Here is a 121,896-nt window from a genome sequence, read left to right as displayed (position 1 = left end):
CGGGGCACACAGCATCCCTGGCACCGCGCTGTGAGGATGCCACAGGGGCCCCAGCCCCCAGGGAACTTTGCTGCCCATGAAATGGGACCCCCCTGGGCATCACTACCCACCCGTGGGGCTGCCGGTCTCCCTGTGACCCACAGGCCACCCTCACCCTCCCCACACGTGGCAGCATTTCCCAACCCCTGCAGCATCTCCATCTCCCCTCTCCCAAAACCCCGTGGGGAGAAGAAGCCAGCACCACAGCAGGGCCTGTGGCAGCTGCCCCCTGGGACCCCCGGCAGGCGGCAGCAGGCATGGGGAAAGTGCAGACACTTTAATGCGAGTCCCTTCCCAGCAGATCCACGCGCGGGGAGCGCGGCACCTCGATGGGCAGTGGCGACGGGGGCCCACCGCGGCCACCCCCTCCCGGGACGCTGAGGAGACACGAGTGGGGCCTCTCCGGCCACTGCCACCACCGTGCTGGCCCCACGTACCCCCACCTCCCACCCACTCGACTCAGGCACTGAATAGACACCCACACCCACGTGCTCGGGGGGCCACGGGGCTGCTGGCACAGCGCTCGCCCCGATCCCCTCACTGTGCCCATGGGCACACAGACACGGAGCAGCAGCAGCACCTTTTCCAGTGTCACTTGCCACTGAGGACGGATGCTCCGGTGGCCCCCAGCCCCATTTTTGGCTGTGATGGGCCCAGAGATGGGCACAAAGTGCCTGGAGGGACCCGGCTGATGGGGAGGAGGCAAACCAGGACCCCCGGGCTATGTGGGGAGGGGGACGGAGTGGTTGGCAGGACCTGCAGTGCAGACATCCCTCCCCAGGGATGGGTGCCCCTCCCGGGGCTGCAGCCGGGCATTTGGCACAGTCCCAGGGCAGCAGGTGGCTGCAGGCTCCTAGAAGACATAGATCTTGTCCCGCTGGACACAGTCCAGGTCATCGTCCAGCGTCAGCAGCACCTGTGGAGAGAGGGGAGTGAGGGGAGCAGGGCACTGGGGAGCTGCGGAACTGGGGAACTGGGGACAGTGGCTGCTGTGCCAGTGGAACCAGCACCTACCAGGAAGGAGCCGAACATGGCGATGGAGGAGAGGAAATGCCAGATGTCATGGTCATCAAAGAAGTCGAGCAGGATGCAGTCACGGTTGTGCTCCCGAGATTCAGCTGGAGTTTTCTGCCGGGCACAGGGCCAGTGTCACTGCGCCTGTCCATGGCCACCCTGCCCACCTCGCTGCCTGTGCTACCCTCCCACTCACCTGCCAGGTGCTGAGACCCTGGAAGAAGAAGAAGAGGGCGAAGCCCCAGACCACGGAGGTGCTGATGATGCAGAGCAGAGGGATGAGCTTGATGCGCTCGCCACTGCGGAGCTGTGGGGGAGGCTGGGGTCACCATGTGGGCAGGAGCTGGCAGCAGTGCCCATCCCTGCCCTGCCCTCCCTGCTGGGCACACGGAGGCCCAGGCTCAACTCCCACCTTCATGATAATGTAGAAGGCGAAGTAGAGGAGGAGGTTGCAGATACCGATGGCCAGCAGGTAAGAAGCAAAATCATTTGGGCGGACAATGAGGCCGTAGGCAGCACTGGGGAGGCAGGGACAGGCAGTGGGGTCAGCCTGGGGGTCCTCTTGCCATGCCCGCTGTCCCCAAAGCATGTCTGCAGCCCCCAGGAGATCAGGCAGCACGTGGGGACTCTGGCGTGCCACAGCTGCAGGGGGACCTGTCATGCTGGGCTCACAACTGCCACGAGCTGCCCGTCCTCAGCCCAGCCCCATGGAGGGATGGCAGGGCTGCAGGAGCCTTGTGGAGGTGGCAGCAGGGATGAGGAGAAGCAGGGTGGGATCTGGCACATGCCCAGCTCTGCACTCACAGTGACCAGTTGATGATGTTCCCCATGACCAGGAGCACCATTCGGTCCTGCAGAAGAGGAGGGGGCTGTAAGGGGTGGCTGCTCTGGGGGGCTGCCTGGGAGAGTCTCTGCAGAGCTAGGGGCCATGGTGCCAACACTCACCACGTACATGGGCCCGCTGCACTGCCGGACACAGTCAGTGTACAGCACGTGCAGGATCCTGCGCAGGATGCCTGAGTCTGTGGGGAGAGGGGAGGTGACACCAGGAGGCCACCACATTGTCCCCACCCACCTCGCTCATGGTACCCCGCCCCGCTCACCCAGCTTCCAGCGCCCCATGTAGTACAGCTGTGTGCTCAGCAGCAACGTGGCCACGATGTGGATGACAGAGAAGACAATCCAGAAGGCCGTGTTCCCCTTCCCAAAGACCTGCAGGGCAAGCAGGGGGCCGGGCAGTAAGCTGTGGTGGCAGCCAGCCCCCCTCCCTCAGCACTCAATGCACTCACCACGCCCACCACGGAGAAGAAGATGACGAGGGCCAGGCAGGCGTAGGCGCTGTAGGCGCTGGCGTTGATGTCCGGGTGACGCTTCTGGTAGAGCTTCAGCATGCAGAGCCCCGCGATCATGTACATGAAGGAGGTGTCTGGGGGGGCACAGAGGTGAGAGGAGCGTGGGTGGCCTTGGTGTGGGTCAGGGAGGACCAGGGGGGCACTCACCGAACTGGAAGTTGGTGTAGTTGGGGCAGACATGGTAGCAGGCGCTGAGCAGCCCCTCCATCATGAGGGCAGTGCCCATGGCGTAGAAGAGCCCAAAGTGCTTGGGGATGCCACACTCCTGCACGGCAGAGCAGAGGGAAGGAGGGGAAGTGTGGGGTCCTGGGAGGCTGAGCTTCCCCAGGCAGCCCGAGGCCCCCCAGGCAGCCCTGTCCCTCACCAGGGCGTGGGCGTCATTGCGCAGCAGCGCACGGTTGTAGTTGATCTCACGCTGCAGGATGATCAGCAGGAAGAGCAAACCCAGCAGGACGTAGCCCAGGTTGCTGAGGATGTTGTTGAAGGCGCTGCAAGGGGCCAGTCCTGGTGTGGGTGCTGTGGACCCCCCTCCCTCCCAGGGTCCTGCTGCAGCCCAGTCCTGGGCACAGGGGACCCCAAGCCATCCTCCACCATCCTCCCAACCCACCTGAGGTTCCCCAGTGGGTGGGCACACAAGAAGTTGTAGTAGCAGATGTCCTGGTTGCCAGTGACATTCACCACCTGTGGGCACAAGCAGGGTGAGGGACACAGGGGATCCCAGGGATGTCCCCATCATGCTGGGGAGCACAGTTTGGGATTGCAGCCCTCAGAGCTCCCAAGAGCCCCTCCCTGCTTCCCTAGTCACACTCACTGTCTGGTACGTGATGACGAGCTGGATGACAGGGAGGGCATAGAACACAGCAATGGTGGCAATGTTCCTGGGAGAGAGTGGGGCTGTCAGGGGGTCCCTGCTGTGCACCCCAGGCTGGGACATTGCTTTGTGCCCCCCTGCCCACTGCCTCCCACTCACCAGAAATAAATCTGGTACTTCTTCCGCAGCACCCGCTTGTCCTTGCGCGCCAGGTCAGCCACGCACAGGTATTGCTGGAAGGAGAGGGGGGTCAGTGGCTTGCCTGGCCAGCAAGGAGCAGCTGGCACGGCTGGGGGGAAACACACACCTTGGTGCGGATGACATTCTTGTCATAGTCGATGTCGGCCAGCGTGTCGTAGTCATCCTCCTCCACAGAGCTTAGTGAGTCCAGGCGCGGCCGGCCGGCCACGTTCTCCAGTGACCGCTCCCCTGCAGCCAAGCCAAGGCCATCAGCAGAGCCCCTGAGCCAGCCTGCCTCGCTGCCCAACCCGCAGAACCCAAATCACCCCCAATTAACCACTGGGCTGCCTCCTTGCCACCTCACACTGGGAACAGGATTCACCTCCCTACAGCCCTGCCCTGGGGACATGTGGTGGCTGTGCCCATGTGGGCAAGCATTGTCCTGTGCCTGTTCTCCAGGGCTCTGCCAGCTGGGGAATACCAAGGGCCAGGCGGACAATGTCCTGCTCTGCAGCCGCTCAGGTGCTGCCCTTGCTCTGACAGAGGGGAGCTGGGGTTCTGTGCCCTGGGCACAGCTTGGGGCTGGGCAGATTTCGCCCTGATTGGCCCAACCCTGCCCAGTACCAGCATCTACCCATGGCAATGCTCAGTGGCCTCATCGGGGCGGAGGGCGTGCGCCGCTTGAACTGCTCCTGCCCTTCAAAGGAAAGCCAGAGTTACTGGAGCAGAGCTCCCTGAGGTGTGTCAGTGATGGAGACCCTGCTGGGGGCTGTACGGAAGGGCTGGCAGCCCCAGGACCCTTCCCAGAGCTGGAGGGGGCAGAGCCAGGATGCCACTGGGCACGAGGCTCCACAGGGCTGCAGCCACACCAATGGCCCAATAACTCACCCACATAACTGTAGGAGACCTCTGCTGAGCCCAGGCTGTCTGTGATGCCCTCGGTGCTGCTGGAGGAGCCATTCCCTGAAAGGACAAGGACAGGCAGAGGGTGGGCGCAGCCCACAGGCAGAGGGTGAGTGACAGGGGACAGCACGTGGCACTCACCAAAGGAGCCATAACCGTAGCTGTCGTAGGGGCTGTGGTTCATGAAGGAGTCAGGGATGCTGCGGGAGTGACCTGTGGGACAGGAGGGTCCTTGTCACCCTTGGTGGCACCCATCCCAGGGCTGCATGGCCACTGGGCACAAAGCAGCTCCCACCACCCCTGCCCTGGCATGAGGTGAGCACAGAGCCAAGGACAGAGCTGACACCTACCCAGGAGCGATGCTGGGAGTCCCCGGAAAGCCACGAGAAGAAAGAGACAGACCTGGTGAGATGTAAAGCCCCAGCACAGCACTGCCAGCCCCACAGCAGAGAAGTCTGGGACCTCCCTGTCCCCCTGACACTGAGATTTATCCCCAGAGACTCAGGGGATACTCCTGCAGAGGCAGAGGCTTTGCCACAGGCTCAAGGGGGCAGAATAATGAGGAATTCCCTAGGCAGACCCCTCTGTGTTGCTGGCTGCTGCCTCCAGCCCTCACCTGTGTCCAGACTGGGTGAATCCATAGCCGCCAGGAGCCCCTTTCTCTTGTGCTGCCTGCCGAGGAAAGCAGCTCTCAGCCCAAGGGCACACAGCCCCAGGGCCCCCATCAGGACTGTGCCATGGGCTCAGCACCCAGAGGGGAAGTGGCACCCGGGCACTCACCGGCAGCTCTCCCAGCAGGCGATGAGCAGTGTGAGGATGTAGAAGGAGAGGAAGATGCCGAGGCAGAAGAGAACACTGCGTACGTAGGCTTCGGCTGTGCAGAGCCAGGACAGGCCCTCAGTGGGGGTGGCACTTTGGGGGACCTGCCATGGGTCTTCACACAGCCCAGCAACCCCAGCCCCTCCCAGACTCACAGGTTATGGCGGGTGACACCATCACCTCCAGTGTCTTCTGCCGATTGGGCTGATCTACGGGTTTATCTGGAAGAAGGCAGGGACAGGACTCAGCTCTTTGCCCTGTCCCCAGCTTGTCCTCACACACAGCCCATGGTGGGAGCCTCAATGCAAACCTGGAGAGGCATCCTTGGAGAGGGGGTAGTAGGGCAGAGCCCCCCCACACGCCTCATCCTCTGTCTTCACCACCACCACCACATAGAAGCTATGGCTGGGGAAATCCTTCTTCTGCAGCAAGAGATGGGGGTCAGCAGAGCCCAGCAGGGGATCTCCCACGCCAGAGCTTATCCCAGGGCCATCCTTTGTGGGCTCCAGTAGCCAGCAGTGCCTGGCAGCACCAGGCAGGGACTGCGAGCAGCTCAGCCCTGCGGCACAGCCCCATGGCACAGCCCTGTGCCCACCTGCACCGTGATGGCCGCCTTCTTCGTCATGGTCTGGTACATCCCGATGAAGGCCACATTGTTGTCCAGGTCGTAGACGGGGCACTGCGAGGCAGAGGGGCTGTCAGCCTCACCAGGCACCACGCGTCACCCAGAGAGGAGAGCCACTGCCCAGACCTACCAGGATGTCCTGGATGGAGATGACGGAGCAGGGGAAGGCCATGGCTGAGGTCACCTTCACGATCACCGAGTCCACTTCCTCGGGGAACTCGTACTTGAAGTACTGTGGGAAGAAAGGGCCCGTTGCTGCCACGGTGGCCACGCTCCCCTCCTGGGTGCAGACCCCTCCCGTGCCACGCCGTGCTAGCTGCCCTCACCTGTGGCTGGGCAGCCGTGGCATTGAAGCTGAACCTTTCATTGGTCCTGCAGAGAGCACAGGAAAGGTGATGGGTAGCCAGGGGAGTCCACAGCCCCCAGAGCCCCCACAGGCAGCAGGCAGGGCAGGGGACAAGGGCAGGGGGCTCCCCTCACTGCAGCACAAAGTTCTCCACACGGGTGACCCGCAGCTGGTAGGAAGTGTTGAGGGACAGCGTGGAGACATCCACATAGAAGTGCTGGGTCTCCACTTCGGCCTTGGTCTGCGGCTGGCAGAGCGTGCGGCTCACCTCCTGGTATGCGTATTTCCGCTGGTACCTGGGCAGGGAGAGCCCTGTGTGCCCTGTGTGCCACCGATCCCTCCCAGGGTCCCCTGCATGGGGAATCCCAGCCCTGGGAGCTCCTGCGTGGGGCATCTCAGCCTGGGGAACTCCTGCATGGGGAATCCCAGCCTGGGGAACTCCCTGCCCGCCTCGATGGTACTCACAGGCCCCGGAGGATGAGCGGCACCTGGAAGGAGACCACCGCCTCCTTCTGCCTCACCACGAAGAGGACGGGCCGGTCGTTTTGGTCCGAGAGGACATTGACCGACACCCGAACGCCCTCGGGCTGTGGGAACAGGGGCAGGTGAGGTGCTGGCCGGGCAGGTCGGGCCACGGCGGTTCGAACCGAAGGCTGGAATTTGCTCGGCCGCCGTGGCAGAGGCTGCCGTGCCCTGCGCACCCCACGGCCCCGGCACCCGCGGGGACAGTCAGCCCGCGGAGGACGCGGCAGTGGCGACCACCCCGGCTCACCCTGCTCCTCCGGACGCTGTGGTTGAAGGCGTAGATGTTGAGCAGGTTGGCGTCCACCCAGTCGATGTAGGTGGTGTTGAACTGCGCTTCCTTATTCTGCACCTTGCGTTCCCCGTGGGGCAGGGGCTGGGGTCGGACGGGCTGCGCGGGCAGCAGTGCCCCGGCCAGCAGTGCCCCGGCCAGCAGCGCCCAGGCCAGCACGGCCGCGCCGGCGCCCGACATCCCGCCAGCATCCCCGGCCAAGGTCCGCAGGGCGGGACGGCACGGACGGGAAGGGAAGGGACGGGAAGGGACGGGTCGGGACGGGACGGGAGGCACGGGGTGCTCAGCCGGGGCGCGCCCGGGTGCGCTGCCCCATGGCCGGGCCGGTGCGGTGCCGGGGGCGGCGGTGCTGCGGGCGCTGCTGGAGGGGCGCAGAGCCGCCGCCGGTGCCGATCCCGGTCCGGGTTCCCTCTCCCCTTCCCGTTCCGCACCGCGGTAAACACGGACCGGCGGTGACGTCAGGCCCGTCGCACGCTCAGTGCCCGGCCGGGGAAGTGACGCGGCGGGCGGGGCGGGGGGACCGGCCCGAGCCCCGGGGGACACCGACCGAAGTCCCAGGGGGACCGGCCCGGCCGGGAACGCCCGCCCCGGGGCAGCGAGCCCCGTGCGCGACCCCGCGGGGGAAGCCCGGCTCCATAGGAAACCACACAGGGGCTCCAAATGTCCTACAGGGGAGCCACTGTCCCTTATACGATCCCATAAGGGAGCCCTGATCCTTATGCGACCCCGTAGGGGAAGTCCTGCTCTGTAGGGGAGCCCCAACCCCATATAGGACCTCGGCTCCAAAGCGGAGCCCCTGCTCCATATGGGATCCTGTACAGGAAGCCCGGTTTCCTGTGGAACCCCACAGAAAAAGCCCTGTAGGTTCTGTAGGGCAGAACGCTGTTAGGAGAGCATTGTCGTGTATAGCACCCCGTAAGAGAGCCTCTGCTCCATAGAAGACCCCATATGAGGTCCCTGCCCCAACAGGGAAACCCGAGTGCCATGTAGCACTCCAGACACCCACCCAAACCCCTTGCCCAGCCTGCCTGCCCCCAAAGTCCGTGAGAACATGGAAGAACCCTGTCAGGGAGGGGGTGGGTCTACCCCATCCCTTTCTCCTGCTGCTCTCTGAATTCCCACCGGGGTTTCCGCAGCCTCTCCTGTTTGTTGCACCCTTCACTACCAGACATGGAATAATTTAAAGTAACTTGGGAGTTTTCCCATGCTTGGGGGAAGTGGGAGTGATGCCACACTGCATTTTTTTGTGCATCTCCCAAAACACCCCCCCCATCCCAGTTGTTGCCAAGCCTTCTACTTCCAGGCCTCTCTCCGACAGCTCTGTGGCCTTTTTATCACATTTTATTTGCCTGCAATTGGGGGTTTTGATTTAAAACTCCCTCTGAAGGGGCTCAGCCCTGTGTCACCTCACCCAGAGCCACTTTCCTGGGCTGGCTCTGCCATCCAGGACCTGCCGCCGGCTTCCTGCTCTGCTCCACAGGACAAACGCCACAGACAAGGCACTGCTGCTATTGTGCACTTTATTTCTCCGGGCCCTCCTGTCCCTGAGGATCTCACAGTTTGGACAGTCTGCCCATCGTTTCCAGGTGCAGGCGGTGGCGCTGGCGGCAGATGGGACAACCTCAGGGACAGACATGCGGGAAGAGAAGCAGAATTCCGGCCGACTCCTCGGCTCTGATGGAACTCGAGTCACCTCTTGCAGGATGGCTGTGAGCGGGATTGCGTGGGGATGTGCGCTCCCTGTTTGTTCCAGGGCCAGTAGAGATATATCACTTGGGAATCGAACACAAGCCGATGTCCTGTCGAGGGCCAAAATAAACCAGTCCCCTTCACCCGCAGCTCCGAGCTCACAGGTTTGGGTGCAGCACCCAGATCTGCACGGGGAAAGGAGGAAAAACAGACAAAAACAGCCCCAAATGGGGTGGGGAAAAGCAGGAATTAAACGAGGAGCAAGGATCTGGTGAGCACAACTCCCAAAGCTGGGGAGGACCCGCAGTGGGAGGTTTGGCAGCACCTGCCTGGCCCCATGGAGACCTCCAGGGGTGACCGAGACAGGGCAGAAGACGGCTGGGCACACACACACACACACACACAGGCTGTGACACGGTGGGTGAAACATTGACATTTATATCGAAATATGCACTAACAGTGACTTCTACCAGCCGATGCATTTTTGCCAAAGCAGAATCACAATGGTTGTGTCCCAGGGAAGGCTCGGGGCAGTGAGGGGAGGTATAGGGGCCCCCCTGCTCCTGCCTCACCCTCCCCTGGCACCTCACAAGACTCTGTAATTTCACATCTTTTGTTTGTTTTCCTCTCTGCTGCATAAACACAAAACTGGACACGCTCACTCAGAAGAGGCCACAGCTCAATCCCAGCCCAGTCCCAAGGGACATCCAGAGCTGGAACTGAAGTTTTCTCACAGGAGGCAGTCAGATTTCAGCACTCGGTGAGAAGGAGGCAGAACCCCTCTTGCCCACGACACCTCTCAGGTGAGCAGGGCAGTTTCCTGCCAGGCAGCAACATGCAGAGCCAAGAGCACTGAACCAGCACAGAGCATGGCACCTCAGCAAGCCAAGCCTAAGCAGAGCCAGCAGAGCCTCCCCGGTGAGGCCGGAGCCTGCCAAATTCCCCGGGCCACTCGGCACCCTGCCCACGGGGCTGGCTCACAGCGAGCACAGAGTGCCGAGCAAAGTGGGAGCTTTACTGCAGAGTACATTCCTGGTTAGCATCTCTTCAGCCAAATGCAGCAGCAGCAGGGAGGGAAGGAAGCAGGGATGAATAGATTAAACTAGCACACAGCCTTTTCTCACAAGCCTGGAGAGATGGAAAGCTCTCAGGGAGCAAGAATGGATTTTATCCCGGCTCCCTGAGGGCCTGGGGATGGGATAAGCCCTTCCCCATGAACTCTCTACTGCACTGTACTTTTATCATTTGATTTTCCACTTGCCCTTCCCCAATATTTCCAGCCAGAAGCTTATGGGAAGCGAGAGCAGTGTTCCCTCAAAGCCTGCCCTGCAAGGCCGTGGAGCTCCAGGGAGCAGCACCCCTGGTCTGGATCATGGGAGTAGGATGTGACCCCTCCTCTCCCATGGCACTCTGCAACTCCCTGCATCTGATCCTGGGCAGGGAAATGCTTCCCCTTTCCTTCATCTGTGTGTAGATCACATATACTGGAAACAAAACACACACTATGCATGCAATCCAGGCAGGAATCCTGCTATGATCAAATCTACAGGAAGAGGGGGATGAGGTGGGACGTTAGGGGATTCCTCAACGCTAGGTCAGGGTTACACACCAGCCCCTTGGCTACAGCAAAGGGCATACAGACTATGTACAGTACCTATGGGCTTCAGCAAAGCCACCTGACAACTGAACACCCCTCCCTTGGAGCACGGAGTGAAGCTCTCTGTTCCTCCCAGGTTTACCTGCCTGGAATTCCACGGGAAGCACAAACCCACCATGGCACCACTGAGCTCCAGCTCCGGCAGGTAAGGCAGGGAGGAATAGACTTGGTTTAAAATAGGTTATTTGCAAGCTATCAATTAATCCAGGGCTCTGCCTCTCGGGCCCAAACCATTTCTTTCTGGAAGAGAAGCTCTCAGTTTTAAATGAAAAGTTGTTTAACTACAACCAGCCATCTGAACTACAAACCAAAACCCCACTGAGCCACAGCCCTTTAGGAGGGCACCTGCCCCTCTGGCTCCCTTGTTAGAGCTGAGGAGCAGTGTCCAGGGCAGGAGAAGCTACATCTTAACTTCACTTTTTACTCTAAGAGGCTGTAGTTGCTCAAATAAAATGTTTATACAAGTAAACCAGTAGTGATAAGGAAATGTACACCTTGGGATCGGTAAAGCTTAAGAGTGATTTAGGCCTTGCAGCTGGGGGCTCTTCATGTGGGCTCTTCCATCCATCTTTTTTTTTAGAAAAAAAGGATGTAACAGTCATACTTAATAAAAAAATAGGAAAAAAAACTGCAAAGAGCCTAGGCACCTCAGAGGGATGTCTGTCAGTTCCAGAGGAGCAACGAAGTGACTGCCAATTACTGGATCATTAAAATCCTACACTGAGCAACTGCTAAAAGCCAGCAACATCATGGGCAGCAGGAGCAGGGGCCAGCAGCAGCACCCAAATGGGAGCATTCCCAAGAGAGCTGTGTGGGAGGAAAGGAAGGTGCTCCCGGGAAAGCTGCGTGGGAGGAAAGGTGACCCCGCTAGCAGGACTGGGGAAACGAGCACAAGACAAGCACTGGGGAGTGTTACACAAGTTCAGGTAACTGTTTGCTTCTTTAAATTTCTGAATTCCAGTTTCAAGCTGCTTCAGAAAGGAGTGAGAAAGCAACACGTGTCATTTAACGCCCCCCCCAGTAAAAAAAATGAACAAACAACAAACAAACAAACAAACAAAAAAACCCAAACAAAAAACCCAAAACCGCCTAAAAGGTGGAACCGAGTTTGGAAAAATGCATCTGTTCTGGCTTTTGCAAGTGGAATGTGATTCTTGTTCCCAGGCAAATACACAGAGCACGATGCCTGCAGCCAGGAACGGTGAGCCAGGAGCGGGCTGTTGGACAGGCTACAAGGGATCTAGGACAACCACAGGGCAACAAGACGTGAGGGGGGCACAGAGTGACAGTCCTGTTCTCGTTTTAAATGAGGAATGGTTTAAAAGTAAAACTCTTCTTCAGCTAATTTCCTCCTGCAATAAAACCAACCCAGCCGGCCCTCGTATGTACAAGACCAGTTAAACATGAGCCTTCCCCCTCAAAACACTAGGTACGGACATCCGGTATCATTCTACAATGGAAAGTGCTTTAAGAAAGAAGGATTCTGTAGTGCCAGTGACAGAACTGATCTGATGGGCTGGATGATGCTCTCCACGCTGACAGTAGCGGCTCAGGCGAGGGCAGCTCGTTTCTCCTCGGGGGTCTCCTCCAGCAGCTGCATGATCAGTTCATGGAGGGGCTTGCAGACCTTGGCGTAGCCCCCGCCTGTCAGGTGCAGGAAGTCGAACATGTCGTGGTAGGAGATGGTGCCATCCGAGTGCACGAAGCCTACATCCACGTCAAGCAGCTGCACGTTGGGCAGTTTGGGGAGCGAGGCTTTCAGCAGATTGTTCACCTTGGCGTTCTTCTGCCGCAGCGGGTTTGGCTTCTCTCCACGAGGTAGCAGGCCCTGGCACAACAGGAGGCAGAAAAGAGCTCTGTGTGACTCTGATGGTATCAGGAGCCCTGCCCTCCCTTTCAATTTGGGCTGCCTGTCAAGATATAGGACGTCTGTGACAAGAGGAACTATCCCTTGAATCAGAACTTGTCCATTCAGGCCAAATGTGAAATGCAAGTGAAGGAGCCAGATGAGCTACAAGCACTGACTGGCAAGGAAACTGCTTTCTTTTACTTTTTAAATGTATCAGCTTGTGCTCTTTCCATACACTTTCAGCTCCTCAGTAAGACAGGCAACAGCCTCCTTAGGACAAGGAAGCCAACTATGATTCCCAATGCCAGCAGAGATTTGGGCACCTATTTTCCCCTCACAGGACTTCCTCAGAAACATTAGTAAGTGGGATAGTTACTGGGAATGAGTCCACTCAGCTCTGGAAGGGCTAAAGGAGAGCTCCTGCAAAGCCAACCGAGCGAGGGGAGGCACACATCAGATCAAGGGCCTGTCCTCCCAGCACCACCCAGTGACTCCCAGTAAGGCAGAGGCACAGCCCAGGGAGCAGGGACATACCAGCACAATCACTTTGGCCTGTGGCTGCTGGGTGTTTATAAGGCGCACAATGGCCTCAATTCCCCCTGCAACTTCTTCTGCTGTGTTTTCATGGTTATTTGTTCCAACCCAAACAACAATGACCTGCAAGGAGAGAAAAATGTTCACAGCTTTCCTAGAGTAAATGGTAACAGGGCTCATGACCCTGGAATCCCTGCAAAACCACCATCTGTGGCCAGAGAGCTGCAGGGAGAGTCAGGGTTAAGAGCTCAGCCCCAGGGCTAGCACTGCCCACTGCTCTCAGGGAAGGCACTTGTGCCAGGCCTGCAGCTGCAGGTGACCTTCACTGCACACCTGGATACCCTCACTAACTCTGCAGCTCATACCTTGGGTTTAATGTTCTCCAGTTCACCATTCTTCAGTCTCCATAGAACATGTCCCGTGGTGTCTCCACCAATCCCAAAATTCAGGGCATGGAGCGGTGAGAAGAGCTCTCGCCATATCTGCAAGCAGAAACCAATGTGCTGCTTCAGAGCAGCATCCTGGCTGTGAAGCAAAGACACCACACGGTGTCCTCAAGGTCACTGAGAGCAGCCATGAGCCCTTCTCTGAAAATTCACTCCACAAAGGGCATTTAGACAAGGCATGAGGTTTTATCTGGAGTCAGAAGAAATGGAGCTGCTAAGGTTCAAGCTCTCAGACCTTGTACAAAGGAAGGAAAGATCTCTGGAGCAATGATTTGCTGAACTCATCAGAGCCCCAGAGTGCTGATCTATTGCAGACCATGGTGTCCCTAAACACAGGGCCTTTGGAGAGGTAATCTATGACCTGATTAAATCCTTCTCATCCCCAGGTAACAAAACTAGAACAAAGGGAAGCAGCTCTTGCAGAACAAAGCTGCTCAGCTGCCACCATGACAGAAGAGAACTCTTCTTTCCCTCAAGAATTTTACAGAAGAAACAGTGGACCAGTGCCTCTTGCACCCTTAATTCCACAGGGCTACGTGTGTTTTGGCCATGCCAGGTACAGCCACAGGGAATTCAATGGCCTCAGGAGGCTGGAATCTGAGAGCTGCAAGGCTGTGCACATGTGCCAAAATGCAGACAGCTGGTCATGACCTCAGAGCGGGAGGCAAAAGCAGCCAGGTAGAGCAGTGTCCAGGCACTGGGGAGTTCAGGAAACAGGGCAGGCATGCCTCAGGAGACAGCAGTAAAAAAATGGGAACAGTGGAAATCATCAGTGTTACATGTGACCAGGCACTACTGGGTTAGAGAGAGATGCTCCAATTGCTCTGATCCACCCCTCCCTCCCTCCCTTTATCCCTACCTCATACTGCTGTAGCAACTGCACCATGGAGTCCCCCACGAAGAGCACGTCAGGCTCCTTGTCTTTGCAGTCCAGGACAAACCGATTGTGCTGTCAAAGAGAGCAGCAAGGTGAGCTCCAGGTGACCATTGCTCCTGGGCATCCATCCCTTCCCAGGACAGGGACAGCTGCCCAACCCTGCTGCCACGCCCTCCAGGACCCCTGCTGGACACTGCTCCCAACCCCACAGTCCCGTGAGGATCCAGGGCTGGATGAAACTTGGTGTGGTTTAGTTTATGGCCATTGCTCCTTGTCCTGTCCCTGAGCATCACTGAGCAGAGTCAAGCCCCATCTTCTGACACCCCTTGGAGATTTTGTATGGGTTGATGGGATTGTCTCTCAGTCTTCTCAGGACTAACCCTGCCCAGCTCCCGCAGTCACTCCTCATCAGAAAGATGCTCCAGAGCCCTCTTCCTTTGCTCCATTATAGCAGGACACACAGGTGTGACAGCTGCCAGCTCCAGGCTGTTGTGACCTCAGGGTCCCAAGTGTGGCTAGGGCAGCACTGGCCCAACATCCCCCCAGTGATGAGGATCCACCTGCCAGCCTTACCTGTGACATCCACCTGTCATCTCCCTGAACGTCCTCGGCGGCGTGTGGGACTGCTGCTGGGTTGGAGTCCCCCATGCCCATTCTGTTCCTGTGGAAAGAACAGTTCATACCCTCTGCTTCCAGCAGCTCCCACAGCAGCAGGCCTGGGAAAGGGCTGCTGGAACCCACTGCAACACAGTTCCTGCCTGTTCCTGTGTGTGCTGGCAGCTGGCTGGGAACAACAATACAGATGTTGCTCCATGCCAGAGTGACTCTGCAGCAGACATTCCCCTGGAGCCAGGCACCCACAGACATCCCGGCACGGAGAACAAAGCACAGCTGTGAGGATGCTCTGCAGCCCCACACCTGAGCCATGTGGGGCTTTAATAGCTCAGCAACAACCGCTGAGGCTCTGAGGATAAGTCCCTATTAGGACCCAAAGATCCAGCTTACAGCTGCTGAACTCCACAGTCCAGGTGGATAATCTGGCTTTGGGAGCAGAGCATCGTGGCGGGATTGATCCCAGAATCCCAGAACCGTTACTAATTGGGAGGGAATCTCTGGACATCATCCAGTCCAGCCCCCCTGCCAAGGCGGGGTCACCAGGAGCAGGTGACATAGGAATGCATCCAGGTGAGTTTGGAATGTGTCCAGAGAGCGAGATCCCACGATCCCGCTGGGCAGCTGTTCCAGTGCTCTGCCACCCTCCATGGAAAGAAGTTCCTCTCCACGTTAAGATGGAATTTGTATTTTAGTTTATGGCCACTGCTCCTTGTCCTGTTGCTGAGCACCACTAAAGAGAGTCTGGAACCACCCTCTGACACTCCTTGGAGATATTTGTATGGATTGATGGGATTCCTTTCTCCAGACTGACCAGGCCCAGTTCCCAGCTCTCCCCATCAGTGAGATGCTCCAGCCCTTCGACATCTTTGCAGATCCCGAAAGATCTACAGCGGGAAGAGCAGCGGGATGACGCTTCCCGCGGCCGCCGCCTGCAGCCCAGTGGGCGCACCCGGAGCCCATGGCGGCGGGCTGGGCTGGGCTGGGCTGAGCAGGGCGGGTTCCCCCTGCGTCCCCCTCCCCTTCCCCCTCCAGCTGCTCCCCGCGCCCCGCGCCAGTGTCCCCAGGCCGGCGCCGCCCCGCGCCGCGGTCCCCCCGCACTCACGGCGGCTGCGGCTCCTTCCCCCGCGACTCCATGGCGGGCGCGTCCCCTCCGCTCGGCCCCGCGCCTGCGCCGCTTCCGCTTCCGCTTCCCCGCGCGCGCCCCGGCGGCCGCTTCCGCCCCGCGCCCGCGGAAGTCCCGCCTCCAGTCGTGACGTCACGGTGCCGCTCCCATGACGTCATGCCGCCCCGAAGCGAAGCGGGACCCAGGTGGGGAGTGATGGAGGCATTCCCTGATGGAGTGATGGCACGAGGAGTCCTTTAATCCTTTCCCTGGTTATCGTGGGTTTCACCCTAAGACCACAGCACCTCCCGCCTCTCGCCATTATGTCATTCTACCACCCCTGACGTCATTCTGCCCCCCAAAATGAGGCGTGACCTACATGTGGGGCATCCCTGATGTCCTCGCAAGGAGTGATGTCACAAGAACAAGATTCCAATTACCCGTGGGTTTTGCCCCAAAACCGAAGCAGCTCCTTGGGCCCGGGGAGCACCAGATGGTGTGGTCTCACTATGACATCATTCAGCTATCATCACTGGGGAGTGATGTCAGACTCATCTCCCATCTTTCACTGGGTTCTCCCCAAAACCGCAGCACCAACCGCGCACCGCAGGCCCTCTCCGTGACATCATTCTCCTCCCAAGGCGGGGCGTGACCTAGGTGTATGTGTGCGGGGGTATGTCCCTGACGGCGTGACGTCACGAGTGGCAATTTTCCCATTTCCCGCGGGTTTCTCCCCAAACCCGCAGCGCTTCCTCCCTGCCGGTCCGCCGCGCGAGGGCGCGCGGCGAAGTCCTCGCGCCGTGACGCGAGCGGTGACGTCAGAGCGCCGCCTCCGTCGCCATGGCAGCCGCCCGCCCCCCGGCGCCCCCCCGCGGATGAGCTCACGCGGTGCCGCAGCCCCGCGGGGGGGTTCGCTCCGCGCGACAAGATGGCGGCGGCGGCTGCGGCGGGAGGAGGCGGCGGAGCGGGGGCTCCCCCCGCGGCCCCCCGGCTCTCCCCGGCCCCGCCGCCCCCGCGGCCCCCCGGGCCCGCCCGCATCGGCTACTACGAGATCGAGCGCACCATCGGCAAGGGCAACTTCGCCGTGGTGAAGCTCGCCACGCACCTGGTGACCCGCGCCAAGGTGAGTCCCCCGCGGGGGTCGCGGCGCTACCTCGGTGAGCGGGGAGGGAGCGGGGAGCGGCCCCGAGCCCCCCCAGCCCCGAGCGGGCGCTGCCGGGGAGCGGAGCCGCTGTCACGGGTGACACGGGTGTCCCCGCGGGTCCCGTGGCACCGGGATAACGTGGAGGTGGAGCGGGGGGATGCTACCGTGGTACCCGGGGATGCTCCCGGCGTGCCGGGGGGCACACGGAGGGCAAGCGGGGGACAGGTCGTTTCTTACCGGAACGATGAGAATCGATCGTGGCCGAGTCTTAGGGCCGTGGGAAACCGCAGGGAACAGAGCGAGGAAGGGCCTCCCGAGGGAAAGGCGAATCCAGGTGGATCCAGGTACGGCCGCGCTCCAGGTGAGCCCCGGAACATGGCAGGAGATCCGGGTGGATCCAGGCACGGGCGAGCCCTGGAACACGGCCGGAGATCCGTGAGGAACGGCAGTACCGCTACTGTACTCCCGATCGTGCCGGTGACACCGAGCTCCCGGAAAGGGCTCGTCGTGCTGCATGCACCGGGATCTTCCCGGGAGCTGCGGCAGGAGAAGAGCTGCGGGAAGCAGGGCTGGCATGGGCAGGCAGCAGACAGGCCTGAACCAAAGCCCTGCGCCTGCCCTGCTCTTGGCTCCGTGCTGGCTCCTTGGAAGCGCTGCAGAGGGAGGATGGTGTTGGCTGGGCTTGTCCTTCTGTCACTTTCAGGGCTTGCTCCTCTGTCACTTTCAGGGATTGCCCCTCTGTCACTTTCCTGAGGTTGTCCCTCTGCCAGTTTCAGGGGCAGTATTATTTTGAAAAGGAGGAGAAATCCACCATCGCCTTGGTTTGTTGGAGCTTTGGCTCTTCGCCCGGATAATAAAGTGGAATTAATTTCAGAGGCTATTTAAACATCAGTTATAACACCTCCTGGACAGTTCTTTTCAGAGCTGGGCTGTATTTGCCTGCCCTGATGGCTGTTTTGTACCTGCAAGTTCTCAATGCCACAATTCAACCTGCACTTGAGTTGTCTGTGTTCTCCCCGTGATAAACTTGAACCTTTCTGAGAGAAAGAGAATGATGGGTTCAGGTGCTTCAGGTGCAGGAGACTGACCCCTCTGAGTGGAGATCACTCCTGGAAAAGGAGGGATCTAGCTCCAAGTTGCTTTCCTGTTCCTGTTTCCAGACTCCCTCCTTGGGTCAAGGTTTCTTCTCAGTGGTGCTGACTCTGAAGTTTGCAAAATACCAAAGCAGAGACCATCTTTTGTGCAGGAATAGTTGATTTTGTCCAAAGAATGGCAGAATATGCTCACAAATTTTGTCTGGAAGTTGTGTTCCACATTTACAGGGCCAAGGCTGGATTTTGCATGTTGTCTTTGAGTGACAGAAGGGGGTACTAAGCTTGGAAAGCTTTGCTTTATAGCAGTCTACACTCATTACTGCTGCCCTGGAGTGACTTAGGGTGGGTTGTGGACTTCAGGAGGAAGTTTTCTGATGGGATGGTGAGGTGCTGGGGGCTCTGGAGCGGCAGGTTTGACCTGCAGCACATTCCCTGCACGGAGGAGATCCAGTCCCTGTTCCTCTGAACTCTGGGAGCTCCCCGAGCCTGGGGAAATACCTGTGCCGGAACAACTGCCATCTGTTTGCCTGAGCTGGGATAGCTTGGAGCTGAAACTTGACCTGGAAGCTTTCTCAACTCCGAGGTCAGGTTTCCTTTCAAATCCCAGCCTCTGGAGAGGAGTGCGAGTGAATGGATTGGATTCTGCTTGCAGACCCTGAGCACTGTGGGTTGAGTACTTTTCCTTCGCTGACAGAACTGTTGCTGTTGGCTCTGGGAGAGGAGTGGGGAAGGAGAAAGGAGCTGTTTGGTTCGAGTTCTGGGACTCATGAGGTTAGAGGAGAGGTGTTGATGTAAATGCATTGGAAAGGGCAAATCCTTATGGGGAAGCGTTTTTGACTGGCAGCAGAAATACAAAATAATGCTACTGCGAGCTTGTCTTCATCACGGTTACACTTTTAACACTTTGGCTTAATGGAAACAACTTGGAAGTGAGTAAAACCTTGGCAAAATGGTCCCATTTAGGAATCTGAAAGAATTCTTTGATCACAAAACGCAAGCGCAGCCCACTTGCTGCCTGTGCTGGCAGCCCCTTCCTGAGGTGATCCTGCTCTCCCAGTAGTAGCTGCGTAAGTGAACCGGACAGTTCAAATATAGCCACCAAATCCCTGCACAAACTTGACCCCATGTCACATTCTCTTAGAGAAAAGCGGGTTTGCTCGTCATGCCCCCTCCTTGGGAGCCGCACTCCTCCACCGTCTCAGATGGAATTCCACTGTGAGTGTCTGTGTCAGCTTGGAAATAGATGTACCCCATGATTTTGGGCCTTTTCCAGAAGGTGAAATAGGTGACGGTGTCGGCTGGTGTCCATTGCTGAGCCTGGAATTAGAGGTGATCTGTGGATGAGTGTTGGATCCTGTTTTTCTTTCCGACGGACATTTACCAGGTCAAGTGGACTTTGACATGACAGCTCAAGATAACACCCAGAGCATTCCTGGCTTGTGTCCCTTTTTCCCTAAAAAGAGAAGCAGAGGGTAGTTGGGTGTCTGGTCTGATCTTAAAGGACTGGGGTTTTCCTGGCCCTTGGGAAGTTGAGCACTGCATTTATTTAGAGAGAGGAGCAGAGTGCCTGGCCTTGCTGGGCTGGCACGTTCTGCTGACACTGAATGTTGCAGTTTACATAGAACTGCATTTCAGGAGCTGAATGTGGGTCAGCAGTGCTGGGGACACTGAGGAAGGGGAATGTTAATCATCCCAAAGGGCAGGAGGCCTGTATTCATAATTGTCTCTGCTGGAGCCGATGGAATAGAAGGGAACAGTTGGCAATTTACGTATTAACCAAGGCAGCAATTTACATTCAGTCCCTGCCCATGCAAAGTTGGACTCTCGTGCTCTGTCAGAGCTGCTCTGGTGGCTGGGCAGGAGCTGGAGCCACAGTTCTGACTGGGATGAATTGGGCACCTGCAGGATATCTTGCTGCATCCCTCCTTCTGTCCCCCTTCCTTTTGTCCCTTCTCATCTTTTACAAGAAACACTTGTTTCTGTGCTAAAAATCTTCAGAGTGACCTGCTGAATGAATGGTTTTCCGCAGAATTTCCATTTATAAATCATCCAAGTGACTTCATTAGAATTCCAGCTCTCTTCGGGCGGTGGGGTTGTTTTTAATGCCACATTTTTTCATAAGGGCTGGTCAGGGAATGTTTGTGAGTGTGCCAAGGAGCACATACCTTATGTTCCCGTGCCCTTTGGGTGTTGTGTTTGAGCCTTCAGGAGCTGTTGGGGCTGAGGAGGACAGAGAGGGATGCTGTGGTCACTGGGCACTGCTGAGAGCTCTCTGCTGTCCTGGTTCCATCCCTTCCATCAGTTCCATGTGACTGGAGGTGCAGCTGGAGCACGGAGCAGTGTGTACCTGCTGTAGCTGCACTGCTCTCATGGATTGTTTCACTGGGAGATAGGAGTCACTTTCACATCCATCTTTGTCTTGAAATGGAATTGACAGTCCTGGGAGAACACAGCTCCTTCCCAGGTGCAGTGATCTTCCTGCTGTGCTGCCTTAGCTTCTTGCAGGCTGGTTGTCAAATTAGTTTTGGATAAAATTTCAGTAATATCTGGATGAGCAAAGCTTGGGGCAAGTTTCACTGGCTGTGTGTCACGGGATCCTGTTTAAGGGGTATCTGGAGTTATTTTACCGGATAGTAACCCAAATCCACGATGCTTTAATCCTTGGCAGAACACAGCCCTTCTACCAGCACAAGCACTACTGGAGAAAGGCTAGAACTGAGCAGATTTTTCTTTAGGTTTTTAAGGAGCTAAGCCTTTTCTGGAGAACAGGAGGCAGCTCTGCCCTTACTGGATGTTCCCTGAGGGAACAGGCTTAGTTTCTGTGGTTTGTCTTTGGGTGAATTGGAGTCATCAGTGGAACACATTTTTCACCAGAGTTCATGGAGGTGGGCACTGTGGCACTGGAAACTAGGATGCAAAGTGAGCTGGCAGACTTCATGGAGAGGTGGGCTTTGCTCTGGGAGCGCTCAGGCTTGGTTTGGTACACTCTGGTCTCTGAGCACGGGGGGCTCCGGGACTTGCCTGGATTTCTGTCCTCAGGTGCACAGTGCTCTCAGCCCGGAGTGTGGGAAGCCGTGGCGGGTGCTGTGTGCTGCTCCTGCCCGAGCCGTGTCACAGCAGGCACGTGTCTCCGGGCTGACTGGGGACTGCTCCCTGCAGCCAGCCTTCCTGCCCGTGTGATAAGCCCCGTGCTGGCTGCCCTGACTCATCAGCCTCGTGTCAGATGGGATTGTTCAATACCAGCTCTGCACGTTTTGTAATGACCCACACCTGGTCACCCCTCACCAGTTGGGTTGTGGTGGTTTTGGGGTTTTTTTTGTTTGTTTGTTTGTTTCTTTCTTTCTTTCTTTCTTTTCTTTTCTTTTGCAGTGTTTGGTGGTGCTTCACCTGTCCTGTTTCTTATTTCTCCTGGTCATAAGGAAAGCTGATGGCTGTGGATGGCTAATTCCTCAGGCAGCTGCTGCTCACAGGGCCTTTGTTCTCCTAGCTTGTGTGCTGCAGGAGAGTTGTATTTTAGTTCTCATTTAGTGGGGAGATTAAGCAAAAGCCTAAAAGCTAGAAATGAACTTTGGCTAAGCAGAGTTGCCACAGTGGGAATAAGAGGGAGTATTTCCTAAAACCTCAGAGAGCCATTGCCTGTATCAACTGTGGGCTGAAGTACTGACATTTTATGTTTCATTACAATGTTTTTCTTGCTATAGCAAATAACATTTGATTACCAAGATGTTAATGCCAGAGCATGATTGAATTGGAGACCAGGCTGCTTCTTGAGATGCTAACAGGTGGAAACAGGAGAGGCAGCTGACAGTGGGCAGGGTGAGCTAGGGGGCCTGTGGCATGTCCTGAGCCTTTCTGGACAGGTAGAATATTAGAATAGAGCCAGTATAATTAACAGGTACTTCTCAGCTGTGTGGCTCAGCTTATTTTGGGGGTGAGGTGGGTACAACTTCTCTACCTCTCCTCTACCTGTCTGCTTCCCATCTCCTGTCTGGATTCTGTTCCTCCGGAATATTTGCTGTACCAGAGCTTTGGGGCTGCTGCAGCAGGAGGCAATCAACACCTGATGGACGAGGTGGTGGCACCTTTGGGCAAGTACAGAGGCTTCCCCTGTGAGGAAGAGCCACTGACAGGAGCAGGAGAAGGCAGGGCTATGGCACAGACAGGGATCGGTGTCTCTTTTCCAGGAGGGTCTCACAGAGGTTTGGTGAATGCTGCAGAGGCCTAATGAGGGTTTCTAGAAGCTGTCTCCTCATTTGTGTTTGAAGGAGGAATTACGTGAGAGGGAAATAAGGAAATGGCAGTGTGTTGCTGGGAGACTGGGCTCCTTGGGTATTAGACATTTTCACAGAGAAGCAGCTCTAAGCTCCTTTTTCCCATGTCCTCTCACCGAGTCCTTTATCAGCCCTGTGCAGTGGCTGCCCCTTCTTGCTCTCACCAAGACGATTGCATAACAACTCTGTCTTTTTCCCCATGAAAGTAAAGCTTTGGGAAGTTGCTCTAGCATTGCCAGCAGAGTAGAATTCACAGCTTGTGGTGGAAATTCTCCCTGGCTGAAAAGATTCTCCTGAGAGTTGTGACTTCCTTGTGTGATCATGATGGGTCTCATGCTCTGCACACCCCCAGCAAGACACTGCATTTAGCTGAACCTGCAAGAGCAAAGGTTGAACTGGCTTGGAGCTTGCACAGGTTTAAATAGAGCAATTTGGAGATTCTCTAGTTAAACCATTGTACTAATTTAATGCGTTCAGGGCCTTTCTGTTGATCCCAGGCCAGGGGTTTAATATGCTGTGTTAACACTTAAATGAAGAAACCACTGAAGGCTGATTCATTATTAGTCATTATGTGTCTTTTTCTAGCAATTCTGACCCCAAGTCTCTCTAGTTGAGGCTAAACCTCGCCCTCTCTGCTAAATGGCCATCAGAAGGGTTCCATGAAAAGGGAATTATGTGGCTTCAGCCAAGATTCAAAGTAGTCAAATCATGCTATCCCACACAAACAAACTCCCACAGCCAGTGGAACTGACACGTTGAGCTCAAAAATAGCCCAGCTTGTGTGGGGGGAGCCGAGCTGAGCTCTGCTCTGCACATCAGAGGATGGGCAGGAGATCCTGGGACAACACAGCAGCAGCAGAGCTGGATCTCACTGCAGCCTGTCAGACCTGGCCAGGTGTTATCTTGAAGCATTGAGTCCTTCAGAGCATATGGTCTGATCCCAGAGAAATGTTGCTGATGCTTCTCATTTATTCTCTGCATCCAGTGTTTCGGACAATTTCCAGCCAGGGCAGCTGCAGCTTGGAAGAGCTATAGGAAAGAACTGGCCCTTGTGCAGTGCAGGTGTGTTGGGAAAGACTCCAGCATTCCTCTGTGCAAGATGTGGAACTTTATCCTGGGAAGATGGGCTTAGGACTGCACTTTATGGCTGTAACTCGGTGGCAAGAGTGCAGATGCTCTTCTTGGAGGTGCTTTGGCCATTAAAGGTTTGAAATTAAGGTATGAGTGCTGACTTGTGCCCCTCAGCTGCAGTGTGTGCAGGAGTGACTGCCTCTGCAGGGTTTGTGACAGCTGTCAGAGGTGAATGCAGCACTGGGAAGCCCTCCCTGTGGGATTTGGGAGCTGCAGTTCCTGAGAACCTATCTGAAGGAGCAGGAGTGAGATGGGGGTGCAGGTGCAGATACCAGACATGCTCTGGCACAGTGCAAGGCACAGCAGCAGCGGGTTGTGGTTCACCTGGCCTGGAATGGCACTGCTGGGGTCAGCTTGTCCAGACAGTGATTCAGCACAGCCTGCAGCAGGTCAGCCGAGCCACGCAGAGAAACTAGCCATGTCTTCCCAGGGACTGGAGTGGGAGCCTAACCAGCTTCCCAAATCCTGCCTAGGGCCTGCTGACGGGAGTGACCTGTGTGTGTTGAGTTACTACCTTGATTTGCAGATGGATGAAGGGACTGGCCTGAGCAGTGGTGTTGTGCAATGCAGGAGGTGGCTGCTCCCAACAGCCCAGTTGGGTGTTGCCATTGTAGCTTGGGATCTCCTCGACATTTGCCACTCTCCTGTATGGTTTGGCTCTGCCTTCGGCTCCTTAAAGCGTCGGCTGCAGTTACAGGACATTAATTACAGTCCATTTGGGAGATGGTTTAGAAGAAAGGGAGTCTGTGGGGTATCAGCGTGCGACTGCAGGCCTGGAGCTGGAGGCCAGCGTGGTTTGACGAGGAGCCAGGCCCAGGACGACTGTCAGAGCTCCATTAGCTGAGCGCACGCCTCGGCACTACTGGGAATACAGAGAATGCGGGGCCGCGGCAGCAGATTAAAGTGTTTCAATTAAAGTCTGGATTTGGAGGCTGTGTGCGTCTGCTGCCTTTCAGCAAGCAGATGGATGTTTCTTGTCTCCTTCCAATAACTTTTAAAATGTGGTTGGTCCTGTTGGAAGGAGTTCTGAATGAGAGGGATGCAGCAAGGTGTTTTCGAGGCTGGGAAAGTGTGCGTGGATTTCTGCAGCAGAAGGGAAGACACATCTTTTCCAGGTTTTTCCTTACCTACTGAAGTCAGTCTCAGCTTGTCCTGGCTCTTTGGCAGTCTTGGGCTGTCAGCTGTGCCTGTTCCTGCATAACCTCGGTCCATGCAGAGAGTGTTAATTGCAGGAATACCTTTGGAATGTGTATGGAGGATAGCAGGGATGGGTGTGTGACAGACCCATACTGTGGGCACAGGGATTTTTTTTTTTAAGGCTCTAGGATCTGCTGTCATGTAACCTGGACCGTTTCTGAATTTTTTGCCTGTGTTCAGGCTCATCACCAGATGTGTTTCTGGCCCCTCTCAAGGCACAGTATCTTTGGAGCCCTGAGGCTGCTTGCTCTTGGGCAAAGGCAGCTGCACTGAAGCTGATGCCTAAAAACTAATTGTGGCATTTCGCAACATGAAGTGTTCCTAATGGAAGGAGCACAGTTTATGAGCTGTGTGTCATTGTGTGTGAAGTGTGATCAGATAACACGCTGAATTGCAGCACTGAGCCTAATTGGAGCTGGTTCCTGTCTGTGGAATGGAAGGATACAGTCTGTTCAGGTGTCATGCTGCTCCTGCAGGCTCGCAGGAGTCTGGAGCGGTGCTGATGCTCAGGGTACCCTTGCCAGATGGGCAGAGCCAGTTAGATCTTCTGCGATACAGTCTTCAGACAGTGCCAGTGAAAAAATTAAGGGGAAAAATGCCTCTTGTCACGTGTATATCTAAATTCTTAAAGATGTTTGTCTGTGCCCCTTTCAACTGAAATAATTTGTGCTACAGGAAGGGGTTTGCTTGTCAGTCACTGTGACAGTGTGATCAAGTCTCTGTGTGCCCCAAATTTTTGTTTAAGCTCACAGCACTGGCAGCAACCAAAGATGAAAAGTATTAGTCTTGGTACTTAGTCCTTCCTCTCTCGATGTGCTTGTAGAAAATCCTTGGGCTGTAATCTTGCAAGTGGCTCTGTCAAGGTTATCAGCCTGGCTGGAGTGCTGCTGACAGGCGGGCTCCGGGCAGCCTGCGCCGCTCTTCCCGGCTCCCACCGAGCCACCGCTGCTGCCGGGAACTGTCCCGGCCTCTCCCCTGCCTTGGACAGAGAAAGGATCATATGCTGGGTGATTTATGGCAGGTCTGCTCGTTCCCAGGTGGCCGGCAGACAATGGTGCTCTTTTGCGGGAAGCTCCTGTTGTAGCCGATGTCCTCTGCCCCCCGAGGCTGGAGCAGCTGTGGCTGCTTTCAACAGTTTTGGAGGTCGGAGGACTCCCCTAGCAAACTGATTATGATACTGCTTAGCTCGTGCTCTATTTCTTTGCACATGTAGATGTACCATTAATAAAATCGAACTGCTCCCCAGCAGCCATGAAGGAGCATGTTCTCAGCTCTACAAAGCCCATCTATGTTCTCCCGTCTCTCTGACACAGTGAGGGGGTTGTCAGTCGTACAGCAACTGTTTGTTTTCAAGCACAATCTCTTTGGAAACCACTAAAAATCATTCTGATTCATTCTCTGTACAAGGATTTTAATACTTGGCTTCCACAGAGGCTTTTTTTCCCCTGAGCTGCTCTGGGAAGTGTAAGATAAAAAAAATCCAAAGACTTTTCCTTTCTGCTGGTTAATTCAGCTGGCTTATGTTAGAAACAAAGTGCAGAGTTGGTGGAGAAGGAAATCATGGTCGCTCCCTCCCCCTTGCTGCAGCGTGGGTGTTGTGTGCCCACTGCCCTGGCAGAGCTGAGGTACACGGGGAAACCTGTGCTTAGTCAGAACAAAATATTCATGTGTTTTTCATCCAAGCTGAGACTCCCATTACACAGTAAAATGACAAGTGAAGGCTGACTATAGGTATTTTCCCACTCAGTGGGCGCTTGTGCAGTTTCTGAGTCATCAGCTGACAGTGGGGGCCTTAGTCTCTGCTTTTCCTTGCGTGTGTGTGTGTGTGTGTGTGTGTGTGTGTGTGTGTGTGTGTGTGTGTGTGTGTGCTGCTGGTCCCATAGACACAACTGGATCCTTGTTTTCACTTACCATTGACACAGATGGGAATGAACTCAGTCCCTTCATGTGAACCCAAAGGAAAATGTGGTGGTTTGGTGACTGCCATCTGGGATTTGAAATGCACCACCTTCTTTTAAGGTAATTATTAGATTACTGAATTGTCTAGTTCCTTTCTGAGTGACAGTCAAATGTCTTGAACTTTTGTAGGGCTTTAAAGGCAGATTGGTTTAGGATATTTAGGAGGTGTAGCTAAAGTGCTGTTGACAGTGACCAGCATGTGGCTGGATCTCTTCCCTGTTTCTGGGGGTGTTGGGGTTCCTTGTTGCTGTGCCATGGCAGTGAGGTGCAGAGCAGCAATCGCTTTAGTGCAGCAGGAAATTAGTGGGAAAACTAAACATGTCAGAGCTTTCACCATGGCAACAAAGCCTGGCTGGCTCGCAGCACAGTGAGACAAAAGCGGGTCAGGTCTGCACAGAGCAAGGTGGGAGCCTTCTCCAGGCTGAGTGTCTCCAAACCTGCCCCTTTTCCTGGGGAAAGGGCTGGTAAAGTGACCAACATCAGGATTTGGAGTCAGGGATTGGAAATGAGCTCCACTGATCTCATTCTTGTGTCACCAAAGCACCTGATTTGGGAAGTGTCCAGAGCCTCAAGGCTGCAGGAGCTCAAGGAGTGTTTGGACAATGCTCTCAGGCAAATAGTGGGATTCTTGGGGCTGTCCCATGCAGGGCCAGGAGTTGGACTGCATGTGTCTCTTTTGGCTCAGGATACTCTGATTCTGTGCTTTTTGCAGTGGATGGGAATGTTTTTTCTAAATGCCACCTAGTCACTCAGATTGTTTCCCTTTCCCTGAAACTGTTTGTAAATAACAGAGAGGTTGTAAGTCTGCCTTGTGTGACAGTGCCCAGACATAGTTGCTTAATTCCTCGGCTCTTTCTTTTGGATTTGTGAGCAGCCCAGAGGTTGCACGAGCACTAAGTCACGTTCTGATGGCACACCATCAGTTTGTTTATCTGTCTTCTCATTCCATGTTTCCATTCCAGCATTTTCAGCTCTTTGGTGAGGTCAGCACAAAAAGGGTTGAGAGCACTGACATTGCCAGTGACACGTGGAAGGGCTGTCTGTGCTCTGTCCCCCTGACAGTGTCTCTCAGTGTGGTTTGGCCATCCCCAGCCAGGCTCAGCAGCAGGCCCTGAATGATGCTCCCGCTGTGCTGCTGCTCAGGAGTTGTTTTCCTAATAATTGAGCGGGATATTAAAAGGTTTATGGTTTACAGTTACAGGCGTTGCTCCGGCGGGAGGAACGTCGAAATCGATACGGCAATTACTGCCTGGCTCGTCACGGGTTGTGACTCTCACATGCTTGGGGAGACAAAAGTGGAAGTGGCTGGAGAAGTGCCACCAGCGGGTGGCCACAGGCTCACCTCCAAGCCAGGGATGTGGTGCTGGGCAGCATTCCTGAGACAGGGACAGGGTGCTGGGCAGGCACCCAGCACCCACCCGCCCTGAGTCCCTCAGAGGCACACAAGGAACTCACAGTTGGGCTGTCAGTTTGGCAGAGCTCAAATTTAAAAGAAAAAAAAAGTCAACTTTAGAAGTGCTCCAAGAGCTGTAGTATTTTATACAGTTTTGTTGTTCTTGTCATCTTCTCTTTGGGTTCGTCGTCCAGGCTGGGAGTGCAACTGGAGGAGGGTAGTGGCAAGCAGTGACCAGGCCTGGGTGGCCCTGGTCGGGAAGCGCTGCTTCCTGCCGGATTTGCATCCCAAGCCCTAAGTCAGCATTTCGGGGCTGTGTGCGGTAGGGTGCCCTGGCTTGTTGGAGTGAGTCATCATTCAGATAGTCACCAGAGCAAACATGCTTGTCCAAACAAGAGCAGCTCTGCAGAGGCACCCGGCTGCTCCGTCTGAGGTGAGCGGCAGAAGGCTTCTCGTTTTACCACCTGCAGGTCTCCGAAGTCCCAAACCCTGCGTGGTGTTGGTGTGGTAGCACCGCCTTCCCTGCTGCCTGGAACAAAGCTTGCTTCCTGTGCTCCAAGGTCAGATCCTATCGCCCCAGAGGGAGCTGTGCTTTGGGCCTGGCAGATGTTTTCCTCACCAGGTCCCAGAACAAAGGCTGCTCTGCACAGTCTGCCATGTGGTGCCTCCTGCTCCTCACTGGTGGAAAACTCAGCCCTGCATCCGAGTCTTGGGATTCAGTGGTAGGATGGATGCTCCAGTGGTTTTGTTAGAATAGGACTATCAACTCCCAATTAAAACGCTGATTAAGATAGCTTTTTGGTTTTTGTGAGGCTTTTTTTCTTATCTTAAATGCGTTTGAAGATCTTGAACGGCAATTCCAGTCCTCTGTTTGCTTTGATCCTTTGGTTTCAGGAGAGGCTTCAAGCACAGCATGTGTCACAGGAGCTTTGTTTGAGTTCTCAGAGCCCTGTGCTCCTAATTCAGGGCTGGAGTAAGAAGTGTTTATGATGTGTGACTTGAGTGAGTCACCTCGAGTTGGAGGCAGCTGTCAGCCACAGAACCTGCACAGCCCAGCCCATGTGCACTACACCTGGCTGGGGTTATCCCCAGCAGGGCACCTCGGCAGGCTCCTGGCTGGGGCTCCACTCCTTCTGTCACACAGAAACCATTAAAGCTGTGTGAGAAAAGCCCTGACACCTCAGCTGTGCTCTGCCTCCTGCCATGCTCCTACCTTGTCATCTTTAGAGGGATTCCTCCCCCAAATGCTCTCCCAAAGGCCAGGAAGAGAGTTGTGCCCTACACAAAGGTGCAAATCAGCTCCTGCTGGCACGGTCCTGCTGCTCTGGCCCTGGCAGCATCCATTTCAGATGGCAACACTGAACTCTCAGTGTGGGAATCCTTCCGTGGAGTTCATTTTCCTCATTGTTGGCAAATTGTGAGCCAAATATATACACAGTTTAGAGCAACAACTTCCTATTGACAGTGTTTTCAGAGGAGCTGTTGTTTATAAAGTGAGGGATTTCCAGCTTTGTTATTCTCTCTCTCTAGTGCAGAGTAAGCTCTTGGAATTGAATGTTTCATTTTTCGACTGCTTGATAATAGTTGTTGGATTCTGCTGCTGTTGGTGAAACCCACAGGCTGAGAGGAAGGCTGAGCTCTGTATTTTGGATGTTTCTAGTTCTGTATGCAGTGTAAGTCCTCGCAGGAGGGATGGGATCTGGGTAACAAAAGGTGTGTCAATGTGAAACGCATATGTCCAGCTGAGCATTACACCTTAGCTTGGTGTGATATCAGTAGAAAGGTCTTGACACAGCCTCTGTCTGTGTTCTAGCTGGAAGAGGAAGAAAGGCAGGAAAGGCAGGAAAATAGCTGTAACCCTGCAGTTTGGTCTGTGTGTGTACAGCATGGAGTGCCTGGGCAGTGAGTGCTGTGCTGCTGTCCCGTGTGCTCAGGCTCACTGCTCAGTTTCTTAATCCAAGTACTGCAAGAGCATTGCCAAAAGCTTTGAGGGAAATTAAGGAGTTGGGATCCATTTAGCTGCTATCAAGCTGATGGGTACAAAGTACCTTTTCATGCCATGGCCCAGCCAGTTCCATCTGGGTGAGCGGAGTGAGTTCCTCTCTCTGCACTCTTGGGCTTCACGCCAGGGTGTTCCATCTCACACACACGTATGAGAATGTTGTAAAAACATAAATCCCTAAGCCTCTCCTGGTGATATTACTGTCATTACTCTGCTAGTAGTTTTCAAAAGTTAGAGTTTAAGTGGTTCCTTGATTATGTCCTCTCCTGTGATATGTCTCAAACCGCCCCTGGAATTAGTGCCAGGCACAGTGGTTGGGAGTCAGGTTGAGTGACGCCTTCGGCAACCAGCTCAAGATCAGCAGGAGGAGATACAAGATACTCGGGTGCTGTTCGAGCTGATAGTGCCAGAGAAATATTTAGCACATAGGTGACACTTCTAATCTTTAAAGCACTTCATAAACATTGGCTAATCCCACGGTGCAGTCTTGGTTGGCAACCTATCTGTCTTCCCTGGAGAGAACAAACAGCTGAAGGACTCTGGGAAGCTGCAGTGCAAGGCTGTGATAGAGCTTGAATTTCAATTGGGTTTTTTAAAGTATAATTCAAGCTACAAGATCCGCTGCTTCTGTGACCTGAAGCACATGAACTTCCTGCATTTCACTCATACCTGGAGTGGAGATTCCCAGTCCTTGTTCACGGGACACTGGACTGAGCCATGCAGTCAGGCAGGGGAGGATGGAGGAGAGGCTTCAGCTCACCTGTTCCCTTCAGCACACCCTCGGGCCTGGCCAGGCAGGTGCAGGAGGTGCTGTGTGAGTACCAGCTGTACAGGAGAGTCATGAGCAGTCAGGGTGGGAGTCCTGAAAAAAAACCTGTGGCGAAATGCTGTTGTACAGGTGCGATTTGCTGTGAGGAGAAAACCTGAATGATTTCTGCTCTTCAAGAACTTTGACCTTTTCCTTCAGCATCCTGCTTTCATGGGGAGATCAAATCCATGGGCAGGGAAGGTCAGTGCATCTGTGGTCTTCTGCAGCCATCTCCTCAGTGGCAGATAAGCACCGTACCCTGTGGGTGAGTGAAAAGGGAGCTGGGAAAGGGCACTTAGTGTGATACCAGGTGAGGCATCTCCTCAAGCCTTGGGGCAACCCTGACTCCAGTTCTGAGAGTGCCCAAATCCTCAAGCTACCGGTTGAGGAGGGAGGAGAGGCTCTGGCTCTCATGTTGAAACCAGGGCACTGTGTAGGAAGGAACGTAAGATTTGTATCATCAAAGGGCTGAAAGCAAGAGGGAACATGATTTTGTAGCCTAGTGATGAGGGAACTCCCCTGGGAGGGGATAGGGATCAGCTTCCATCTGTGCTCCAGGGACTGTTTATGTATTTTGTGTTGAGAATTGCTGGATGAAGCACATCTCGAGCAGCAGTGAGTTCTGAGGAGTAACTAGTGGCTGTGCTGGGCTGCTGACTGTGCCTCACCACCACTGGGGTTTCTGCACTCACCTTGTCTCTTAGACTGTTTTTAGGACAGGGGCCGTGGTTATTTACAACTGAGTTACTAGAACTTAGAGAAACAATAGACCTCATTCCACTGCAAGTATTAACCAGCCACAGGAGCACTACCAGTCTTCTACAAGGAAATGAAAGTGTGTTTGTTTGACCTCCTTCAGACACCTGAAGGTGTAAAGATAATGGAGTGTGTGAGACAGCTTGGACCAGGAGGTGGTGGTTATCAAGAGTTATGAGGTGACGAAAACCAGTGTTGTTTAGATCTGGTGATTAAGAACCTTCCTTTCACTTCTGATTTACTACTTGAGTATCTAAATTGCTTAATGAGAGAGAGTGATATGGAAAACTAGCAAGGTAGGAAGCTTGATTTCCAGTAAAGTTTAAACCACAAGGAGTTTATCAGAACCTGGTGGGGGGCAGTCCTGCTGTGTATTAATAAAGAAACCAAAAGGGGTGTCTTCGCTTCACAGCTCAGAAGACAGAATGTATTTTTTAATTTTTTCAGGCCTTGGTTTGTAAAAGATGGCAAAAGGTAGCCAGGTGAGGTGCACAGAACTAACTGCTCGCTTGCTACTGGGAGTAGAAGCTACAAGGGCGTTGTTGCACCAAACAAGCCTGGTCCTGTAGCATTTTGTTTAGATAAAAGATACAGAGAACCCTGGGCAGTAACCTGCAGTTATTTCCAAGTGCTTTGAGTTAATGAGCCGGTTCCGTGGGGCTGCCAGGTCAGGCAGCACAGCTGGGAAGGTGCTGGGGCAGGGAATGGTATGACTCCGATGTCAGGAGAGGATCATACACCATTCTCTGCCCCAGAGTTGGGTAAATAAGCTCTGATCTCTGCAGATTTTCTTTACAGGATCAATACAAATGATAGAATTCACCGTGAGCTGGCAGTGAGCGCTCACAGCCCAGAAAGCCAAGGATTCCCTGGGACACAAACAAGGGAGTGTGGGCAGCAGGACTGGGGAGGGGATTCTGCTCCTGTGAGACCTCACCTGGAGTCCCGCACACAGCTCTGGGATCTCCAACATAAGCAGAACATGGAACTGCTGGAGCAAGTCCTGAGGAGGCCGTGAAGTTAATAAGAGTACCTCCCCTACAGGGACAGGCTGAGAGTTGGGGCTGTTCAGCCTGGAGAAGAGAAGCTTGTATGGAGACCTCACTGCACCTTTCAGGATCTGGAAAGGTGGTGAGGTCCTGCACAGGGTGCTCAGAGAAGCTGTGGCTGCCCCATCCCTGGAAGTGTCCAAGGTCAGGTCTTGGAGCAGCCTGGGGTAGTGGAAGGTGCCCTTCCCATGGCAGGGGGAAGGAACTGGATGGTGTTTAAGGTCTCCAACCCAAACCATTCTGGGATTCTATTCCATGATCCTGTCATTGAGTATTAACTGGCAGCACAGCTCTGGCTACAGCACACTGCTTGTTGGCCAGGGAAGTTGTTTTGATTAGCTGCATCATCCTCGTGTGTGCAGGGATGAGTATTTTCCTCACAAACACGAGTCACCCTGTGAGGAGACTATCAGCTCGTGTGGAAGAGGAAGGGTCTGAGCTTTATATAATCTGTTGGCTCAAAGATTTTTCAGAAACAAATCTTGCGACTGAGCTAGAGGCTAATGACAGCAATATGTCTGCTGGCAGCCAGCAGTGATTCAGAATAGCTTTGGATCTATCCATATGCTCTTTTCCTTGCGTTACTTCTCAGCAGAGCTGAGTGCAGTTGAAGAGGGGTTTGAGGAGGGTGTGTGGCATGGGAGAGATTCCAGCTCACCTCCTGTTGGGGTGAATCCACTGCCTGTCTCCCAGACTTCCAGTGGAACGGGCTGTGTGAGGGAGTCATCTGCTTGTGTGCTGTTACCTCTTACATCATAACATGTCGTGGCCTTGCAAATAAACCCCTCCCTAGTGAAGAATGGGCTGTATTTAGAATTGCTGGGGTGCTTCATCTCCGTAAATTAATGTCCTTAGCTGCCACTGCAAAACTCTGATCTGTGACTGGATGCTCTTTTGGAGTGCAGCTTTAGGAGCCCAGGAAAGCCTGTGGGTAATGCAGAATTGCTGCTGGTTGCAGCCAAGACTTGCATTCTTCTCTTCTTTCTCCTTAGATAAATAGCTATGACAGCAAACCCTGTCAGCTCTTTGAGACAGGGAATTTCCCGTAATGCTTATGGAAGGAGCAGTCCCCCCATTCCATGAGTGTCTTGGGATGCCATGAGAGTGGGGGAGAGCTCATGTCACCCACTCAGAGCTGCAGTGGTGAGAAGGTGGCCCTGCTGCTCAGAGACTCCTCACTTTAGGGGTGATTTAGGCTTTGCTTTCTGCTTTTTATGGCTCTCACCTGGTTGTTTTGTACTGAGCTGATAAGTTACTGATGCTGCTCATCCTCCTTCCTGCACACCTCTGCAGAGATGTGCAGCCGAGGCAGGGATGAGTAATGCCTTCGGAGAAGTGTTGCCCTAACCTTTTATTCTGGATGTCTACATCAAACACTCGAATCTCTACATTTTCCATTGCATTGGATGACTGTACATTCCTATCAAATGATTCATTGGATTAACAAAACTTTTCTACGAACCAAAATATCTCCTCAGACCCTCATAGCTGAAGGGATCTTTAGCAGATGCACTGCTGGATGCTCCCTATGTGCCTTCCCCAGCCCAGTGCTGTGTACACACAGGCTGGAGTGTGAGGCTGTCCTTTCTCTCCCCCTGCAAGTGTTCTTGGTTCCCTCACATTCCATTTCAGTGACGTTGGAAAGCTTTTTTTCTTTCTTTTTCCCCAGAGGGACTATGCAGAGCTGTTTACCCTCAGCTCTACAGCTTCCCCTCAGAGAGCAGGACTGATGAGCAGGAGGGGGAAGGACAGGAGAGCACAGGCAGAGGGTCGGGGTGGGAGCAGATTGATCTTCACCTGCTCAGGTGCTGTGCTGCTGCTCATTTTACTTCGACAGCTGTTCTGCAGCTCTTTTTGGGCTTTCAGACTGGTTTGGCATTGAGCTGTGGGACTGTGCTTGGGGCTCTCTCTGTAGCTGCCTATGCCCGTTTGTGATGGAGTGCCATCCCTGCAGTGGTTCCTGGTTCCATCCCTCGATAGCTGCTCCTTGGAGAGTTGCAGGCTGCAAAGCTGCTGCCCAGAAGCGAGGCGTGTTCTGTGTGAGCAGCACACGTTCTGTGTGAGCAGCACAGCTCAGCCTCACAGCTGCCAGAATCACAGCCTAGGTGGCTGTGGTGCAACTGTGGAGATGAGTGCATCCCAGAAAGTTTGCAGGGAGATAATTCCAGGCTGTTCCTCAAGACCTGACTATGTGGGGTTGATTTTTTTTCTTGGTTGTTGTGAAACTGCCTTCAGTGTACACATTATCTCAGAGCTGCTTGCCTGTCCTGCTCGTGAGCAGCCGTGTCCTGCTCCTCCTGGAGCCCTGTGCCCACTCCCAGGCTGGTTTCCAGGGCTGTTTATCTCTGCACTGCTGAGCTGCAGTCTTGGACGGGTTGTTCCTGAACAGTAAGCTGGGAAGGATTTCAGCTGGGCAGTGCTGGAATGCTCTGTGCCCATGGGGAGTTGTGGACTGTGAACCATTGGGGTGTTACATGTGCAGTGACCTCGTGTCCTGCTCTTCTAGTGACGTTCAGTACCTTGATGTCCCCTGGGTTTGGTCACTTCTGTGGCCATTGAACTGTTTGGCTACAATGCCCCTGTTAGCTGGCCCTGCAGCTGTATTAGGGCATGATACTGTTATTTAAACACTTATCTCCTCTTAATGTGACTTTTTCTTTTAATTTTAAGCATTTCCAAGTTGTTAATCCTGCTGGAATGATGTCCCTGTCTTTTGCAGCTCCCCAGGATACACGGGCTGTGATCTGAGGGTGCAGCTAATGACTTTATAGCAGCTTTTATAGTTTGACCTCAGAGCCTGCCAGTTGTGTCTGGGAATGAGCAGAGGAATGTGGTGCATAGAAGCTGTGGCTTGTAGGAAATACATTTTTGTGGAGCCTTTCTGATGGCAGTGACTTGCTCCCCAGCAGCCTTGTGGGCTCTTTACAAGGTGCATATATTGGTCCTGGACCATTATAGTTATCTCAGATATCACATTTATTGTCTGAGACTCTGCACACAATCTGCAACCAGGGAAAAATCCTTGTTTTTCCTGAGGCAGCTGTTCCATTTATGGGATTTTTGGTACATGCTAGAATAGAAACTCATTTTCATTTTGTACCTGAATCATAGAAAGTCAGGCTAACATGACAGAGCTCGTTGCTGCAGAGACAAAAGTTCTCGTGCACCACACAACCCTCTGCCTGTGCTGGCTCCACTCAACTCTTTCCTCTCCTCACTACCCCAGTTTAGCACAGTTGTAACTGCACAGGGCAGACACCTAGGGCAGGTGCCTTGTTGAGGGTGATTTTCCTGGAAAAGTGGCAGCACATGCTGTGGTCTGGGGACCAACACTCCCTCACCCAGCTGGGCTGGAGTAGGAGCAAGACACTGCATGTTCTGTGCAGGCTGTGGAGAGCAGTCCTGGCCTGAACATTCCTCTGGTATGCTCTAAACAAAGTAAAAAGCAATCACTGGGCATGCAGGATCTCCTGTCTCCCAGTGGCTGGTGTCTTCCTGCATCCTGGTGCTGGGGTTGAACTGAAATAAGCTGATCTGGTTACTGGCACTGAGAGCAGCCATCAGTTAGTATGGCCAGTCCTGCAGTTGGTAAATAAGCCTTTGTTTTCATCTGCATTTGAAGAGAGAAAAAATACTGATCAGCCTGGTGAGACAGTGCCTTTAGTTTCTTGCTGCTATTGTTCAAATTAATAGAAATCTCATTTATCTCCTTCTGGTGCTATATGTCCCTGGAGAGCAAGGTCATGGCAAATGATAGAAATGAATGAATAGGGGAGATGGGAAATATGATCCAAAATTCCTGCAGGCTCGCTCATCTCGCACCCTGCGTGTGTCAGGGGAGCCTGGATTTACGTCACTGTGCATTACATAAGGATCTATAATGTGATAGCTCCCGAGGTTGTGTGGGTCTTGGGAGGCTCCTGTGTAATTGGTTCAGTATGTGCTCAGCTCTCGTGGACGGCTCTGCAGCTGCATGCAAGGCTTGCTGCTCAGGAACCTTTATCCAGCCCTAATGCCTTTTTTTTCTCCTATAACATCACCATTTTCTTTGGTGTTTCAGCTGTTGCAGGTGTCTTATATGGTTAAAAATGCTTAAGTGGGGAAGAATGCAGTTAAGGTGTAAATCAGATCTCTAAAGCTGAGCACTCAATATTTCACAGAATCCCAGGATCACTGAGGATGAAAAGCCCTCCAGGACCATGGAGTCCCAGCTGTGCCTGGCACCCACCTTATCCCCAGCCCAGAGCACTGAGTGCCACCTCCAGTCCTTCCTTGGACACCTCCAGGGATGGGGACTCCAAACTTCCCTGGGCAATTCCAGTGCCTAACCACCCTTTCCATGGGGAAATTCCTCCTGCTGTCCAACCTCAGCCTCCCCTGGCCCAGCCTGAGGCCGTTCCTTCCCCTCCTGTCCCTGTTCCTGGGAGCAGAGCCCGATCCCCCTGGCTGTCCCCTCCTGTCAGGGAGCTGTGCAGAGCCATAAATTCCCCCTGAGCCTCCTTTTCTCCAGGCTGAGCCTCTTTCCCAGTTCCCTCAGCCTCTCCTGGGGCTCCAGCCCCTTCCCAGCTCTGTTCCCTTCTCTGGACATGAAAACAAGGAAATAATTTGGGTAGATGTTGGTATCAGATGTGAATAAGCAAGGTAGTGGTTTTGGATTGCTGCACTTTTCTGTACAGCTGCAATAAATCCTTTGCCCAGGACTGGTCAGTCACTCGCTAAATCAACTTCCTGCCTCTCCTACTCCAGGCACTTCCAGATGCACTCTGGACCTGCCCTGACCAATGTGCGTGTCCCCAAAAAGGCAGAATTGCAAATGAAGACTCGATGCAGAAGGGCTGTGTTTAATCCCTCACAGGTCTTGGGGCACACTCAGTGTTTTGGCTGTGGGGCTGGGTGCGAGCAGGCGCTGCTGGGCCTGACATTTGTTGTGGTGGTCTTGTGATAGTCCAGGTTTAGAAGGCAGGCAGCTTGTTTTACTGGGCAGTCACCCGATAGCTGTACAGTATGAGCTGCTGGCTGCAGTCCCCTCTGACTGTACAGCCTAGGCGTGAAGGCTTTAAAGCACTCGAGCTCTGGGGCCATGTAAAAAACTGTGTGGAAAACCTGCCCTGTGCTGGCTTTGTTTTCTCAGGGATGGAGCTGGCTCGCTCCTCATGATGGGACTCTTGTCGTCCTTATGATAAGAAAGAGTCACTTCAAGTTGCATCTGGACTATGAATTTTATTGCGGTTTTGTCTGGATGTGCAGAAAAACAAAAAAAAAGTGTTCTAAGTGACACTGAGGTGCTGGAGCATGTCCAGAGAAAGGCAATGGAGCTGGGGAAGGGTCTGGAGCCCCAGGAGCTGGGAAAGGGCTCAGCCTGGAGAAAAGGAGGTTCAGCAGGGACCTTCTGGCTCTGCCCAACTTCCTGAGGACAGTGCAACCAGGTGGGGGTCAGGCTCTGCTCCCAGGGAACAGGGACAGGATGAGAGGAAACAGCCCCAAGTTGTGCCAAGGGAAATTAAGATATTAAGGAAAATTTCTTCACCAAAAGCATTGTCCAGCCCTAGAACAGCTGCCCGGGGCAGTGGTGGACTCCCCATCTCTGGAGGTGTTTTAAAGCCATGTAGATGTTGCACTTGGGGCCATGGGTTGGTGGTGGCCTTGGAATTGTCATTGGACTGATCTTAGAGGGCTTTTCCAACCTGAACAATTCCATGATTCCAAGGCAGCAGGACAGACTGAGACCTTTATTTGCTGAGGCAGGGGTGATGGTGGTCTGTTCCATACCCAGCACCTTTCTGGGCTGCCATTTTCAGTTAAGAGTTCTTAAAACAAAGTCCTGTAAGGGAAATGAAGCCCTGCCTTGGCAGCCCTTCTGTCTGATCTTTGGTAAGTGCAGATGTGCATCTTGGAACAATTTACTCCTGGTTGTGATTCGGGCTACCAGAGTGACTGTTTATTCCCACATATGGAGCATGGTTTCAGAAGGTAATTTAAACAAATGGAGCGCCACTTCCAATTTTTCAGGCTTCTAGTTTAAGGAGCCAAAATTGTTCTCCTGGCTCCAGCTTGCCCACCCTGGCTGTATCAGTTCCCACATGGCCTGCCAAGTTTGCAGAGAACTATCTATGGTCCCTTTTCCCTTCTGAGGAGGCAAAAAACCCCCTTGGCTGAGAATGGTTTGGGCTTTGTTGGGAGACAGAGCAGGGCAGGGGTGGGCAGGCTTTGGGCCACCCCTGGTGGTCAGGGAGAGCCCTGCCTGCGACTGACCCGTGCTGTTGCTGAGGTCACAGGGGTTTTGTGAGCCCCAGCTGTGCCTTAGCCTGTGTGAGGGGGTTAACAACAGCAGCCGTGACGTGCTCGGAAGCTCCGTGCTTCCCGACTCCCGCTGGATGCTGCCAGGCAGCGTTAGTTCCTGCTGCTGCACTTTGGGAAGGGTAGTCTGGGATCAGAAAGTGCCGTGGGCTGTGTGCACAAGGAAAACACACCTCTGTTTTGTGACTGTTGGCACTGGAGAGTTCCCTTAATGCGTAGTTCTTTTGCTGTTCCATGGCTCTCACTGGACTATTAGGTCTAGGCTAAGTGAAATGATTTAGTAGCACATCAGCTTGTGCTTGTAAAAGTAAATATTTTTGTTCTAGTGAAAGCAAATGGAAATGTGTGGTCAGTGTCCTGGTGCAGCAAGTCCTGACCTGCTGCTTGGAAGAAGTAGGAAATACTGTGATGAGGGAAAAGCAATGTATTTTGAGTTTGGGGTGTGTGTGTGGAGGGGAGCAGTGCTGGTCAGAGGCACTGGTGCACTCGCAGAGATGCACAGCACTTCCCCAGGCATTTGCAGTGGCCAGGGGCCCATCTCCTCTGGGCTGCTGTTAGTCAGTGGTCCCGTGAGCTGTGAGTACTCACTGCCTGACCTGGGCTTTGTACGTGTGGGACGGCTCAAATACCCAAAATCCAGACACGCCAAGCTGCGTGCTGCAGACTTGGTTTAAGACCCCCAAACGGATCTGTAGGTTGGCTGTATTTGTTTGGTTTTTGTTTTCTTGCGGTTTCTGCACATATAAAAGAGGCTTTGTCCTCTGTGGGCCCTGAATTTTCCATGTACAAGGAGAGGCATTGAGAGAATTCCAGGCTGCGGCTTTGCTTCCACGTGCCCCTGCTGCATTTACCTGTATTTAGTGCGTGTCTCTGACTCAGTGTTTACTCTTCAGTATTTAAACATTCCCTAGAAATTAAATCTTTTAAGAACATTATTCTTCACACCAAGTGCTTGTAGAAGCCCAGTTGTGCAATGCCTACGCTCATGTATTGGCTGCTGTCTCACTCCCTCAGAACAGGATTTATGGTGGCAAAGCAAAGCAGCAGCCACAATTAGAATTTGGGTACTACAGCACTGAAGTGCTTTCAAAATAGCAGTGTCTATGCTCCAAAAATACTCCTTTGTCCCCTGCTTTGAGGAGAGCTGGTGACAGCCATGGTTACTTGTCACACGTGAGGGCAGCGTTGGTGCCGAGGGCAGGATCTCCCTCCAAGGTCTCCAGGCACCTGAACTCTTGGTGCTGCCTGTTGGCACCTGGAACAAGTTTGATTTGCATAGATGGAGCAACAGGGATCAGAGTGACACCCATTGTTGTTTGATCTTTGGCCCTTTGCCACGTGCTGTCACCAACCTGGGGCTAATGGCCCTGTGTGACATTTGAGAGCCTCGCTGGGGTGATTAGTGAGATGCTTCAGTTCCCCCATCCAGACCTGGATTCACTCCTCAGAGTGCAGCTTGCACAGAAGTTGAATCACAAGCCCGAGGTGCATCCTCTGCCATGGAGGAACACCCAGCCTCTGTGACAGGTCACTGTCCTGCGTGTGAGCCAGGCTCTGGGGTGCCCTTGCAGCCCTGGCACAGGGCAGTGTCTGGGTGCCCTTTTGCTCACACCATGCTGTGCCACGCAGCCCTGAGAGCCCGGGGCTGGATCATGCTTTGGCTTTGAAGTAGGTTTTCAGCTGCTGAGCGCGTAATCTGTGGGTTTAAGTCATTTCTGCTGATAAGGGAAATCAGATACTCTTGTTGGAAGTGGCTTGTAGGCTTCTCCAGTGTTGTAATTCAGTTCCGTGCCCAAGTGAAAGGTGATTCTTTAACAAGTTGGTCCATGCACTTACTGCTGTGGGAGATTCTTCTGTCAAGCTTGCTTTGTTATGAAACAAATTCAAATTTCAAGCAAATCTTTGTGGTTTGGGGGGGAGCAGAAACTTCCTGAAGTTCCAAGAGGCAGCTCCTGTGTTCTGACATCACTGGGAGGTCTTAATGGAAATGACTGCAAGGGTGTTTTGTCCTCAGCAAGCTGGAATGAGATTCCCTGATTCCCCCTTGCTAAAAGTGAGGGAATTTCTGCCTTCGCTCAGGTAATACCACTGTAGAACATCAGTTTATTTTAAGCCAGACTTCATGATCAGACCCAAGCTGCCAACCTTTCTTCTTCCTTTGTGCTGTTACAAACCCTGCTGAGGGCAGGCTGGAGGCTGGGGGTAGCCAGTGCTTCTCCCACCTAACTGGGAGTAAATCCATGTACTAAAAGCTGGCACAATTTGGTTTGTTTCTCCTGCAAAGCCTGGGCGAGATGAGGGTGAGGAAGGGACTCTCCATCGCTTGGATGTGGTTTGTCTTGGTTGTTGAGGGTTAATGTGTTGAAGCCTGCATTCCTCACAGTTTCACTTTTGGCTTCTCTTTCTAAAAATTTCCACTCCATTTCATAACAGTTCTGGAGTGAGGGGTGGTTATACTCGGGAACCTTTGAGTCTGAAAATATTCTGTGTAATCGGGGGCTGGAGGCAGCCACAGTTGTTTTCAGGCCCAGGGGAACCGGTCTTCCTGACAGTAACATTAACCCTCCCTAAATCAGCTAATTGAAGGATTTTTAATTAAATTAAGGGGTGGGGATGGTAAATAGAAGCAGTGGTTTTGAGAAGAAAATTGCTTTCTGTTGTAGTCTTGTGATTGATGAAAATTCTGATGTTTGGAGCTAAAAAGTAGTGTCTCACTAGTTTGATCATTTCTACTGCTTTTGGAGCCAAACACAGACTCCAGTGACTGGGTTTTGTGGCACGTAACAAACATCATTATTGATGGAGGACTGTCTGAGAGGCAAACTGCACAGCCTTCCAAAGCTTTATGTATACACAAAGACTGGATTCAAAATTTTGAGTGTAACAACTGCACTGACTTTGTACGGAAAATACTTAGGGTGTATCCTGATAGTTCTGCCTCCCAAGCTGATAACCCGAGCTGGAGTATCTTTGCCAGGCTGCGCTGCAGCATGAGAAACTTTGCTGAGACTCAGTGCCTTCATCATTGTCTCTACAAGACATCTTGTGACAGGGCCACTGCTTGTTTGTTCCCATAGAAACGGCCATCTGATCGTGGCAAAAGCACAAAGGCTCCTGCTGCAAACGCAGCGTCTAAAAATTCCTCAGTGTATCATCTAGATCTGGCATCGTGCTTTATTCCTCACTTCCCTGGCAAAATCTTGGCCCCTTCCTGCTCAGTGTGCTCCAGGACCCGTAGTGTTAATGCAATTGGCACCTTGAAAATAATCCTAGAACTAAAGGTGATGGTGTCACCTCCTAATTGTGATCTCAGGTGCTGGCAAGGGAGCAGTGTTTGCAGTCTCTGCCAGCAGCAGGATGATGCACATGGAAATCATAAATACTGAAAGAAAGGAATTTGATACATTTGAAATATTAGATATTGGGAAAAAAGAATTCTTTTTCTGCAAGTGTGTGGCTGTTGCTTTTGATCTGTTTTGAATATCCAGCTACTTTGACTTCGGTATAGAAAAGCCCCAGTGCTTACAGGGTTAGGAAAATACCTGTACAAGTCTGTTTCAGAGCCCAGAATTCCATATTCCCAAATGGACTGATGACATATGAAGAGGAACAGTGATTCCTTCCATCTTATCTGTCACTTCAGATTTTATGCGGCAATCCCAGTGTGGCATTTAACGCTCCTGCAGCCTTCTCGTTGAGGCAGGAGCTGTTCCAGCGGTGAGTGTAGCTGCACACAATGTACGTGCACACTGCAGCTCCCGTGCATGCCGGCGTCGCTGCAGAGCCCGGCCTCCTCCCTGGAATGTGGGCAGGATCCGGAGCAGGAGCCCAGCACGAAGCCACCGCCGCGCGCGGGCTGTGGCCAGGAGCAGGGAATGGGCTGCTGGGGCAGAGTGAAAGGGATTGTTATATGGGATGACAGATTCCTCTGGAGCTTGTTGCTGTTTGCAGAAGGGAAGCCAAGACATTGGTGGTTAATATCTTCCAGAAGTCCTTGGCTTTAACCCTTACGGAGCCCCATGAAATCGACTGGAAGCCGGTGCAAAGGCTCCCTGTAGCTCTGACGGCTTCTCCCAGGCAACCAGCAACAGGATGAGAGGACCTGATAGCCCCAAGCTGTGCCAGGGGAAGGTTAGGTTGGACACCAGGAGGAATTTATTCACAGAAGGGATTGTTTAACATTGGAAGGAGGTGCCCAGGAGGTTTGGAGTCCCCATCCCTGGAGACATCCAAGGAATGATGATGTGGCACTCAGTGATCTGGGCTGAATGACAAGGTTTGGGCACAGGTTGGACTTGATGATCCTGGAGGTCTTTTCCAGCCCAGATGACTCTGTGATCGTGCTGCACATCCTGGTGCAGTGCCAGGTGCTTTCCCAGGATGCAGTTTATGGCAGGAGGATTTCTGTGGTGCACGGCAGGCTGGGGAGCCCAGCCAAGGGCGCTCCTGCTGCGTGTGTTGGTTTTATCATTAAAAAAGAGCCATTTTCTGTCATCAAAAATAGCTACTCTTGTGTTGCATCAGTGCTGAGTGCTCCGTACCTGTTACGAGTGAGGTGAGGTATTCCCTCTCAGGAGATCTCTTAGTCCAAGTAGTGTTCTTTGCAGGATAAGCATTGCTTAAAAAAATCCAAACCCTAATGTACAGTGTGTTCTCAACACATCACTTCATGCACACCAGCTTCTAAATATCCTTATTTCTGAGCTTTGTTATTTTATAATCCAGTAATTCAAACCTGCTTCCGACTGCACACTCTGTACCTGAAGTGCACCATTTTTCCTGTCACTTGCATTTTTAGGTCACGACTGAATTAGAGCAAAATGACAATCCAGGGAACTTTGTATAACACTTTCAAAACCTGCTTGCTGTAATATCCTGGCAGCTTTTTAAAGACTTGTCTTGATGTTTGAGCCAGGCCTTTCCCATGAAAACTGGCAGGTTGACTCCATGTCTCGTGGCCCCTCTGTTCTCGGAGATGGTCTCTGCTCTGTTCCACAGCAGCATTCCTGATGCATCTCCTGTTGTCACAGATTTCTTCCTGCGTGCAAATACATTTCCAAAACTCTGCTACTAAGCAACTCTCTCCAAGACTGGAGAGTAAGGCCTGAGGGAGCTGGAGGGGCTCTGCCTAGAGAAAAGGAAGCTTGGAGGGACCCTCTCATTCTGTACAGGTACAAAATTCCTGACAGGCACTGGAAGAGGCTGCCCAGGGAGGAGGTGGAATCCCTGGAGGTGCCCAAGGAAGGACTGGACGTGGCACTCGGTGCTCTGGGCTGATGACAAGGTGGGGGTTGGGCACAGGTTGGATTCAGTGATCTCAGAGGGCTTTTCCAACCTCGGTGATTCTGGGATTCTTTAAATGATTCAGTGTCAATCTCGGGAGAGCTTTGGAGGCAGAATCCTGCATGGAGGCCACTTGCAGTGTTCAGCTGACATCTCCTGAAATAATACTGACAAATGGGTGTTCAAGGTGCTGGTAAACAGAACTGTATTTGTTTTCATGGGATGTTTAGGCTGCAGTGCCTGGATTGAGGGGAGACTAATTAAGCAAGTGGTTTGAACGGGTGACCTGGACTGGAAGGGGACCAAGGTGGGCAAGTGTCCTCCCAGAATTTGATTCACCTCTTGGCTTTGTTAGCCTGCAGGTGGCTGGGAGGCCGAGCTGTAGCTCAAGCAGGAGTCCAGTCAGGCCTGAGCAGAACTGCAGTGTTCCCATCTGCTGTCACAGAGGCTGGAGCTGAGCCTCCTTGGCCAAACAGTCGAGCTTACGTGACCGGGCTCTGCTTTTTCACATCACATTTGTTAGTTAACCAGTTTGCATCGATTTAAATGCACTTCCATGAGTTTCTGCACTAGTTTAAGTGCATTTAAAAACCAGTTTTAATTATCAAGTGCAGTCTTTGTGTAGTAAGTGCCAAGAGTGCTTTTAATTTGCATGGAAGCCATGGAGGTAGTGCTGCAGACTGTCAGCAGATCGTGGGGCTGCACCACAGCCATGTTCAGGGCTCAGCCTTCATTCCTTCCACTCAGCATTGTCCTGCTACATCCCACTAGGATTCCTGCTAATGTTACAAGCAGTAGCTTTTACAACCTGCCTTTTACCTCAGCCTCTCTTTCGGCTTAAGCTGATTTTTAATACTCATTTTTAGACATTCTGCATTTATAGTCCAGGTATGGAGGAGTGTGATGAACTGACCTCCCAGGCATGCAGCTCTTGGTGCCTGCTCTCTGTGGATGGACATGGGGACGTGTTTCAGGGTAGCAGTACTCACTGTAGGCTGTCATTTGTCTGTCCTGACCAGGATAAATAATTTTCCATACCACCTCTAATTCACGTTCTGACTCCTGTGAAGTTCTCAGCCTTGCATCTGGGAAGCATTACAGGAGTTTTACAAGGCTTCTGAACTAAAAACAAATTACTGGCATAAATGTCAGCTGAAGCTGTTGGGACTGGAGGGGTTTTCTCCTGTAACAGAGTGTGAAATGAAAAGACAGAGGTCAGTGGGAATGCAGACAAGGCACGGTGTGAATGCTGTGGAATTCAGCAGACAGGAATGGTGTGGCTATCCCATGCTGTGTTTGAGGTGGTTAGGTGTGGCTACCTGCAGTCTGCTGTGCTGAGACTTGCTCTGCCTTTGGCTCAATCCTGTGGAGTCTCTTGCTGTAGCCCAGGAGAAGAAGGCAGCACTGGCAGGGACCAGAAGATTCAGTGTCTGACCAGAACTTTAAAAAGCTCTGGAAATCTTGTCATTAAGAAGGATAAGGGCTAGAAGTAGATGTGGTGTAGCTTAAGGGATTCCTGTGCTTAAGCTGTGGATGGCTGACCTCCTTGGTCACTGCTTGGTTCTCTGAGTCCTGGTCAGCCTGAAGTCCAGGGAACTTGCTGAGCAGCCATCAGGTTTTGTAGGGATATGTGGTAATTTCATACATCCTGGATGGGCTCTCCCAGTCCTGTGTGGAGTGCTGTGGCCTGTCCTTGTGCTCGGCCTCTTCTCAAGTCTATGTTTGCAGCCCGAGGTGATGATTCATGGAGCTCACCCTCGCTGCACCTCCCGTTTGCAGCGGGAGGTTCTTCGTGCACCAGGATGGTTTGTTTATCTAATTGGCATCTCCAGCTCCCTTTCCCGTGCCTTTCTCTGCAATCCCAAAGCCCTTGATGCTGTTCAGCATGCTCTGATGTAGTGTGTCAGCCAGGGCAGGTAACTCCAAGTCTCTTGTTTCCCGCTGTTGCCCCAGGTGATGAAATAATGAGAAGCTCTCCAGGAGGGTTTGGGACCTGGCATCCAGGTGAGTGTGACAAGTAGAGCTGTAGCAATGTGACCAAGCTTTCTTGTGGCTTGCAGGACATAGTTTCTCCCTCACTGTGTCTGAACATGGCAGAATTTACCTGTCATCCCTTGCAGTCTCCAGAATGGGAAGGAGTTTGCATTTGGGATTAGGTCACCATTGAACTGGCACTGAGGCTGCTGCTGTGAAGCAGCAAGTGTCAGGTGGGGGGCACTCACCTCTTGGACCTTTTTGATGGCTTCTGTTGCAAAGGAGAAGCTGAAGCTGCTGGCATAGGGTTAATCCAGGACTGAGAAAGGCAGAATGCAGCACGAATAAAGGCTGGGATCCTTGGGAATGCTATAGATGACCTTCCTGTCCTGTGACATTTGTAAGCTTCTGTACATGCCCTGAAATGATGAGATTTTCATACCTGGGTGTAGCTGGTTCTCTGAGCCATGGATGTGAATGTGGGGTTTGTGCTTTGGCCACTGAAATCCCAGCTGTGTTCCCTCTGGGACAAGGAAAGGTCACGGCAGAGCATGGTGCTCACACAAGCCGGGTATTAACATTGCAGCCGGCCAAGAGGATTTGGATGTATTGACTTTTCTCATAACACCAACAGTATTTTCTTCACCTTGTGCAAGACACAAGTCCCTGCATTGATTGTGCAGAGGGATGTGGACAAGGTGAGAACTTCCTTCCTGAGCAAATGCAGCTTCTCTGTGCACATCTTCGTCCACAGTTTCCTGCTTTTAGTTGCTGCCAGTATTTGCATTTGTGCCACCTCCAAAAGGCACTGATGTTGCTGCAGACTGGCCTAGTTTTATTTGCTGTATCACTTTGACTTAGGTAGGTTCTGCTGGTTATTTAATTCAGAGGAGGAGATGCCCTTGTGTTACCCATGAGCTTGCCAAGAGAAGTCTGGGAATCGGCAGTGTCAGTGCTTCCTTTTTGTCGAGTGCTTTCTTATGACTAAAAACTGTACAAATTGCCTATTTGCATGGAGAGGGCTCACTTTCGGTGACCCCAAACACACCAGCAGGCTTGTGCTGACAGCTTGCTTGGGAAACATGTGCCTCTGCCATCCGAGTGTCCATACGGAAGCACAGTGTTGCTGTGGAGTGACATTCACCCAGCTGAGCTCCCAAGAAGGGCACGACCTGCAGTAGCCTGGAGTTCACGTTGTGTTTTTATCACAGCCGTGTGTCCATATGCCAGTTGAGTGCCTCTGTGTGTGGCTCATATACATATCTGCAGTGTGTACTTCCTTACTCCTCTGTTTTTCCCCCTTCTCCGTTGTGATTCTGGTCTCTGCTGCTGGAGTTCCCCTGTGCAGCTCTGGTATCTGCTTACAGGAGTGATTTTTACCCCTCCAGCAGCTGCTTAATCCAAACAGGCCGTGTTCCCGAGCTTCCCAAGTGTTTGTGGCAGGCAGGAGCAGCTGGGAAGAGTTGTTCCCTGTCAGCCCCTCTGACAGCTCACGTTGTCAGCCCAGTAAGACTGCAGTGGACAGAGAGGAGGAGGCTCCTTTGCTAACTGCAAGTGCGGCAGGATTCAGGTGGAGGAGCCTTCTCCAGGTTTATTTGTTTATTCAGAGACCCTCTGTGGTGACAGCTCTCCGTGTGGGCCACGTGCCCTCGGGGTGACATGGGAGCCAAGCTGCAGGGACACCCCCATCCATGGCAGAGGGCACCCAGTGACTGTTTACTGAGTGTTCTCCAGGAGGAATCTGGAGCAGGAGGACTCTCTGGGACAGTTCTAGGAAATGTCTTGCTCCCAAATAAACATGTTGATTTTCTGAATGCAGTCAGTTTGCCGGTGCCATCTGTTGGCTCCCATTCCATGGAGCAGATCCATGCTGATTTACAGGAATACCACTGCCATAATAACATTTTTACAGTGATCACCGATCATACTGAGTACATGGGCTACTTTTGGGAGAAGTGGAGTTTTCTGATTTTCACTCAGGCTGCTGCAGAAACACCTGAACTGAAAGGGAAAGATGATTTCTTTATGGAATGATCACTCATGCAAGAAATTTTATTTATCATTGAATTATAATTAGATCCAAGCAGATGCATGGCATGAAGGAGTAGATTTTTAGCCCAGGCCAGGGTCTCTGACTTGTTCCTTTGTTCACAGCACAGAAATAAGAGGAAGCAGTGTCCCATGGCTCCTTTCCACTAAAAACAGACTGTGCTTCCACCTCTTTCTCTCCAAGAGCATTTCCAAGCAGCTGGAGCAGTGCAGGGCACAGTGGCTGTCCTCTCCCTGCCCATCCGCCTGGGCACCCAGCAGCTCATTTCCCTTCCTGTTGGCAGGGTACTGTGGATTCAAGGAAGTCAGTCTGGATTATTATCCACACTCAGCTGAGAAACAAGACGTCCATATAAATTTTAACTCCTGCAAGTTGATATTCTCCTCTCTCCTATTCAAAGCCTTGTGCCTTGTTTCAGAGCCCCTCACCTTGGCATATTTAGCTCTGGTGGCTGCCAGGTCTGAAAATCTGGTATCTCAGAGCAAAATAGGAATTTATACTGTTGTTTATGTTAAAATTTGGGAACTTTAGGAGAATCCTATGAGTTTGAGAGCAAGAGTTGTTAAGGCTCCAGGTGCTGGGCTGGAGGAAGTGCTTGTGCTCAGGGCAGAGGAGCAGCCTGGGCTCCTCCCCAGGAGCTCACACCTCTGAGCATTTTGGAGTGCACTGAACCCAGCTTGCTGCCTTGGTCTGACATGTGCCTTCTGTCCCTCCTGACCTCCTGTGGGATGCAGTGGGGTGTGCTGATATCAGGGATAAGTGTGTGCTCCCTTTTGGCCTTCCAGAGTTTCAGTACCCCTCCTTCCCTTTCCCAGCTCCCCCTTCTGCTTTCATGTGGTTGAAATTTCCACTCCTCCCCACAAGGCTTTTGTCTGGTGTGCACATACACTCAGCACAGCTTTAGGATCACAGGAATTCAGAGCAATGTTCAGCTGAGGTGCACCAAGAGAAGAAAAATCTGGAAAAATAATGGACGAGCCGCCTGGCTTTGGAGAGCAGGGCCTCCACAGTGACCTGCAGGTGTCAGTTTGAACACCTTACCTGCTCTCCACCAATTGTTTTTAGCAACTTGTCATTTTTCCCAAATAACAATACCTTCTTCAGATTACTAGTGCAAGCTTTACTTGGATGCAAGAAGGAATAAATGAACTGTTTACAAGTGGTGGGAACATTTTGTTAATTGGTAGCAGCATGCGTGCTCCAGGCTTGGCATTTATCCTCCTGCCTGTAAGCTTCATTAACTTCTGATAAAAGAATAGTTAATTTCTCAGACTCTTTTTTAGAGTATTTCATTGTTTGAGAATTTAGATCATGGTTTTCTTCCACTTCTACTTGTGCCTGAATTTGTGCTTTACTTAATGATGTTTAGTCTTGCTCTCTATTTTATGTGCTGTTTGTAAGCATGAGGAAATGCACTCGATTTTGGGGCTTGGGGTTTATTTTAACTACCTGGAACTGATTCTTTTTGCATAAATAATAAATAATTATAGTTATAATTATAATTATATATATATATTTGAGGCAGGGCAGTTATCACCTTGGCAAGGATTTTATCATAAAATATGAAGGTTAGTTTTCATGTGCTTTAGGTTGTTCCATTAAAGATCCTAAAGATATTTTTGTTTGGTTTTTTTTTTCTCCAATCTATAATCTCCAATAAATAAATAAATAAATAATAAAATAAAGGGCTGAATTCATTGTGGCCTCCCTTGAGCTTTAGATGGAGTCAGTGTGGCTGGTGCAACCGAAGGACCTCAGTCAGTCCCTTTTCTGTTGAAATCCCAAATCATCTTTAGGAAAGGAGAATATTGGCCAGCTAGGAAATGCAGGAGTAGAGAAACCAACCTGCTCTGCTCCAGAAAACCTTTAAACCAGTCCTTCCCTCTGGAAAATTAGTGCTTCTCCAAAAGAACCCAAAGAACAAAGTTCTGTAACAAACCAGCTGCAGCTCCCCTGCAGAGCTCCGGGTGGAACATCAACCCCCATCCCTGAAATTCCCTGCGCGTCCCTCCTGCCCAGCACAGAGGGGATTTCCTACTTCCACCCTCACACAGTCCTGGGGAAGCTCTGCATTTCCTGAAACTGGAGCACAAGGTGGTTTCCCCAGGATTTTTCAGGAGACTTTTGCCTTTCATGTTGCATCATTTGCTGGAGGCATTTGTGTGGAATGAAAACATTTGGAAGAAACCCCTTCAGGTCTCTCTTCCGCGTAACTCCGGAGGGTGGGTTTGGCTTTGGGGCTGCTTGGCTGAGCTCGGGATGAGATCCTTCTCAAGAAGAACATCTCCTGAGTGCTGTTTGTCTCACTTTGCTCCCGATCCAGATGTTGTGTGTCTTGTGGGTGTGGAGTTCACTCACCACGTGTAAATCCTGCAGCGTCACAAGGAAACAGGGGAGGTGGCAGCCTGGTCCTCCCTGCCCCGGGTTATCAGGGAAAACCAGAGGAATTCAGTTCTGTTGTGTCTGGCCCTACTGACTAAGCTGGGTGCAATCAGATGCTCTACATAGCTTGAACGTGGCTGAGAGTGTCAGCTTGAGCCATATAATTAAGCTGGGAAATGAGTTCCTTAGAGCAAATATAGAGCTGGGAATGAGTAAGGAGCTTAGGAATACTCCAGATCTGTGGATTTTCATTTACATCTTTGGGCCCGAAAATGACTCATGTCTCTGGGTAGACATCTTGGCTTTGCTCTTGGAGGAGGCATCTCTTAGCTCTTATGTATGTTTTTGCTCAAGCTTTACAAAAGCCCGTTCTTTCAGGAAAACCTTGGGTGAATAGCATGTGGAGAGAGCTTTCCAATCCTCCTCTGGCTCTCTCAACTTTCCCAGCCCGCTCCTGAGCACCATGCGTGGATCTGTCTGGGGCAGCTCCCGTGGATCCCGCACTGGGCCGGTCCCGGGGCTCTGCACCCCGTTAATCACAGCCCTGGTGCCTGGCAGCCCCTGCTGCCATTTCACCTCATGCCTGGGCTCCAGCCCTGCTCCTGCCAGCATCTCCCAGCACCGAGTGCCAGACCTGGCTGCCGTTCAGCTCCCGCTCCTGCTGTAGGAAGCATGCTCAGTGACTTGGAAGGCTGGAAGCATTCCTGCGCTCTGAATTAAAGGTTTCAAATGAAAGAAACAGCTTATTGTACTTGGGTGCCTTTTCAGGATTCTGCTGGGTTCTGCTCACATGCAGGGCGGTTATTGCTCTGGCAGGGATTTGATCATAAAATATGGGACTTAATTTTCATGTGCTTTAGATTGTTCCCTTAAAGAAAGATTCCCTTAAAGGATCTAAAGCTGCTTTTGTTTGGTTGTGTGTGTGCCTGGAGAGCATCCCTTAGCCCTGCCCTTGGGGCTGGCACTAGGAAAGGGACATGTGTTGGGGTCATGTGCCCCTGTGGGTTTGTGCCTGTGGTCCTGGCACACTGCTGTGCACAGAGCACTTGTCCTTGTCCTCACTGGGCTCTGGGACGAGCCACACATTTCTGTGTCAGATCTTTCTGGCTGTGCATCCTCAGCGGTTTTCGTGGCAGTGCTGCTTTGCATGCCCTTCCCAGGCCTTTGCATGATCCTGCAGCCTTCCTGGGCAGGACTTGGGTAAAGTAGGCTCTCCAGCAAAGCAAAACCAGGAGATTTGTAAAAGTGGCTCTTTTCCCAGGGACAGCCATCTCCAAGCGAGAAAACCTGCTGAGGGATGGTAATTCATCCCACAAATCCCAAGACTGGAGCTGCTCGCTCTCAGGGGTGTGTCGTGGTGGGGAGGAAGATACTTAAGGCTGAAATTTGATTTAGAAGCAGCAGGGCAGATGTTCCTCTGCCAGGCAGAGCAGCTTTTTCACTCAGCTGTTTTCTCCATCAAGGTTTCACTCTGCCTTTTCTCTCCTGTTCATCCCGGCATTCCAGAAAGGATTTCCTTCCTTATTGTCTGTGTGTGGATGAAACAGGGTGCTCAGTGGACTTGAGGACAGGTGGTTCTTAGCACAGAAGTGTCTCCACGTTTGGAGTCTGGTGGTTCTACAGTCCATGCCCAAAGGAGCTGGGAGCTGCCAGCACCAGGGAGGTGGACGGAAAATCGTGGGGACTGGAGAGCAGCTGACTGGAAGCACTTAGACTTGTTTAAACTCCATTAGTGTAGCGTTACAGAACACTTCTGGTTTAAAACAGATAAATAAATACCTCAATTGTTAGAAGCCTGACACTACCCCCATTCCTATCCCTGCTGTGTGGATAATGCAGCTGGGTCAGTAACTTCTCTTCTGTTTCCCCTCTGCCAGGTTGCAATAAAGATCATTGATAAAACTCAGCTGGATGAAGAGAACCTGAAGAAGATATTTAGAGAAGTTCAGATCATGAAGATGCTTTGCCACCCACATATCATCAGGTTGTACCAGGTAGGAGCACTCTGCCATGGAGTTTCCATCCTTGGACTCTACACTGTGCAGTAGCACTTTTTCTAGAATTATCCCTCCATTCCTTCTACATGGAACTGGGAAAGCCCTTTATGTTTTCAAGGTCTCAAAGTGCTTTGATTGGAGGGGCAGGGAGAAAGTGTAGCTAATCCTTCTCTTTTCTGGGACATCATGCTTCCGCTGTGGGCTGGCCTCCTGCCACTTGTTTATGGCCATTGTATGCTTCTCAGTTTCCCAGTTGAAACCGGATGCAGGTTCCCCTTCTCACTTTAAGGGAGGGACTGAATCTCACCCGGGAGCAGGACTGAGCTCTCCTCTCCCTGCCCAGCTCCCTGTGGCCCCCAGGCCCTGCTGATCTGCTCAGCTCTTTCCTGGAAGGGGGTCAATACTGGCAGCAGGCTTGCTTCTGAATATTGTTTGCAGACTTTTTTTCCAGCTTGTTTGACTTTTTTTTTTTTTTTGTCTGCAAACAAAACCCCCAGAGACAGAAGCCACGTGGTCTGCCCTTTACACAGGTTGTGCCTCTCTGTGAGGAGGGTGGAGCAGAGTGATGGGAGCAGATGAATAAAGAACTCTGTTTCTCATCTGTGCTTGAGAGATTACGAATATTTATTCAGACTTCAAAGAGTTAAAACTAGGTAGAAGTGACAGAGGTTCATGTTTAGCTCCTTTGGCCATGTGTGAGATGCTTACAGGGACTGTGGCACTTTCAAGGTACTCAGGGAGTGCTGTTTTGCAAACTTACTCCTTAACCCCTTTTTTTTTTTTTTAATCCAAAAAGCCTTTTTAAATCTGTTTCATTCCATCTAAAGCTTTTGATGTGATACTGAAGAGGTGGCACCTGTGGATTGACTTTTTTTAGGGTGGGAGAAGAGCAGGGTAGCAGCCCTGAGAAGTCTCCCAGGCTGCTGGAACAGGACAAGACTGGGGAGCAAATGTTAAAGGGAGGGGAAACAGAACAGGAGGAGGAAGGTGCAGGTGAAGTGTTCTGTGTAGTTACAGATTTGGTGTTTGAAACTTGCTGTTTCATCCTTACTGTCCCCAGCTCCTGTCCATTCCTGCACATGGCTCTGGGAAGCCAGGAAGGTAATAGTTTGGATTTGATGAAAGCAGTTACGTGTGTTACAGAGGGAGTAAAGGTGATTTTGGAGCTATTTTTCGTTGCACTCAGCCGTCTCCTTATGTGTCACTTCTCTGTCCTTGTGTGCAGGTTATGGAGACGGAGCGGATGATTTATCTGGTGACAGAGTATGCCAGTGGAGGGGAAATATTTGGTAAGTACATTTATTGCATTCTTTAATCAGATAATGCACTTGGTCAACTACAGTAAACTGAAAATAGCTGCCACACTCTCTTGTTTCAGCCAAGAGGTGCCCTTCAGCCCGCAAACTTTCCATTGACAAGAGGAGGAAAGGAATAAATGAGACCAACTCAATGGAAAAATAACCCCCATAACCTCTGTTTCTTCTTTGGGTTTCATTGACAGGTGGTGCTGCTCCTCTTTTGTGCTCACTTTGGGATTAAAGATGTTGGAAATAGTCATAGAGTTGGATTTTAGTGTTGCTGAGTGCTTTGCTTCCCAGTGAGTTACATGAACCTTGCTGATGACAGTGGAACTGTTGGGGTGTGTCAGTAGCTTTAAAAGAAACAGGCAGTCCTGCAGTTCTGGAATGTTTTGTGCTCAAAACCATGTCTTGTCTTTTCTTTTTGATATCTGATGTTATCTTAGCAAGCATTGCTTACATCCCTTCCAAGCACCATTGTCCCAGAGAGTTTTGGCTGAATGTTCTTGACCATGGGAGCTGTTCTTGAAAGGGAAAAAGTATCTGTGCAGCACAGCTAAAAAAACTGTGGGCTAATTTATTCATTTGTTTGGTGAACAATAGCAAAACTTACAGAAATAGGAATTTCCTGTACACTGGAATTTTGTGCTGGGTGACGGAGTCAGGATTTTGCAACATTGGTCTGTACCAGCTTTGCCAATATGAGCCTCCAAAAAGGGGGAAAATCCTGTGTGCTTGAATTAGCTTTAATCAAGGAAGTAAGGACAGTCACACGTGGCCTGTCAACTCCTGGGAGCACTCCCCCTGTCCTCATCAGTCATGGCAGAAGATTCACTTTTGATTTCACTTCTCATTTCTCTGGAGGAGAACCTGAGTTGTTGTAAAAGATGAAGTTTTTAGTGAAGGAAGAGAAGCCCCAAATTAAGGAAAATAAAAGCTGAAAAGCACTGTTTTCCAGCCACTACAAACTGCCACCAGTTCCTCAGTACCTCTGTAGATGGTTGCCATGGCTTCTTGTCAATATTGTCCATGTCCTTTGGATTTCTCCCTGAGAAGGTGACAGCCGAAGGGGAAGCAAGTGACAGCTGATGTTTGGGAAGTGTGGATTGCCTGGTGGAAAACTGACTGGCTGAGCCTTCCAGTTGTTTATTCAAATATGAATCATGGTGCTGGACACACTCAGCAGTTCCAAAGGCTTGTGAAATTCACCTTCCCATGCACTGCAAAGTCACTTGCACATGTCCTGGAGTTGGCTTGGGTGTATATCACCACAGAAAGTATAAATCTCTTTTTACTTTTTCTCCCTCTTCTCTTGAATTTGGCAGAGATGGGCTCATCTTTTTTTAAATCCAGAGTTATGTGCAAGCTCATATACAAACTTGGAATGGATTCTTTGGTTACAAAAATAGCCTTCTGCGTGAGTTGAAGTGAAAACCTAATTGCTTTCTGAAAGATTTTCTGCTGTGGTAAATTCAGCTCATTAGCATGGCTAATTTCCATGTTGCTGCCCAGCATTTTATCCTCGCTGATAGCTGGGAGCAGCCAGCTCTGTAATAGTGTGAGGCTTCTCCAGACCCAAGCCAGGAGGTCGTGCCTCTCTACCCAGTTCTGAGGATTTTTGGGCACTGCCCTCAGTGCAAGAGCAGAGGGGGGAAAAACTCAAGTCTCAGCTTTTTGTATTCAGAGTTTCCTGAGGGGACATTAAGACTTTGTTCTAACAGCGGAAGCAATTTGCGGGGAGGAAACAGGAGCCCATTCTGGGGAGGTTTCCTTGCAGTCCTTGCATCTCCAGTGCTGGAGGGTCTCACATCTTCACGTGGTGGAGACAAAGTCAATGGCAGTGTGGGCAGCTGGGCCCTCCTGTTGGGTAAACCTCACCTGTACAGTGCCTCATCTCAGTGCCTGTCTCTCCTGGGGCAGCTGGGCTTGTTGGGAATGGCTGGATGTGCTGCAGGGATGGCGTGTGAAGTGTGTGTGTGTGGGCAGTGCAGGCACTGTCACCGTGCCTCTTACTGGGCACTGGGGGTTCTCTGTGAACTGAGCCTGTGCTGAGTCTCTTTAATCTTTTTCTTGGTCATGTCTTAGCACCTGCATGACATAGACTTTAAAATGTAGTGCTGGAGGCTAAGGGGAGCTGACAGCTGTGCTTTTCTGGGTGCCAAATGCCCAGGGTGAGGATGAGTGCAGCCCCATAGAACCAGACCTAACAGCATTGTGCTGTTGTATACTGCCACGTTTTTGTAAGGAACACATCTTGAGTTGCTTCTCTGATGCTTTCAAAACTTCCCAAGGCTTAAACAGTACCAAAGAGCTGTCAGTATTTCACAGGCAGTGCTAGAGGTCAGGATTTTCAGCTGAAAGAGCAATGGTTTCTCTAAATGGCCACAGTCAGTCAGTGCCGGCTGTCCCTGCCTGTGTGAGCTCTGCAGGGATCCCGGGTCAGCACCTGGGAGGGCTGTACCACCTGTTTATCCAAACTTCCAGTAAAAGGGCTGAGCACTCCTTTGGTGGCCAGGCTGTGCCAAAAGAGTCTTTGATTCATCTCTTACTGGAAATGGTTTGATAATTCACTTTGTTTGCGTAGCGGGACGCAGAGACCAGGGACAGGCCTTGGGTTTGCTGTGGGCTTCAGCAGCCAAATGTAAATTGTTATTTTTGTCCCTCTCCATGTTTTGTGTGTGGTTGGGTCACTGGTTTGACATTACAAAGAAATGAATGTCTCCTTTTAAACATAGGGTGGTCCCTGTTCCAGGTCCCTGGAGTGTCCTTTTTTGAGGTCAGATGGAATATAGTCTAAAAATCTGGTTTGATTTCAGCTGTTTACTATGAAAATTGTAAATAATCTGCAGTCCTCACTGACTGAATATGGGTTCTTGGTTGATTAACAAAAAAATCACAGGAAATTTAGAAAATTATCATCTGGTTGATGTGGTTACCACGTCTGCCCTGTCTTCCCACCACTCGCTTCTCCCGAGCTCTGTGAGCATGAACTGGGCAGACACATTAAACAATGTTGTGGTGCCCGTCTCTAGAAGGTCAGACTGCTTCTGACATCACAAGGTCACCAAATTCACTGGAAATGTGACTTAATCTACCACACAGAAGAGATGTGAAGCTTCATCAGTGTTTGTTTTCCAGACAGAAAGCAGTTTAAAAGCATGAGGCGTCTGTCCAGAGGCGGGGAGTGGAAACTTGTGTGTCAGTACTCTCTGAACCAAAGGTGATTTTTCCTCAGTGTAGGGTTGGATTGTTTTTTTAACACGGAGAGCAGCGTCAGGTGCTTCATGTAAGTATAGAGAGCAGTGAGTGGTGTCTGTGAGAGCTGTGCAATGAAATGATGCATTCCTTCCCCTCTGGAAGACACCCAGAGGAGCACCTCTGTGCACCAAGCACAGCCCAACCGCGGCTCTGGGTGCTCAGAGCAGGGTGCTGCCTCCCAGCTCAACACTCAGGTCAGTTCTGTAGTCTCCACTGCATGGGAGGTTTGTGCAGACTAAGCTCTCAATGGTTAATTTTGGCATACAGTTGCCCTTGGTGGTATGTGAAGTATTCTGTAGCCTCATTGTTTGTGTCCTTCCTCTGGAGCTGGTGCAGAAATGTCAGTGGGCTCAGAGCGCCGTGCCTGTGTGCAGAGCCTGGGCCTCCACTCCCAGTTCTTCATCAAAAGTGAAATTTCACACCTAAACAAGGTCAATCCTAAGCAGGACTGGCTGGGCAGAGGGGCAGTAGAGTTTTCTAGGTGAGGGGCAATGGGGCAGGGGGTGTCCCAAGTGCCAGTGGGTGTCACCGGCTGTGTCAGGACTGATGAACTTGGTTTTGGGCAAAAATACACTTAGGAGAGCCTTGCAGGAAGACACCTGCTGCAGTAGCTGGGTTTGCTTTCTTGCCTGCAGGAGAATTGCTAAAATATTTCAAAAATTGCTGAGATTGGAGCCTTGTGCTTTGTTTCAAGGACACTTCTGTATGGACAAGCTGGCTCCCAAATCGCAGTGGAGCAGAAGGTGTGAATGACCTTGTTTAGGAGCTGAGCTATTACCTGTTGATCAGTGGCTTAAATTGGAGCAGCCCTTGCTGTGCTCTGCTGTCAGTCTCCTTAGAGTAACAAATTTATGACCATGCAAATGCCTTAATGAAATACGACGGGGAAATTTGAGATGGTCACTTTGAGGGTCAGATTTGACTTGGAGGTGGTTTTCCTTCTCCAGCCCTGGTTCAGATTTGCTTATGGCATAAGTTTATCCCATGAACAAGAGTTAATTGACAAGTTCTTTGAAAAACACTTCAAGTCTGTTGCACAACATGAGTGGGCAAAGGCAGAAGTAGGTTGCTGTGCAGTCAGGAGCAGCACAACTGCTTTGATGGATCTTGGTAATTAGTATTTACTGCGAGTCAATTATGTCGCAGGTATTTTAATGAATGGGTGACTGGGGAAAAACACAACCACCTGATGAGAAACCTGCACTAGTGATTTATTGTTATTATTTTCAAGAACAGATACCTATATTGAGCCCCCAGTTTAATGGAGTTTAAGGAGCGATGGGAATCATTTCAGCCTAATTTTGGCCAGAGATGCTTTGAGGCCAAATCAATGGCCCCACCAAGGAATTACAACCTCCTGAAGTGAAGCTTCCCTTCTCTTCCTTTTCTGCTGCCTGTCTCCTGCCTGTCCATCCCTACTTGTGGGACAGTGACAAGTGGCTTCTGTGAGCCTGGTGCTTCCAGGTTTTAAGTGGATTGACTTCAGCTGGGTCACTGCTGTGTGCCTGCTTTTGTGATCTGTTGGAGAGGCTTTTCCTGTCCGTGTGTGCTGTCCTGGCTTCCAAGGAAAGCCCAGCTGGCAACAAACACTACCTTTGAGTGAGAGTACAGGCTTTCAGCAAAATATTTGGGAGTGCTCAGATTTCTGTAGTGGAGGCCAACTCCATTTTTATAATGAAATGCTTTCTTGGATTTCGCAAGGATTTTGTTGCATTGATGCACAGAGAGGAAGGATGTTAAATCCCTCCTGCAGCTGGTGGTAGCTGTGCTGGCTGCAGAGCTGAGGTGAGCAGCTGCTTGTGGCTGTGACTACCTGGGACCTCACTGGTTCCAGCAGTAGTTATCTTCAGGGCATGTTAGACCAAAGACATGTTTCCTGTGAAAAAACAGGGAGAAGGAAGGATGGCACATGGCCAGGAAGCTGCACCTCTCGAGGTGATGTGGTACAAGGCTTGGGGTCTGATTGAAGACAAAGGCTGGAAAAGCTTCATTTTTATTTTGATGTAGAAAAGGACTTTAGAGCTTTTGCACTTGTGTAAAAAACAGTTCTCATTTTACAGACACCCCCTCAGCTGTCCTCTATGTAAAATTAATTTGAAAGCCTTTCACTCAGAGCCAGCCCAGGCGAGGACTGGCAGTGGTGTGTCCCATCCCTGCCTCTTCATGTCTGCTGTTGGAGCTCGAAACCACGCTGTGCCCACATTGTTCCCACCTCCCCAGCTCTCTCCACGAGCATGAGAAGCCCCTGTGTCCATAACCCTGTGTTCTCCTTCCCCTCACAGATCACCTCGTGGCCCACGGGCGCATGGCCGAGAAGGAAGCCCGGAGAAAGTTCAAGCAAATTGTGGCTGCTGTCAACTTCTGTCACTGTCGTAACATAGTCCACAGGGATCTGAAGGCAGAAAATCTCCTCCTGGATGCAAACCTGAACATCAAAATAGCAGGTGAGCTAAGCTGAGCGATGTGGGAGGAAGGCAGCTGCTTTCAGGAGTTAATAAATGTAGGCACTGGCTGCTTCCAGGTATTCAGGGAGAAGGAAACGTGGTGCAGCTAAAGGAAGCTTTGGATTTCTGAGTGGCCTGCTGCCCAGAGCTGAAACTGCCATGTTGTAGCCAGGGGATTTATACCTCCCTTCAAGTAGTGCAAAGTAAATGAAGGAAAAAAAGTCAGGTTTGGCTTCCCAGGCTGCAGGCACTGCAGTGTTCACTCCTCTGGGTGATGGGTGAGACGGCGTCACAAAATTGACCTTGTCCTGAGTCCTGCTGCTGGTTCAGGGCTTCTTCAGAGCAGGTCAGGCTAGGTGAGAGAGCAGGAATGGCAAAGTAGGGATGACAAAGTGATGGTGGAGCAGCGAAGGGGAAACTGTGCTCCTGGAATCATTCACAATGTGGTGTGACAGAGCTGGAGTGGCTTCAGTGCTTTGAAGGTTTATTCCCTGCAGGGAGAGAAGCTGAAGGAGCTGAACAATCTCACTGCCTGCTCCCAGAAATTTGCAAGGCAGTTGGATTTTTTTGTCACTAACTGCCCTTCCAGAGAGCTTCCACCCTGGGCATTTCTGTCCTGACCTAACACAGCTGCATGTCTGTGATCCTCAGACCATGAGACTGAGCCTTGGCTGATTTCTGGGGGGCACTGACTAGGCTTGACTTTATTGGGCTTGGTAAGATTATGACCAATTGAACCAACAAGATTTAACACTTAAGAGTTGAACTCAATCCTTGTGGGTCCTTTCCAACTCAGAATGTTCTGTGATTCTGCCCTGGTCATCTCATTTCATAGGCTTTGGAAGTGGTAGATCTTGTACTCAGCATTTAATTCTCCCAGAACACAGCAAGGCACCTTTGGAAAGCACTTGGTTGCGCCCTCTCCCATCAGACTTCCTGTGTGAAATTGTTGTCTTTTGCAAGGGGTTGTAACTTGATTTTTTTTTTTTTTTTAAAGTGCTGAGGGCTACAAAATTTTTTAGTCTGAGCAATTTTACTTCTGGGAGATGGGAAATACTCCTCTGTCTTGATAGCATCTTGAAGAAAGGAAACAGTCTAGCTTATTGTTGCTGTTCTCTCGTGTACCATCCGGAGGTGTTAGATTAGAATTCAGCACTTGGTTTGTGGTAAAACCATCAGTAATTTCTTATGCTTCCCTCATACTCCATCTGTGAGGAGGGAGCAGGGAAGGATTAGGAAGGAGAGATGGACTTCATGGAGTTCCCTCTGATGCTTAACAGTGTGAACCATGTCCTCCTTGGCACAGGGATGATAACCTGCTCCTCTCTGTTCTGGGAGCAGGAGATAAGTGAGAGACGCATCACTGATGAAGCAGGAGTGCAGCTCCTTGGAATAGGAGTGGAGAGGTTGCGGAGCTCAGGGAGAGGCTGCTGGGGAGGTCTCTGAGCAGCACTTTCTGGTGTTTTATACAGAGGCTGCACTAATGGTTTGAGGCCATCTTGTGTTCACGGGAAAAATCCGCTCTGTGTGGAGGGGGAGGTGCCAGGCCAATAGCGAGAAGTTAAAAACTAACCCAGGTGGAAACTGGAATTCAGCTGGATTTGCTGGAGAAGTGTTCACATGATCAGACTGAGAAGCTCTGGAAATTGTGGAAACCCTTTTTTATCTAAGGGAGTTGGAAACTATTTTCCTTCCAAATCTGTGCTCCCAGAATGACTCCAGGAGATAGTCCCCACCCTGCTGGTGGCAGTGTTTGCCTTGGCAGGAAGATGCTGTAGTGCTTTGAAAAGTAGCCTGGAAAAGCTGATTTATGGTATAGGATTTTCCAAGTATTAAGTTTTCTCCCTATAACTCATCAATTAAAACTTGACACCAGTTCTTCCATTGTTTCAATAGCCAAAAAAAAAAAAAAAAAGTGATAGCAACAGATCTGCTTCACACCAGACCTCCTGGGAGAAATGCTACAGAAATGCACACACCAGTTACACTGGTGGAGAACCAGCTGAACCTTCACTGCCAAACCCATTAACTGTGTCTAACTCAAACTTAGGAGCTTTTCAGGCTCTCACCAGTGCAGATTTTCTGGCACTTTCCACCTGACGTCCATTTGCAGCTTTAAATCCCTTGCCTGGCATGAGGCAGGTCCTGGCTGTCAGCCTGCAGCCCTGGGGTGGGCAATGCTGCTGGTCTCTCTGGTGCTCAGTGTTTGGGTTGGTTTTTGATTGATTGCTGCTTCGCTATTTTTCCGTAAACAGCGAGATCCCAATGCTGTGACCCTCGCTCTCATTTTTCCCATGGATGCTTTTTCTCCAGTGTACCTTCTCAGAGTCTGAGTCAGTAGCTGCTGGCACTGCGTTCCCTGTGCTCCCAGCTGGAGAGTTCAGCCAGGAGTTGATGATTGCTAAACACCCCAGCCTTCCCGGGGTATGGTTTCGGAGAGGAATCTGATCTATGCATCGCTTTGCATTTGTCTGCAGGAGCCGGCTGCTCCTTCCCCTCCAGAGGATGAAATCCCTGTTGGGTAGAAACTGATGCCACTCCCTGAGCTCCTTTCCAAGGAAACTTGAGGGACTGGACCCACTGTTTTGTAGCAGAGATGTTTGTTTCAAATATTTTCACTGTATCACGTCATTGTGACTCACCTTGCTGTTCAAAAATGCCTCTTTCCCTCTGCATCTGTTTGTGGAATGAGAACTGATTGCTCCCTGAGGATTTGGATTTATGCATCTCCTTGGCCATAGATTGTAAGAAAGTTTAAGTTGTAATTTGTGTTTTTGTTTGGTTTAGATTTTGTGCTTAGTTGCTCCAGGGTTTTCAAATCCTCCCATGAACTTTCTTTGTGTTTTTAAAGCCCTGCTGTTTTCCCCAGCCTTGACCTCAGTTCCACAGCACAGGTGGGATCTGGAAGCCGTTTCCAGTCTGGGAGCAGTGTCCCTGTACAGGATCTGCCTGGATCCATCTTCCCATAGAGCCCAGCAGACTGGCTGATCCTAGGAGGGGCTGGGCAGGGCAGCATCTCCTCACAGAGAGAGGTTTCACCTTGAGATCCAGGGCGAGTGCAGAGCTCTGGGACCACTGGCCCCGTTCCCTAAGGACAGACTCTGCATTTTCCCTTCTCCCCACCTCCTCTCCCTGTCCAAAAGAGCTGTGAATCCCTGGACAAATTTCAACACCATGGGGAAGGGGTGAAGTTTCCCAGCCAACCAATCTGCAGGAAGCAGAGGAGGGTGCAGGAGGCAGCTGTTGCATGTCAGTTCCAAGACCATGGTGCTGCCAGCTGGCATGGCACAGCCCTGGAATGGCATGGACCTGGAATGGCACAACCCTGCCCCTGCTGCTGATACTCGCTGTGACCTGTGCAGCAGAGTGGGGAGCACCTCGGGCCTCTCACCTGTGCAGGGCCAGAGCTGCTCCTGGCTGTGCACTCCTCGGAAAAGACAGCTGGTTCCCCAGGTGCTCAAAGCCCACTCGTGTACTTACAAGGACAAATAAAAGTAACTAAACCAGGATAACTTGCTCGATATATGGGAAGTGCCATAATTCCACAGTCATAAGGAGTTTATGTCTAAACCTGATACAAATGCTGTGTTGGGAAATACATCCAGTGCTGCAGCATTTATTGCCAGCTCCGGTGGCCGTAACTCAGGCACTTGTTACATAGCCTGCTTTGAACATGAGACAAGCAGCTCAAAAGCTTGCAGAGGTGGAAAAGACAATTGTGCAGCTGTTTGCTATTTCCCTGGAATTGTCCTCCAAAGGCTGACTGGAGGTTTAGATGGCTTCACTGCCAACAGTAAAAACCCAACGGGCGTGTAAGTGCCTTGTTTTGATATCACAGTGCCTTTTAAAGAACACTTACCATCTCTGCTCCGTTTTGAGGTGGGGTTGGAGCAGCCTGGCGTGTACTCCGGGTGTTTCCACAGGTACAGACTGTGTTAGGTATTCTCCACATGCATAAATCATCTCCCCAGTGAGAATTTTCTCCCCGCCAAGGGACAGGGAGAAGGAATTCGGCTGTGCCCCCCTGGAGCTGAGCTGGCAGGAGCAGTACCAGGTGTTCTGCTAGGTTCTGCAGACGCTCTGCAAAGGAGGAGAGGAGTCACCTGAAATTAGGTCATGGAAAATCCTGTAAGGAGAGCAGCAAGAGGGAGCATGGACTCGTCACCAGTCACTGCATTCTGGGTAGTGCTGGTGGGATTTGCCTGCCTCTGGCACAGAGCTGTTCGTCATCACTGGTGATCCTCACTTGGAATTCAGTGTGGAACTGGTAATTAACTGGTAATCTTGAATGTATTAGAAAAAACATGTGGACATCTCAGAACTGCTCTCTGAGACTGTGATTGCTTCAATTAAATTGAGGGGGAAAAAAGGAAGGAAATTTAGTAGTGAAGATTCTTTCTCTTTACAAGAACCAGTTCCCTTCACTTGGATACAGACTGGCTTCCTTGCCCTTTCCACTGCAGGTCTCAACTGTGAGCCAGGGGGAGGCAGGTTAATTAACAGAGAATGCCATTAGTGCCCACATAAGCTGATGGTTGGCTGCCTGTGAGGTGAAGACCTTTCTCTTTCAGGATTTATTATTTGCTCTTAGTGAGTGATTTGACTCTGTTCATAGAGCTGCCCACCATAACCAAAGTTTGCAGCCCCTGTAGTGCTTTCTGGAAAAATCAGAATTCCCATTCTTTTTCCCTTTGCACTCTGTCCTTGCCGGCACTGCCCAGAGCTCAGGGCACCAGGGAGGTTTGGAGTCATCACCCCTGGAGGTGTCCAAGGAAAGACTGGAGTGGTCTGGGTTGGTGACAAGGCAGACATCAGGCACAGGCTGGACTTGATGACCCTGGAGGTCGTTTCTAACCTCAGTGATTCCGTTTCCAGTGTCTGTGTACCAGTTACCCATTACAGGATTGTACATACTCAGCAAGTTACTGAAATACCATTTGTTCAGGACAGTTGGAGTGGATCACATTCATCTCATCAGTTCTCTTTGTTCTTTCAGATTTTGGGTTCAGCAACATCTTCACCCCTGGCCAGCTCCTTAAAACCTGGTGTGGGAGTCCTCCCTATGCTGCTCCAGAGCTCTTTGAAGGCAAGGAGTACGATGGGCCAAAAGTTGATATTTGGGTATGTGATGAGCCTCTTTCTCTCTGGCTTTGATCTGAGTTTTGCTCTGTTTGTTTGGCTTTGCTTCCTGAGTGCTCAGTACATGTCTTGGAGAAAAGCCCTGACACAGCAAAAAGTGTTTTCCAAGGAAACCCTTCCAAAACTGCATTCTGACTACTATGTCCTGTGTTTTGCCTGTCGGGGGGAGGTGCCGGAAGCATGCATTGCCCAGAGATGGATTTTCATTCCGTTTGGCGTTGCTGACTGGGTTTGTTCTGTGCGCAGAGCCTCGGCGTGGTGCTGTACGTGCTGGTCTGCGGGGCCCTGCCCTTCGATGGCAGCACCCTGCAGAACCTGCGCGCGCGGGTGCTCAGCGGGAAGTTCCGCATCCCCTTCTTCATGTCCACAGGTAAGGGGGAAGCCACCTGGGTTTTCACTATACCTCTTTCAGTTTTGGCTTTTTGCAGCATTGTGGGGCGTGAATTTCCAGCAACAGCCCCGCCAGAGATGAACGTTTATGTCCTGCTGATGCAAAAACACTTTAGTAATAAATCTTGGGTGTGAAAAGTGTGATTAATGTTCCTATAAAATCAGCTTAACAAAGAGACGTGTAGGTACTTGGTTTCCTGCTGTCAGGTTAAGGAATAATTTTGTGTGGAGTTTCCCAGCTAAAAGCTGCTTTGCTTGCTGTCTTATTTGGGGAAGAGATTCTCTCCATGCAGAAAATTCGTGGAGCTTTCAAAGCAAACTTAGATCCCAGCCTAAAGAGGAGAGCCTCAGCAGTTCTTCTTGGTGACAGCACAGGTGTAATATGATGGAGAAATCACTCACAGTGAGCTGTTGAGTGGAGAGCATTCTAAGGCTGCTTTGCTCTCAGCCTCCAAAAGCCACTCACATCAAGATGGGGAGGGACAGGGTGACAGGGCTCTGTATAGCCATGGTGGCTTTGCTCCTTCCTAGCACAGGGGAATCAATGTCCACAGCAGTGTGGCATGTTGAGGACCCAGCAGGTGTGAAGGGCAGAAGAGAAGCAGTATTTTTGTGAGGTGACTTCACAGAGGGGAACTTGGAATGGGAATGCTGCAGCAGCTATGTCCCTCCCCACGAGTGACCCAGCCTCTCTTCCCTGGCAGAGTGTGAACACCTGATCCGCCACATGCTGGTGCTGGACCCAAGCAAGAGGCTCTCCATGGAGCAGATCTGCAAACACAAGTGGATGAAGCTGGGGGAGGCTGATGCAGAGTTTGACAGGGTGAGCAGCAGCAAGCAGCATCTGCTCAGTGACTCAAACAGGCTCTGGGCACGTGGTGCTGCAGTGTTGGTTCTGCTCTTTGGGAATCCTCATTCCCAGGCGTGGCATTTCCCTTTTCTGTGTCTCCTGGCCTTGCTTTCCACATCACTCCTTATCTATGTATGTTTTTGTATCTTCCCCCGTGGCATTGGGAGCTTGGGGCAGTGGATTTCGGATTGGTTGCCATCAGACCTCATGCCAGCTGCAGCCAGAGCCCAGTGCTTGGGCTCTTGGGAGCGCTGTGACTCATCAGTGTGCCTTTGGAAATGTCAGCTCTGACTGTGCCTGTGTGCCTGTGCCCTCACAGCTGATAGCAGAGTGTCAGCACCTGAAGACCGAGAGGCAGCTGGAGCCGCTGAACGAGGACGTGCTGCTGGCCATGGCGGACATGGGGCTGGACAAGGAGCGCACAGTGCAGGTGAGGCCTGGCGTGTCCTGCCTGCTCCTCTTGCTGATCAGTGGCTGTGCTCGGTGGCAGCTGAGCAGCCCCAGCACAGTATAAAATGTATTTCATCACTGCACGAGAAGGAGTGACCACTCTTGCTTTGCCTTCCAGTCGCTGCAAGCCGACGCATATGATCACTACAGCGCGATCTACAGCCTGCTCTGCGACCGCCTCAAGAGACACAAGAACCTGCGCATTGCACCCTCGCCCAGCATCCCACGCACCATCACCTTCCCCACTTCGGCCAACATTCAGGTGCATCCCCTTTCCAGTGTTCTTCCAGCCCTGCAAGGCCAGCCAGTCCTTCACCTGCTAAACTCACATGTGCTCATGGGTGTCCATGCCCTGGCTGAAGTGTCAGAACGTTCCTCCCCTGAGAATTTGGTGTGTGCTTAGGGTGCCCTAATCCTGAGGTTAGGAGCAGTTTGTGCATTGGCTGATCTGCCTTCCAGAAGGAAGGGGGGTAGAGGCAACCTCTTGAGAGTAAACAGCTCTTCACTGGCTCCAGGGTCACCTCTCTGCTGCAGGTGCTTAGGGCTGGTGTTAATCCAGCAGTGTTTGTAAAGCAGTGCTGTGTTTGTGTCTTCTGATCCTGATCTCTCCACTCAGCAGACAGAACAGACTGGCAACACCATGAACATCAACGTGCCCCAAGTCCAGCTCATCAACCCTGAGAACCAAATTGTGGAGGTGAGGCACATCCCCATGACCCCTGCAAGCTCCTTTTCTGGTTCACATTGAAGCCTCTCCTTTGATCCTCATGTTGCATTTCAACATCTCTAATGTTTGTCCTACCCAGACTGATGGAACAATGAACCTGGACAGTGATGAAGGGGAGGAACCATCACCCGAGGCTCTGGTCCGCTACCTCTCCATGAGGAGGCACACAGTGGGAGTAGCAGACCCACGGTGAGTACTGCACTCTGACCTGGACATTGACTCCAAGCATGTGGCTTTGGTCCTTCTGGGTGGTCCTTTAAAGGTCCCAGTCCCCCTGCACAGCTTACTCAGTGCTTTAGATGGGGATGAGACACTTTCCTTCTGCTCTTTCTGATCAGCTCTGAGTGAGCTGTGCTTTTGGTCAAGGCAAGTGTCTCACCTGGGCTGCACTGCTGTCATGTCCAGGGTGAAGTTTTTGTGATAAAAGCCATTGAGGTTAATGCCAAGAGCTAATTCTGACAAATCTCAACATGGAGGAGAAGGAAGGAACAAATAAAACCAATGAGTGGTTTGGCTGCTCTGTGTGACCATTTTCCAGAGCAGTAAGAAGCTTTTTATCAAGGGAAGCTGGGTGTACTGTGTCTGTGAGGGGTTTCCCCACATCATGGCTAATTCACCTCTCCAAATGTGATTGTACAGGACGGAAGTCATGGAAGACCTGCAGAAGCTCCTGCCTGGCTTCCCCCGTGTCACTCCTCAGGCTCCGTTCCTGCAGGTGACCCCGAATGTAAACTTCATGCACAATGTGCTGCCCAGGCAGAACCTGCAGCCCACGGGGCAGCTGGAGTACAAGGTACTGCCCATGATCCCTGCTGTGCTCTGTGCCCTGCCAGGTGGGAAGGGTGTTTGTGCTCACACTTGCTCCCTCTATTTGTCACTCCTTGGACTGCATAAGCCTCAAGAATTACTCTCTTTATATATGATTCCAATTGGTTCTCTAAAGTAGGTTTAGCTCAAATATTACGAAAATATTCTTTACTATGAGAGTGGTGAAGCACTGGAACAGGTTGCCCAGAAAAGCTGCAGATACCCCATCCCTGGAAGTGTCCAAGGCCAGGCTGGATGGAGCTCTGAGCAACCTGGGATAGTGGAAGGTGTCCCTGCCCATGGCAGGGGGTTGGAATGAGATGACCTTTAAGGTTCTTTCCAACCCAAAACATTTTGTGATTTCGTGAAGAAGCTGAAGAATGAAAGAGCAGTACAATATGAAATTCATAAATGGGCTTGGAAGAAATAGGACTGTGCTGCCTGGCTTTGAGCTGCAGGTTGCAGCCTGCCTGGCAGCTAAAGCAGCATGCAGGGAGCTGCAGAGTTAAACTCTGCTCACCCACTGATGCTGCCTCTCCCTGCCTCACATTATCCAAGATGCTGAAGCCCAGAGGACTTGTCTTCTCCTGGTGCGTGTCCCCTGGCTGTGGCTGGGGTGGGTAATGGTGCTCTGTGTGTGTGTGTTGCAGGAGCAGTCCCTGCTGCAGCCCCCCACCCTGCAGCTGCTGAACGGGATGGGCCCACTGGGCCGGCGGGCGTCGGACGGCGGGGCCAACATCCAGCTGCACGCGCAGCAGCTGCTCAAGCGGCCCCGGGGCCCCTCGCCGCTCGTCACCATGACGCCAGTGAGTAGCACAGGGGAGGCAGAGTGCTTAAAAATATCCCCTCCCGCAGGCAGAGGTGGCTGTGCCCAGGTCACAGCAGGCCCAACACTGCGGGGAGGCGCCCGCTCGCTGCTCGCCCTTGTGGGATTTGCTGCACTCTCCTGGAAGGTGCAGGTGGGCTTGTGTATTCCTCTCTGGAATTGTGCACTTTTTAATGGTTGCTTTTGTCCTTTGCTGATCCAATGGGAAAAACTTAAGTGTCCATCTCAGGCATTCAGGCGTGTTCTCACTCCCTGGGTGCATCTGAATCAATGAATTCTCCAAGTAGCAGCAGCCCTCCCCAGGCAGTTGGACTGGGGAAGGAATGTTGGAAGGGGTTCTTGGCCAGGTTTCCTTGGTGCTGCAGAGGAGCCAACACACACGCCTGTGGAAGCTTGTTTGGGAAGATCAGGTGTCCCCTGTGGGAAGGGGACTGTGCTGGGTGGCCTCCTGAGCTGTGCCTTCTCTCTCTCTGCAGGCTGTCCCAGCTGTCACCCCTGTGGACGAGGAGAGCTCTGATGGGGAGCCAGATCAGGAAGCTGTGCAGAGGTAACTCCCACTCTGTTAACATTTGCCCTTCCTACCTCCATGAGGTTCACCTTGGGCTGTTCCAGAGCTGATTCAAACACAGCCACCTCATTAGGGCACCACTGTTGGTTTTACAGCAAAGGCTCAACACTTCTGTTCCTGTGGGTGTTGATAGCTGTAGGCAGTTACTCCTCTGGCACTACTGGGTGCTTGCAAAGCTGGATTCCCCTGAAATGGGTAGCTGATTGAGCAGTAGGTTCTCCAGAAACTCTTGGAACTGCTAAATTCCTTTGCTTAGTGTGCACCAGCATGCAATCCACACTAACCTGCCAAGTGAGTGCTGAGGGATTCCCCTCCCTGCTGGGTGCTGGAGGTGGGAGGATGTCCTCTGTGGCCTTGGGTGCCAGTGCAGCAGCTTTTGTGTCAAGACATGCAGTAAACATCCAACTCTGATGCCTCAAACAAAGTGAGCTTGCTGGAATTACGGGTACCTTTAGCTGCTTATTTTAGCATCAGGCCTTAAAATAGTCTGCTCCAATAAGGAAAACATTATTAGTTCCCAGGCTGGGAACTTCTGTTCTCTGTGTCTGCTCTAAACACATTGTAGGAAGTGGGTAGAATGTGCTTGTATTTTCTCAGTCCATGAGCACACTAACCACGGCCTTGCTAACATTTTCTTAGGAGCTTTTGCATAGTTTCTTCTCTGCTAACCAGCTGGGCACTACACGTGGTGGGTGCTCCTGCTTCTTACCTCAAACTGGAAGAGCTTTCTGGATCCCACCTTTGTACAGGTCATCACCTGGGTAAGGGAGTGGCTCCCCAGGGGCTCACAGGGTTCAGACGGGCGGTTGTTGCAGACCGGGGTGGGTGCAGATCATGCTCCAGAGCCTTGGCCAGCTGTGCTCCTCTCAGTGCTCCCAAGGAACAGTGCGTGTGAGCAGTGACAGACTGTGCACTGAGACTCCTTTTGCCTACCTCAGCCTAGAAAGTATACTTGTAACCTCAATAATAGCTTCAACAGCCATTAACAGTTTTAATATAGGGCCAGTGATGTCCTCTGACAGCACCTCAAACAGCAGGTGGTCTTTCTGGCTGTGCAAACACAATGTATCTCATTCTTGGCAAGGGGATGCCTGGACATCTTACCTGGGCAGATTTCTCACTACTCTAAACCTGAAGGTTTCAGTTGAGCCTTTAAAGCATTAGCTCAGCTGGAAACATTTTGAAACCCTTGTGCAGTATTTTGCAAGGTACTGAAATGTTCAGATCCCACTGAAAACCAAGTCTCCTTGGACTCAGAGGTCACTTCACTGCTCTCGACAGTGCTGCCGTTAGTTCTTTCACAGCACATGTTCTTCTTCCACCAGATGGCCTTGAAAAAGCACCATCCAGGTTGTGTGTTAACTTGTTCTCCACCCCTTGTGTTGCAACATGTCAGTAGTCATCAGAGGAGAAGGGTAAATAGCATTAACATCAGGGACAGATGCAAATATTTAGCTTCTCAGAACACTGCCCCAAATACTCTGTTTGCAGCCATCAGTGAGCAGCTTTTGCCCTCCTTAATCTGACCTTGAAAGCAGAGCACAGTCTTCTCTCTGTTCCAGGGAACAGTCACATCTCCTTTGAGCTTTGGGAAACTTTCCTCCACCCGAAACGCTGTTAGAGCTCGTGATTGGATTGTTCCCTGGAGGGCTGAAATAAAATGATCTTAGCAAACCACAACAGTAAAGCTCTTTGGGAACCTTTCCCTGTCTGCATCAAATGATTCTTAAACAGCTAATGGCACGGGCTTTGGCGGGGCACCACGGCACTGTTAACCTGCTTCTTCTGCTTAAGTGGCTTCAGCAGCAAAGAGAGGCTGGGTTTGGGCAAGTCTGTATTGCTTGCTGCTCTTTCTGCTTCCCAGGGGCAGCTGCAGGGGAAAAGAGCAAAGGTGAGGATGTGCAGGTGTCAGTGGCCGAGTGGTGCTCGGCCTGGTTACCAGAGCTGCCTCGCTGCTGCTTCACAGAGCACAAAGGGTCGAGTTCTCACACGGGCATTCATCCCAGCGGCCTTGAACAGGCACAGCCCTGGGCGGGGGCTTCAGCCCCTCTCTGCCCCCACACTGCCCTGAGCTCGGCTGTGCCAGGAACAGCAGGCAGGCAGCAGCTCTCAGCACTGTCTGGCCCTTCCCCACATCCTTGCTGTAGCACAGGCTCTGAGTTCCCCCTCCCCAGTCTTTGAGGGGTTTGTAGAAGACCTGCAGCTCTTTTCCAGTGCAGAGCGAGCTTTTGTTTAAGCTGTTGCCTCAGCTCTGGTGTGAGAGGCAAGCCCAGCCTTGGTGCTAGTGGCTCCAGAGGGAGGGACCCTCTTGCTGCTCGGGTTCCCGTTCCTTGCACTTCCCGGGCCATTCCCGACTTTCTCGGAGCGGAGCAAGGACTAGATGGCGCACTTGGACCGGGTTGGCACAGCCCTGCCTCAGCCCAGCCCTTCCTTGTACTCCTCGGGCACTCTTCCCCTGCTGGGACAACGGACCCGGGGTGTCCCAGGGTCGGTGTGAGGAGCGAGGGCTCCTCTGGCAGGAGCAGCAGCTCTGTCCTGTGCCTGGCTCCCGCTGGGTTATCTCTGCCCTGGCTCCCCGGGCTGGCACAGAGGGGCAGAGCTGCTCTAGTGCAGTGAATCCACGCTGAGGGCAGGTGGGTGTTTCCCAAAGGGACATACCAGCATTCCCCTTGAGATGAAACGTGGCTTTCCTGCTGGGAAGAGCAAACGGCTCCTCTTTCTTTCCAAGCTGGCACTGGAGCACCAGCAGCTGAAACTACACTTGTCCCCAAAGGACTGATGAGGCAGTGCTGTGCTGTGACAGGCATGGGCAGCATGTCCGTGGTGCGTTCTGAGCACTGCACAAGCTTCTTCCTTCCCATTTTCTCTGGGTTATCTAACACTCCCTGTTTTCGGAGTACTTCCATCAGTCTGTTATAAAATGTGCTCCTGCTTGTTGCAGATACTTGGCAAATAGGTCAAAAAGGCACACTCTGGCCATGACCAACCCTACAGCTGAAATCCCTCCAGACTTGCAGAGGCAGCTAGGACAGCAGTCCTTCCGACCCCGGGCTTGGGCTCCACACCTGGGACCCGACCAGCACCGGTGAGTAATGGCACCGGCCGGCCGGGCAGCTTGCGCCAGGAATCCTGCCCAGGTGCCCTGGAATGGAGCACTGAGGACATCCCGCTGGCAGGGAGGGGTGAGGAGGAGGAGGAGGAACAGGGACCAAGGAGCAGACCCACAGAGCAGAGGGTGTCTGACCCCCTGCCTGCAGGGACCAGCAGGAATCAGCTGGATCTTCCCTCCAGTCCCACTTTTGTGGCTGGAGATGATTTGCTGGAATGGCTGCCATCACAGAAATATTGGGAATAAGCTGGTTTTTCTTAGAGGAAAGCTTTTCCCTGTGTAATGGTAGGCATCAAGGTAGCAGATTTGCTACAGAAATCTTTGGAGGCAGATGCAGACAAAAGATTGCACCAAGAGTGATCCACAGCAGAGCTTAAAACTCTCACTGTTCTGCACCAGAGTTGTGTGTTCTGACTGCAAAGTCTCTTTGCAAAGCTCATCAAGAGTAATCTCATTTCTCACCTGGACCCCTGATGGGAACGATGTGAGAAAAGGAAGCTGGGCAGGGAAGGAAAAAAACAATCACAAAGTCTGGGAAAGAGGGAACCTTTGATTGGATCTAAACACACTCAGGATGTGTGGGAGGGACAGTCCTGATGAAGAGGTGTTAATGTGACAGAGTTCTTGTTACAGCAGCCAACCGGAGATGATAATGCCACAGAGGGAGCTTAAATTCCTCTTAATTAAAAAAAAAAAAAAAAAAAAAAAAAAACCTACTTAAAAAATGCTTTAAAGTGCTCTGACCCCTCAGTGCTAGGAGTGAACCGTCTGCGCACTGGAGTTTGCTGCCTCTTAGGAAAGCAGTGGCTGCCAGGCCAGGCTGGTGCTGGTGTTCAGCCCCTCAGGTAGCTCACACTGGCAGGCTTGACAAAACCCTTTTTATTGTAGCCAGAGACCTGCTGAGCTGAGCACTGATGTAATCAGCAGGGACAGGTGAACTCTGAGCAGACTGAGACAGTGCTAGTGCCACGCTGGAGCTCCGGAAAACCAAGATAAGCACCTCTCTGCCCTCAAGTTACTCCCTCAGAGATGCCTGGGGGATGGGAAGAGCAGGAGGGGAAACATTTCTAGGCCCATAGCTTGATAGGAAGAGAGGAGTGCAGCTTGCAAAACAAGCAGAATGTGCTGTGTTCTGCTTTCAGGATTGCTGCAAATCCTAAAGGTAAGCTAAGTCCCTCACACACAGCAGGAACGGAATTTTTACAAGACTTTAAATACACTTACCCTGTAAATAACGTTGGTGTCACCTCTGTCTCTTGGCTCTGGAGTCCTGAAGCTGTTGCATCATGAGCAGGGTGGTATCTGCTCATTCCACTCTTGGTGTTGTAACGTGCTGTGAGCCTGTTCTGTGTTTTTTTCCTGTGAAATCATGGAAATTTCATCTGACTATGGTCTAAACAGAGTGTTCCACAGTGAGTTCATTACATACCTGGCACAGAAATTAGCAGTCATTGTGTAAATAAAGCACATTATTGAATGGCAGGTGGGTTTTATTTTAGCCCTTAACCTATTTTAAGCCATCTTATGTATCTTCATATGTAGCCCCTGGTTTTGTCACATTAAATATCTGAAAGCAGAATTGAAGTACGGCTGTACAGGGAAGTGCAGCTGTTCTGCCTTGCCCACACAGGTTTCAAAAACTCAGCATGATTTTATCTGTAGCTTCTGCTTTCCATCAATGCAACAGAACAAATGGATCAGGATAATGGATGGGATGGCTTCAAAAGGCAGGAGCACAGCTCTTTCCTTGGGAGGAAACTGAACTATGTCCTCCTAAGGCAGAGAAAGTGACAAAACAGAACCCAGCCTGCTGGAAGTGGTCCAGCATCAGTCACCTTGTGACAAGGGGAGCCTGGAACTGGCCCTCAGAGTGACCTCTGGAGCTCAGGACCACTCCAGCTGCAGCCAGGTCGACTCCTGCTGGGTTTGGTGTCAGAGGTGCTGTAAAGGCCACGTCTCCATGACCTTCTCACAGACAAAGGCTACGGCTGGAGCCTGTGCATTAAGTGTTGCATGCTGGGTTCTGGAGATGGCATTTGCAGAATCTTTACAGAAGAGATGCTTTACTTATAGGAGAAAATCCTCCCTGTGAGGGTGGTGAGGCCCTGGCACAGGTTGCCCAGAGAAGTTGTGGCTGCCCCGTCCCTGGAAGTGTCCAAGGTTGGACAGGGCTTGGAGCAACCTGGGATCGTGGAAGGTGTCCCTTCCAGCCCAAACCATTCTGTGATTTTATGATTTGCCCAGAAATCAGACTCCACAGAGAGCACTTGCCTGAAAGCCATGAGGACATGCAGAGAGCCCTGGCTGTTTGTTGTGAGGCACATTGTGATGAGTGTATGCCAGGTTATCTCTGCTCCTGATAACACAGGTGGCACCTAATGGCAGCTCAGTGATAATGGGGAGCTCCAGGTTTGGGAGAGAACAGTTCCTGAAAAAAATCTGGCTCCCTCTGATGGTAAAGAAACTTCATTGTGAAGAGGAAGTGCTTGTGGTGCCTTGGGCACAGCTTGGTTCAGATGTGCCCACTCTGATTGCCCAGTGTGGAGCCTCCAGGCAGCTGGGAGGCTGGTGGAAATGGAGTGTCTGCACTGGAGTTTGTGTTCTGGCTGGTATCACTGACCCTCTTCCTTCCCCTTGTGTTCAGCTCTATTTACAAGGACTCCAACACTCTGCACCTCCCCACCGAGCGCTTCTCCCCAGTCCGGCGCTTCTCTGACGGGGCTGCCAGCATCCAGGCTTTCAAAGCTCACCTGGAGAAGATGGGCAATAACAGCAGCATCAAACAGCTTCAGCAGGTGAGGGAGGGCTGGGGATCCTCAGAACAGCCTCCACAAGGAATTCTTACTACCTCGGTCTTGCTGCTTCAGGACGGAAAAGAGGAATCTTTACGTGAAAGGCTGAGGGACACCATGGGGATCTTGCAGCTGAGGGTTTGTTCCTACCCTGTGGCTGCAGCAAACCCTTAGTGCCCTCTCTATCTATGAGCTGTTCACCTGCAGCTGGGCACCTGGGGGGGGATTCCTGCCCCCTCTTTTCTGGGGAGATCCATCATGCTGTGCCCACCCATGAGTGTTCTCCCTGTCCCTGCAGGGCCCACCAGCCCTGTCAGACTGCAGCTCCTGCTCTCCCACATTTCCTCTGGCAGCAGTTTTGGGGCTGTTCCAGGGTGTCCAGGGAAAGGGCAGCTCCTACCACCAGAGTTTGGAGTGTATTGTGGGATACTCCCTGCGCAGCCAGGCACAGCTTGCCAATGGCTGGAGCAGGATTTGGCCCCAGGACAGGCCTTTCCCCGTGCAGCACAGCACAAATGAGATGCTCTTCTCACCTTGATGTGTCGTTTCCAGAGCTTGCTGCCTGCATTAGGGGAACACAGCGGTGCCAGCTCCGTGTCACGTGCAGCCGTTGCTTTCCTGGTTTTTTGCCATGTCACTGCGTACCTGATTCTGTCAGAGGGAAGGGATTAGGCTTTTTTTACCAGCTTTATCTCAGAGGGGTGGGCTGCAGAGCATGGCATTCCACACACAGCAGGGTGCTGTGCACCAGAAGGTCATTTATGGGACATGCTGGATTCCTTACAGGAGTGTGAGCAGCTCCAGAAGATGTACGGTGGGCACATGGATGAGAGGACGCTGGAGAAGACGCAGCAGCAGCACATGTTGTACCAGCAGGAGCAGCACCATCAGATTCTTCATCAGCAGATTCAGGTAGTGCAGCCCAAGCCAGAGCTGCTGAAGGCTTAGCTCTGTTTTCCTGTGTTGCTGCAGATGCAACTCATGAGCAGGTCCCGGGGGGATTGAGGGAGGGGAGTTTGCTGTAGCGGGAAGGCTGAAGGGTTTCACCAGAGATGTTTGCACAGCTGCTGTGGTAGCTGAGGCAGCCAGGGCTGCAGTCAGGCACTGACACTCAGTGAATCTGGATATGTCCTGCTTCACCCAGCTGTGTTTCTAAATTTACTGACTGAGACATTGACTGCAAACACTTCTTGTTTTCTTGTGGTGCTTGGTTCAGGACTGTATCCGGCCTCCCCAGCCATCTCCACCCTTGCAAGCTCCATGTGAAAACCAGCCAGCTCTGCTCACTCACCAGCTCCAGAGGTAAAGAAATGCCTTTAGGACAGCTCTGTTTTCCTCTTCCTGAAGCCCAGGAATGAGTTGACACGCTCAGGAGAGGCCAGGCTGAATTGGAGGTTTATGGAGTCAGAATGACACAGCCAGTTCCCAGGTGAATGTGCCTGGTCCTTCAAGCTGGATTCTGTCTGAAGGACTTCAGAATCAGAGAAATCTGATTCAAAGGCACAGACCTGCTTTGAGTAGAGGATTGACAGTCCTGCCTTTTGAGTGGCTTGAAGCTGCCACTTCAGCAGCCAAGCTCTCTCATGCTTCCTTGGGTGTTTCACACTTTTTCAGGCCCTTGGTGAGCCCAGCCTCCTTGCCCTCAGCACCCTGATTTGTAGGTGAGGCAGGCTGAGTTACGGGAAATGAGAGCAGGGTGTCTCATCAGGTGCAGTGAGTCAGGAGGTGAGCCTGCAGTGTCCTTGTCCCCAGGTTTCTGTGGCAGCCACCAGGTCATGCTCACTCTCTGCATGACTTGGATGAGTGAGGTGGCTCTCAAAAGAGAAGCCAAGCTGCAGAGACCTTGGGATCCCTTGGGATCCCATAAAGCAAGGGCTTTATGGTGTTTATTTTGAACAAGACCTGCAGCGTTTGGCATCAGTTCTCACAGTTGAGACAGCATCTTGACAAGGATCAGGCATGGTGAGAAGGTGCTTGTTTCCCTGCGTAGGTTACGGATCCAGCCATCCAGCCCACCCCCGAACCACCCCAACAATCATCTCTTCAGGCAACCCAACAGCAGCCCACCCCCTGTGAGCAGCAGCGTGCTCCAGCCCCATGGTAAGCAGTTCTGGGAGCTGGGCAGGGGCCATGTGATCCCATCAAACCCTGAGGAAGCAGAGTGGGGTTTGCCAGGGCTCCTTTCCCCCCCAGCCCAGGCCCTGCACAGTTTGCTGATGATGTAAAAGATTCTCCATCTGGCAGCAAGGGCTGGTGTTACCGAGAGCTCGCGAGAAGCTGCCAGCTGGAATGTGCTGTCAGGTTCCTTGTCACAAGATCCTTACTTATCACTCCCGGGGTGGGGAGGAAGGGCTGATATGCTCAGGTTTATGCAAATCACTGTCAGCTCTGCAGAGTTTCTGTTTTGGTGCAAGGGGCTCTGGCTGTGACCTTTGCACGCTGGCACAGCATGACAGAGCACCCATACGAACACGTACTGGGCTCCCAGCCTGGCCCAGAGTCATGGAATGAATCATAGCATCATAGTCTGGTTTGGGTTGGAAGGGACCTTAAAGATGATCCCTTTCCAGCCCCCTGCTACAGGCAGGGATACCTTTCACTAGACCAGGCTCATCCAAGCCCTGTCCAGCACTTTGGGGAATGGAGCCGATCTCGCTCCCGAGCCTCACCGTGAGCTGGCAGGGGTGCTGAGGCTCTTTGTTCCTTGTAGGTGCTGCCTCCCAGTCCCAGTTCCAAGGGATGCCATCCCACAACACAATCTTCCCGCAGTCGGGTAACTGTTCCCCTCCCCCCACCATGGGGCTGACTTGCCTGGCCCTGCAGCAGCAGCAGTCGCAGCCCCAGCAGGTCACCATCCAAGTGCAGGAGCCCGGGGATATGGTCAGCAGCAGCCTCCTGCCCGGAGCCTCGGTGGGCGGGCAGGGCCTGGCGTCCCACACACGGGGGATGTCCCTGAGCCCCAGCGCCAGCCAGATCCAGATGCAGCACCGTGCCAACCTGATGGCCTCCCTCAGCTACGGGCACCGGCAGCTGTCCAAGCAGCTCAGCGCCGACAGTGCCGAGTCGCACAGGTGAGAGCCCCTCCCTCTCTGCCTCTCCCGGCTCGGGGCAGCACTGTGGGCAGGAGGGAGTGGGAGTCTCAGCAGGAGACGTGGTGTCCTTGCCAGTCAGTGCTGTGCTCGCTCTCTCCCTGTCCCTGGGAAGGAGTTGGTGAGCCAGGCCAGGGCTGCTGTCCCACCTGCCTGGGGAAGCCCCTCCCGTGCAGGAGCAGCTCTGGCTCTCGCTGAGCAGTGTGGTCACTTGTCCTTTTTCTTGTCCTCGAACGTGAACAGGTATCCCCCCACCAACTACGACCAGGTGCACTTACACCCCCACCTGTTCCCGGAGCAGCCCCGCGTTTCCCCCAGCAACTACAGCCCGCCAGGAGGGGTGGGGTTCCCTGCAGCCCAGCAAGCTCTGAAGGTCCCACAGCTCGACCAGTACCCCAGTTTCCCTCCGAATGCACATCAGCAGCAGCAGCACTACACAGCATCGGCACTACAGCAGGCACTGTTGTCTCCGACACCTCCCGACTACAGCCGACACCAGCAGGTACCGCACATCCTCCAGGGACTGCTTTCCCCCCGGCACTCGCTCACGGGGCACACGGACATGCGGCTGCCCCAGGCAGAATTTGCACAGCTCATCAAACGACGGCAGCAGCAGCAGCAGCAGCAAGAATTCCAAGAGTTGTTCAGGCATATGAGTCAAGGGGATGCTGGGAATATGGGCACCAGCATGGGACAGAACCTTTCAGAGCGCCAGTCGTTGTCTTTGCCTTATCAGAGTGCTGACACATACCACCCCCAGAACAGCCCCCAACATCTCTTAAAAATCAGGGCGCAAGAATGTATCCAGCAGGTCCCTGCCTCAGTGCCACCGCCGCAGGGATATGGACACCAGCCAGCCCTGTTCCACTCAGAGAGCATGGAGGAGGACTGCGCCTGCGAGGGAAACAGGGACAGCTTTCCTGACAGTAAGAGTTCAAACACATTGACCAAAGGTTGCCACGAGACCCCTCTGCTTGTAAACGCAGGAGGGCACGGGGACCCCGAATCTTTGCTAGGAACTGCTAATCCCGCGCAGGAGCTGGGAACGCACCAGTACAGGCATCAGCCCACGCCTGGATTCAGGAATAAGGTGCCCAGCAGAGGTAAGGCTCCCTGCTGCCCGTAAGGCCAGGTGTCCATCCGTGCCACAGCCACTCACCTTCCTACCCAGGACACCGTCCCACCTGGCACACCAAGGGTTTCCTGACATATTTTGCATAGCACAGAATTTCCAAGATTCTTTCTGGCTTTTGTGGCCTGAAGTAAATTGCAGGCACAGCCTCTGTAATAAACAGGGTTGAATAAGGAAGGAGCCTGATGGGCTACTTCCCTTGGGAATTTGACCTACTTCTCCAGGCAGGTAAAGACCGGGGCCCAGCTTGCTGCCATCTTTTCTGGGATGCTGCATGGTCAGCCACAGGTTTATTCTTGGTGATGATGTTCCCCAGCCCCAGTAAACACGGGATAGGAACAGCTCAGCTGTTGCTGTAGCAGTGTAGCCATTTATTCCTGCTCTTAAGCACAGACCCTCAAGTCCAGGCACTGCTAAAGCTCCCACAAGCACACACATTAACAGTGTTGGTCAGGGTCCTGTGGCTCCAGCAGTCTTGCAGCCTCTCTGGCACTTTGGGAAGCAGCAGCAGCAAGATTCTATCCCTGCTTGAACTGGGAAGGGTGGATTCCGGAGAGAGTGAGTTTCAGCTTGCCATTAGGGTTTGAAGACCTTTCCTGCTCCTTGGAAAGCAGCTGCGCCTTTGCTCCTTGGTGGCTGCTCTGGCAGCACTGGGCTGTAAGAGAATTCCTGCCTGAGCTGTAATTACAGGCTCCTCTGCAGGAAAAACACCCTCTGAGCCCCTTGCTAAGAGGGCTTTGAGGAGAGGCTGAGCAGGCAGATCAATATTCCCTGCAGGACTCGGGGTTCTGGGCTGAAGCCACCAACTTGCCCTTGGCACTCAGGGCCCTATTGCAGAGGAGCAGTGTCCAGGGCACAGGAGGCCCAGCTTTGTTCAGGGACACAGCACGGGTTTGTTGGGAAAGTACCAGGCTGAAATAGGCTGGCTCGGAGGGCTGAGTGGGGCTGCCAAGCCCTGACCCCCCAGAGCGTGGGCAGGGGGCAGGAACAAGGCTGGGCTGTGCTGAAATCCTCCTAAATTCTGAATTCCTGATGTGTTTGCTCTCAGAACTCCACTTCCCTGCTGTGCTCAGAATGGGGGGAATTGCCCCAGGATCAGTGGAGGTTGGAAGCTCTGGAGGGGTGTTTGGTACAAAATCATGAGTCTCAATCTTGTCACTGTAGCCCATTAGATAGACAGTGAGGTTTGGTGAAGTCAGAAGCCAAATCTCAGCCCCCACACTGCTGATGCAAGGACTGGATACACAAAAGAGAAGGACTTTAGACTGCAAGGCCTTGTAAATGAGTAAAAGCAAATAAATGTTTACAAATAGGCTTGTGTAAAGCTCTTCTGACAGGGCTGTTTGTAGTAAACTATGTCCTGGGATGCAACTGCTTGTACCTTTTTCCTTATGGCCTCCATAACCCACTTGGACTCAGGCCTGCACCGCTTCAGGTCCAGGCAGAGTCACCTCAGAGCTTCCCAGGAACCTTTACCTACAGCAAATCCTACACCTCTGGGCTTCTGACCTACACTGAATCCTTCATCACTCAGTTTTCCCACTACTGATCTACACCAAATCCCGTATCCCTGGGCTTTCCCACTATTAACCTGCACCAAATCTTACATCCTGGCTTTTCCCACTCTTTTCCTTAGACTGTGTAACGAGGGTGCAGTTTGAGGGGTATCTTCTCTCCCTGCCTCAGCTCCCCAGATGTGTTTTCCCTGGAGCAGAGCGTAACTTCCCCGTGGCTCAGGAGTGTCTGTGCTTCCAAGGGCATGTGCTGACTGATCACAAAGCTCTAGATGTCTGTGGAGCATCTACCAAGGATGGCAGCCGGGGACCTTGAGAACCAACCAAATCTGTTTGGGATGTGACTGAGCTGCCTGTGAACGGCCCTGCTCCAGTTTTGCTCCAACATAGCCATCCCAGGGCCGGGAGCACTGCCCGTGGGAAACCTGCCTGGGCTCGGCACGGAGGGAGCCGAGCTGGCGGCAGCGTCGTGCCAGCATCACATGCCACAGTGACACAAAGGATGTGGGGATGAAAGGCTCTCCTCTGCAGGGTTGGGGGTGTCAATTCAGGCTGTCTGTCCCTTGATCCAAAGCAGCATCCCCAGCGGTGCAGTGCTGGCACTGGAAGGCAGCTGCTTTTTGGGTCCTAGCTCTTCCAGGCTCAGGGTCCTCATCACCTGCAGCGCAGGGGCTGGGGATGGGCCTGTTTGTGGAGCTGGAGCAGCAGGCTGCTGGCCCCAACCACTGTTCCCACAGTTGGAGCAGCATCCCAAGCAGTGTGTGGGTGGCTCTGATCCACTAACATCTGTTACCTCATGTTTTCCTTCTCGCTTTTCCGGGAAAGCTGACTGTTAACCGCACGTAACCCCATGGTTGTGCAAAGGCAGGGGGAGGCTGCATCTGCATCTCTGACTGCCCCGGGACAGGGCTCCAGCAGGAATGCCACATTCCTGATGGAGGAAGGGCACGGGGACCAGTGTGCTGCCTGTGCTGTCCATGCTCCCCTGCCTGTGAGCGGCATGGGGACCACATGGGATGGGGTCTCACTTGAATTCTGCTGAATTTGTGGACAGACTTTGGGACTGCCCTGTGCAGGGCTAGGAGTTGGATTTGGATGATCCTTGTGGGTCCAAGTGGGGACGTTCTAGGATTCTATGAGATATCTTTGGGGAGCAGTTTTGTGGCAGTTGCAGAGCGAGCTGAGCCATGTGGTGTCCCAGCACAGCAGGACATCCCTTCCCACTGGCCAAAGCCCTGGCAAAGCTCTTGCTTTGTGAGGGATGTACCTGCAGCTGTGTCACCTCGGGGCAGCTCCCCAGCGCTCGCAGCCACGTCGGGCATTTGTGCTCGACATGGTCTGTGCTCAGCAAGCTTAGCCCTGATGACAGGCTCCTCCATGGCTCAGGACATTATCCAAAACATCATGTACTCAATGACGAGAGGCTTTGCCTGATAGGAATGTGGCCTTTACCCTCAGTCACAAGAGCTTGCAGTGCAGATGGACTTTGCCAGGCAGAACACTGGTGTGCTCCCGCAGCCAGATTGTAGGAGGACAGGGAGAAGTCATCTGATAAAAGTGAAGATCCTGGCCAGCTCTTCCAGCAGGATTATGTTGCTTACAATTGCCAAGGGGCCCTGCTGGAGCATCCCATGTTGGAGGCTCCCTCAGCTCTTGTGTAACAATGTGGGCAGGCTGGGGGTCGAGCTCAGGCTCGAGGGGAAAGCAGAAGTGGGAAAGGGTCTGATTCCTGTGCTCCTGCCCCAGTGCCTCCAGCTTTAGGCTGCTTTTGCAGACCTGATGGAAGACAGCAAGCACTGGCATCTTTTGGGATATTAATGCTGGAGGGACAAGCCTGTGTGAGTGAACCTGGGGGCAATGGTGCTGTACCACTCCAACTGGAGTGGCCAGGGGTCCTGTCCTTGCTAGGACCTGTCAGCAGCAAGGACTGTTTGTGTGTGGCATCACATCTCAGTTCTGCAGTGGAACAGGAGATGCAGGTTCCTTGTACTAACCTGTCCTTTTTCTGTCCTGTCTGGTTTTCAAGAGTCCATCGTAGGGAACTGCATGGACAGGAGCTCCCCCGGCCAAGCCATGCAGGTGCCTGACCACAACGGCCTGGGCTACCCCGTGCGTCCCTCCAGCAGTGAGCATCCACGGCCCCGCACCCTGCAGAGACATCACACCATCCAGAACAGTGATGATGCCTACGTAGGTGCCTTTGCCTCCCACGTCCCTCCTCTGAAACAGCATACACAGGGCTCTGCAGACACATCCAGCCCAGCTGTGGGTCCTGCAGTGCTGTGAAGGAGCTGGGCATGGTAGCCCAGACCTCAGTGCTCTGTGCCCTGTGGGGTTTGGGGTGCTGGGAACTGTCCTGCCCAAATCTTGATGTGTGCTTTGCTCCAACTCCCTTCTGTTGTAGATGAGAATGACAACTTCACTGGTTCAGTGGTACCCAGTGACAGGATGAGGAGCACTAGAACACAGCAAGTTCCACCTCAACATGAGGAAGAACTTCTTTCCATGCAGGGTGGCAAAGCACTGGAACAGCTGCCCAGGGAGGGTCTGGAGTCTCCCTCTCTGGAGACATCCCAAAAACACCCAAATGTGTTTCTGTCACCTGCTCCAGGTGTCCCTGCCTGGCAGGGATTTATGCTGGATGCTCTCCAGATCTCCTGTCCAACCCCAGCTATGCTGTGATTCTGTTAGTTCAGAGGGATTTGGACCATTCAGTCCATCCTCCTGTTGAAGGGACAGGCTGCACCCAAGCTGGGCATGATGCAGTTCTTGTCTTTCTAAACACTTGCTGAAGGTTTGCAGAGTCTCCCTGGGCACCATGTCCATGGGCAGATGGGGAACAGCAGGATCCTCTCCTGAGCTCCCCTTGAGTATGTCCTGCCATGTCCACAGGTGCAGTTGGATAACTTGCCTGGGATGAGTCTGATGGCAGGAAAAGCACTGAGTTCTGCTCGGATGTCAGACGCCGTGCTCAGCCAGTCGTCGCTGATGGCCAGTCAGCAGCTGCGGGACAGGGACGGCGAGGGTGAGCCCTTGGGCTGCCCATGGGGCAGGGGGCTGTGGGCAGCTCCTTGGGGAGCTGAGTCACAGTGCCAAGTCACCTCTTTGCCCTTACAGACTGTGGGGAGAGTTTGGAAGGTCAAGAGCACGCGAACCTGGGTGATGGCAGCCAGCACCTCAACACCTCCTGCTACCCCTCGACGTGTATCACAGACGTCCTGCTGAGCTACAAGCACCCAGAGGTGCCCTTTGGGATGGAGCAGGCAGGGGTGTAACCAGGAGGGAGTGAGTATCCCTATGTCCTCTCACCACACCACACCTCGGGCTGCCTCCATGGCCTCACTTCCATGGGTTGCCTTCCCTGCTCATTGCTCCATTGGAGGGTTGTGACATTCCACTCAGAGCTCCTGTGCTGAAGCTCTTTGCTGTTCCCTCACTTGCCCAGGGACAGCATCCCTCCTTCCAGGCTTGTGCTGTGCTCACACCCCTCTGCATGGCAGGGTCTCTCTCCTGGGGCAGGGTCAGGAGTGGCCTGGGGATGCTGGAGGGCTGTAGGAGATGTGCCATTCTGGTGTCCCCTAACATCTCTCTCTCTCTCTTGCAGGGTTCGTGTACAGCTTTGAAATGAAAAGGTCCATTTTAAACCAACAGTATCTAGCAGCATTGCGCCAAATTGCCGTAGTATTTCTGACTAACTGGAATACCATGGCCCCTTTCCTCATCCTCACTTCATCCAGTGTGTCGTTCCTTTGGGTTCTTTAATTTCTGCCACACTTGCCTGTAACTCCAGCTACACCCAGAGCCCTGAGCCCGACACGGAGGATCGGCCTCGGCGCTGGGGCTGCTCTTGGGGCTGGCCCTGCCCGGGGCTCCTCACCAGGCTGAGCCTCCCTGAGCCTGCCGTGGGCAGGTCCAAGGGGACTGGAGCCACTCTTGGATGGAGGCCACGCTCTCCTTCCAGTCTGTTCCGCCGCACTGGGGGGTGTGGGCCTGGCAGCGCTGGTGGGGGCCCTCCCCACCCCGGTGCAATCCACTTCTTGTCTCACCTCTGTCTGCTCTGTCCCCTCTCGTGTGTCGGGGTGCTGACAGGATCATCCCTGTCCTCCCTTCCCTTTTCTTTCCAAATCTGCCACGACTTGGGGTTTTTTTCTTTTCCTGGCTAATGTAGGGCAGATGGATTTTTCTTTGTTTCCTTCGCTTTTCCTCCTGATCACGTAGGAATTGTTTTTTTTGGTAAATGTTGTTTTATTATTATTGTTATTAATAAAAGGCAAAAGGAATTTCTGTTTGAGAGAAATTTTTAACTAGATTTTGTTCTATATGAATTGTGACTTGCACCTTTTGTTCAAAGTATTTTATTTCTTTTAATGACATTGTACTTGTGACTGGTTTTCTCTCGTGCCAGTGGCGACAGTGATAATTCTCCTTTTACAGTCGGGACGTGCAGAGGTCTCTTCTTTGTCCCTTTTCCATCCTTCCCGTGGTGGATAGAGCGGGAGCCGCCCCCCCCCCCCCCCCCCCCCCCCGCCGGGGCTCAGGAGCACGTGGTGTCACCCTTGCCTTTGGGACCTGACAAGCTCCAGCTCAGATCCTTCTTACTGACATTTTTTCTGGAATATTTTTTAAAACTAAAGGAAACATCGATCCAGCCCTCCTGACTTTGCACAGAAGGAAGTGTGAAACCAGCACGGCAGAGGTGACTTTGCTGTCCTTTACCCCGTGCCTCTTCCCGGCCTCCCCTCCTCCGGGAGAACAACGCCGACGGCTCTGCGATCCCGACAATCAGAGAGGAGGGAAGGCAGCTCCGCAGCCCGGCCGAGCACGGCCCCTCACCCGGCGCCTGCGGGCTCGGGGAGCCCGCCGGATCGAGCGGGGAGGGTGGGAAACGCTGAAAGCCTTTTGCTCTGTCCCTTTGGTTCATTTTCCTTTTGTTTACATGACACTGTATCCTGGGAGAGTCGCCGGGCCCCCCGCAGCAGCAGCCGCCCCGCAGGGCCGTCACCGTGCCATCCGCAGTATCACACTTTTTTTTTATCATGGCTTTGTATTGTAGTAATCAATACGCGCAGTATATGTTGAATGTATATTAATATACTTTGCTATTATTTCTGTTTTTTGGAAATGTCAGAAGTATTTTTTTTTCTTCCTCATTTATGTTGGACTAAAAACGAACAGGAAAAAAAAGTTTCAGTAAATCTTCAGTCCATTTTTTTGTGGGTCACTTGCAACTAGTCAATTAGTTGGACAGTGGGATCATAACAAATAAAACCATGATTATGATCTTCCCCGGGCTCTTGTTTGCCTTGTTGCTCAACGCCAGAGTTCAAGGGGCAGCAGCTGCTGTGTCCCCAGTCCATCCCTGGGGCTGTCACTTCCCCCGGGCTCCAAAACCAGACTTTTGGGTTTCCCAAGCACCACCCCCCCCCCCCCCCCCGGCATTCGTAGCCCCCCTGGCTGGGTTTCCCAAAGCCCTCCCAGCACTCGCAGCCCCCCTGCAGCCAGAGCCCAGCAGAGCCCAACTCACCGTGCGGGTGTGGGGAAGGGCAGTGCTGCACTCAGCCCCTGCCCGGGCATGTGCCGTGGGCACAGTCTGGGAGGTGCAGGGAGCTGTGTCTGTGCCTCCAGCAGCCTGCAGCACCTGGGGTGACAATACCCATGCCATGCCCTTGGGGTGCCCAGCGGGCTGGGCTGGGGCTGCAGGGAGCCAGTGCTGCCTTGTGAAACAGGACCATCATCCTCGGCAGCAGCTCCCCCTGGCACTGCCAGCCCTGCAGCCCCATGTGGCCCCTCTCTCCCTGTCCCCTCTCTGCCCTTGGCGGGTCGGGCTCAGCCCCGTGCGCTTGATTCCCGTGCATCTCTGCACTGGACAGTGAGACAGGGAAGCACCTGGGATTGGCTTGGGCTGAGGGGAGTTTTGGGGTGGCCGTGCCAGTGCTGATGTCTACTCTGAGCTGAGTCTTCGCTTTGCCGAGGTCCCAGCGAGGGCTGGCGTGGGCGGGCGGGGGCACAGCTCCTCTGAGTTGAGGACACAGCGGGAAAAGGGGGTGACGTGAGCGGCCCGGTGAAGGACGGGGCACAGACCCGCGGCCGAGGCGAGGGGTCCGGGTACGGCAGGCCAAATCCCTGCGGGAATAAACCTTGTCCCCGGGCCGGCGGCCAATCCCTGGGGGCTGCGAGGGGCCCCGGCAAGGCCGCAGGGCCAGCGGGAATCTGGGTCACCGGGAGCGTAAACAGCTCCTTGGCCGGCGAGGCGCGTCCCGCCGGGAGCTCCTGTTTGCTCGCCGCCCCTGCCAAGCCCGCGCTCCTCGGCGATGCTGCGCGATCCTTGAACCCTGCGCGCCACATCGCCCGCCGGGAGCGCGTTCCGGGGCCGCCGCGCTGGCTTATCTCCTCGGAACTGCCCCTCCGGCATAAATAGCGGCGGCGGAGCACCGGCCGCTCAGACTGGACGAGCAGCAGCGGTAGAGAGAGCTGGTAAGAGCCGGACCCGCGGGGACAGAGCGGTGCCCCTCGCCCGCCGCTCCGGCGGGGACCCCTCGAGCCGGGCTGGGGGCTCAGCCCCGTCGGGGTTGGATTTCCCGGGGCTCTCCGCGCCAAATTCTCTTGCTCTGCCCGCAGGTCCAGCGCGAAGATGAGAGCCGTGGTGTTGACCCTCGCCCTGCTCTGCCTGACGGGTAGGTCCGGACGGGGCTGCGGCGGCTGCGGATTCCTGCGGCATGGATGGAGCAGCACGGGCGGGATGGAGCAGCACGGGCGGGATGGAGCAGCACGGGCGGGATGGAGCAGCACGGGCGGGACGGGGAGGCTGAGCCTGACCCGAGCGCTGCTGGAAGCCGCCGGTTTCCGAAGCGCTTTGCAAGTCGGGCTGCAGCCAAGGGGCTCCCTGGTCCCCTCCCGAGCCGGGCAGGTCCCCGGCAGGGCTGGAGCCGTCCCCGGGCGCCGTGTCCTGAGCACACTCGGCTCTCTCCGCAGGCACCCAGGCCCGCTCCTTCTGGCAGCACGATGAGCCCCAGGCACCCCTGGACCGCCTCAAGGACATGCTCGATGTGTACCTGGAGACAGTGAAGGCCAGCGGCAAGGAAGCCATCGCCCAGTTCGAGGCCTCCACCGTGGGCAAACAGCTGGAGTAAGTGGGAGGTGTGTGGCGGGGGGCTGGAGGGGGGGGGGGGGGCCGGGCACCATGTGTGACCTCCCTCCCCTCCCGCAGCCTGAAGCTGGGCGAGAACCTCGACACGCTGGGCGCGGCCGCCGCCAAGCTGAGAGAGGATGTGGCCCCCTACTACAAAGAGGTGCGGGAGATGTGGCTGAAAGACACCGAGTCCCTGCGCAAGGAGCTGACCAAGGACCTGGAGGAGGTGAAGGAGAAGATCAAGCCCTTCCTGGACCAGTTCTCTGCCAAGTGGACGGAAGATCTGGAGCAATACCGCCAGCGCCTGGCCCCGCTCGCCCAGGAGCTGAAGGAGCTGAGCAAGCAGAAGGTGGAGCTGCTGCAGCAGAAGCTGACCCCGGTGGCCGAGGAGGCGCGAGACCGTCTGCGCGGGCACGTCGAGGAGCTGCGCAAGAACGTGGCCCCCTTCAGCGATGAGCTGAGGCAGAAGCTGAGCCAGAAGCTGGAGGAGATCCGGGAGAAGGGCATCCCCCAGGCCGCTGAATACCAGGCCAAGGTGGTGGAGCAGCTCAGCAACCTGCGTGAGAAGATGACTCCCCTGGTGCAGGACTTCAAGGAGCGCCTCACCCCCTACACCGAAACCCTCAAGGCCCGTTTCCTCACCTGGCTGGAGGAGCTCCAGAAGACCGTGGCCTGAGGCGCCGGCGGGCGCGGCCAGGGACTGACACAGCCCCTCTCCGCATCCGCCCCGAGGGCTCCCTGCCCTGCCCCGGGTGCTTCTCCTCAGGGGGCTCTGGGGACAGGCTGAAGGAGCCCCGGGCCAGCCCAGCCCCGGGGTGTCCTCCCCGGAGACCCCCTCCTCCCCTAGAATTCCCTCCCCAACCCGGCGTCGCTCTCGGCTTTGCCTCCCTTTTGACAAATAAACTTGACTTAAGTTATTGGAGCTCGCTCAGTCTTTGCAGTGGATGCTGGGGGGGGCAAAGGGGTGCTCTGAACTGGGGGGCCCGGTAGGAGTGAGGGGAGACAGGGAGCTGGTGAGGGGTGCCCTGGGCTCGCCCAGCACTGAGTCCAGCTCTGGCCGGGGTGCAGCCGTGTTTAGCCCCGCACAGGGCTCTGGAGTACGGTGGCAGCGAATTTGCAGGACCTTGTGTAAACAGTACCGGCTCCAGCCACCCTGGGCACCCTGACACGGCTGTGTGACATCAGGTGATAGACAGCTCAGTGCTGGTGTCTATCCCAGCCCTCCCTCTCCCTGCGGGTCACACTCCTCCTCCTTGCCACCCCCCCCCTACCCAACCAGTGACGCCACCACAGCGTTTGTGTCAGGCCTGCTTTATTGAGAGCACCGCGACAGCGGCTGGGAGCTGGGGGGGTGCCCAGCCCCAACAGTTCCCGGGCGGTCCCTGGGGAGGCTACGGGGCCGGAGTCTTCTTCAAGAGCTCTGCCAGCTTTTCCTTGAGCCACACCAGCCGCTGCTTCGCCAACTCCGCGTTGTCCGACAGCCACTGCCTGCACCGGGAGGGGACGGGAGAGGGTCAGCACAGGCTCCCCGCCGGCACCGGGGAACAGGGACAGGGACGGGGACAGGGACAGGGCTGGCGGGGTTCGGAGGCACCTGGCCTGCTGCGCCGCCTCCGAGTCCCGCACCCTGCTGAAGGCGTCCTTGGCCATGTCCGTGGCTTTCTGGGCTAGCTCCTGCACCTTCTGCACCAGCGCCTTGGGCTCCTCAGGCGGGCTGGCCCCTGCAAACACGAGCCTGGTGGGACTGGGGGCACGGGACTCCGCGGCTGTGCCCCTCCGTGTGTGCCCCCCAGCACCGACCCCTCCTCCTGCGCAGCCCCCCGGCCCTTACTTGCTCCCACCGCCAGGACGGCCGTGCAGGCGAGCAGGAACAGCAGCGACGCCTTCATGGCTGGGGAGAGAGCAGAGGGCAGGATGTGGGGCAGCACGGGGGGCACGGAGGTTCTGGCCTCGTCCTCTTCCCAGCACGACCCTCACCGGGGAGGTCCCCACTCACCTGTGCCGGGCTCTGTGGCGTGGGGGCAGCCCCGGGCTCCCTCTTTATACCCTCCCCACGGCCGCCCTGGGGGATTTGTGCAAAGGTCAGGGCAGGGCGCGGGGGGGCTGCAAGGGCGCTGCGTCCAACCAGGAGTTGGGAAATCCCGCGGAGATGGAGGCTGCTGGGGCCCCGCGTGTCTGTGTGTGCGCGCATATACCCGTGCATCCCTGTGCGTGTGCACACGCGTGTGCGCAGCCGGCCCGGGCAGGGGACAGCCCTGGGCACGCACGGCACAAGGGTGACATCCAGCGGCCCTGTCCCCGGGCACGACGCCCTCGGGCACCGTGAGGCTCTTCGGACCTTTGACACTGCCGCCGCCACCGCCTGGCTGGTTCCTGCCGCTGCCCGCAGTGCCCTTTGCCCGCTGTGACACATCCCCGCGGCTCCGCGGCCCCCGGGGCGGGGTGGGCTGGGCCGGGGCCTGCCCGGAGCCCGATGCCCACGGCCGGGGACACGCACGGGGCCCAGCTCCATTCCCAAGCACCGTGTGGCTGCAGTGCCCTGCAGTGTCCCGGCCCCTTTCCTGTGCCAGGGCTCCCTCTAGGAGCCTGGACTGGGAAGCAGGATGCCATCCTGCCTGTGCACGGCCTCGTGTGTCCCCCAGCTCCATCAAAGTGTCCCCCTGAGGCCGTATCCCACCCCGCTGCCCAGCCCAGGCACAGCACAGCCGGTGGCAGAGCTGGGAGGTCCCTGCAGCATCCCCAGACCCTGTGTCCCACTGTCCCTCTGCCACCCATCCCACAACCACACATCCCAGGTACTGCACTGCCAGCACTGATAGGGCCATTGCTGCACCCACAGAGCACCGAGGTGTTGCTTTAATTTTTCAGCCTTCTGATGTTTTACATCTCTGTACTAGAGTTTTTCACACATTGTAACATAAACAAAAAATTATGTTTAGTAAACTGTCCATTCCTTCCTGAGGGAAGGACAAATTGATAAACTTCTGGTTTGACCAGTGGGGTCAGAGAGATGTCAACTTCATCCCCCAATCTCTGATCAAACTCTAAAAACTGTGTAAGTTAAAATCTCAAATAAACTTTCTCTTTTTTTGTCTCACAACCTGACAGTGTGAGTGTGATCTTTTCATGTCCATCTGGTGACACTGAGGTGTCCCCTCAGCGGGGTCCCTGGAGGGGCTTAGCATGTCCTGTGTCCCCCCACCTGTGTGTGTCCCTGTCACCCCCCTGGGGCTGTGGGTGATGTCAGGGCTCTGGGTGATGTCAGGCCTGCGCACACGTCAGGCACTTCCACGTTGTGCCCGTGCTAAAGTCCAAGCCCTTGGTGTGTCACAGCCCGCGTGGAAGCTGCAGGAGCTGCATAAATACTGCTGGGAGCTGCTGGCCCTGCAGGCATCACAGCAGTGGCAGCACAGCAGTGGCAGCATAGCAGTGGCAGCACAGGTGAGCAGCTGCTGGGCTGGAGGGAGCCAGGGGCTCTATGGCCTCTGGCAGGGGGCTGGGGACTGCTGGTCCCTGGGGCTTCCTTCACCTCCACTTTATACTCCCACAGGAGTCCTCAGCATTCAGGATGGCGCCCAAGGCGGCCGCCCTTGTCCTGGTTCTTCTTGCAATCTCAGGTGAGGTGACATGAGGGTCCTCGGTGCCAGCGGGATGGTCCTGCCCTAGGGCAGGGATGGGACATGTCACTGATGTCCCTGGGGGAATGGGACTGTGTGCACTGACCCCAGCACCTCCTGCAGGGTCCCAGGCTGATGTGAACCCTGATGAGGTGGCCAGTGTGATCTGGAAATACTTCACGGAGCTGGGCAGCAATGCCAAGGACACGGTGGACCAGCTGCAGCAGACCGAGATCAGCAAGCAGCTCAAGTGAGCCGAGTCACAGTGCTAGGAGGCCGGGGGGTCGGGGGACTCAAGGGGGGCCAGGCAGGGCCTGGCGATGTGGGCACACAGCCCCTGACGTGTCCTCTCTCCCCAGCACCCTGCTGAAGGGCAACCTGCAGACTGTGAGCGCCTACGCCGAGGACCTGCAGGCGCGGCTGGTGCCCTTTGCCGCCGAGATGCAGGCGCGGCTGGCACAGGACTCCCAGCGCATCAAGGAGCAGATCCGGCAGGAGCTGCAGCAGCTGCAGGCCAAGCTGGCGCCCTACGCCGACGAGGTGCATCAGCAGATCGGCACCAACATCCGGCAGCTGCAGGCCAAGATGAGCCCCTACGCCGAGGAGCTGCGCTCCCGGGTGGACCGCGGCGCCGGGGAGCTGCAGCGGGCGCTGGAGCCCTACGCGGCCGAGCTGCGGGAGCGGCTACAGGACAACGCCCAGAGCATTCAGGCCTCGCTCAGCCCCTACGCCGACCGCCTGCAGCAGCAGATCGACGGCAGCGTGGAGAACCTGAAGGAGCGGCTGTCGCCCATGGCGGACGAGCTGAAGGCGCAGGTGGAGCAGAGCGTGGCCGAGCTGCGGCGCGGCCTCAGCCCCTACGCCCAGGAGGTGCAGGACGGCCTCAACCGGCAGCTGGAGAGCCTGACCCTGCAGATGGAGCGGGCGGCCGAGGAGCTGCGCACCCGCCTGGCCACCAGCTCCGAGGAGCTGCGCGCCCAGCTGAGCCCGCTGGCACGGGAGCTGCGGGAGGCGGCCAGTGGAGACGCCGAGAGCCTGCGGCAGCGCCTGGCGCCCCTGGCCCAGCAGCTGGAGCAGCGCGTGGGGAACACGCTGGAGGCCTTCCGGCAGCAGGCGGCTCCCTTCGGAGAGACCTTCGGGCAGCAGCTGGTGCAGCGGCTGGAGGAGCTCCGCGGGAAGCTGGACACGGGCGCTGCCGGCGTGGAGGATCACCTGGAGCTGCTGGAGAAGGAGGTGCGGGAGAAGGTGGCTGCTTTCCTCAGCACCGTCCCACCCCCAGAGAATTAAACCGCCCCGCCCGGCCACTCACACACATTCCGAGCATTCCTGGTCACTTCTAGTGGCAGAAATAAATCTCCTTGTTGATGCACGTGCTGGTCCGTGTCCTTCCTTCCCGCAGCATCGCTGTTCTGGCCTGGGGTGGGATACCTGGGGCACCCTCAGCTGCTCTGAGGGGGGAGCATCACCCCGAATTTGGATTCTGGGGCATCGGGGAGAGGGAGCAGAGGTGAGGTCAGGGAGGTGAGAGGTCTCTGTAGGGGCAGCCAGGTGAGGCCATGGGCCAGCACATGGCCGGGGGTCTCGCTGTCATCTCATCACAGCCAGGGGCACCCAGGGGGCTGCAGAGGGGCAGAGGCCCGGGGTGCGGCCAAACATCCCCCCTGTGGTGGGAGAGCAGCTGTCACCAGGGATGGGACCTTTGGGGGGTGACAGACACCTCGTCCCCACAGCGCGGCGGGGCTTGGGCAGCAAGGGAGCTCCCAGGGGAGTGGGGCCCTCTGCCCGCAGGAGCCCCGGACGGGACACGACGAGACGAGTGAAGCACGGCCAGCGCTGCCTGGAGCGACCTCACGTGTCGGCCCAGGCGAGGGAACGCGCGGACTTTGGTGCCGGAGCAGCGCTGGCGACTGCTCGGCGTTTCACCCCGGGAGCGCCGGACTTCGCCCCCCGCCCCAGAGTGCCCTGGTTTATTCCCAGTAAAATCCAAGATGCAAAGGGAGGGACTCAGCGCGGCGGGCTGGGTGCCCGGCGGGAGCGCAGCCGCGGAAGGGGAAGGCGCGCTCCCGAGCCGCGCATCCCAGCGCTCTCCGCACGGCCAGAGCCGGGCTCGCCCTCCCAGACCATTCCCGGGGCTCCCGGCTCCCTTCTCGTCCCGACAGGAGCTGCAGCTGCAGCTGTCCCCGTCCCCATCCCGCCGCTCCCACCGCCCCGGCGGGTCCATCCGGTATTCCCTCCGGGATGCAGGGACCGGCGGGGCAGGGCCAGCCCCGAGCCCGGGGGGCAGCGGGCGGTCGGATTGGCGGCCCCCAGGTCACCTCCCCTGGTGGGGAGGAATGTGCCCGGACCTCCACGTAGTGTTTACACGGAGTGAGGTCCAAAAAGCCTTCCCGTACCAAAGCCGCCTTATCGCCCGCTCCTCGGCCGCCCCCCGAGCCCATATAAGGGCGGCCACCGCCGCCTGCGGGCGGGAGGGACACGGGAGGCGACCCGAGGCAGGTGAGGGGCGGGGGGCTTTAAGGAGCCAGAGGAGCTGAGTGCGACTCGAGGCGCACAACAGCGGGGCCGCGGGGAACCCGAGGTGTTTCGGGGACCCACGGGTGTTATGGGGGACCCCAGGTGTTTTTAGGGGAGCTCCGGCTATCAAAGGGGACCCAGGAGCGAGGGGGCGTGCAGCAGAGGCACCACCAACCCCCCTGAGCCCTCGGGCTCCTCTCCGCTCTCTCCCGCAGCCGGACCATGCTGCTGAAGGCTGCGCTGCTCCTCTCCCTCCTGGCCGGCTGCCCGGGCGGGCCCGGGGGCTCCAGGGCCGGCTGGGCGGCAGCACAAGCCCCGCTCCCGCCCGCAGCGCCCCCGGCCAAGCCGGCACAGAGCGGCCTCTGGGAGCACCTGGGCCAGCTGACGGGCGACAAGGACAATATGGAGCACGGCCAGAGCAAGCTGGGCAGAGACATGATGTGAGTGCAGCACAGCCGGGCCCTGCTCTGCTCTCTGGGGACACCAGGGAAGGGCCTACCAGGGTGGCAGCTTTTATTGGGGGTGTTGGGGGCACAGAGGGGCTGTGGTCACTGGACGTGTTGGTGACTCGTGCAGGAACCTGAAGGAAAGCATCCAGGACGGGGTCAGCTACATGGGGCACTTCCTGGAGAAGCTGTCACCCCTGGGCAGGGGCCTGCAGCCCCGGCTGTACCAGGACTCGTCCAGCCTGCGCAGCGCCATCCGCAGGGAGTTGGACAGCCTGCGGGTGAAGCTGTCCCCGTACGTGGACGAGGTGCACCAGCAGGTCGGGAAGCAGCTGGACGAGCTCCGGCAGCAGCTGCGGCCGTTCACGGAGGAGCTGCTGGACCAGGTGTCGCTGCGGGCCCGGGAGCTCCGGCGGCACCTGGTGCCCAGCCGAGAGGTGACGGCGCAGCTCCTGGACGGCGCCGACGAGCTGCAGCGCTTCATGGCTCACTACAGCGACAAGATCGCCTTCCACACGGACCAGGTGAAGGACATCTTCCACCCGTACACAGAGCGGCTGCTGACCGAGATTCGCCGCAACGTGGAGGAGCTGCACCGCAGCGTGGCCCCGCACGCCCGCGCCAGCCCCGAGCAGCTCAACCAGCACATCCAGGAGCTGTCCGCCAAGCTGACCCGCAACGCGCGGGACCTGCACCGGCAGATCCAGAAGAACCTGGAGCAGCTGAAGACGAAGCTGAGCCTGTACCCCGGCGGGCCCGCGGCGGCCCCGGGCCGCTCCCGGGAGGCGCTGGCGCGGGAGGTGCAGCGGCGCGTGGAGGAGTTCCGGCGGGACACGTACGCGCAGATCCAGGCCTTCACCCGGGCGCTGGACGAGGAGACGGAGGAGATGCGGCTGAAGCTCAGCGCCCGCCCGGACCCGCCTGAGGAGCCGCTGGACGCGCCGCCGCCGCCCCTGGAGGACCTCCGCGCCCGGCTGGACGCGCTGTGGCGGGACCTGGCGCTGAGCCTGAGCGAGCGGGGCGGGGAGGGCCCCGGGGAGGCGCGGGCGGGCGCGGGGCGGCTCCGGGGCTAATCGCCAATAAAGGCGCCGCCATCGCGGCCGCGCGTGTCACATGATCCGCCCGAGCCACGTGATTCTTGCGTCATCGCGCCGCGCGGTCACGTGACGCGCCGCCGGCATGTCCGCTCTGGGGGCCATGGAGGCGGCGGGGCCCGGAGCGGGGCCTGGGGGGTCCCTGTTCCGGCCCCTCAGCGCCGAGGACGGCGAGCAGCAGCCCGCAGAGATCGAGTCCCTGTGCATGAATTGCTTCCGCAACGTGAGGGGCCCCGAGGGTCCGGGGGGGAGAGCATGACAGGAGTGTGCGGGGTCAGGGTGGGTACAGGGGTCAGTGGGGACCAAGGAGGGCCTGTAGGAGTCTGTGGGGGCCAGGGAGGGGCTGCAGGGGCCTGTGGGGGTCAGGGAACACACCTGTGTGGATCGGGCTCAGGGGACAGGGCTCTCCAATGTTCGTGGGGAGGAGCGGGCAAGGGTCGGGGGGGGTTACAGAGCTCCGGGGGCGGTGGGGGCCAGGAGCGAGGAAGGCCCTGCCGGAGGCCACAGCCGGTCTCGGAGTAGGCGGCACTGGTGGGGTCGGAAGGGCGTTTCCAGGAGCTCCTAGGAGATGAGAGGAGGTGTGGGGGGCAGGCAGGGTTGGGGCAGGGAGCTGCCCATGCAGGGAGGAGCTGTCAGGGCCAAACTGCAGCGCCCCAGGGACTCGGGTTCCCACGAGGCCCCTCACTGCCACAGGGAGTGACACGGCTCCTGCTCACCAGGATCCCCTTCTTCAAAGAGATCATTGTCAGCTCCTTCTCCTGCGACAGCTGCTCCTGGTCCAACACAGAGATCCAGTCAGCGGGCAGGATCCAGGAGCAGGGTGTGCGCTACACCCTGGCCGTCACCTCCCGCCAGGTGGGCATGGCCTCCCACTCTGCTCCAGCCCAAAATCTGCACCTTCCTAAAGGAAAGGGGGCTGGGGCCAACAGCTCTCTGTGATCCCAGCGTGGGGGAGCCCCTGGATCTCTTGGAGATCCTCAGGCTGCTCCTGGCTGTGTGTGCAGGACATGAACAGGGAGGTGGTGAAGACTGACTGTGCCTCAGCTCGAATTCCAGAGCTGGACTTCGAGATCCCTGCCTTCAGCCAGAAAGGAGGTGGGTGAATGGGAGCAGTTTTTGGGGGGATTCCTGGGATATGTTAGTGGTGCCATCACCTCTGTCTTTGTCCCTTCCCTAGTGCTCACCACCATTGAGGGGATCATTGACAGAGCTGTGGCAGGCCTGGAGCAGGACCAGCCTGCCCGCAGGGTAAGGTGCTGCGAGGGGGAAACTCCTCAGGGATGGAAAATGCTTGGGATGTCCATCCCCTGCCCGGTGGTGTCACACAGGGCTGGTGGGGGAAGCACTGGGGCTCTGCTTTGTGCCACAGTCACCTTTGTCAGCAACTCTGGGCTGCCCCTGTAGCAGCTGAATCCCATCTTGGGTGTCTTTTCCATTTTAAAGGATTCTGTGATTCCTTGTCCTCTTCCAGGCAACAGACAAAGAGGTGGCAAGGAAAATAGACGAGTTCATTGGTAAACTGAGGCAGCTGAAGGAAGTCAATTCCCCCTTCACCTTTGTGAGTGCTCAGAGAAGGACAGCCCTGGTTGGATGAGGGGAGCAGGACAGCTCCCTCAGACCCCCCTGTCCCACAGATCCTCGATGATCCCTCTGGGAACAGCTTTGTGGAGAACCCCCATGCCCCGCAGAGGGACGAGGCCCTCGTGGTCACTCACTACAGGAGGAGCCCCCAGCAGTGTGCCCTGCTGGGACTGGAGGTGACTGCAGCAGCCCCTGGCTCCCTGGGACACCCCAGACCCCAGGGCACAGGAGCTCACATTTCCCTTGCAGGGAGAGGAGGTGGATGCGAAGCCGCCGGATGCTGCCGACGACCTGAGGGATGAGGTAAGTGGTGCTGCAGAGCTGAGTGACACTCAGGACAGCTGCCCGGGACATCCTGGCTGCCCTTTCCCTCCTCCAGGTGCTGCAGTTCAACACCAACTGCCCTGAGTGCAATGCCCCGGCCAGCACCAACATGAAGTTAGTGCGTATCCTTCCAGGATGGGCACGGGCTGGGGGGCACTGCATGGCCCTGGGCTCTCCCTGCTGCACCACAGGCCTGGACCAGTGCTCTCAGGTGGGGCCTGTTGGGGTGCAGAGCTGTCTCAGTGGGGTTCTGCCACCTCTCGGCTGCTGCTTTGATGTTTCCCTTGACTCCCTGCTCCAGAAATCCCACACTTTAAGGAGGTGATTATCATGGCCACCAACTGCGACTCGTGTGGGCACAGGACCAATGAGGTGAGCTGGAAGGAGGGCACTGGGGGAGGGAGTGCTGTCTTCTGCCTTCGTCCCTGAGCTCTGCTTCCCAGTGGGGCTGTTGGGAGGGAAACTGGATTTGGGGGCAGTGTCAGGAGGTGCTTTTTGCTGGGTGGTGAGGCCACTGTCCCAGGTTTGGGGTGGCCTCTGGGCTGCTGGGATGAGCCCTGTTAAAACACCTGAGTGTGAATTGTGGAGCTCACTGCCACCTGTTCCAGGTGAAGTCTGGAGGAGCCATTGAACCCCAAGGCACCAGGATCACCCTCCGGATTACGGACCCTTCTGACATGACCAGGGATATCCTGAAGGTGCAGTGCCCTGGGAGACGTGCCCTACCCTCCTGAGGGGTGTGGGGAGTCTGTGGGAGCCCAGCCCTCCCTCCATGGGGCTCTCACAGGGTGCTCACCTTTGCAGTCAGAGACATGCAGCGTGGAGATCCCCGAGCTGGAGTTCGAGCTGGGCATGGGAGCGCTGGGGGGGAAGTTCACCACACTGGAGGGGCTGCTGAAGGACATCCGAGACCTGGTGAGTAGTCCTGGGCCAGCCTGGGGGGTTCAGCCCCCTCCCTGTCCCTCTTGGGGCTGGCTGGGGGGCCTGGCTGCCTCACCTTCCCTTGCAGGTGGAGAAGAACCCCTTCACTCTGGGAGACAGCTCCACGCCCAGCAGGACAGGGAAGCTGCAGGAATTCATTGGGAAGCTGCAGGATGTGAGTTTACTCTGGATTTTCAGTGCTCTGCACTGGTGCCAGCAATGCTGAAGGATTAGGAAGAGCCTTAATGGCTGGACGTGCTCTGTTTCTGCAGATCATAGAGGGGAAGGCCCAGGCTCACTTCATCATGGATGACCCTGCAGGCAACAGTTACCTTCAGGTACAGCCCTGGGTCCTCGGGGTAGGCTCCCTCAGCAATCTGGAGGGGTTTATTTCCCTGGCACGTGTTGGGAGTGGGGTTCCCATTGGAGCTCTGGGTGTGAGCAGGTTGCTGAAACCCCTGCTGGCTTTGTGGGTGCTGAGCTGGGATGGTGCCCAGAGCCCACAGGCTGTGCTGGGGCCGGACCTGTGGGCAGAGGGAGTGCAGGAGCTTTCCCCTGTTCCCACAGAACGTGTACGCCCCCGAGGAGGACCCCGAGCTGAGCGTGCAGCGCTACGAGCGCAGCTTTGAGCAGAACGAAGACCTGGGCCTGAATGACATGAGAACAGAGGGCTACGAGCCAGAGCCGGCCTCGGGGCGGTAGCGGGGCCACCCCGGCCCGACCACCCCTTCCCCAGCTGCCCCAGGGACCAAGACTTGTGTGGGGCCAGGACTCTGCTCCCCTTCCTGGGGCCAGGGGAGCTGTTCCAGCCTGAAGACAGTGGGGCACGGCCTCGGGGTCTCCCGCGGGGAGGTGTTGTGTGGGGTGCTGATGTGTTGGGGCAGGGGGCTGGCAGTGGAGGCGACTCCCAAATAAAGCTGGTTGATTAAATTGATGGATTCGTGTGCGCTGCTGCTGCTCCATTCATAACTCTGGCCGCCGTGTGCCCACGCCCATAGCCCCGCCCTCCTCGCTTTTTTTTGGCCTTATCTTCCGTTTGGCCGCAGCCGCAGCTCCGCCTCCCCCTCCATTTGTGCCTGCGCTGCAGTTTGGCTACGCCCACAGCCTCGCCCTCCGCTCATTTTTGGCTTTTCAGCGGCCTGACCACGCCCCTCTCCCGGCACAATTCCATGTATGGCAATGGCCACGCCCACCCCGGCCCACCACCCTCGCCCCCGCCTCTTCCTGCCGGCGCCGCGGTTCTGCGTCAGAGCGCGATGGCGGCCCCGGGGGTGTCCAAGGCCGAGTACCTGCGGCGGTACCTGAGCGGCCCCGCCGAGCCCGCCCAGCCCCGCCGCCGGCGCAAGAAGAAGCCGCCGGGCGGCACCGGCAGAGCCGGGTGAGTCCCAGGGGAAGGGGGCAGCAAGCGTTGCCCTGTGCGGTGCCCGGGCTGGGAACCCCGCCGAGCCCACTGCCCCGAAATCCCCTCTCCAGACCCTCCCTCCGAGCCCCCGCGGGCGCGGGCCGCTCCCCAGGGCTCCCCCGCCGCACGTCGGGCCCTGACGGCAGCGCCTCTCCTCGCTCCCAGGATGCGGATCGTGGATGACGATGTGAGCTGGAACAGCATCGCCGCCGCCCCGGAGAAGGAGGAGGAGGAGGACGAAGCGGACATGCCTGTGGTGAGCAGGGAGTCCCGTCTCACACCCTCAGTCTGTTCTTACAGTCACCTCGTGTCTCCCTTTGGGAAGAACTTGCTAAAGCGCCTCTCCCTGCCCTGCGTTGTGGTGGGCTCTTCTTAGGGATGGATGGGACTCCTGCTCGGAGCTCTGCAAGAAGGAGTGAGATCAAAATAGCCTGTTCTTTACGTGCCCGTATATTCCAAGGGCCAGCACAGCGCTTCTGTGCTCTAGAACAGCCGCTGGAACAAGGCAGAGGGACTGGGATTGCTGGGCTTAGGTAAGGAGTGGGGATTGTGCCTTTTGGTGAGCCCTGGTGTTGGCTGTGCTGTTTGCAGGTGGCAGAGTTCATTGATGAGCGCCCCGATGAGGTGAAGCTCATGGAGGAATTCCGAACAAACTCCAAATGGAAACTTCTAGGAGGTGAGAGCAGCCCCTTCCACCCTCTCTCCCTAATGTTTGGCTTTTCCAAACAATGATGTCAGTTAAAAATAATACTAGCTAAAAAATATATAATCCTTGAGATGCTGGAGGGCTGCTGAGCTGTGCAGAGCCCTGATAATGGTGATTCCTATTTCTTCCCTTCAGATGAGGACTCGCAGAGTTCGGATCTTTCAGGACCTGCCAAGTCTGCCACGAGGTATGGGGGCTCCAGCCAGGACTTCTGCTCTGGTTCACTCTGGTTTTCTGGGTTTGACTGTCTGGTACTGCATTTTCCAGATGCTTTGTTGGGAAATATGGGCACTTCTGGATACCTTTCCCTGCTGGATAAGCCCTGCCTGGTGTGGGAGACTGGCAGCTCTGGGTGTTTGTGACATTGCTGGGGAGATTGGGGTGACGGTCTCTCAGTTTGAATGATTGTGATGGTGGAGATTTTAAAATTCCAGCTCTGCTGGGATCCAGGCTGCCTTGGGGGGTTTCTGGGATCTGCTATGGGAAGGCTGGGGCTCGGGTGCAGAATCCAAATGAATCCAAGTTCACAAAGCTGTTCCCAGGCTTGGCTGACTCTGCTTTGTTTCCAAACAAACCAAATACAAACTCATTGTCACCTTCTCTGCCCTCGCAGGCGGCGGCGCCATGACTCCCCAGAGCCCTCGTCCCCAGCAGGGAAACACAACGGCTCCTTGGACCTCTCACCTCCGAGACGGCAGCGTCATGACACCCCTGACATGTCCCCTCCCAGGAGACAGCGCCATGATACCCCTGATGTGTCCCCTCCCAGGAGACACCGTCACTACACCCCTGACGTGTCCCCTCCCAGGAAACACCGTCATGACACTCCTGATCCATCTCCTCCCAGGAGACAGCGCCATGATACCCCTGACCCCTCACGTCCCAGGAGACAGCGCCATGATACCCCTGACCCCTCACCTCCCAGGAGACAGCGTCACGACACACCAGACTTGTCACCTCCTAAAAAGCAGCGTCGTGACACCCCAGATCTGTCACCTCCCAGGCGGCGGCAGCGTCACAACACCCCCGACCCCTCACCTCCCAGGCGACAGCAGCGTCATGACACCCCTGATCCATCCCCTCCCAGGAGACGACGTCCTGGTACCCCAGATCTGTCCCCTCCCAGGCGGCGGAAGCGTCACGACACCCCTGACCCATCCCCTCCTAGAAGGCAGCGTCACGACACGCCAGACTTGTCACCTCCCAGGCAACAGCAGCGTCATGACACCCCTGACCCATCCCCTCCCAGAAGACGGCGTCACGACACGCCAGATCTGTCCCCTCCCCGGCGGCAGCATCAGGATTTGTCACCTCCGAGAGAGAAGCCGGGCTCCCCGAGTGGGAAAAGGAACCAAACGAAAGGTGAGTGTCACATGTGTGTCCCCGTGTTCTGGGGACTCCCTGGGATCCACGCTGCCACAGGTGAGTCCTGTGGGCTGGTGCTCCTCTGGCACAGTTGGCAGTGGCAGGTGTCTGTCCCTGTAGGCACAACTGGATGAGAATTTACCCACCCTGCAGCACCTCTGCTGCAGCCTGGGCTGTGTCCACACTGATTCCGTGAGTGTGATCCTCTTGGAGGAATCAGCAAATGCTCACTCTCTGATTTATCTCCTGCAGGACGGACTTCACCCGCCCAGAAGGACCAGCACAGGTCACGGAGTCCCACAGAGCATCACAGGGATGCCAAGGCCTCTCCCAAGAAGGTAAAGGCTGTCTCCTTCCCTTCCAGCTGTGGAAGTCCAATGACTGACGAACTAGGGAAGTTTTTGTACAAGTGGCTCTAACAGGGCTGTCCCTGCCCTGTCCCTGTGATTTAGGTCACCCCTCGTTCTGCTTTCCCTGGCTGCCCCCTCTCAGCCACCTGTGACTGTGGGATTTGTGTGATTTCCAGGCTAACACGATGTCATCTGGGGCCAAAGCTGGCCTGGTGTCAGCAGATGTGCTGCAGAGGGAGAAGCAGGAGCTCCAGAAGCACGAGAGGAGCACCAAGCACCTGGAAGGTGGGAGTGTGGAACACAGCCCGAGCCCCAGCTCCCCTGCTCCTCCTCTGCTCCCTCAGGCACTGGGATGCTGGTAGGGAGCATCCCTGTGGAGCTGCAGCTGGACATGCTGCTGAAAGCCTTGGCCAGGGTCACTGTTCCACGTGGGGATTTCAGAGCAATGCCAGGGAAATCACAGGGAGTGTGAAATGCTTTTCCTCTGCAAGCCCAAAGGAGCTGATGGATAATCAAAGAGCTCAGGGTCTGTGTGGGGGCAGCAGGGAAAAGCAGGAGATGAGATCCGGCCTGGCTTTGGGTGACAGGCTCTTTGGGAGATTAGGACAAGCAAAAGGGAAGTCACAGTTGAAGTCATTGGATTGTCTGGAGGTGATAAAACGTTCCAAAGTGTGTGACTGGAGGCATCTGTTCCTGCCAGAGGAATCCCGGAACGCTCAGACCGTGTTCCGAGACAAGTCCGGCCGCAAGAGGAACCTGGCCCAGGAGCAGCTGGAACAGAGGCTGAAGGCTGAGGCAGAGGCCAAGAGAGAAGAGCAGTATGCCAAGTGGGGAAAAGGGTGAGTGAGGGACTCCTAAGCACAGTCCTTGGGCCTTCCACCTCCTGGTTTTAGTTTGGATCTGCTGTCAGACTGGTGTTGCATTTCACTTCATTCTGAGGTTGAGCCTGGGACCAGTGCGTGTTCCACGTGTCTGGAATCCCTTCCTTTGCTGGAGGTGCTTTGGGAATGCTGCACAGGCAGTGGGAGTTCAGGGGCGTGACCCATCCTGCAGGTTAAATGAGTCCCAAGGAGTGATGGCTTGGGTTTGGGTGACACTGTATTTTCCAGGCTGGCACAGGAGAGGCAGCAGCAGCAGAATGTGGAGGATGCAGTCAAGGAGATGCAGAAGCCCTTGGCCCGTTACATTGATGACCAGGACCTGGATCGAATGCTGAGGGAACAGGAGAGGGAAGGAGACCCCATGGCTGCTCTCATCAAGAAAAGGAAGGCCAAGGAGAACAAGGAGAAAGGTTTGCCTCTGGAATATACCTATGTGTGGTTTAAGGCATCAGAAGTGCAGAAATGCAGCTGCTGTTCAGTAAATAGTCAAAGGCTGCTGGAGCAGCTGTGTCCTGGGGGACTTCTGGACTCCCTGGAGTTACTGGTTTGTTCCCAGTAACAGTTACATGAATAGTTAACTGGGAGAGCAGGGCCTGGTGACTGAAAACTTAGCAGTTTGTCGCAGTGAGCCTTTGGGAGCTGTAGCTGGCTGTCAGGAGCCTGTACTCTCTACCTATACCCACCTGCTGACACCTCCCGGGTGGGTGAGGATGTGACCACCTGGCTGTGCTGAAAACAGCTGTTCTGCTCTTTGTGTTCCAGAAAAACCCAGGTACAAGGGACCAGCACCTCCACTCAACAGGTTCAACATCTGGCCTGGGCACCGCTGGGACGGCGTGGACAGGTACTTGTTCCTGTTGGAATAACAGTAAAAATAAAGAAGTTTTGCTTCAGGGCGTTCCTAGTGTAAAGGTTTCCAGTTATGGGATGAGCGAGGGTGCTGGCAGTTGGAAGATTGATTGGATTAAGTCACAAATGGGTGATGGGGCTGAGGGAACAAGGAGAGGTGAGAAACTTTGAAGGCATCAGCCCTTGATAACCACAGGTCCAAGTGGAGAGTGAGCCAGAGTAAATTAGTGGCATACTTGTAGTGGTCAGAAGAGGCCCTGCCCAGCAGTCACCTGGTATCCCTTTGCAGGTCCAATGGGTTTGAGCAGCAGCGCTTTGCCCGCATTGCCAACAAGAAGGCGGTGCAGGAGCTTGCCTACAAGTGGAGTGTGGAGGACATGTAGGAGAGAGCTGCTGCAGTGACTCACAGCACCACCCGCTGCCAGAGCCGTGAGCAATGGCTTGCTCTCCCTAGAACAAGGCCTGTCCTCGGCATTCAGCAGCCCACTGGACCATCTTCCGAGAGGCAAGGCTGGATTTCCCTGTCAGCCAGAGCCTCCAGCTCTCTGAGGAGGACACTGGTTTCTTGTTTGTTTTCTAACAAACTTCTGTTCTATGCCAAATTATTTGACCTCTGAGGGCAGTTCCCCAGTCTTCAGGTGTCCTAAATCTCAGGTGAAAATCTGCTGAACACTTGGGCTTGGGAGAGTTACCCTCATGCAGTGGGTCGGTCTGCTCCGGAACTCAGGTTAAGTTGAACTTCTGAACTTTTGTTGAGTTTATGCAGTTATTTTGCCATGTAGATCCCAGGGTCACCAACGTGCAGGAAAGTTGAAACTCAGCTTCTCCTGACCCTGTCCAAACAGGAAACTGAGCAGGGAATGCTCTGGCACTGGAAGAGTGACCTGCAGTGCTGCATTGGGCAGCAGGATCTTCAGCAGCCTCAGCAATTCTTGAGGTGTACATTCCTAGTGGAAGTAAATGTGTGGAGAATTAGGACTTAAGACCTGGAATTGCTTCCCTCATAGTTTGGAGCAGCTGGTCCCCCCAGACCCATCTGGATTTGGGGCTGATCTTGGCACTTCCCCCACGCTGTTGATGGGGACTCACTCCAGTGGGAGGTGGAACAACCGTCCTCCTGTGATCAGATTTGTCAGTCTCAGAGCTGGAGGCCGGGCAGAGCTTCCAGTGTGCCAGAAAACACTTGTGGAAATAAATACAGTTGTTCTTGTTGAGGTCCCTGGGAGCAGGGATGGAATGCAGGCAGCAGTTTCCATGGAGATGCCTTGGCTGCAGGAGTGGGCAGGGGCAGGGCACGATCACTCTTTTCAGGGATTCTCCAGGTCTGGGAGGGCTGTGGGTGGGAGGCATGGCCAGTCTGGAGTGCCAGACTCTTGGGACTTCTGTGTTTTCCATCCCTGTGTAACATTTCCAGCAGCCCTAGAATTTGTGTGCTCAACTGTAAATAACACGTTTTTTTACTTGATTCTGCGTGGTGGTCGTTTTTCCAAGGTGGGGGAACCATTCCCAGCCCTGTTGCGCCTGCTGGGCAGGGAGATGGGGTGGGAACAGGAGGTGGTGGTGTGAGGTAGCAGCACATTTCCAGCCAGGTGCTTCCAGCTGTGTTTCCCCCTTCTGTCAGCAAGGCCCTGTTCCATTTCCCCGTGTAACCTGAGGCAGCTGCAGCCTCGACAAGTTTTGCTCTCACTTAATCTGAGAGCTGCTGGAGATATAAAGAACCTGCTGTGGAATGATTGGATTCACCCCCGTGAGCAGAGCTGGATGCTGGTACCTTCCTCACCTGCTTGGTGACAGTGGCTGCTCTTGCAGAGCCACAGATGCCAGCAGCTGGCATGTGTCACACTTGGGACTGTAAGCTGCTCTTACGGAGACAAAGCACTTTTAAATGTTGGTACTAAACAAAATGTGCTTAGGACCTGAAAATGGCATCAGGTTCTGCTCTTGCAGCTGATTTTGAAAGCTGGGGTTTTAAAATTCTAGAGGTACCTACACTCAGGACCTCCTTGTTCATCACAATGCTGGATTTCTACATCTGTTATTGGTTCATTACCAGATATTTTATTTTTAAGAGATACCTGCGAGAAAAGGGTGGGGGGGCGGTGCTCAGGTGATGAACACCTCCCTCCCTGATCCCATTCCTGTGTGCTGCCTGGGGAGAAGGGAGTTGGGTTTGTCCCTGTGCCCTTGTTCTGCATCCCATATCTCCTGTCCCAGCTGTAGCCTTGTCTGAGCAGTTCTGGCAGCAATTGGAAAACGCTGCAGGATCCTCTGGGATGAGCTGGGTGGTGGAGATGGAGCAGTGACACCAGGACTGGATCTCTTCATTAGTGGTTCTGGAAGGGCAGAGCCCTGGTCTTGGCATCGAGCAGCAACTTTGATTAGCTTTAACCCAAAAAAATGAATATTAAAATCTTAATTTAATTTAAACCACTGTCATTCACAGTCATGGCAAACAGCAAGCGGATTAATTATTATGCAAATGAGACAGATAGAAAAATGATTAATAATTGCGCAAATTAAAAATTATTGTAAACATCCTGTGAGTGGTGATAAGTCGGGGAGGAGCGTGCCGGGGAGGCAGTGGGGCTCAGCCACCTCCTGCATCCCGATTTCCTCATTAGTGGGAGCAGCTAACGAGGAACCCAGTGGTGCTTGGGGGAGGCTTGGGAGCTGCTCCATCTTGTCTTTACCGTGAGAAAAGCTGGGTTTGAGCCATTTCCCCCCTTTTTGGAGTCCCTGTGCTTCTGTCACTGCCTGTGTGTCCCTCTGGAGTCTGCCGGGGGATCCCAGCAGTATTCTCCATACCTGCTAATGACCCTCTGAGTTCCCCCAGCAATTACCCAGCTGCTTTGTCTGGTGTTTTTCTGCTAATTGCACAGTCCTATTTTTCCCCCTGTTTTCCTTTTATGCTTTTTCCAGGGAGCAGGATAATTCCAATCCCAGGCTCTCCTGGCTCCTGGGCTTCCACAGGCACTGCTCGTGTCAAGGACGAGCAATTAAGCCTGGCCTGGCGCAGCGTAATTAGATTTTTGTTGATCAGCTCGTGGTAATGTGTTTAGTTTAGATTAAGAGCTTTGTTCCTGGGGTGTGACACCACCTTCCCCGGGAGCCCTGTGCCCACGGGAGTGGGGCTGGTGGGAGGGGGCCCTTGGCCATCCCTGCCGGTCCTGTCTCCTGTCCCCACAAAGGTGAAGGTGGCCTCTTCCCCCAGCTGCCTCTCGGCTGTTGTTTTTTTAACAGCTCCAGCAAAGTGGGTTTTGGCAGTGTTGTGTTATTGCTCGATTTCCTGCTGAGCTGTATTATTTTTTAATTAAAAAGAGTCTGAGATTTGTCATTTAATGTGTCTCTAAGCGGCAGCAGCTTCAGGTCGTGGGTGCTTGGCAGAGCTGGTGGCTCCCTAAATCATCCTGGGCTTCCAGCAGGGAGCACCTGGGCATGGGGGCACAGTGGGGTTCCTCCTGGGCACAGACACCCCCATTGCCTTTTGGGGAAGAAGAGTTTTTCCCTGGTGACTCCATCCCACAGCAGGGCTGGGAATGAGAATCCCTGAGACTGGCAGGTTAGTGATTGTATATGCATATGTGCACTTTTCCTAATTATGGAATAATTAGGGACACGCAGAGATAAAAATTACTAATAATATTTACTCTAGACTCTATTTTTTTTCAATAACCTCTCTCTCTCTTCCTCCTTCACCGAGTCTTGGTGGAAATAACTTTGCAGATCCCAGCTAATGAATATTTGTAAATGCAAGAACATTCAGCGCCGGAATATCCAGAGGGCATCCTCTCTCTGCCTTGTAATTTTTTTTTCACCAGATATTTAATATTTATGGTTCCACAGCCTCGTGAATAAAGAGCCACACGCAAACCCCCAGGAGCTCGGGGGCCGGGATATTTATGGCGCTTCCTCTTTTCCTTTTCAATTACAAAGACACCTCACATAATTAAGTGCTAATAACCTTGTTAATCTAAAATTGATACTCTTTCTCCTGGCTATCTCTTAATAGAATTAAAAACAGATTAATAATCAAGGCTAGGAGACATTGCACGGGATTCAGGGAGAGGGGCCCACGCTCTGGTCCCTCCCAGTGCTCCCAGGAGCTGGAGCTGGGTTGGGATGGGCAGCACCAGGAAAGGGGCTGGCAGGGAGGTGTGTTTTCCCCCGTGCTCTTTACACAGCTTAAATTTTTAAGACAAACAGCCATGTAACACCGTCTCCTAATGAAACTGTTTTATGTTAATTAATTATGTATCAAGGCTCATTTTCATGCGCGGCCCGGCTCCACTTCCCCTCCGCCGAGCCTTTGATCTGTCAGAGGCTAAATGGGAGATAAATAATCAAATTGAGAAGCAGCCTGGATGGAAATAAACATGTTTTAGATGCGTTATCTGGCGGGTAGAGCAAGGCCCTGGGTAATGGGGCTGACGGTTCAGCCACGCTCAGGTGCACAGCCGGGGCGTGGGAAGTTTCCTGTGCCTCAGTGTCCCTGAAGCCAGTCCTGGGAACAGCACAGTGTCCCCATCATGGAATGGGGTCTGTGTAAGCATCTGCTTGTCCTCCCTAGGAGCAGGAGGCTGCAGAGGACCCTCACTGCACTAAACTGATGAAGAATTAAAACTCTGCAGCATTTCTTTCTTCCAGCTCCAGGCCACCACCGCCCCGTAGCTGGGATGGTTGGGATGCTGGCACTGGACACAGTTTTGGCATAATTTAACACAATCTCCCTCAATTTGTTACACCTAAGCGTAGGCAGATGTGCATCCATATTCATTCTGGAGGAACTTCAGGAATTATAACTTCATCAGCCAAGGCCGTCTGATGCTGCAGCTCGTGTGGGGTGCAGGAGGGGAGGATGGCAATACCCGGAGCCTGGTTCCCTCAGCTATGGGGACAGGGACTGCAGGGCTGGAAGAAGCCTTGCCCAGGGGCTCAGCTGCTCCGGGAGTGCCCGTGGCCACATCCCTGGTGACCTGGGCTGCTCCTGGGGCTGTGGCAGTGCCGGATCAGGGCAGGACCCTCTGCCTGCAGACATCTCCGGCCCCGGGGCCAGGCTGGTGCCCTGCTGTAAATCAGGTGCTGCTCCACCAGTAAACACCCTACAGCAGGAATTCCAGATTATAATTGTGGAGTGCTTTACAGCCGTAATAACCCGGCAGTGTTCTGGCCCGTGTGTAATTAGCAGCTAATGGATTTCTTCCTAAAGGGCTGAACGCAGAGGGGGCCCAGCTCCGAGTGCTGCAGCATCCGGGACTAGGCCCACCTCCCCCAGGGACCCCCTTGTGATGAGGACATCGATGGGGAGCCCTGGGGAGCAGTGCAGGGATCCCACTGCAGCAGGAATTACAGCTCCTTCCTCATCCTCCCTCATCCCGCTCAGCATAAACAGCTCCTCGCCCCGGGCTGTGCTCCTGTTGGGATCCCAGCGAGGTTTATGCTTGGAGGTTGTTCAGTTAGAGGATTAGGAGGGAGTTTATTGCGTTGCAGCAGCTCTCCGGGGTGTGTGCGTGCTAACGGGGTTGTTTTCTCTCCCGGAGCCGTGTCGGGACCTTGGCCAGGTCCAGCCCTGCTCAAGTGCCCCACATGAGGTCCCAGTCTGTAGGAGGGTCCCACTGCAGGCACGGGAACACCGCATCCCTTTGTGCCAGTGGAAATCCAGCGCTGCAGGGGAGCCCCTGTGCCCTTTCCCTGTGTCCTGGGTGGCTTCCATGCGACAGCAGCGTGTGCTCGGTGGCTGTGCCGGGGGAAGAATCCAGCCTCGGGGATGGTGCCCAGCGGGACCAGCCAGAGCTCTGGGCACCTCTGCGGCCACTAGCCCCGGGCAGCCCGGCCGTCCCTGTCACCAGCCCCGAAAGCCGCAGCTCTGGCCCCAGCCCGGCGGGTCCCGCGGCCAGGAGACGAAACCGAGCACGGAGCAATCAAAGGGAGCGCTCAGAGAGCCTCGTCCCCTCCAGTCTTGCCCCGGGCCCTGCCTTTGGGCTTCTGAAGGCTCTGCTCCAGCAGTGTCAGTTCTCATTAATCCACACATCAAAGCCGGAGCTGCCAAACATCCTTGGGAGGCTGCGGGAATTCCTCAGCAGTGTGGCAGGTAGGGAGGCAGAGGTGCAGGGGGGCTCAGAGGGGCTGCTCAGGGCACGGCAGGGTTCCTCGGGGCAGGTGGGCAGGTCTGACCCTCTGGCTTGTGCCCATAGAGCCCCGAGGGAGGTCCCAGGGCCTCAACAGGGGAGGTTGTGGGATGTCTCTGGGCAAGGACATAAAGTAACAGGACATGGCACTCAGTGCTCTGGGCTTGTTGGCAACGTGGTGATCACTCAGAGGTTGGACTTGATTATCTTGGAGGTCTTTTCCAACTGAAATGATTCTGTGGTTCTGCAAAGAAAAGACCCTCCTGCAGTGACACATCTCCCATGTGTCACACGTGTGCCAGCAAGGAAAAGAGATTTAGAAAGAAAATATACACAAAAATAAAGCAGAGAAGGTGCTGGTGGACTCTGTAGGGTAAGATTTGCCTGCCAAGGTCCTCTCCGTGCCACTGTCACTGCAGGCTGGGATTCCCTGCTCGGTCCTGGCGGGGCTCAGCATCCTGCCAGTGAGCTAATCAGGTCAATGCATTTTTAACGGGCCATAGGAAATCTTTATATTTTTTGTCAGGCTCATTCTTCTCCCCCGTCTCTCTGTGGGGGCTGAATTATTTAATGCTGAATATCAAGCAGGGCCGTTTCCCTGTGCCCTGTTTCCCTGTGCCGGCTGCTGACGATGCATTTTAGGGCTGCTGAGATTGGCAGGTGGCTGCGCTCCCAGCTGGGCCCAGGGGGAACCCACTGGAGCAGCAGATTACCTGCTTGCAGCCAGATTTATGGAATAACTGGGGTCTTCCTGGGCATCTGAATAAGCGAGATAGGTTTGGAGAAGGGATGAGCACTGCCAGAACAGGGTGCTCACAAATCACACCATTCCCTGTCTCCACAATCCATATTCCGTGTGCAGGGAGAGCTGCAGCTGGAGTTTGGGTGTTGATTTCCATGTGGGAGAAGGCTGGGAGAGCAGAGCAGGATGCCAGGGGATCCAGAGGGGATCCAGCAGCCTCTGCTCAGCAGATCCCTGGTTTGGGGCACCATGGCGGGCAGGAATGGGGTGACAGGGAACGTGTGACAGCCGGCACAGGTCATGTGTGGCGAGGAGCACCCGTGGGCACACAAACACAAAGGGCTGGTCTTTGTATCGGGGTTTATCTTTCCCATTAATGGCTTTCTAAATTGGTGGCAGTGGAGCAAAAAACCCAATCTGAACTCGGAGCATGCATGATTACTATTGTAATAACCTTGGCTAATAAGAATATGATGTGGTGTTAGGCTGGGAAAGAAAACACATTTCTCATTAGCTTTTTGATTAATTACTCCACATAATTTCCTAGGGGGACATGCCTGGGACTGATTGCCTTTGCTTTTGACGTGTGGAAGTGGTTTACCTTAAGTTAATAATTTTCTCAGTGACATTTTAATGGCAGGCCTCAATTAATCTCCAGTCACTGGGCAAAGGCCAGGTCCTCACCATCCCCTGGGTCCTCTGGGAGCTCAGAGCTTCCCCTTTGCCCACCCTTCCCCAGGACAGGGCAGAGGAGCTGCCTGGGGGTGAGTGTTCAGGTCAGGGTTGGGCAGACAGACCTTGGCAGAGGTTTGGGCTCCAAGATCTCTTTGGTGCTCCCTGCCCTGCCCTACACGTGGTGCTCGGCCTTCTCAGGGCTTTCCATACCTGGGAATGCAGCAGCTGTGCAGCCCCATCCTCTCCTGGCACTGCCAGGGATCCAGCTGTTCCTAGGCATATGTTTACATGGCCTGGAAGCCACCGATTTCCTTCCATGCCTTATAATATAAATATTTTACAGGAGCTAAAATATTCAACACTCGTTTGATGTTGCCACATGGAGTGGGATCAAATGAGGGTGGGAAGGAGGGGAAAACAGGAGGGGGGAGCAAGCAGAGACTCATTTGTTTCCCTGCCTGGAAATGGAATGATGCAGCGTATTTCCGCATCAGGAAATCACCCAGAACAGTGATCTCTGCTCACTGCTCCTGTAGCAGGTGCTTGGCTGGGCTGTGCCTGCTATGGCTGGGGGTGGCACTGTCCCAGTGACTCATCCTGCACCTGGCATGTGCATCCCGTCCCAGGTGCACCCAAAATCCACCCTGTACTCTCCAGCCGAGCCTGTGCTCTACACAAACTTTACAACATGGGCAGGTCCAGCCAAACTCCTACTAAATGATGTGTCAGGGTAATTGCAGGTCTTGCCCTGCCATCCTGGCATACCTGGGGCTGGTGCTGGGGTGGAGGGATGGGCATGTGGGTGGGCAGCACCCCTGGGCAGCTCACCTGGGGCAGGTGCTGGCTGGGAGGAGAAGAGCCAGCAATATTTATGTTTCCATCCAAATGTATGGATCAAGGCTGACACTTTAATCTGTTCAACAACATCTCAAGGATAAAAAAGTTGCAGGCAAATCACAGGCCTAAATTGGTAATATATTTCTGCTTGTCAGTTGACAAATCACTTTACAAATCCCTTTGCATCTTCCCACAGCCCCTGGGTGTGCTGGTTTGGGATGTGCCAGCCTTCATCCCTCGGTGTTGTGGTGTTTGTGCCACACTCCTCCTCAGGAGAGAGCTCAGGACAGGGTTTGGCAGCAGTTGGGTGAGTTGGGGCCCAAACCAGCGTTTCTTTCACTCTCATTTCACCCCCTTTCACAGCTCTGGCGTGGCTGGGGCCACGCTCACTCCAGCCCACTGTGGTGCTCATGGCACACCATGCCTGTGGATGCAATCCAGATTCCAGTGGAGCAGCCAAGGAGTTCCTGCCAGACATGGCTCAGAGCAGAGGGAACCTGCAGGGAGACAGCACTCAGTGCCAAGGGGTTTTTCTGCCTTCACTTCTTTTTATTGACTTTCTTTTTCTCTTCTTTCTCTCTCCTGGCCAGTGCCAGGCCGAGTTGATGAATTATCCCAATATATATTCTGTCTGGAAAGAAAACACATATCATATGTATCTTTGACAAGTTATTATTCTTCCTTATCAGAATATGTGTGCATCCAGCCACGCCATAACTCACCCTCCGCGGCTCCCGTGGATCTGGGCGGGAGCGGCGGCAGCTCCGGCCGATCCCGGCTGCGCAGCGCTGCCCCGGCTGGGTGTCCCCTGTCGGGATGCGGGGACAGGCAGGGGACCGCGTGTCTCCGCCTGCCAGCCGGGGAGGGGGCCTGGGCGGAGGCGAGAGCACCACGTCGAGCTAATTCAGCGCCTGCCTCACCTCCAGCTGATTGCTGCAAATTAAATTTCACGCCAATGAGCCGGAGGAGCCGGCGTGCGGCGCGGCGGCGCGGGGGGAGAGGGGCGGCTGGCAGTGCCGCAGAGCTGGCACAGCCTCCTGCCCGGCGCGGGGGACACTTCGTGTCTGTCTGTCCCCCTGTGCTGCCCCTGTCCCCCAGAGCTGGCCCTGAACCCCCCACAGCCGGTCCTGCCCAATGCCCCTCTGCCTCTGCAGGGGCTGTGTCACGGGTTGGGCAAAAATCAGTTCACAGACGAGTGAGCGAACATTCCCGGTTGTTCCTCCCCGGAATGACAGCCTCAGCCTCTGGAATGAGGCCCAGCAGGAGAGCAGCTCTGGTCCGCAGCGGGACGGAGGGGCGCGGAGCCGGCCCCGGGATGCTTGGGGTGCGGGGGAGGCTCTCCACGGGTGAGGGGAGGTGTGGGATCCGTCGAGGTGTGCTCTGCATGCCTGGATGCAGCGCTGCGAGCAGCGGGAGGGCTGCCATCCCCACTGCAGTGCCTTTAATGTTGGACTTATTAAGATAATAACTGCTCCATCTCCGCCGTTTGAAACATGATCTAATAGGAATCTTACAACAAAAGTTGCCAAGCAGCCAGGCCAGGATTTACTAATAGACTCCGAGCGTGCTGTAACTGAGATGGAAATTAATTTAGTGATTAGGAGATTAATAAATGGAGCACAGCATATCCTTTCCTTTAAAGGCCGGGAGGGAGCATTGGGATGTGGCATTCCCGTGGTGCCTTCACGGGAAGTGTTCAACTCTATAATCTCGACGCTTCCTTCCAGGCTCTGGGGCGAGGCTGTGGGAGAAGCTGTGCTGCCTCATTTTCTATTAAATCCCATCTCCTTCCCCAGGTGTTTATTAGCATTCTTTTGTCTTCACAGACACCTGAGCCTGGCACTTGAGGAGGAAAATCCCAATCCACCCCTCGCCTCCAAGCCGCCTGAATCCAGGCCAGTGGCAGCACTGGGAGCACAGGGAGGGAAGGAGCAGTGCCTTGCAGCCTGCCCCTCTTTATTGCTGTTGGTTCTGTTTAGCAGCAGCTGTGCATCCATATTTATTGAGGGGAAGGGAAGGAAAACTCAGTAATCCCAGGGAAGTGGAACATCTCGTAATTATCTGGGCAGCTCGGCTGGTGTGGGCACACACACGGGCTCTCGGGAGCTCTGGGTCACCCTGAAGGGCAGACAGGAAAGGTGGGATGTTAAACATGCTCTGAGCATTGCAGGGGAAAAGGGATCGATGCACGAGCATGACCCAGGAGTGGAGTGGGAGCTGGTGGCTCCTTGGCTGGGTTGAGGTGAGAGCTGCTTCCCTCCCCAAATTGCAATTGGGACCAAAAGCTGGGGTGGGAGAGGGTGAGTGACAGGGAATTTGTTCATTCTCTGGCTGTGCTTGGAGCAATGGGAAGAGTGGCTGAGGTGAGAAGCAGGAGGGAGATGTAAATGGTTTGAGGGCACGAGATGCCCCCGCACCCCAGGTACCTCTGGGCCAGGGGCAGAAAATGGAACCCAGGACACCAACAGAGCTGGCAGCTCCTCTCTGCTGGCTTTTCCAGAGGGCAAATCGTGATCTCTTACAGATGCTGATAAGGTTTCTGAGCGAGGGCAGGAGATCGAGATGAAGGGGAGCATGTGTGTGTGCGTTTCTTCTCCCTCTCTTTTTCTCTCCCCTCGCTACCTCTGGCACAGCCTTGCAAGAAGAAAAGCTTGTGGGCATTTGTGCTGTGCCTCTGCCTTCCCTGGGGGCCATCAATATGCAGAGACTGTTACCTGGGCACGACCCTTTCCCTCTGTTCCATCAAGGTCATGGCAGGAGCTCCTGGCTGCTGAGGATGATCGTGGAGCACAGCAGGGATGCTTGGGCAGAATGTGCTGCCCTGGAAGAGGAGGGGGATTAGGATGGATTCATGTTGGTGGTATTAGAGCGCAGCCAGGCTCCAGGACCCGCTCCCAAATTCGTGGTGCAGTGTTTTCTCAGTGGGAAATCCACCCTCCTGCCCTCAGGGAATGAGGGAAGATGGGCGGACAGCATCCCTGCCGAGGACATGGTTTCTGTCCATCCCTGCTCCCCAGCTCCTGGCACTGGGATGAAGGCAAATATTTGGAGAACAGCAGAGCCCGGCTTGCTTCAGACAGAGCCGGCAGCCTCTCAGAAGCTGGGATTAATTTGAAGGAATTTACTGGTGGGGTTTGTGGCAGAGAGAACAGTTTGCTTATTTCACACTCGTATGGCCACCTGCTACGAACTGTTTGTTCAGTTTCAAATTCTTTAATTAAAATCAACATAAAACAGATTGAAAACATCCCAAGAAGGGGATGCTTGATTTGCTGGAGGATATTGCAGCAAACGAGCCAAAGCACTCAGAAGACACCGGATCACGGGAAGCGCCCTGGTGGACACTCAGGTTTGCTTGGTCCACCATCCTGGGGCTGGGGGCATCTCAGGTGGCCCTGGGGCATCTCAGCTCCATCACCGAGGCAGAGTGGTCGTGCTGCCTCCTTCTTTATCAGGATTCCCCTCCCAGAGTGGCCGCCCCGGCCGTGCCCAGCGCGGTGGGCGCAGGCGTGCGCTGGCAGCTCAGCCCTTGGCGGAGCTGATCAGAGCCCTCCTCCAACAAACATCAAAGCTTCAATTAACGGGGGCCGCGTGCGACCCTCTTGCAGAGCGCAGATAAGAATAGAAATTTCCCTTGGAAAATGGATTTGTGTTTGGCTGCGTGTGCCGGGCGGTAAATGACCTGCTCCGCGCGGCACCGGCGAGGGGCCGGGGACAATTACGGTGCTCATTGGGAGCCGGTTATCTGAAGGAAACAGGCGCTCTGCTATTTAGCTGTCTAATATCCCAGTGGGAGGGGAGGCGGAATTAAACGCCGTCTCTTTTCAGAGCCATTTCAATCTGAAGAAGCCTTCCTTTATGCGGTGGCTTTTCATTTCAAGGGGCTTCTTCCTCTCTCTCCCAGGCCCTGATTTGCGTGTGGCCGCCTGCAATGGAGAAGGACGGAGAGGGGAAGGAGGGCTCGGCTGGGTCTGCACCCTGACACGGAGCCTGGGGATGCTCGGGGAGCGGGAGCAGCCTCTCCGTGGATTTCTCCCGGCGCCGGCACCTCCCGCACCGATCCCGGCGAAACAATAACAACCACGCGGTGCAGAAAGTTAATCCAGAACCAGACGGGCGTTTTAATCACTGGAAAGGTTAAAACAAGCCCTCCCCGGCTGCGCGCGGGCTCCCGCCAGCTCCCGCGCTCCTGCGGGCCTGGGAGACCCAGAGCACCATGACTGTATTGATTCAATTATTCTCTACAATGTAATACTCTGCATTTGTGTGATAGCAACAAACAGAGTTGAAAGACATACAAAAATAAATGATCTGAAAGTTAATATGGCTGAATGAGCAGCTCTGAATGAGGGGAGAGCGCTTTGGTTTTACATTGTGGAATCAATGGCGTGCAGAACAATGTCCTCCCTTCCCCGGGGCCCCGGGGGCCCTGCCTCAATCGATCACTATGCAAATTAATTGAATTCATGAAACCTGCATCGCTGGGTAATTGATGCTTCTTATAATTACCTCCGAGTTATGAGCTTTTAGGGGATTTCATTGATCCCTGCTCGGGGCGAGGACCAGGGCAGGTTCTGGGGGTGAGACTGAGTCACCTGGGGCTCATTGGGATCCCCGGATGGGACAACCACTGCCCAGAGCTGGTGGGATGTCCAGAGTCTGGATCCTGCCCCTCGGGAAAGCACCTTCCCCTCCTCGGGGAGCAGAGGGATGCAGAAGTGAGTGACAGGTGCCCCAAGAGCACTGGCCAGGCCAGTCGTGCCTGTCTGGTGGATGATGGGAGCGTACAGGTTGTATCCAAAGGGATAATGGGCTTATACAACGCATTATTTAAGAAAAAGGGACAGGCAATTGAGCTCCGCAGACTAATTAGATTAAATTGATGAGCTCATCAGTATTGTGTGTAATTAAGATCAGAGCTAATTGCGGCTGTTTGATGCCCTGTGTTACCCGAGGTGTCCCCTGCCCAGCTAGTGGGAAGTGGCTGGGCTCCCTGGGCTTCTGCTCCCTCCGGGGAGGAGTGAGGGACATGTGACTGTGCCCAGTTCATGCCGAGCTGGGGGCCAGGCAGGAGGGAATGTGGAAGTTTGAGCAAAGAGCTTTGTGCCAAAAGGAAAGAGCAAAGAGGGAGTGGGATGGGGTGGATGGAAAGTAGAGAAGCAGGAGCCGGCCCAAGTTCCAAGGGAACTGCAGCCATTGCTTCCCCTGGAGGATGGATAGGATTTATCCAGATGGACACCGCTTCACGAGATGGACAGTTCTGGCTGTGGAGCAGCCTGGGTACAGCTTTTATCCATGCTCTTCCATGTTCCTGTCTGATCTTTCCTCTTGCTCCTGCACCACCACCTCCTCCCCGCTTCTCTCCCTTTATCCTCCCACCTCGCTTCTCTCCCCCGCTGTCTCACCTGCCTCACCCTCCTGCTCCCCCTCCCTGACACGGCTTCTCTGCAGAACCGCTTTGTGTCCCTCCAGGCCCTCCACGGGCTCCACTCCCGGGCTCTGTGTCCAGCTTTGGGAAGGGGCTCCCACCCGTCCCTGCCGAGCCCCTGTGCGCTGTTTCCCTCCCGCCGCCCGCCCCGGCACTGCGCTCCCTCCGCTCCGGGCTCCTTGTCTCCGTCTCCAAGGTTACACCAACCGCCTCCCGCTCCTCTCCTGAGCTCCCAGCGGGATTTCCCGATGCTGTTCACCAGCTGGGTTTTGTTCCTCACCGCCTTTCCCTGTTCTCCCGCACCTTTCTGCATCCTGCCACTTCATCCTCCCTTGGAGAGCACCTCACTGAAGGGAGGGCAGGACTTTGCAGCACCTTCTCTCCGGAGAAATTCCCCCGTAACTTAGGGCTGAGCATCCAGGGCCACTCCAGGGCATCCCGGCTGAGCTGGGTGACCTCAGGCCGTTCCCCCGAGGCCGTGTGGATTCCCGCGGGGGCTGCCTTCAGAGAGCTGCTCATCCCGGTGGGAATCCAGGCAGCAGGAGAGCAAACATGAACGCACAGCATTTATTTCTTTATCTCTGGCTGCGGTGGCAGCTGTGGGGGCAGGAGCAGGCTCAGTCCGTGGACAGGAGCCTTGAGGTGCCTCTCTGCCTGTCCCCTTGTCACAGTGGGGTTCCCCAGGGCTAGAATGGGGCTGGGAGTCCTTCCAGCAGCCCCCGCAGGAGGTGTCCCCACGGCACACCCCTTTTGGGAGAGCATTTAGGGACACTACCTCGAGATAATGACGGAGGTTTAGCTCTAATCCTTCCTGCGGTTCTTACAGCCTGGAAAGTGACTGGGGGTGGGGGAAGCGAGCAAACCCCAAACCCCTTCCCAGATGTACGAGCAGCCTGAAATATCTCTGCCTTCTCTCTCTGCAATAACTGAAGGGAACAAGAGCAGATGTTTATAGGTCACGCTGCTAGTTTTCCCCTTTCTTTTCGACGAAGTATTTATTTTTCTCCAGTTCCTCCTGCTAGTGGGGGGATCCGGGTCGCAGTGTCCCATTTCCGCGGGCAGTGCCAGGTCCCGGCAGCCCCATGCTAGGGGGGATGTCCTGGGCACGGCAGGCCCCCGGCAGCGGTGCAGGGACGCGGAGCCCTGGGGAACGCTGGCAGCGGGGCTGGGCGAGCCCCGGGCTGTCCCCGCGGCGCGGACGGGAGGTGGCACTGCTGCACCGGCACAGGACCCGCAGCCCCGCGCAGCCGCTCGCCCCACGCCGCTGCGATTAGCGAGGGGCTCCGGTGAGACCCGCAGGGCCCCGTGATGCTCCCTGTCGCAGTGTCCCCACCCCGATGGCTCGGGACTGGCCGTGTCCCCGCGCCGCTGGTGACACTGCGGTGATGAGGGTGCCCTGAGTGTTGGCCCCATGGGCTGCCCGTGTCTCACACTGCTGTGCCGGTGCCCCGGGAGCTGTGGCAGCGCGAGAGGTCCCTGCAAAGTCCCTCTATCCCTGTAGGAATAAAGGCTCTTTCTGCCTCCTGGCGGGTGCTCAGCTCAGCCACGCGGCGGGATGCAACAGGTCCCTGCAGTCCCTGGTGTGTCCCCCGTGCTTTTGGGGCTATAGCACCTCGCCCTAAAAACCCCAATGCCTTTGAGGTCACAGCATCCAGCCCGAAAACAGCCGGGGAGAGCCTGGTTGTGCCCGCACTGCCGGGTGTGTTGCCAGAGGTATCCCGCTGGCACAGGAGGGCTGGTCCTCCCACTGGGGGCACGTTCCCAAAGGGAAGGTCTTGGAATAGGAGAGATTTCTCTCTCAAGGCTTTTATTTTCCTACAAGCTCTTTTGAAGGGGGAGTTGGGAGCAGAGGAGAGTTCAGACAGATCTGATTCCCCTATCTCAGACAAACACACTCTCCTTTCCCTGACTGCAGATCAACAGGACATGTTCCAGGGAAAGATCATCTCGAAAGAAATGGATTTTCCCCCTACTGCTTTGCCATTTTTGCTTGTATTTCTGAAAGCCGGAGTGACGGGTTGTGAACTTTAAGGAGCGATTTCTATTCCTTTCTCTCGTCTGACATGTGGGCAGTGGGACTGCGAGCCTGAGGAGGAGACAGGGCTGAAACAGCTCGGGGGAGAATGCTGAGGACGAGGCAGCAGCTTCCTGACCCCCTAAAGCAGCTTCTCCTCCGAGTCTGCCGCAGGAAACTCCATGCAGGGCAGGAGATGGGGGCGGGAAGGGGGAGGGGATGCTCCGTGCCAGGAGCAGTGCCCCAGCAGTGAGGGCTGGGCGCTAATTGCAGCGAGCAATAAACACCGAGAATATCAATAGAATGATGGCATTTAATTAGTATCCAATGGCTCCTATAGATTTCTACGTTAGATCCACATTAACATGAGATTCTCTGATCCCGAGTTATGTTAAGGAGCAAATGCTCAGGGATTAGTTCAAGTGCAGCGATGCTCACTGTCTCCAGGGACAGTGATGTCCCTGCAGGTGTGTTGAGATGGCATCTGTCCTGTTCTCCCCCTTCCCTGGGCTTTCTGGCTCTTTTTCCCAGCATAAAGCTTTTCCAACAGGTCCTGCCCAGCTGGGCTGGCCGTGTCCACAAACAAAAATCCCGAGAAATGTAAATGAAGTTTCTGGGCTCCACCCAAACCCGGCGCCCTCCACATTAAGTGAAGCCACCCCCCCACCAGCCCCGCAGCCTTTTGAGTTTTGTATGAAACACTCATTATACCTTTGGTGTGACAAATGATTGAAAAGTGTAATTTGAAAGCTAAGCTCCCCATCACACTCTTCCCTATTGTTTATTTGCCAGCTCCAAACGGGTTGGCTGCCAAGGAAAGTAATCAGAAGGTAATAGCCTGATATCGGATGAATCCCCAGAGCTGCCAGCAAGCTGGAAAACTACAATCTCGGTGCCGCCTGCAGTATTGATGCGCTGAAAATAATTGTGTAGAACAGCGGAGCTGGGATCAAACTTGGGCTGACACTCGGCATTGTACGGCTTGCGTTCGGCACAGTCTGATGTGGTTATTTGTGACTGGCTCGGGGCAAGGCAGCCAAAAGTGTCTCAGGGAGAGCTGCTGCACTCTGTTTGCCCATGTAGATGAGAAAACACCTTCCCAAAGCAAAGTGCATCTCTTTATCTCCATCCCTCCCTCCCTGCCTCGCCTCTTGCTTCCCCTCTTGCTGTGATCCCAGGAAAGTGTTGATTTTATTGAGTGTGGCAAGTGGCAGTTCATTAAAAAGTGGGAGCAGATGGGGAAGGGATTGTAGAAGAAGATTAATGATGCGCACCGACAAGTAAATCGGCCCAGGTTCTGGAGTAAACACAATCACGCCGGCTTCCTGGGAGCGGGTAATCCTGCTCTGTCAGCTCCGGCCTCGTTAGCCGGCTGCCGGGGCCGGGAGCTAACGAGCAGGGAAGCCTCGGCAGCGCTGGGAGCCCGCGGCCGGCCTGGCCTGGCCGGGAACCCGGTTCTGGCGCCTGTGCCAGCAGGGACTGGGCGTGGCAGCGGGGCTGGTGCCGGCTGCTCGAGGCCATCGTGGCGCTGCCCTGCCCGGGAGTGAGGGCACAGCAGCCTCTCGTTGTGGTTGCTGGCACGGTGGGCTCCGTGTCCTCGCCGGTGCAGGGTTTCTCCGACCCTCCCTCCCTGCCAGCTCCGCCCGCTGCCCCTGCCTGAGCTGTGCCTGTTCCCTCTGACAGCGCCTGGCAGCCAGCCGGGAATGGCGGGTGATGGATGCCAGGGGTGAGAGGGAGCCCTGCTGCCCTGCAGCGCTGCCCAGCTCCTGCGAGATGCGCGGCATACCCATCCAGGATGCGCAGTGGCGCCGCTTGCCTGGAGGAATAGAGCTATTATTGAAAAGAGGAGCTGCTCCCGTTAAATTCCTGCCCGCAGGCTCCGCTCTGGGCCGTGACAGAGCTCACCTGTCCCTCCTTGCCTCACCTGTCCTGCCCCGGGGTCTCCCTTCGTCAGCCCCGAACTCCCCGTGGCTGATGGAGAGGCTGCACACGGGCGGGAGCCTCCGCCGCCGGATTTAAACACAGGCTGCATCTGCCGTGCAGC

At 54.4% G+C, this 121,896-nt stretch overlaps 9 protein-coding genes across 13 annotated transcripts; 6 read left to right on the top strand and 3 right to left on the bottom strand.

Annotated features, from left to right (window-relative positions):
- Positions 1 to 302: 302 nt before the first annotated feature.
- SIDT2 (SID1 transmembrane family member 2) lies at positions 303 to 7,362 on the bottom strand. Of its 3 annotated transcripts, XM_083878160.1 has the most exons (27): positions 6,862 to 7,359; positions 6,555 to 6,676; positions 6,224 to 6,385; positions 6,070 to 6,115; positions 5,874 to 5,975; positions 5,714 to 5,797; positions 5,429 to 5,540; positions 5,274 to 5,339; positions 5,080 to 5,173; positions 4,916 to 4,971; positions 4,441 to 4,512; positions 4,285 to 4,359; positions 4,031 to 4,093; positions 3,524 to 3,645; positions 3,376 to 3,449; positions 3,217 to 3,283; positions 3,013 to 3,086; positions 2,770 to 2,893; positions 2,553 to 2,670; positions 2,343 to 2,479; positions 2,157 to 2,265; positions 1,999 to 2,075; positions 1,858 to 1,904; positions 1,466 to 1,571; positions 1,250 to 1,360; positions 1,054 to 1,167; positions 303 to 955 (listed from the first exon to the last, which is right to left on the bottom strand). In XM_083878160.1, exons 1-27 carry the CDS (start codon positions 7,081 to 7,083, stop codon positions 893 to 895), a joined length of 2,619 nt encoding a protein of 872 aa, XP_083734286.1. In that variant the 5' UTR covers positions 7,084 to 7,359; the 3' UTR covers positions 303 to 892. The 3 variants fall into 3 exon arrangements, with proteins under 3 accessions (XP_083734286.1, XP_083734285.1, XP_083734287.1); XM_083878159.1 differs by having other exon boundaries at positions 4,285 to 4,512; positions 6,862 to 7,362; XM_083878161.1 differs by lacking the exon at positions 4,031 to 4,093 and having other exon boundaries at positions 6,862 to 7,358.
- A 3,808-nt stretch (positions 7,363 to 11,170) lies between these two features.
- Positions 11,171 to 15,769, bottom strand: PAFAH1B2 (platelet activating factor acetylhydrolase 1b catalytic subunit 2). Its single transcript, XM_083878116.1, has 6 exons — positions 15,673 to 15,769; positions 14,529 to 14,616; positions 13,938 to 14,027; positions 12,998 to 13,114; positions 12,633 to 12,755; positions 11,171 to 12,077 (listed from the first exon to the last, which is right to left on the bottom strand). Exons 1-6 carry the CDS (start codon positions 15,702 to 15,704, stop codon positions 11,799 to 11,801), a joined length of 729 nt encoding a protein of 242 aa, XP_083734242.1. The 5' UTR covers positions 15,705 to 15,769; the 3' UTR covers positions 11,171 to 11,798.
- Positions 15,770 to 16,642: 873 nt separating this feature from the next.
- Positions 16,643 to 85,132, top strand: SIK3 (SIK family kinase 3). 3 transcript variants are annotated; one of them, XM_083878114.1, is made up of 25 exons: positions 16,643 to 16,795; positions 52,340 to 52,456; positions 53,685 to 53,748; positions 59,298 to 59,459; positions 64,456 to 64,580; positions 64,845 to 64,968; positions 65,693 to 65,811; positions 66,158 to 66,268; positions 66,407 to 66,550; positions 66,908 to 66,985; positions 67,095 to 67,204; positions 67,655 to 67,808; positions 68,473 to 68,628; positions 69,125 to 69,195; positions 72,158 to 72,301; positions 74,970 to 75,120; positions 75,904 to 76,029; positions 76,334 to 76,419; positions 77,108 to 77,217; positions 77,828 to 78,188; positions 78,450 to 79,132; positions 82,879 to 83,042; positions 83,745 to 83,877; positions 83,970 to 84,137; positions 84,457 to 85,132. In XM_083878114.1, exons 2-24 carry the CDS (start codon positions 52,415 to 52,417, stop codon positions 84,125 to 84,127), a joined length of 3,576 nt encoding a protein of 1,191 aa, XP_083734240.1. In that variant the 5' UTR covers positions 16,643 to 16,795; positions 52,340 to 52,414; the 3' UTR covers positions 84,128 to 84,137; positions 84,457 to 85,132. The 3 variants fall into 3 exon arrangements, with proteins under 3 accessions (XP_083734240.1, XP_083734239.1, XP_083734241.1); XM_083878113.1 differs by having other exon boundaries at positions 78,450 to 79,309; XM_083878115.1 differs by having other exon boundaries at positions 66,905 to 66,985; positions 78,450 to 79,309.
- Positions 85,133 to 87,249: 2,117 nt separating this feature from the next.
- On the top strand, positions 87,250 to 88,898 carry APOA1 (apolipoprotein A1). Its single transcript, XM_083878193.1, has 4 exons — positions 87,250 to 87,326; positions 87,471 to 87,526; positions 87,825 to 87,978; positions 88,060 to 88,898. Exons 2-4 carry the CDS (start codon positions 87,484 to 87,486, stop codon positions 88,655 to 88,657), a joined length of 795 nt encoding a protein of 264 aa, XP_083734319.1. The 5' UTR covers positions 87,250 to 87,326; positions 87,471 to 87,483; the 3' UTR covers positions 88,658 to 88,898.
- Positions 88,899 to 89,276: 378 nt separating this feature from the next.
- Positions 89,277 to 90,012, bottom strand: APOC3 (apolipoprotein C3). Its single transcript, XM_083878182.1, has 3 exons — positions 89,813 to 90,012; positions 89,576 to 89,702; positions 89,277 to 89,469 (listed from the first exon to the last, which is right to left on the bottom strand). Exons 1-3 carry the CDS (start codon positions 89,868 to 89,870, stop codon positions 89,373 to 89,375), a joined length of 282 nt encoding a protein of 93 aa, XP_083734308.1. The 5' UTR covers positions 89,871 to 90,012; the 3' UTR covers positions 89,277 to 89,372.
- A 1,163-nt stretch (positions 90,013 to 91,175) lies between these two features.
- Positions 91,176 to 92,960, top strand: APOA4 (apolipoprotein A4). The gene is made up of 4 exons (XM_083878138.1): positions 91,176 to 91,422; positions 91,532 to 91,598; positions 91,722 to 91,848; positions 91,958 to 92,960. The coding sequence occupies exons 1-4, from the start codon at positions 91,222 to 91,224 to the stop codon at positions 92,883 to 92,885; spliced, it is 1,323 nt and encodes a 440-aa protein (XP_083734264.1). The 5' UTR covers positions 91,176 to 91,221; the 3' UTR covers positions 92,886 to 92,960.
- A 1,116-nt stretch (positions 92,961 to 94,076) lies between these two features.
- APOA5 (apolipoprotein A5) lies at positions 94,077 to 95,631 on the top strand (the record flags this gene model as incomplete). Its single annotated transcript, XM_083877928.1, has 2 exons — positions 94,077 to 94,552; positions 94,689 to 95,631. Exons 1-2 carry the CDS (start codon positions 94,335 to 94,337, stop codon positions 95,629 to 95,631), a joined length of 1,161 nt encoding a protein of 386 aa, XP_083734054.1. The 5' UTR covers positions 94,077 to 94,334.
- Positions 95,632 to 95,737: 106 nt separating this feature from the next.
- Positions 95,738 to 99,392, top strand: ZPR1 (ZPR1 zinc finger; the record flags this gene model as incomplete). Its single annotated transcript, XM_083878126.1, has 14 exons — positions 95,738 to 95,875; positions 96,346 to 96,507; positions 96,657 to 96,747; positions 96,830 to 96,900; positions 97,124 to 97,210; positions 97,287 to 97,409; positions 97,483 to 97,536; positions 97,613 to 97,679; positions 97,859 to 97,929; positions 98,166 to 98,255; positions 98,362 to 98,472; positions 98,567 to 98,653; positions 98,751 to 98,816; positions 99,046 to 99,392. The coding sequence occupies 14 exons, from the start codon at positions 95,738 to 95,740 to the stop codon at positions 99,178 to 99,180; spliced, it is 1,353 nt and encodes a 450-aa protein (XP_083734252.1). The 3' UTR covers positions 99,181 to 99,392.
- A 342-nt stretch (positions 99,393 to 99,734) lies between these two features.
- BUD13 (BUD13 homolog) lies at positions 99,735 to 105,899 on the top strand (the record flags this gene model as incomplete). Its single annotated transcript, XM_083878108.1, has 11 exons — positions 99,735 to 99,856; positions 100,046 to 100,136; positions 100,472 to 100,556; positions 100,722 to 100,773; positions 101,200 to 101,948; positions 102,204 to 102,289; positions 102,478 to 102,586; positions 103,002 to 103,140; positions 103,411 to 103,592; positions 103,945 to 104,026; positions 104,321 to 105,899. 11 exons carry the CDS (start codon positions 99,735 to 99,737, stop codon positions 104,412 to 104,414), a joined length of 1,791 nt encoding a protein of 596 aa, XP_083734234.1. The 3' UTR covers positions 104,415 to 105,899.
- Between the last annotated feature and the right edge of the window lie 15,997 nt (positions 105,900 to 121,896).

Source organism: Zosterops lateralis (assembly GCF_965231275.1).
Source record: "Zosterops lateralis genome assembly, chromosome: 25".
NCBI classification, from domain to species: Eukaryota; Metazoa; Chordata; class Aves; order Passeriformes; family Zosteropidae; genus Zosterops; species Zosterops lateralis.
The sequence above is the reverse complement of the archived record's forward strand: the minus strand, read 5'-3'. Positions and strand labels throughout refer to the sequence as shown.

Bases quoted from the DNA above. Each gene is read 5' to 3' on its own strand.
- SIK3 (XM_083878115.1), top strand. From the start codon at position 52,415: ATGAAGATGCTTTGCCACCCACATATCATCAGGTTGTACCAG. The intron at 64,581-64,844 runs GTATGTGATGAG...TTCTGTGCGCAG, and splicing joins GGCCAAAAGTTGATATTTGG to AGCCTCGGCGTGGTGCTGTA. The intron at 76,420-77,107 runs GTAAAGAAATGC...TTCCCTGCGTAG, and splicing joins CTCACTCACCAGCTCCAGAG to GTTACGGATCCAGCCATCCA.
- APOC3 (XM_083878182.1), bottom strand. From the start codon at position 89,870: ATGAAGGCGTCGCTGCTGTTCCTGCTCGCCTGCACGGCCGTCCTGGCG. The intron at 89,703-89,812 runs GTAAGGGCCGGG...TCGTGTTTGCAG, and splicing joins CGTCCTGGCGGTGGGAGCAA to GGGCCAGCCCGCCTGAGGAG. The intron at 89,470-89,575 runs GTGCCTCCGAAC...CTCCCGGTGCAG, and splicing joins GAGGCGGCGCAGCAGGCCAG to GCAGTGGCTGTCGGACAACG.
- SIDT2 (XM_083878159.1), bottom strand. From the start codon at position 7,083: ATGTCGGGCGCCGGCGCGGCCGTGCTGGCCTGGGCGCTGCTGGCCGGG. The intron at 3,087-3,216 runs GTGAGTGTGACT...TTGTGCCCACAG, and splicing joins TCGTCATCACGTACCAGACA to GTGGTGAATGTCACTGGCAA. The intron at 1,905-1,998 runs GTGAGTGTTGGC...CCTCTTCTGCAG, and splicing joins GCAGCGGGCCCATGTACGTG to GACCGAATGGTGCTCCTGGT.
- APOA1 (XM_083878193.1), top strand. From the start codon at position 87,484: ATGAGAGCCGTGGTGTTGACCCTCGCCCTGCTCTGCCTGACGG. The intron at 87,527-87,824 runs GTAGGTCCGGAC...CTCTCTCCGCAG, and splicing joins CGCCCTGCTCTGCCTGACGG to GCACCCAGGCCCGCTCCTTC. The intron at 87,979-88,059 runs GTAAGTGGGAGG...CCCCTCCCGCAG, and splicing joins ACCGTGGGCAAACAGCTGGA to CCTGAAGCTGGGCGAGAACC.
- PAFAH1B2 (XM_083878116.1), bottom strand. From the start codon at position 15,704: ATGGAGTCGCGGGGGAAGGAGCCGCAGCCGCC. The intron at 13,115-13,937 runs GTAGGGATAAAG...TTCTGCTTGCAG, and splicing joins AGTTGCTACAGCAGTATGAG to ATATGGCGAGAGCTCTTCTC. The intron at 12,756-12,997 runs GTATGAGCTGCA...CTCTCCTTGCAG, and splicing joins TGGAGAACATTAAACCCAAG to GTCATTGTTGTTTGGGTTGG.
- APOA4 (XM_083878138.1), top strand. From the start codon at position 91,222: ATGTCAGGGCTCTGGGTGATGTCAGGCCTGCGCACACGTCAGGCACTT. The intron at 91,423-91,531 runs GTGAGCAGCTGC...ATACTCCCACAG, and splicing joins GCATAGCAGTGGCAGCACAG to GAGTCCTCAGCATTCAGGAT. The intron at 91,599-91,721 runs GTGAGGTGACAT...CACCTCCTGCAG, and splicing joins GGTTCTTCTTGCAATCTCAG to GGTCCCAGGCTGATGTGAAC.